The sequence below is a fragment of the Sinohyriopsis cumingii genome, chromosome 2 (genome assembly GCF_028554795.1).
Source record: "Sinohyriopsis cumingii isolate HCF-2022 chromosome 2, ASM2855479v2, whole genome shotgun sequence".
In the NCBI taxonomy this organism is placed as follows: Eukaryota; Metazoa; Mollusca; class Bivalvia; order Unionida; family Unionidae; genus Sinohyriopsis; species Sinohyriopsis cumingii.
The window spans coordinates 86,252,709-86,396,100 of NC_142962.1; the positions used below are offsets into that span (position 1 = coordinate 86,252,709).

Genomic DNA, 143,392 nt, shown 5'->3' on the forward strand with positions numbered 1-143,392 from the left:
AATCTTTAGAAGCTCCAAGCGCTTTACGACATTATACAATACCTATAAGATAAAAAAACACATAATGATTGATTACAAAAACAAACACCATGCAATCAGAAAACATTAAGAAACATGCTGAAAATATTTAAGGTAGGAAATATTATTAGGTCTTTAAGTTTGTTACTGCATTCGAAATAAGTAAGTTTTGAGAGCTCTCTTGAATGTGATCACTGTCTTTGTGTAAGTTCAGTGGGCAATTCATTCCACGTTGCTGGGCCCTGGTATGCAAAAGAACGCTGTCCATATGACTTTGTTTTCATACCTGGAATAATGAGCATACGATTGTCAGAAGAGGAGCGTAAGTATCTTGCTGGTTTGTACACATGGGTGAGGTCGGATAGGTATGATGGACTAGAGTCCGACAGTGAAACGTAGCACAGAGAACAAATTTTGTGTTTGATTCTGGATCGAATGGATAGCCAGTGTAGGGTACAGAGCAGCTTCTAACATATCAAAGGGTGAAATTGGCTTGACAGACATTGGCCTAAAACGAAAATGTAATAAATAATGTACATTGGATTAAAAGACACCCATATCAGGACATTTTCCTGCTATTTGGTAGATATTAGTGATATCTAACTTGTTGTTGAGCTGCTCCTACTTTAAGTAACATTGGCTAGACTAGATGGTTCATTGGCTTCTTTGCTATCATTCACTCTTGTAATCATGAATGTAAAAGGTATTCACATTAGGAATCAACCTATCATATTTGGCATGAATGTAAAAGGTGTTCATGCTAGTAATGAACCAGCCAAATTTGGTATGAATGTAAAAGGTATTCAACCCGTCATATTTGGTATTGTTACAAGCCAGGGGTATTTGCTTGACCGAGCGGTGTCAAACCCTGGCGCGATTCCGTTAGAAATCACAAGTTTACCCCAAATTTCCAAAGGCTTCTTTACAACTCCAGTTGTAAGTTAGAAAGCCAGACGTTTCCATTCTATACACAAATTTTACTCTGATCAATGCAAGACCACATATCTCACAACTTGCCAAATATATATCAACCGCACATCTGCATGGTTTCTCTTCATCAGGTTTACGTACCGTCAGCAGTTCACGCCGTAGAAACTATACAACTATCCCCATACACACGGAACTATTTTTACTACGCCATCTTAGGCCAGTCAATTCATGGTTTCAAGGAACATTTCGCCACTAAAACTGCGTCAAATCTACCACCATGGTGACATAAATGGTATCTGCCCAGCCCCTTCTTGTTGATTCTGTTGTGTAATTTACCGGTTTCCTACCGTAAATACAGCCACTGCAGTCACACCCCCAATGTACACCACTAGATTTTAATAGGGACTATGGTACAACAGGGACACACATGCGGCTCTGAGCTGAATTCACTACTGATTGACCATGGCATCATGGAAACTCACTAACACTTCACTCCGTGATGTTTGCTCCTAGTGATTGGCTAATTATTTCGGGCTAAGTTGTTGTTGTTGTTGTATGGTTTAACGCCATTTTTCAGCACACGATAGGCTATACATGGCGGCCAGTATTAATGGTGGAGGAAGAACCCAGAAAAGCCCGGAAAGAACCACCGACCCACGAGAAGCTACTGGCAAGCTTTCTCACATATCCACATTAGCCGAATCCGAGACTCGAACCCACGCAGACAGAGGTGAGATGGCAGTGATCCGTAACGGAAAGCGCTTTAGACCACTCGGCCACTCGGGGCCCCTTCGGGCTAAGGAATATTTCCATTGCACCGAGTTCCAGTAATCAAACAAGTAATCACAAAAATCTAAGAATTCTTTAAAACAGGGCGCTATAACAAAATGCGCATACTCCAAATATATTACATTATGAATGTAAAAGATGTTCAAGCTAGGAATCAACCCGTCATATTTGGTAAGAATGTAAAAGGTGTTCATGTTAGTAATCAACCAGTCATAATTGGTATAATATGGCAAGTCAATTTTAAAGAAAGTCAGCCACTCTGGAGACAATGTTGAAAATTGGATATCCACATGGTTTGCTTCTGAATCCACACCACTACAAAAGGAACCACACCAGACATAATTTTTGATAGAGAATGTCCAAGCAATCATTAGAGAATATCCAAACAATCATTCCTTCTAAGTCTGACTGTACTGGCTCAGCCAGTCTAGAGAGGTATAAAATAGGTATTCCCCTAGAAGGCGACATTGGTACTAGGAAGCCATTCAGGAATACTTTGATAAAGTAGACTCTAACAAATATTCTTAAAATTTGTATCCAAACTGGCTCTACTGTTCAAGATAAGTCAAAAATAGGTTTTCAGTATGATTGCTAAAATAGTTATATCACTGCTATGGGAACCACAACGAATAAGTTTGCTAAACCATCTCATGAGAAACGTTCCTACAAAATATGATCATAATTGGCTAAATCATTTTGAAGACGTTGTTGTTGTAGGGTTTAACGCCATTTTTCAGCACAGCCAGTATTAATGGTGGAGGAAGAACCTGGGAAAACCCCGGAAAGAACCACCTACCCACGAGAAGCTACTGGCAAGCTTTCTCACATACCCACATTGGCTGAATCCGAGACTCGAACCTACGAAGACAGAGGTGAGATGGCAGTGATCCATTTTGAAGAGTGTGCATCTGTGTGATTGGGATTTTTAACGTAGCTCTAACAATTTTTCAGTAATTTCGCTATGATGTGCGCAGTGTGATAGTTTATAGTAATGTCTAGCACTGGGGCATCATGTAGCATCATCTCCCACCCAGTCACATTATCCTGATGCCAGTCCTAACACTAACCTCTTAATGCTGATCGCCTAGCGAGCCAGCTGTTAGTACCATTTTTATATCTTTGGTAGAACCCGGACGGGGTTTGATTCTGCGACCTCCTGCAAATCATTTTGAAGAAGAAATCTGATAAAAGTTTACCATGTCAACGCTAAGGAAGCCACCCTGCCTCCAGTGACAACAAAAAATGTTATAAAGTATGTTCCAACAAACTTCGTTACCAAATCTGACCAAACCTGGGCCTGCCATTCTTGTGAAAAAGTTGAAAATAGATTTTCCATATGGTTGCTGTGGAAGCCACAGCTGCAAGGAAGTCCACCAGACACAATTCTGATGAGCATGTCCTGTGATACACTGTATATAAGTTTAACAAAAACTGGTTCAGTCGTTCTAAAGAAGTAGCAGGAAATATATTTTCCAGTCACATTCTATAGAACTTAGTGTCTGTAGTAGAGCCATTCCAGACACAATTTTGAAAAACGTGTCTAGATGTTGACAATAGATTTTTCATTTTATTCACTATGGAATCATTGCTAGGAGAGTCGCCCTGAGTTTTTTTTTAGGTTGAGCATGTTCTACTGAACATTCCTACCAAGTGATTTATACAGGCACAGCAGTTTTTGGGCACAAGTTGAAAAACCCCAATGCAAATGGTGGATGTGCAATGGATGATGAAAGATACATGCCGGATGCAGGGTCAAAATGCTCACTTGGCCTTATCACTGTGTGAGCTAAAACTCAAAACTGAAACTGAAGGTATAAAGACAAAATGTTTACAAGAATTCTGCATACTCATTCCCATATTCCAATGTAAAACAAAAGAAAATACGTGAGCAAGCAAGAAAATTAATTTAAAAAAATCATGTAGGTAAGCAAATGAATAAATTGATAATATGAACAAACACAGATCTTCCACCAGTACTATGATGAATCAAGTTTGAATGGTATAAATTTATCTGCTTGCATGTTGCCAGCATAGGTATTAGAATTTAAATGAGTATGTATGTATGTATGTATGCATGTATGTATGTATGGATGGATGGATGGATGGATAGATGGATGTGTGTATGTATGTATGTACATATGTATGTATGGATGTGTGTGTGTGTGTATGTAAGTATGTATGTATACTGGTATGCATGTATGTATGGATGTGTGTGTGTGTGTGTGTGTGTGTGTGTGTATGTATGTATGCATGGATGGCTGTGTGTGTGTGTGTGTATGTATGTATGTATGTATCAGTTTTTAAATATGCAGCATAATTTACAAAATAACTGTATTCTAGGAAAGCCGTGGCACTGGAAGAAACCAATGTCATAGTGTGAATAAAATGTGATTCAAGCATTCAGAAACATAAAGGTCATCATTAGTAAAACCAATGAATCATTAACAGAATCTGTAAAATTTATTGTCAACATCTGGTATAGTTTCCATTAAAGCAATACAATATGTGTGCTGATATCCTTTAAAATCAATAAATTACTTAGGCATGGATCATAATCCAGATAAATTAAATTTCATACTCTCATACATGAAATTAAAATATTAGAAAATTAACTCATACAATAAAACTTACAGAAAGTGATACACTAACAAGGAAGACTAGCCGTCTCTCCCTTCAGTTATGTAGTTCTCAATAACATGTAGACAGGTAAGCAGGGACGTCATGGAGGGGGGGCAGGGGGGCATTTGCCCCCCCCCATTTGCATGTGCTGTAAAATGTAAATTGCTGTTGCCTATATATTAAAATTAACGAACCTGTCAAGTTTTACCCCCCCCCCCCCCGAAAAAAGTTGAAATGATGTCCCTACAGGTAAGTTGATGGAAAATCACCTGCAGCTGTGCCAAAGCTAAAGGATTTAAGAAAATGTGTGCAAGGGAAAGTTTGTCAAGTAGAAAAAGACAGCATGCTATTTTAATAGATATTATGCTAAATGGACAACAGCAGGTCTAATTATAGGTTCACATTGGCATGTGAATAAAATGGATGAAATATCACTGCACAAAATTTTAAAAAGTGCTCTCAGAATAGTGCATGGTCAAATTTGGTGTAACTTGTACTAAAAATGCAAGTACCAGTAGTCAGTAAGTGGTACAGTATTTTTTTAAAATTTATAAACTGTTTTATTTGTAAGGTATACATTTTAATGGATTTTGTACATAGTACTAACCAAAATTTTAAGTACCTAACAAAAAATGTCTTTAACGTAAATACTATATCTGCCAGTGGCATTGCCACAAATTCAAGTTCTAACAAAAGAAGCTGTTTTTGGAAAAACCACAAAAATTCATGCCTACTTAAATAAATGAACACATAATATTAATCAACTTTTAATTTAAAACAACTAAGCACTTCACAAAATAGAGTTTATAATTGGAACTAGTACCATATGTTGCACATGTTTTTTTACATGATTAAAATCCTTGATTTCTTTTTCCAATAAAAAAAAAAAGTGCAAGCTTCAATTGAGTCCAGTCAGTTTATTTAGTATTTTATCTCTAATAATTATCCTCTTCTTGGTAATGACATGCTGTGAATTAATTAAACCTCTATGCTGCTAATAAATGATAAAACCATCCAAGACAATGTAACCAGAATCCAAAGTACACTTTCATCTGAATGATGTAGTACTCTGAATGACATATCTGTATTGAATTTGATGACTTTGCAGCAAAGTGTCCACAAAGATGAGCTAACAGCAAACAAAACACAAAGCAATAGTGAATGAAATAAAGTTTACATCAAATGGGAAAAATTGCTGTTCTGAGGGGTGCTATAATGAGATCAAAGCATTGATAGGTGTTATAGTGAAGGATCATTGCACTGATGTGTTACAGCGATGGATTACTGTAAAGAGGGGTGTTTTAGTGATGAATCACTGTAAAGAGGGTTTACAGTCATGAATCAATGTACAGAGGGTGTTGTAGTGAAGGATCACTTTACTGAGGGATGTTATAGTCAGGGATCATTGCACTGATGGGTATTATAGTGAGGGATCACTGTTCTGAGAGATGTTTCAGTGAGGGATCACTATGCAAGATTTACCAGAGTGTTGATGCTGGATAGCCTCATGGATGGATGGATGGATAGATAGGCATCATCAGTCCAAAGGCTGAAGCTGCTTTGCTATCCAACCAACATTATCATTAGTTACTCTTCTTTGTCATTTAAATAACATCCTTGTGACAATAAGTAACTGACAGAAAACCACATGCAATGTCTCTGTAACACCATTTACAAATGAACTATTTTGAATGACAGATCTACTTTTTGTTATTTGATTAAATATTATAGATGTGGTGCATTTACAGTGTCAGTAGCAGCTGTGGTGAATTTAAATTTAACACTACTTTGCATAATGAACAGAAAAGAAGCCTCTATTTCCTTAAGTATATTGTCTTACAACCCCAGTCCTCCAAAAAAACAAAAACAATGCCCAATGGTTGAAAGTGAAAGTTTGGATGGTTTGTAATTCATATATATTAGGTCTTTAAAATCAAATGTGTTTTATATTTGTTAAAACTGAAATCCAACGTCATTGTTGTGGAAAAAAAACCCAAAAGAAACTAATGATCTGAACTTAAATTGCAAGGATTCTTGAAAATGTGCAAAAGTTTCTTTTGCAAAATGGTACAGTGATACGTCTATTCGTAAAAATTGTATGCTTCTTGTTCAAATGGTGATCCATGATTTAATCAGACTTCTGTGGTTAATAAACATAAATAGAGAAATAAATTGCGAAGTTAATAAGCTATAAATAGAGAAATAAATTGCAAATATGGCATTTATCCTTTGCTTCAAAGTGTTATCACCAATATATATATATTTACTACTTACTGGTCAACATGAGACCTAACAGTAAGGGAGTGATTACTTAAATGCATACATGTATGAATCATTAGTAAATGCATACATCTATGAATCATTATTAAATGTATACATGTATGAACCATTATTAAATGTATACATGTATGAATCATTATTAAATGTATATATGTATGAATCATTAAATGGATACATGCATGAATCATTAATATATGCATACATGTATGAATCATTATTAAATGCATAAATGTATGAATCATTATTAAATGTATACATGTATGAATCATTATTAAATGCATTCATCTATGAATCGTTATTAAATGTATACATGTATAAATCATTATTAAATGTATACATGTATGAATCATTAAATGGATACATGTATGAACCATTATTAAATGGATACATCTATGAATCATTATTAAATGGATACATGTATGAATCATTATTAAATGCTTGCATCTATGAATAATGTTTAAATGTATACATGAATCATTATTAAATGCATACATCTATGAATCATTATTAAATGGAAACATGTATGAATCATTATTAAATGTATATACGTATGAATCATTACTAAATGCATACATCTATGAATCATTATTAAATGGATATATGTATGAATCATTATTAAATGGATACATCTATGATCATTAAATGCTTACAACTATGAATCATTATTAAATGTATACATGTATGATTCATTATTAGATGTATACATGTATGAATCGTTATTAAATATATATGTGTAATGACCTATATGGGAATAAGTATTCATGAACAAGAGTAAATTTTCATTCTTGTATTTGTGTTTTTGGTTGAGCAGATCAATGAAAATTTGATGGTTCTTAACAATGTATTTTCTCGCCCCCTTCCAACCACACTCACTTTTACTATGGAATAGCCCTAAGGAAGTGATGAGTGGAGCACACATAAGTTGGGAATGGTTTCAGATACTACATTCTGTCTGATCAATATTTCAAATATGGTGAGAAGGTAATAATCTACGACAGAGTGATTAAGGATCAAGCATGGAATGCACCTTCCCCTCCACTTGTACAGTTTAGCAATATTTATTTTTCCACAAAAAATGACATCATTCAGTTGTTCAACAGCATACATACATTTCTCTTGTTGTTGTTGTTGTTGTTGTGGGGTTTAACGCCATTTTTCAGCACACGATAGGCTATAAATGGCGGCCAGTATTAATGGTGCATACATTTCTCTAAGTGTCTCAGTATTTCATACAAGTTGTGTTTGTCACTGCCTTTGAGTGATGTCTATAATTTTGTCTCTTTGCTCATTATTGCACAATGCATAAAATGCATAAAACTTAGCTCATTTGAAATGGCCACTTTAGCATCATGTTTGCACATGTCAACTCTAACACAGAAAATACACTGTTTTTCCACAGCATGTTGCATATCATTGTTCTTGTCTGAATTAAGGCTGCCTTTGTTCTTTGAACAAAAATAATTTTGATACTGATAATGGTTATGCTGACCTTACTGCTAGGAATTCAGAAGGTAATAATCTGCGACAGAGTGATTAAGGATCAAGCATGGAATGCACCTTCCCCTCCATTTGTTATTACAATTTTTCTCTTACTCTGTTTGATGCTTATTTCCAAAACTGCTTCTTTTAATTCAAGGTCCGACATAAAATTACATCCCATTGTAAGATATAGCCAACCATCAAGGGCATGGAGCGATATAAATGATGTAAGTCTCTGTATCCTGAGTACTTTCTTTTACTGCGAACTTTCTTTTTGAGTTGTCACCCCATCTCCCTTCTCCAAGAAGAAACTGTTCCTGTTCATTGGTTCAGAACTGTTATCATGCTAAGTTTACTCTGACAACTCAAGGTCAGGCAAAAAAGTCAATGGTGTTGTCTAAACAAATGCAAAGCAGTAAATGACAGGGTCTCTAATGATATGTCCCACTGTCAAAATTTAAAGCGGCTAGGATGCATTACAAACTGGGGTCTCTAGTGAAATATCCTGTTGTCAAAATTTAAAGTGGGTAGGCTACATTATAAACTTTGGTCTCTAATGATATGTCCAATTGTATTATAAACACAGCAAGCTGCAGTTATTAGTATGACACAGATCTACTGTGTAGTGATCAATTTGACAATGGTATCAATGATTTTACTCCCACGTAGAGAAGTACACAGATCCATGTGTGGGTTTTCTATCTTGTCAGTCATCAACTGGTCTACTTCAAAACGTAGCTCTTTGACCAACTCTGCCACCTGGAAAAAGAAAAACAATTATTGTAAAAAAACATGTTTTTTTAACAACGACATGCTTTTCACAACAGCAATTACTATTTCACAATAACTTATTTATAGTAAAGTCATTTGCTCTTTGCCTTGGTAAACAGCACTGGCTGCTGTTTGACCACTGTCTGATGGAACAATACAGTGACAAAATTTAAAAGATTTACCCCTACAATAGCAAGTAGATGAAAAGTCCAAAAAGTGGAAGGCACATATGTGTCACATGATTCCAAACAGAAATATAAATTTTTAAATAATCCCAATTATAACATTTTCATGAATTTATAAACAAACATGTGAATTCTGAAAGCAATTATTTTGTGAAAGTAATAATATTGAAAAAACGTAGTGTTAATGTAATTTAGATTCTAAGATCATAGTATGAAAGTAATTTAGATTCTAAGACCATAGTGTGCAAGCAATTTAGTTAGATTCAAAGACCATATTATGAAAGTAATTTAGATTCTAAGACCATAGTGTGAAAGTAACTTAGATTCTAAGACCATAGTGTGGAAGCAATTTAGATTCTAAGACCATATTATGAAAGTAATTCAGATTTTAAGACCAAAGTATGGAAGTAATTTAGAGTCTAAGACTTCAGTGTGAAAGTAATTTAGATTCTAAGACCATATGTTAAAGTAATTTAGATTCACAGTTCAAGCATACTGATTATGTACATATGTACAGACTATCACAATATCCAAGGAGTTCAAGGCTATTGATGATGATGTATGGATCATATGACAATATCCGAACAGTTAAAGAATAGTGATGTACATATGTACAGATTGTTATGTATATTTGATTTAATTTATGTTTGATTTTATTTAATTGTTTGCAAGTTTTAAAATCTTTTTATTTTTAATTTCACTACATGTTAAAATAATGTAGTTTTGTTTACTAGGAACTGATATTTTTTCAGAAAATAGTTTGACCTTGACTCAGTTGTAAACACATAAAGCTGATCTAGTTCCTGACCTTTATTTAGAAATCAGTGAGAGAAGTAAACAACTTTTTATTTTTATCCTATTCTTAGAGTAAAATGATTGGTTTTTGTCAAGGTCATACTAGGACTATGTGCTTTCATACGTAAATACCTCTCAAGGGTTCAAGAAAGTTGAATCTCATCCTGGAATTTGTTTTGCATTTCGAGTTACTGTACAATCATTGTTTATAGAGATTTTTCTCAGTTGGGGCTTTTACTTCACACTGGGGGGCCCTGAGTGGCCGAGTGGTCTAAAGCGCTCTTCGTTACGGATCACTGCCATCTCACCTCTGTCTGCGGCGGTTCGAGTCTAGAATTCAGCCAATGTGGGTATGTGAGAAAGCTTGCCAGTAGCTTCTCGTGGGTCGGTGGTTCTTTCCGGCGTTTTCCCGGGTTCTTCCTCCACCATTAATACTGGCCGCCATGTATAGCCTATCGCGTGCTGAAAAATGGCGTTAAACCCCACAACAACAACAACAACAACTTCACACTGGAAAGTGTCTGTTGTGTCAGTTGGAGTCATAATTAAATTTTTTTCTCGAAATTATTTGGATTCCAAAGGATAATTATTTTCTCCCTGGAAGTATGTGAGTGCTCATACAGAATTCTTGGACAAAGACATTTCATTAATTCAAACATTGGATTATTGTTTGTGAATAACACAGAGCTGTAGACATTCCAACACCATAAAGGATACAGTACACGTCATCACCTTCCATCTTGGATTCACTGTCTTAACTTGAATTTGAATTTATTAGTACATTTCATTATTAGGACTTCTAAAATTTAATTAGTGGATTATTCTTGGATAAATTTTGGATTTGATTTTTTAAACCATCAGTTCTTATTGTTTTTAATTTTTCCAGTATTTTTCCAGGGAAATAAATTATTTGTTAAATTTCTCAAAGCTTGTTTTCACTCTTCCTTGTGTAACTGTTTATTCGAGCCTAAACATTCAACACAAGAAGACTACCACAATATCCAAGCAGTTCAAGGCTATTGATGATGTACAGACCACATGACAATATCCAAGCAGTTAAAGGATATTGATGATGTACATATGTACAGACTGTCACAATATCCAAGCAGTTCAAGGCTATTGATGATGAAGTACAGACAATTAGACAATATCCAAGTAGTTCAAGGATACTGATGATGTACATATGTACAGACTATTGCAATATCCAAGGAAGTTAAGGCTATTGATGATGTACAGACCATATGACAATATCCAAGCAGTTAAAGGATATTAATGATGTAAATATGTACAGACTATCACAATATCCAAGTAGTTCAAGGCTATTGATGATGTACATATGTAAAGACTATTACAATATCCAAGCAGTTCAAGGATATTGATGATGATGTACAGACCATACGACAATATCCAAAGAGTTAAAGGATAGAGATGATGTACACATGTACAGACCATAACAACATCAAAGCAGTTTAAGGATATTGATGATGTACATGTGTACAGAATATCACAATATCCAAGCAGTTCAAGGATATTGCTGATGTACATATGTACAGACTATCACAATATCCAAGTAGTTCAAGGATATTGATGATATACATATGTACAGATTATCACAATATCCAAGCTGTTCAAGGCTACTGATGATGATGTACAGACCACATGACAATATCCAAGCACTTAAAGGATACTGATGATGTACATATGTACAGACTATCACAATATTCAAGCAGTTCAAGGCTGTTGATGATGATGTACAGCCCATATGACAATATCCAAGCAGTTTAAGGATATTGATGATGTACATGAGACTATAGTAAAATTAATAAAACAGATCATGGTCTGCATGCACAGTACATGAGGGGAGATGGATATTGCAGTTAGGTGTGCATCACACATGTATAGTGTAAGAAAACTTGACTGATGTGCAATATGATATTGGGAAACAATGTCACTGTGGTGTAAGAACTACAAAAATAAAAAACAACCAAACCAAATCAGAGCCACAATGATTTACCTGCTGTGAAGATGCCATAAATCTTATCCAGCCATCATCCACTGACAAGACAAAATGCCCTTTGTGTAGGTCCACTGATATATTACCTCCTCCAAACAAAAGAAGAGGGTACACGGACACCATGGTGCAGTCACGGATAAAAACCTGGAAACAAATTACAAGTGAGACTGTCATTTTTGAAAATGCATAAGCTGGCTCCCTCCTTTTTAGTGCTACAAAAAATCAATTTCTCTTTGACCCTCCCAATAAGTTGTGGTGCATTTGCAAGTCTGATTCCCCCGAAAGAAGGACTTATCATCAGTGAGCCAGAGTTGCAATTTGGAAAAATTAAGAAGCCAATCTGGATAGGTAGAAAATACAATTATATTACAGTAGTCCCCCTCTTGAACGGCCCCCCTGACCAGCGGCCACCCGCTCCTTACGGCCAGAATCCGTTGGCACCGACGACTTTGTGTTCAAAAGTACCCCTCGCGAAAGGCCACCTGGCTAACGCGACCAGCGGCCAGCATATTAGTGCAAAATCATAAAATTTACCCCTCACAAGCGGCCGCATTTTATTTGAATATGTATCCAGAACCAGTATTGTATTCATAACGTGTGTTAAGTAATCCGATTTCTGTTTCCCGATGTCAGGTTTTCGTTACTGAAAGAAGTGTTGAGTAAAGTACATTTATCACTAAGGTTAATATTATATCATTTACGCCTCACGAGAAGCCAAATTTATTCCATAAAAACCGAGAAAGGCTCAAATTTTAATCCATACAAAAGGGTACGTACATGTAATCCAATTAGCCTTACTACTGTGTTATCATAAGATGTCCGGTTTAGTCACTCTGATAATTGTTAAGAAAACAATTATCGAACAGTAGAAACAGCTGAGAAGTGGCAGTATCGATGTGCAATACCCAAGTCAGCAGGAAAATGGTTTAATGGCCTTTATGGCTTCCATTAGTAAGATGTTGAGCTTGTTCACTTTGGTAATCAGTGGCTATTACCCCTGACAATAATTGTCAAAATTACGAATCCTAGCGGCCGCGAGGTCAAATCTTCGTGATGTTAATGGTACATATCGAAGCCGTTTTGGCTTCTCTCACCTAGTTTCAAGAAATGTATAAAAACAATAGGGTACCAGACTGCGACTAACGAATCACGTGACAAGATCACTTCCTTTAAAAACACACGGCAATTTGTTCAGATGCATACAAAATTGTTTTATTAGTATTATAGTTGGCAACATGAATAACTTACTGCAAAAAGATCAACATGTCATCGAGGAAAATAAAAATTCTCAGTTTAGAGGAGAACGTGAAAGTAATTAAACTGACGGGAGGTGGGGGGGGGATTGTCGAGGATCCTTGCAGAAAACTAACGTCGGGAAGACTCAGATAAACAATATCGTGAAAGATAATGAAACAATTCTGCAGAAGTGGAAAGGTGAAATGGACGGAGAAAGGAAGATTGTTTGAGCCAGGAGACGTTTGTATCCTGATTTGAAACACAAGAAAAAGCAAAAATTTTGTCAGTTGAACTGGGATATGACGACTTTACCGCAAGTAACGGATGGTTGCACAGATTTCAAGTGCGACACAATATCAAGTATTCTGTCATTAGCGGCGAATCAGCTGATGTTAATAATGAAGTTGTCGAAGATTGGAACAAAAGACTAAACGATATATGCAGGGGATATGACAGCAAGGATATTTTTAATGTGATGAGACTGGTTTGTTTTTTAGACTGTTACCAACAAAGTGACGTGATGTGAACTGTAACATAATTATAAAGACAGTTTTATAACTGTATCAATGGTTATTCATAGCATTCTTTTGCAAATGATGACAAAGTTTGTTTTACATTTATTTCACATCATGCATGTGATTTTTTAATTAAAATATTAAATATTTAAAATTAAATGTACTTGTGACTTTTTTCATATGTATTTACTATTCGCATTTGTCATCCCCCTCTAGAAAGGCCACCTGCATTATAAGGCCACTTTCCTGCTGCATTAGGGGTGGCCTTATAAGAGGGGGACTACTGTATTGTGTGGAACATGTCACAAACAAACTGATAAGTTATAATCAGTCCCTCTTTATGTAATAAAATAACTTAAAATCATATATATATGATGTAATGACAAAATCAGCTAATTAGTGGCTATACAGTGCTGAGTAAATTAGGGAATCCCTAAAAATGTAAAATGCAAAGATGAAATGCAAACTTGTTAAAATTTTTGTATACAAAGTCACATTTTCTACACAAACGAAACTCATTTAAAAACTCCAAGACATTCTCAGCAAGAACATCCTAACAGATCCCAGGTCAAAAAGTTTAAGAGATAGAAAAAAATGTATAGACTGATGGAGATGTCTGTCACCTATAGAACAAATGATGTCCTCAGGAAACTATTACTGATGCTATATGGTAGCATATTGTCAAGTCTTTCTCCACAGCATATTTAAGATTATTCACAATGTTCTATACTGGCAATGATTCAAAACAAAATGGCATTCCATCTAATCTAATAATTCAAAACAATGGCATTCCATATAATCTAATGAAGTTTATGTATTTGCCGAAAACCAATATTGATGTATTCCCTGCATTTAAATAAAAGCTATGCAAAATGCAATATTGATGTATTCTCTGCATTTAAAACAGAAACTATGCAAACATTATAAAGAATATGACAGCAAACTGTAGCAACAAAAAAAAAACCCACCTTGGAAGTCTTCACCTTCTCATGGAATACCAGATAAGGACTCTCATAGTGTCGAACTTGAAAATTTACAGAAGATGGGTGTATGTTCACCTGGAAGAAAAATAACAAAAAAGTACAATCATAAATGTAAGAAGACCCTTATGTCAACTTGATTTTATTAAAAAGAAAAACGTATGAGACAAATTTTTCTTTATTTTTACAGCAAGTAAAACAAAAGAAACAAAAATAAAAATTTGAATTTCAAGACTGTTTTCGTAACATCTTACTTGCTCAGCTTGCAGTACAAAATTGGAACTGAACCTTCCACCTTAAATTAGTGAAATATGTGAATTTAAATATTTCCACAATCAGCAACTGTAAGATAAAGTTAAAACATTCTTCACCTAGTTCTAAGAAGTGGTTGAAAGTTGTTGAAGACATCCACAGAAAGTCTAAGAAGAAATCTTAAACATTAATGATTTCTACTGTGAACAGCCAGGAATACAAACTCATAATATGACAAAATATCAACTTGCTGTACTAGACGTAGAACAGCCATACTCCATTCTCTCTTGCATCAACATTAGTGAAGATGTTGTATATAACATTATTGGTTTAAATGAATCCAATGGGTGTGGTCCAGATTTATGCAAATCAAGCTACTTAAAAGAATTCTAAGGACAAATAAATATCAACTGTGTCAGATCTTTAATGTTTCTCTTAATACCACAAGATTTCCAAATTACCAAATGCAATCCCAGTACATAAAGAATGCAGAACAAATATTTTTACGACTAAAAAAACAAATCAAATGAAAAATTAAAAGTGCACAACAACAACTTAAAAGAAACAATGAATGACCCCAATGAATCAGTGTTAAGTCTACAAGTAAAACTATTAGATAACGAAAAGAAACAATGAATGACCCCAATGAATCAGTGCTAAGTCTACAAGTAAAACTATTAGATAACGAAAAGAAACAATGAATGACCCCAATGAATCAGTGTTAAGTCTACAAGTAAAACTATTAGATAACGAAAAGAAACAATGAATGACCCCAATGAATCAGTGATAAGTCTACAAGTAAAACTATTAGATAACGAAAAGAAACAATGAATGACCCCAATGAATCAGTGCTAAGTCTACAAGTAAAACTATTAGATAACGAAAAGAAACAATGAATGACCCCAATGAATCAGTGCTAAGTCTACAAGTAAAACTATTGAATAATGAAAAGAAACTTGAGAATCAAGAAGCACAATCGCACAGAGACAATTTCATTTTCTATGGTATTCCAGAAATCAAGGGTAGAATGTGGAAAGACACAGAAAACATAAGAGAATATAGAAAGCAAAAATTAAAATCAATCACAGTAGTAACATTCAAATGGAGCCTGAGATCAGCAACTGTTAAGTTTTCTTGCTTAAATGATAAAGAAAGTTTTAAAAAGTTTAAATTACTCTGTAACAGGGGAGACAACTTTCAATAAACTTTCAGCTTTCTACTGAATTGCCATATATTATATTATTATAAATCATCCATGACGATGTTCTCTTGACTAAACACTGTTCAAACAAAATTAGAATGGTTACTCCCTGATGAAGTACACATAAATTCAAAATTAGAACTGTCACTACCTGATGAAGAACACAAATTCAAAATTAGAACTGTCACTCCCTGATGAAGAACACAAATTCAAAATTAGAACTGTTACTCCCTGATGAAGAACACATAAATTCAAAATTAGAACTGTCACTCCCTGATGAAGAACAAATAAATTCAAAATTAGAACTGTCACTCCCTGATGAAGTACAAATAAATTCAAAATTAGAACTGTCACTCTCTGATGAAGAACACATACATTCAGAATTAGAACTGTCACTCATTGATGAAGAAAACACAATTCCCAGAGATAAAAGACTGAGAATGTGGATTCCGATCTCCATCCTGCAGCCTGAATATTGTCAGGTAACAGTTCTAATCAAATGCTAGGCTGATGGCATCTGCTCTAACCTCATGAGCCAAAATGCAAAATAATAAGTTCACTTGAGCTGGGGTTATTTATCGATATGCAGAGCAAATAACAACATGAACAACAATGTCTGTGCTGATACATCTTCATGTTCTTTATTTATAGGTAAAAATAGCTGTTACCTCCCTTGGCACTGAGGCTATGTCCTTTTAAGATACCACTTCAAAGCTAGAAATGGGTCTTGTGGGTGGCCTTGAGCTTAAGTGTCCAGAATAGACAGTGGTTTCATAACAAAAATCTGGTTACCCATTGATGGAAGATTGTTTCTGGCGATGAAAGAGGGTGCCATCATGAGTGACACTGACCCATCTTGTTGGAACTGCATGTAATTTGGGTCTGTTGATAGGGCATGCATTTTGCTGATTCTCCCCACTATCGCTAATGCAATGAGGAAGCAGGTCTTGTATGAAAGGATGAAAGGTGAGCCAGAGATGCCCTTGAAAGTGGTTCAAAATGTGCCTTGGTCATCCAGATTAGTACCCAAGATAGGTGCCACTTTGGGCACAGGGCGAACACTTTTGACTGTGCATAATCAAAGTTGGAGAGAAGGTTGGATACGTCTTTGCTTTGTCCAATATCCTCTCTTCCATGATGAAAGGTGTCAGTGGAGCAGTAACCTTTGATTGCACTTGGTGTTAACTTTCTCTCTTCAAACAGCTGGAGGAAGAAATAAGCTATTTGTGGGATATATGCCTGAAGAGGTACGTGTTCATTTGTACACCACTGTTTGAAAATTTGCCATTCCCTTCATATGTTTTCCGAGAGGAGGAATTGAGAGATTCTCTCCACAACTGGTTGTGAGAACTGTTTATTCTTGAGGGTCTGTTTAAAATGTTGAGTAGCTTTGGGCTGAGATGAAACAACTGCCATCATGGTTGTTTAAGCAGACAAGGGAAAATTCCAAATTTCTGGGGAGTTTCCATTGTGAGATTGACGAGGTCATTGACCCATGACTTCTTCCATCTGAGTGTTGTAATGAGGATGAGGCGATACTCTGCTTTCTGTATCACCTTTGGAATAGGAGGTGTTTGAGGTTAGGCATATGTGTCCAGGTCATTCCAATCTATTAATATAGTGTCGACTACCCAGACCTTCAGATCCTGGACTGGTGAGACAAAGGTTGGAAGTTAGCTATTCCAACTTGTCACAAACAGATCCACCCACTGAGCACATATCTGAGTGAAAACCTTGGGATGGAGAGACCATTCCATCTCTATTAGTTTACTGTTCTGTGCCAATGAATCTGCTAGTGCAATGAGTCATCCTGGAATATGATCAACTTGTAAGTGGATTTGTTGTTGATGACACCACTTTAGCAAATCCTGCACTAGGATGTAAAGGTGTGGGAACTTGGTTCCACCTTGCCACTTGAGATAAAACAACACTGTAGAGTTGCCAGAATGAGGACACCCTTTCCATTTAAATATTACTGCTATAACTGAAAGGCTTTCAAAATGGCCTTCATCTCTAGAATATTGATATACAGATGCTGTTTCTGTGGAGACCATACTCTGCTGGCTTCCAAAAGGATGGTAGTAGATGTACTCTCCAGCTTTCCATACTTGTATCCATAAAGAGTGTAATCTCTGGTGGTTGTACTTGCAGAGGTAAAGCCACTTTGAGCCAGGTTGCCCAAATTCAACAGACGGAACCTCATCTGTGTACAGATGGTGAGGGTTGGGCCTCAATCAGGACAAAGAAATCATTTATAATGGATGCATATCAAGGTGACCTGGGATGATGAGGTCCACTGCCACATTGAGCAAGCCTAATAGGTGAAGCAATTCCCATGCAGATAGCTTTTTCCTTGAAAGTAAAGAAGCTACCATGGTTCGGATTTTCAATACCCATTCCTGCGGGAGACGTACTATGTTTACTTGTATACTGAACTCCATACCTAGGCAAACAAATTGTTATGATGGTACTAGGTCAGATTTTTCCTTGTTGACAAGGAACTCCAGACTGGCAAGGAGTGTAACCAGGGTTATCAAGTCGTCTTCCATAACTCTGCTGATGTTTATGCAGGATGTCATCCAGGTAACTTGATGTTGCTGCCATAGAAATGGTCCATACATGCACCATTATTTGGTTCATCAGACAAGTGAAGACCCAAGGACCTATATCAAGTCCAGATTGGAGCATTCGGAATTGGTATACAATGTCACTGTAGATGAATCGCAGGAACGTCCTGGAAGCCTCGTGAATAGGGACATTAAGATATGCCTCTTTTAAGTCAACACTGATTGCCAAGTCTCCCTCTTGGATGGCTTTCAAAATGTACCATGATGTTTCCATCGAGAACCAAGAAGCATGAATGAACTGATTGAAGATGCTTAGGTCAATGACTGGGTGCAGAGTGCCATTCACCATTTTGACCAAGAAAAGTCTGGAATAAAACCTGCGAGAATTTGTGTTTTGAACATGTTCTACTGCCCTTTTCTGGACAAGGTTGTTTATTTCTTGCTGCAAGGTAGTGGCTTTGAATGGGTCAGTTAGTATGTTTGTACCTGTTGGGACTCTTGACAGAGGAGAAGGAGTGTTGAAAAGGATGCCAAGTCTCTTGGAAACCACTTGTTAAGTCCATTGATTACTGTGGCATATCTATTCACATTCAGCATAAAAGAACTGGAGCCTACCTTCTACCAGGATCTGAAGGGTAGAGTGGAGATGATGTCATTATTTTAGAGGTGAGGCTGCTGCAAGGACAAATGTTGGAGAGAAAGAATGATAGGGCCCTCTCTGTCATTTTCCAGTTTGGTTTGTGAGAAATATGACTTTCAATGGGTGGAGCTTCAATAGGATGGTTTTTCTGAGGTTTGTGTACTATGTGTGGCCCTTGCATCCTTTTGGTGATTTCCCAGAATGTCCCTATATCAACACTGTGGTTGCATGGGAGAGAAATTGGTCTCTTTGGTGGCTTGTTTGTGGATTTTTCAAGCCGATTGCAAATTTGCAGCCGTGGTTATAATACTGCATACTAACTGCTGGATGTCATTCAAGGTCATCTGATCTATACTTATGGAGTGTGACTTTGTAACATCAAAGCTACATTATCAAGGTCAACTGCTGGGGTGTCTGAATGAAATACAGGAGTATGGCAAAGGTAGAACCGCCAAGAAAAGTTTGATGGGTGTCACTTTTGTTAGAAGAAAAGTCAGTTGATGCTTGAATCTTGTAAATGATGCTGAAGGCAGCTCAAAATGTCTATAACTCTACCAGAATTTAGAAGTAATTTGAAGTTGGATTCTTCCTTTTTCATCATAATATCAAAGGATGCTTGAGCTCTGGTCCAGGTAGTTGATGGAGTGTAAGAGGAGGGCAGAACTCCGGAGGTAACAGGTGGAAAACTGTTTCAATGGAGGCTAGAGAGCTGAATCTTCCGGTGACATAGTAAAGTCTCAAACCGATGATGGCACCCTGAGAACCAGCATCACTGTCTTTGCTTGCATGTGGTGAGGCTAATTTTCCTGTGATGCCTGAGAGTTAGCTGGCAAAGTGTGCCAAGGTCTGCTGCTCACTAATCTTGTAGAGCACCCTGAATTAGAAACTGTGACTTCCAAACGGTGGCTGATTGATGAGTCTCTTCTCATGGCAATGGGTCAAGAAATTTCAAAGTGACATCTGTTGGAAAGTGAAGAACTAAGCTTGAGTGTCCTTATACAGTATATTGGTTAGACTGGTCTCTGTAATTGCCAGCGTAGGTTGTGCTTGACATACTGGATGCCATGTTGTCTTCTGGTGATTCAGCATGTATTAGTCATAGTATTGGCCTCTCATGACCACTTGTACCTTGTATATGGCCTAGGCCATTCAAAATGTAAATAGGTCATCTGTGTGGGGAGGATGTTGTCCAATTCATTAGGCTGGGATGGGTTATGTGATGTATGGACCACTTAACTGGCCTGTACATCTGCTGACCAGGAGGAAACTTGGCTCTTAACCTTGCTGTCCTATGATATGTATATAGAGTCAAACCCTGAAGTGGCAATGCTGAGTCACCATTAATGAAGAGTTCTGCAGTGGTGACGAAGGTGCCAGGGCTGTCTATGATCATGTACAGGTAAAATCATTGAAGCATGGTGTCAGGATCCTAAAAATGACTTGGTATAGAGATCTCATCTTTATGTGGAATATTTGGAAATCTGATGAGGACATTTCCGGGAAAATATACTTGGGACCCAGAAAATAGCACTTTCACTGTGGAGAAGTCGTCCACAGATGGAATTTCGATTTTTGTATTTAAGTTTTAACAATTCTTTTGGTAATCAGAGTATCCAAGCATATACTTCTAAAAAGAACTGCCTTTCCTGAGTATGCTTAAATGGAACAGCAACTTTTATTCTCACTTAACCAATAATAAACCAATGAATCTGAAGCAAAAATCTGCAAAATGAAGCTTTATGCACAAAGCAGCACATGCAATTTTTATGTTTGAGTTATGGCTGACAAACAGGACATAAAAACCTGAACCAAAGCAGCACATGCACTTTTTATGTTTGAGTTATGGCTGACAAACAGGACATAAAATCCTGAACCTAAGCAGCACATGCAATTTTTATGTTTGAGTTATGGATGCCATGTTTTATACACAGGATAAATAAGCCAGTCCCCAAGATGACTCAGTTCTGATGTCCCAGTTATGGCTCACATTATTTTTTACACAGGATGAAACTGGTACCCCTGCAGTACATGCAATTCTGATGTCTGAATTATGGCTCACACTTTTTTGAACACAGAATATACAGCAGATGCAAATCTAATGTTTAAGTTACATCTGACATCACAGAAACAATGCAGCAATCCAGCAGGAACCAGCCTAATTAAGAATACATGTAGATCTCATCAGTAACATTATGCACTTACATAACCATCAGACTTTGTCTTAAACTTCAGTTCCTCAGGTTTAGGAGCTTTTGGTACAGATCCTGGAATAGATACATTTAAACATGAAACAAAAAACCTTATCCAAATTTCATTATTTCTGACAATATCATTATATTTCCATGACCAATCTATATGTGTGGCAGAAAATCTATTAATTCTTTATACACTAAAAAGTCTAAGAACAAAAAACCACACAAAGAAAAAAATGACACAATACATTTATTTTCTAGTAAAATATAGTTCTTAAAAAAACAACCCCCAAAGTATCACTTTTAATACTACAATGTTTTTGTTAAGACTAAAAAATACGAATAGATAAGAGTACTTGTCTGTATCCAACACAACAGAAACAATATAGCAATACATGCAAGTTTCCATTAGTATATATAATACCCGCACATTAAATAAAACACTCAATTGTGAGAGAATGTACTAGTGACCTGTGCAGGTAGATACAAAAGGCACCAGTGTGTGCAAGTACAACAAAGTTAAAGTTCTAACAATGACAGAAAACTCTGTCACTGAAAGAAAGAAGCCAGAAGAAGCAAGAAAATTATAAATGGAATATAATGTGCTTAGAAAGAAAACTCTTCCAACTTGCTTCTTACGGTAGAATAATTTTTTGTAGATGGATTGTGAGGAAACTTGTCAGAAGAGAGTGTTCTAGTAGGTGTGAGTGGAACTAAAATATTAACAGGATTTTTTACTAATCCCTGTATCAAGTGGAGATGACTTTACTTAACTACAGTCTATGTGGGAAGTTAACTTAGCTTTCTTAAATAAAACATTTAACCTGGGAAGGGTGGATGCTTTAAAGTAATAATAGTTCTTCTAAGAGATTATGGTCAGTTATCATGTTTGAAGAAGAAAGATGTATGCTTACTGTTGAGGAAGGGTAATACCAAACACAGCGAGATGTATGCTTACTACTGAGGAAGGGTAATACCAAACACAGTGAGATGTATGCTTACTGTTGGGGAAGGGTAATACCAAACAGTGAGTTGCATGCTTACTGTTGAGGAAGGGTAAAACCAAACACAGTGAGATGTATGCTTACTGTTGAGGAAGGGTAATACCAAACACAGTGAGTTGCATGCTTACTGTTGAGGAAGGGTAATACCAAACACAATGAGTTGCATGCTTACTGTTAAGGAAGGGTAATACCAAACACAGCGAGATGTATGCTTACTACTGAGGAAGGGTAATACCAAACACAGTGAGTTGCATGCTTACTGTTGAGGAAGGGTAATACCAAACACAATGAGCTGCATGCTTACTGTTGAGGAAGGGTAATACCAAACACAATGAGATGTATGCTTACTGTTAAGGAAGGGTAATACCAAACACAGGGAGTTGCATGCTTACTGTTAAGGAAGGGTAATACCAAACACAATGAGATGTATGCTTACTGTTAAGGAAGGGTAATACCAAACACAGGGAGTTGCATGCTTACTGTTAAGGAAGGGTAATACCAAACACAGTGAGATGTATGCTTACTACTGAGGAAGGGTAATACCAAACACAATGAGTTGCATGCTTACTGTTGAGGAAGGGTAATACCAAACACACTGAGATGTATGCTTACTGCTGAGGAAGGGTAATACCAAACACAGCAAGATGTATGCTTACTGTTGTGGAAGGGTAATACCAAACACAATGAGTTGCATATTTCAACAGCTATTAAGGGGAGCTTCGGTTGATACACTGTAAACACACAATACCAGCTCACTGCATTAATTTTGTAAGTGTGTCATTCATTGGCTGTCTCTCCTGCACATACACGTTGCTTATGGGGAAGATGGTCTCATCCAATAACATAGTCTGAAGAGCTATATTAATGATTTCATCAACTTGATTGACCTTGGCCTTATCTCCTTTAACTAATTATGTCAGGTTACAGGTCAACTAAGGCCTCATTGAAGTTGCTAAAAGAGATCACACTAAGCAAAGACTGATGCAGATTGCCTTGAAAACTAATTATGTCCATTTACAGGCCAAAAAAGGCCTCACTGAAGTTCCCAAAATAGATCACACAGAGCTAAGACTGATGCAGATCTTAGAAATATGCACAAAAGGCAATTACCCAAATTGTGGCAGCTTGATACCATCCATTTGATTGACCTGGATGAAATACCATGTGACCTGGATGAAATACCATGATGCATCCTCGGGCAATGCATTTAACCAACTTGATCAATGTGGGGCATTGCATATGCAGGCAGATTAAGATCAATTAATGAAATTAGCAATTGAAAGAAATTCTGTTTGATTGATGTTAGGAGAAGATGAAAGCTTGTTATGAATAAGTGTGATTATCACCTGGCTGTATATACCATGTCCCACACTGAGCACCATATTTGGTCTGACTGTACATTATTATCACCTGGCTGTATATACCACATCCCACACTGAGCACCACATTTGGTCTGACTGTACATTATTATCACCTGGCTGTATATACCACATCCCACACTGAGCACCACATTTGGTCTGACTGTACATTATTATCACCTGGCTGTATATACCATGTCCCACACTGAGCACCATATTTGGTCTGACTGTACATTATTATCACCTGGCTGTATATACCACATCCCACACTGAGCACCACATTTGGTCTGACTGTACATTATTATCACCTGGCTGTATATACCACGTCCCACAATGAGCACCATATTTGGTCTGATTGTACATGGTTATCACCTGGCTGTATATACCATGTCCCACACTGAGCACCACATTTGGTCTGACTGTACATTATTATCACCTGGTTGTATATACCATGTCCCACACTGAGCACCATATTTGGTCTGATTGTACATGGTTATCACCTGGCTGTATATACCACATCCCACACTGAGCACCACATTTGGTCTGACTGTACATTATTATCACCTGGCTGTATATACCACGTCCCACAATGAGCACCATATTTGGTCTGATTGTACATGGTTATCACCTGGCTGTATATACCACATCCCACACTGAGCACCACATTTGGTCTGACTGTACATTATTATCACCTGGCTGTATATACCATGTCCCACACTCAGCACCATATTTGGTCTGATTGTACATGGTTATCACCTGGCTGTATATACCATGTCCCACACTGAGCACCATATTTGGTCTGATTGTACATGGTTATCACCTGGCTGTATATACCACGTCCCACACTGAGCACCATATTTGGTCTGATTGTACATGGTTATCACCTGGCTGTATATACCATGTCCCACACTGAGCACCACATTTGGTCTGACTGTACATTATTATCACCTGGCAGTGGATTTCATACCATTCTAATACATAGCCCCTACAACCAAGCTTGTGTTCTGTACCTGTTTATTAAGGCCCATTTGTACTAACATATTCAGTGTTCTTGCTAATAAAATATTATTAGTGTTATTACTATTCTCATTTGGACAAAGAATTGGTGAAGAGAGTTGAAAGTAATGGTATCTTGCATGATTAAGACAAAAATGTCAGAGGAAAACAACACTCATTGGGTCAAGGTTCACCCTTCAGGAGGTATACAAGTCCTAAATTCACTCACTGGGTCAAGGTTCACCCTTCAGGACGTATACAAGTCCTAAATTCACTCACTGGGTCAAGGTTCACCCTTCACGAGGTATAAAAGTCCTAAATTCACTCATTGGGTCAAGGTTCACCCTTCAGGAGATATACAAGTCCTAAATTCACTCATTGGGTCAAGGTTCACCCTTCAGGAGATATACAAGTCCTAAATTCACTCACTGGGTCAAGGTTCACCCTTCAGGAGGTATACAAGTCCTAAATTCTCTCATTGGGTCAAGGTTCACCTTTCAGGAGGTGTACAAGTCCTAAATTCACTCACTGGGTCAAGGTTCACCCTTCAGGAGGTATGCAAGTCCTAAATTCACTCACTGGTCAAGGTTCACGCTTCAGGAGGTATGCAAGTCCTAAATTTACTCATTGGGTCAAGGTTCACCCTTCAGGAGGTATGCAAGTCCTAAATTTACTCATTGAGTCAAGGTTCACCCTTCAGGTGGTATGCAAGTCCAAAATTCACTCAATGGCTCAAGGAATGCCATTGTCAAATGATAGGATTTGTTCTAAATGAGGGATGCCAACCTCCAAAGATGACTTTGTTTTGTACGAGGAGGGATGCCATCCTCCATTGATGGGAGCTGTTCTATACGAGGGATGCCATTCTCCAATGATGGGATTTGAAAAAGCAAAATGTGCTGTGGGGGTGAAACAGTTCCTTATTTGGCAGTCCAGAAAACCTGAACATTTTGTCTGACAAAAAGCACCAGGTGTCACTTGCCCAGAAATTTACATAGAATATGAAGAATGTAGATTTTTATTCATTTGACACAATCTTAAATCTAGGCAAGCAGAAAACTGCAGTTATTTACACCCCTGAAATTCCTCTCTAGGTCATACTCACCTGCACTACTCTGACTATACTTGGACTCGGGCGAGAGAACTTGAACCACGTTGGGGTAGAGTGCTCCCACTAATATGGCTGCCACCAGCTTCCAGTTATGTGAGTTCACATTTGCCTAGCAATACAGACATAATTATACATATTGTAGTACACAGATGGTTTCTCATCATGTAGGAAAAAAGATTCTCTCAAGGAAACCTATTAATAAGATTGCATCTATAACTAAATTTTAGTCCATTTACAGTTTTGAAGAAAAAGAATTGCATCTTTTAACATCTATGAAATGTCTACAAGATCTTGTTCATTATTACACCAGGACATTACATTATTAATAACAGAATAAATCTCTCCTAACTAATGAACTTGTTGACAATGGAAAAAATATTACCCTTGTAAATGAATAATTGAATGTAACAACAAAATAGAACTATCTGCATCAACCTGTATCTCTTGATGACAAATCAGTACAGTCTATCTGTACATTTAGCTGATGAGATACTAGAACATGTACAGATCTATTATCTCCAGATGACTATCCAGTACAATCTGCTTACACATATTTTCTAACCACCTTGAGTGTACAATCCACTTAGATCTAGATCTATAACTAGACTGTACAATCCATATAGCTCTAGATCTCTGACTAGATTGTACAATCCACAAAGCTCTAGATCTCTCACTAGATTTTACAATCCACACAGCTCTAGATCTCTGCTTAGATTGTACAATACACAGATCTAGATTGTACAATCAACACAGTTCTAGATCTCTGATTAGACTGTACAATACACACAGATCTAGATTGCACAATCCACACAGCTCTATAATCTGATTAGGTTGTAAAATACACACAGCTCTAGATCTCTGATTAGATTGTACAATCCACACAGCTCTTGATCTCTCATTAGATTGTACAATACACACAGCTCCAGATCTCTGATTAGACTGTACAATCCACACTGCTCTAGATCTCTGATTAGACCGTACAATCCACAGATCTAGATTGTACAATACACACAGCTCCAGATCTCTGATTAGAATGTACAATCCACACTGCTCTAGATCTCTGATTAGACCGTACAATCCACACAGATCTAGATTGTACAATACACAAAGCTCTAGATCTCTGATTAGATTGTACAATCCACTCAGCTCTAGATCTCTGATTTCACTGTACAATCCACACAGCTCTAGACCTCTGATTAGACTGTACAATCCACACAGCTCTAGAACTCTGATTAGATTGTACAATACACACAGATCTAGATTTCTGATTAGACTGTAATACACACAGCCCTAGATAAGCTTGGTAAAATTAATCAAATAAATTTTTACATAAATAACTAATTATGCTATATCAGTATAAATGCATAATAAATCAGATATCACACCATTCCTGTAGCTCTAGCAACTCCATCAGTTCCATCTTCCCGAGCAGCCATTTCTACATCTCTAACAGATAATCCCTCTTTGACAAAGCCGATATCCGACAGTAGTTCCACAAACTGCTGCTTCATGCTGGCTAGCATCTGTAAAAATACATTAAATATTTAATATTTTTGTATTTATCGATTGATGAAGCAATCATTTTATTTGAATGATTATCAAATTTTTAAACAGTTAGGTCTCTAACATAATTCGCCAATGGCATGATCTCATTTCAATGGATGATACAGTGAACTGCCCATGAAAAAGTTAAAATTTTGCTGCTGAAGTTTTCATGAGTATATTCTAAAGCCATGGTCACATGGAAATGTGTGACTGATAATTTATTTTTATGTACAGTCACTATTATATGCCACCTTATTATGTTTGTGTTTGGCAGTGTTTAGTTTTCTTACAAAACCATGATGTGTCCATCCCTATACAACTGTCATTATATATAACATGGGGTGGGGAGAACCCCATCCCAACAACTGCCCATATATCTAACATGGTGTGGGAAATAAATGCTTCCTCTTAAATTAAATCTGAACATAACTCATAATCATTATAGAACTGAACTTAAAAGTAAGAATGAAATCATTTTGTTTACTTCAAACTTATATAATACAGACTGTCACCTGACTATTGATACAACAAAATGCCATGAACATAGGTCATTTCCAATGGTAGTTTCCATCAAATTTGTAAACAAGGTCAGGTATGTTTACTTAAAGTTTAGCAAACTACCTGACAAAGATCATGTAAACCTTGTTTATCCATGGGAAAAACCAGTGTCCTGAATTTAAATCCAAACAAACATGTTACAAAGATCATTATCTGAAAGTATAATCTACAATCATGGACAAAAGTTAGCTATGTAATATGTTGTTTACAAATGACCATCACAATCTACAATCATGGACAAAAGTTAAACACACTATATAGATATACATAACATAATACTAAGAAGATCATATGCAGAAGTAATTTGAAATTCACTAAAACTGACAAACTACTGTTTTGATGCAGGTAATGCTGAAGAAAGGCTGACAGATCCATGCCCAGGGAACCTCTAATTTCAGACTGGGCCCCATGTGAATTCTAAGTGAGGTGCCTGTTGGGCTTGTCGCAAAAAAAAGTATTGAAATTTGACCGAGAAAACTCGAGTTGCGGTGATGAAATGCAGACATTTATTTTCAAGAAGCTGAAAGACTAGTAAATTATTATGTATCCTCATGTATGCCACTTACATTATGAAGATAATCTACTTATACTTCTATCAAAAGCTGTAAATGTTTTGTACAAAGTGAAGCATGTGACATATGAATGTGGAATAGATTGCCAGAGTTACCTATAATTAGTGCTTAAGTGGCATTTACATAAATATGGTTCTACTGGAGGTAGGACCAAGTACAATTTTGGATATTTATGTGCATTACAGAAACCAACCAGAACCTGTCTAGTGGGTACCGAAACTGTTCCAGCAGTCACTGCAACTGGTAGAACGATGTATGGCTGAGTAATGGTCTTAAGGCTAGCATGTATACACAACAAACTGTTAATTGATTACTTTATTGTTGTAATCAGGAGATTCTTATGCTCTTAAAATAAGTTCTTGAAAAGAGTGAAAGCAACAAGCTTTGTCAACTTCAGCAAATAATTTATTTCCCCAAAATACAAAGTGAATATGACAAAAAGAACTTACAGTATTGCAAATTAAATCCCCAAATAACTAGAATTAAAGACACAAGTCCTAAAAATTTAAAGTTCTGAATACACTTTAGCAGAAATCAAAATTAAGTCCAATGCTGAAGTGTTGATGTTTTTGTGATGACCTGTCTAATGCTGATGTGCCAACAGTCTTCTTTTTAAAACAAAGTAATATAATGCCAGGTTTAAATTCACCATAGATCCTAGTCAATGTCTCTGTCCAAGAATATCATTTTTTTTATGAGCACTCTGTATTTCCAGAGAAAAAAAATCACTGAATTAAATAATTTGAAATAAATTCCAGCCTAAATGAACATAGAACACAACAAATATACAAACTGATTCTGCAAAATCTTAAGCATGAATGAATAATCTTTCGAGTGACAAGATTATATAGTCCTCTACTCAGGTCACAGTTAACATTTTCTTTAAAAAAATAAAAAAATACAGGAAAATAACCTTCAAGAAGTTCTTAATGTTTACAAAACAAAATGTTAGTTGTAATTAGAAAGTCTGGTACTAACATTACAATACATCAACTGGACAATGTCAGGCACACCATCTAAATTGTATGGGAATCCTGGACAATGTCAGGCACACCATGTAAATTGTATGGGAATCCCAGTAACCTAGACTCTGACCCAAATAAATGTATTTACTTCTTTTATTAATAATTCTGATAATAAACCCATACACATTGAGAATATTTCAGCTATGTGTTAGTTGTTTACAGAATTTAAAAAAACTAAAAATCAATAATTCAGGTCAAGTAGAAAACATAAATTGATTTAGGACAAGATTAAGTCCAACAAACAATGTTACATTAGCATATAATTAAATTAAAAAAATAAAAAATAGCCGAACAAACAAACAATGCAAATTAAATATACATAACAAGAGTTTAGGCCAAATATCATAAGTTTTTGAGGTATTATAACTAATAAAGGGTTCAAATGTAGTCCATAATGGCTTCTGAGTCTTTGATTAAAAATCAATTGTCTTTTGTATAGAAAAAATCTTTGAGCACTGGCAGGTGTATTCTTTGTTCTGGAAACAAGTGCATTTACACAGCAATGGATATATCATGATTTGTATTTCTTCATATCTGCATTACAAACTTAATTATTACTTGTCTGACACACAAGACTTACCCCACCACCATTACAACCATAACTTTTTGGAGAGTTATGGTATCCAAACATTTAAGGTAAAGAGGGTACATAATTGAATTACTCATGAATTGCTTGGTGAATCTGCTTTGGTAGGTTGTGATTCTGCATATAACTTCAGAATTTTGTTTCTTGCATTTTCTCAGTCCATAGAAAGAAATCTCTGAACTGGACTTCCATAAACAATCATATGTTTAGAAACTATATTTGGAAATTATCAACAGATATAAATTGATATGAAATGTCAAGCACTGACAAACACGAAAATTCATACACATTAAGGCTTTCACTGCCTTAAACCCTAGACAGTATTCATTTTAGTTCATAATTTTTTCCACTAAAATTTCACAATAATTACTATCAAAGAACTAAAAGAAAGCTGACTAGTCTTATAAAGGTGATGACCATGAACTTAATTAGTATGCCTACGTCATTACCTCCAAAGTCCTCTGAGAGAGAAAGTTTTCCTGGCAGAAAGAATAAGCAGCGTATGAACCAGCCTTCCTTGCATCCTGCCATTTCTGGAAAAGAAAGGAAAGATTACTAATCATCATACAGTTATGTATCTATAACACAATACACTTATTTTAAACAGAGTGATGTGTCTATAATCATATTTCTTGCCATTGCAGAGGAGATTACTCTTCTTCACAGAGTGATGTGTCCATATGAGGGAATAAAATGGGGAAAATGAATTTAGCCAGACTAGGCAATACCAGAAAGTGCAATGAAGGAATTACCAAATATATAAAACGTAAAAAAAAGTTATCAGCTCTTTCCTTTACCATTCACTTCTGAAGTTCAGGAAGAGAAAATAACCAAGTGGAGCCAGCACTTTTTTGAAAGGTACACATCTGGAGTAAGGCCAAGCTGTATACTCTATAACCCATATTACACCCATCAATCATATACCAAAATAAAGGGAATTAAAGGTTCTTTGAATTATATCCAAGATAAAGAAGGTCTTTTATAAATAGCCAGTATAACCAGTGAGGAAAGCCGGGGAAATTCTTTTTCTTTAAAATCCTAACACTATGCAAAATATGAAACTGTAGAGCGCCACCTTGAAACTTGCCTCTTGCAAAAGGTCGATCAGATGGTCACATCTCCGCTTCAAGGATTTCTGCAAGTGCGACATGAAAGCCCATGCCTTCGATGTCAACACCTGGGAAGAGCTTTCTCTAGACAGGTCCAGCTAGCGACATGCTCTGATCACTGGTCTGAAAGCCTGCGAGGACAAGCTATGCTTACTAGCTGATGAAAGTGATCTTATAGGAAGAAGTAGCAGCACCAACCCACACCAGACTCAACCTTCAAGTGCAGCAAGGACTGCCACTTCCGTGTTGGGCTCCATAGCCACAGCAGACGCTGCACAACCAACAACTGGGACATCTCTCATGGGTGCATTTCCATCGTCTCTCGAGACTAACAGATGCCAACCAGGGAAGATTATTCATTTTAACCGAGTGATGTGTCTATAATACAAAACAATTATTTTATTTCTTTCTTGCCATTATTGGGAGCCATGGTAACTCAGTTGGTAGAGCATCAAACTTGTAATCCGAGAGACGCAGGTTCGATATCTGCTCAGGCCAGGTTGACTGCCTCATTGAGTCATAAGGAAAGGCACTTACCTCCCATTTCTCAGGAATTATATTCATAGTAATGTCAAAAATGCCCTTAAAACAACAAATAAATTTTGGCATTACAAGTCAAAACCCAATTCAAACTGCCCAGTCCGTTTGTCCATAACCCTAACCCTAACACTAATCAGAATAAATGGATCCATCAGGATTCATAACTATAAATGAATAAACGGCTGAGAAACAAAGTTACCTGCAAATTCAATGAATGTAAAACAATCATTATATAATGTCAAAATGACAATTTTGTCTTGACCATGCATTACTAAGGAAATAATAAAGAAGCCAGAAAAAAGCACAGGTACGACTACATAACAAAACAAACAGAGAACAGAAAATAAAATAGAAACTGGGGATTCTAATTTAGCCTAATCACAGGTCAACAAGACCAGACAAAACAAAGAGAACAGAAAATAAAGTAGTAACTTGGGTACTGATTTAGTCTAATCACAGGTCAACAAGACCAGACAAAACAAAGAGAACAGAAAATAAAGTAGAAACTGGGGATTCTAATTTAGTCTAATCACAGGTCAACAAGACCAGGCAAAACAAGGAGAACAGAAAATAAAGTAGAAACTGGGGTACTAATTTAGTCTAATCACAGGTCAACAAGACCAGGCAAAACAGAGAGAACAGAAAATAAAGTAGAAACGGGGGTACTAATTTAGTCTAATCACAGGTCAACAAGACCAGACAAAACAAAGAGAACAGAAAATAAAGTAGAAACAGGGGTACTAATTTAGTCTAATCACAGGTCAACAAGACCAGACAAAACAAAGAGAACAGAAAATAAAGTAGAAACTGGGGTACTAATTTAGTCTAATCACAGGTCAACAAGACCAGGCAAAACAAAGAGAACAGAAAATAAAGTAGAAACTGGGGTACTAATTTAGTCTAATCACAGATCAACAAGACCAGGCAAAACAAAGAGAACAGAAAATAAAGTAGAAACTGGGGTACTAATTTAGTCTAATCACAGGTCAACAAGACCAGGCAAAACGAAGAGAACAGAAAATAAAGTAGAAACTTAGAAACTAGGGTACTAATTTAGTCTAATCGAAAGGTCAACAAGACTAAGCAAAAAAAGAGAGCAGAAAATAAAGTATAAACTGGGGTACTAATTTAGTCTAATCACAGATCAGCAAGATCAGACAGCAAATTTAAACAAATTCTCTGTTCACAATCTTTTTATTTTGCTATCAAACATACCAAAACACTGGTTACAGTAGTCCATGTCTGTAAAATCAAAACACAATTTTATCAAATCAGCATAATGACATGATCATTAGATAATGATAGGATTTATCTGACACATCATGGTGTATTACAACACTATGACATTAAATAATGATTGGATTGATCTGACACATGGCGTATAACAGCACTATGACATTAGATAATGATAGGATTGATCTGACACATCATGGTGTATAACAGAACTATGACATTAGATAATGATAGGATTGATCTGACACATCATGGTGTATAACAGCACTATGACATTAGATAATGATAGGATTGATCTGACACATCATGGTGTATAACAGCACTATGACATTAGATAATGATAGGATTGATCTGACACATCATGGTGTATAACAGAACTATGACATTAGATAATGATAGGACTGATCTGACACATCATGGTGTATAACAGCACTATGACATTAAATAACGATAGGATTGATCTGACACATCATGGTGTATAACAGCACTATGACATTAGATAATAATAGGATTGATCTGACACATCAAGGTGTATAACAGAACTATGACATTAGATAATGATAGGATTGATCTGACACATCATGGTGTATAACAGCACTATGACATTAGATAATGATATGATTGATTCGATACATCATGGTGTATAACAGCACTATGACATTAGATAATGACAGGATTGATCTGACACATCAAGGTGTATAACAGCACTATGACATTAGATAATGATAGGATTGATCTGACACATCATGGTGTATAACAGCACTATGACATTAAATAACGATAGGATTGATCTGACACGTCATGGTGTATAACAGCACTATGACATTAAATAATGATAGGATTGATCTGACACATCATGGTGTATAACAGCACTATGACATTAAATAATGATAGGATTGATCTGACACATCATGGTGTATAACAGCACTATGACATTAAATTACAATAGGATTGATCTGACACATCATGGTGTATAACAGCACTATGACATTAAATAATGATAGGATTGATCTGACACATCATGGTGTATAACTGCACTATGACATTAAATAATGACAATAGATAATGATATGATTGATGTGACACATCATGGTGTTTAACAGCACTATGACATTAGATAATGATAGGATTGATGTGACACATCGTGGTGTATAACAGCACTATGACAATAGATAATGATATGATTGATCTGAAACATCATGGTGTATAACAGCACTATGACGTTAGATAATGATGTTGTTGTTGTGGGGTTTAACGCCATTTTTCAGCACACGATAGGCTATGCATGGCAGCTAGTATTAATGGTGGAGGAAGAACCCAGGAAAACCCCGGGAAGAACCACCAACCCACGAGAAGCTACTGGCAAGCTTTCTCACATACCTACATTGGCCGAATCCTGGACTCGAACCCACACAGACAGAGGTGAGATGGCAGTGATCCATAACAGAGCACTTTAGACCACTCGGCCACTTGGGGCCCCCATTAGATAATGATAGGATTGATCTGACACATCATGGTGTATAACAGCACTATGACATTAGATAATGATAAGATTGATCTGACATATCATGGTGTATAACAGCACTATGACATTAGATAATAATAGGATTGATCTGACACATCAAGGTGTATCACAGAACTATGACATTAGATAATGATAGGATTGATCTGACACATCATGGTGTATAACAGCACTATGACATTAGATAATGATAGGATTGATTGGACACATCATGGTGTATAACAGCACTATGACATTAGATAATGATAGGATTGATCTGACATATCATGGTGTATAACAGCACTATGACATTAAATAACGATAGGATTGATCTGACACATCATGGTGTATAACAGCACTATGACATTAGATAATAATAGGATTGATCTGACACATCAAGGTGTATAACAGAACTATGACATTAGATAATGATAGGATTGATCTGACACATCATGGTGTATAACAGCACTATGACATTAGATAATGATAGGATTGATCTGACACATCATGGTGTATAACAGCACTATGACATTAGATAATGATAGGACTGATCTGACACATCATGGTGTATAACAGCACTATGACATTAGATAATGATAAGATTGATCTGACATATCATGGTGTATAACAGCACTATGACCATTAGATAATGAGTGTGTGTGTGTGTATGTGATTTGGATTTTTAATGTAGCTTTAACAATATTTCAGTCATATCGCAACGATGTCTGCAGTCTGGCAGTTTATAGTGATAGGACACATACATGTAGCATGATGTCCCACCCAGTCACATTATCCTGACACCAGGCCGACCAGTCCTATCAATAACCTCTTAATGCTGAACGCCAAGTGAAGCAGCTGTTAAGAACCATTTTTATAAGTCTTTGGTATGACTTGGCCTGGGATCAAACCCATGACTGCAGTTCCAAATTATATGGAGCTCAATGGCTTCTTGCTATCTCCCAATTTCACATAATCCATGACATTTAGTTTTCAAACTTCAAGTGGCAACAGCAATCATCTCTCCCATCATGAGACATACTCAGATTAACAAATGATGTTCAATAAAAGTAACTGTTGCCTTTCGCAATCCCCCTCCTTAAGAATAGGAATATTCATTTTTATTCTTCTGTACTATTTAGAACTTTTTAAGAGACTTATTTCCCTTTCTTCTTGAACATGTAACTCACTAGATATCATTTTAGAAAATTTCACAAGCAACAGCTTGATCATGCAGAAGTTCTGCATATAATAAATATGCATTTTAAAGCATATGAGAGACTCCTGTAATGTTAGGCTGTTTCTCTGACCAACTCCACTGATTTTAATAAGAAACCCTGATCTGAATCAAACACAGACAAGCCAATCTCCTGATTTTACTGCAGCATCATATTTCCTTAATTTCTGCTTGTATTCCAGAAGTCCATATTTTTAAGTCATTTCCGTAAGACTTGCAGTTGAATCGTAATGGTTAGCAGGTCTGCAGATCTTTAATTTTCAAATACTTGCTAATACTGACAACAGTGACAAAAAATGCAAACCAACCAGGGTTAATACAGAATTCATTGATAAATTCTAGGACTTTTCCCAAACTTTCAAAGACCACAAACATAGATTTCCAAGACCTATTTTCACTAACATTTTGTATACAAGTTATGTTACGTGAAAACAACGAATGCAAAATGCTACAGTATTGTTTGATGATGAAATGAAACTGAACAGGTAATCAAAAGAAAGAAACCATGAAAACTCGACTACATCTGAATCTAACAACCTCGGACAATTTTATTTGTGATTATGGAAATAAATTAAAATGTTTGGGTTTATGTCAATTTTCAAAGACTTTTTAAGACCTCAGGATAATCTGCTCGATTTTCCCAAAACTTTCAAGGTCGTGAAAACGCTACCTCATTTTTCCCAAACTGTCAAAGACCTTCAAAGACCATACGAACCCTGACAACTTATAAATTAATTATTTTGGATTCTTTGGTTGTGTGAGAATATCGGTTTAAATTTTTTAAAAATACTCTTATGTTTCACATGTGGGCATCTTTAAAAAGAACTCTAGTAGCATAAAGCAGTTTATTGTGCATACACTTTCTCTAATTATGTATCATAGCAAACTTTTTCAACACTAGTTCCCTTTTAGTCAATCCACTCTCTAATGTCCACTTTTTCATTCCCATAAGAAGTACATATAACCAATTAGTTCCCTTAAAAAGTGGTCACATCCTTTCTTAGCTGCTTTGCTACATCAGAAAGTGTGATGTCAGAAAAGGTTGATTACAGCACAGTCAGTCCTTACCCTGTAAGCACTTAACACTGTCAGATGATCAGAGTTTCCTTCTGCAAACTCCAGCTTCTTCTGTGTGGCCTCTTCTTTCTTTCCAAATGGAGCAACCTATTACATAAAAAGACAACAGTAAACCAATTTAAAAATTACTTATCTAAATTATGAATTTTACAAATAAATACTTTCCAAACAAGTCAGTTATAAAAATTATGATTTTTGCAAGTTCTTTTCAAAACAATCAGCTATTGAACTGATGATTTCTTCAAAAATAAATAGTTGAAACCAATTGTTATAACTCACTGGTGTTAAACTAAGTAACAGAACAAAGCAAAAAACCAAAACGTTTTATAACATTCAATAATTTATTTTGCTAGAATACAAAGTGTAAAATTAAAAATTACAGCATGGTGAATGAAATACTAAATAGTCCTAAAAGTTCTACCTTAAGTCCAAAAGTATAGAGTATTCCAAATGAGTTCCAGTGGTATTCTGAATGAAATCCAATCTACTGTGCTGATGTGCCAATAGTCTGGAATAGTTTGATGTGCTAACATTCTTGATGGATCATAATAATGTAATGCTAAATGTCTTTAAATGAATTCACACTAATTCCAAAATGGCTACTTAGTCCTTAATACCTTGTGATTCCAATGAATAACTGAAATAAATAATAAATTATTAATGAACACAGCTATAGCCGATTCTACAATGACTGATAATTAACATAATCAATTATGTTACTCACTACCATATTTAAAACAATAGGACACAATTTCAAAACCAGGATGAAAGTCATAAGCTCATTTCTAAATCATTGAGCAGCCAACCAATCAGAAATTAGGTGAGCCAGAATTGCCAAGGGGGGAAACCAATTACTTGAACTCAAATCCCATCAAATTCATCAGTAGCCAACTTATTATCTAAATATTTAGCTACAAAACTATAGGAGTGCCATAAAATCCACCAAATGTTCTCCATGTTACTGTACTCTGCTGTAATTACTCTTACAAAATCCATTAAACAAGTTTAGGTATTATGAGTCAATTACAAAGTATGTCACAGTGACCCAATTTTTAATTGAAAATTTCTTACATTTCAAGATGTACATAAAATTTCCAAGTCAGGTCTTAATAGGTCTACTGTCATGTGAGTCAGTCCAATAAGAAAGGCAGACGGCAGGGTGGATGGAAACAAACACAGACTGACAAAATGACAAGGTTAATACTATGTACCATACACATCTTAAAGAAGAGGTGTACTTACAAATGAGTTGTCTGAACATGGATGTCCTACACAGTACCCAAGAAAGTGACCTAACTGCAAAGCATAACTGGACATAGATGGATGGATGGCAAGAGTGACCCTACCACAATCATTGTGGGGTATATTAACAAGTACATAGTTTAAAGTGTCAATCAACTTTTGTTACATTGTACCCATATACCATGTCTTTGACAAACACTGATCAACATATCTTTGGCTAACACTGATTAAACCTGCATGTTCTTAAATAAAGATTCTTATCTACTTTCTGACTGTATCATTCACTTATATGTTGATAGTCATTTCATAAGTGTCAATTGTATTTTCATATCTCTAGATTCATTATTACATATTTAACATGGCTCTGAGTGATCTAAAGCACTCTCTGTTACAGATCACTGCCATCTCACCTCTGTCTGTGTGGGTTCGAGTCTCGGATTTGGCCAATGTGGGTATGTGAGAAAGCTTGCCAGTAGCTTCTCGAGGGTCGGTGGTTCTTTCTGGGGTTTCCCGGGTTCTTCCTCCACCATTAATACTGGCCCCCATGTATAGCCTATCGTGTGCTGAAAAATGCCATTAAACCCTACAAAAACAACAACAACATATTTAACATTATTATATACTCCTTTTTTTTCTCTGTTGCTTTACATTGTCAGAATCGTGGATTGTATTTGTCCATAGTACACCAATTCATATTGCATGACATGTGTTTAAAATATTGTGTATTAGGAACTACTTTGTAAACAAACACGTACACTCATGTGGTAGACACTTTAGCTATTGGTTGATTAAATTTGTTTGTGAATGAACTAAACAAGATGTTTCATCTATTTCAAAGCACATATGATAAAGTTAACAATGTGATAAGTTCATTGAGTCACAAGCAAAACTTTCAAACAAGAAACGATTAACATGGTATCTGCAATGTCTGTTTCCATGTCTGTATGGATGCAATTTTCATTGCTGTATTGATGCAGTTCCCATGCCTCTATTGATACTGTTTCCATGTCTATAGTGATGCAGTTTCTATGCCTGTATTGATGCAGTTTCCAGATCTGTATTGATGCAGTTCCATGTCTGTATTGATGATGTTTCCTTGTCTATATTGATGTAGTTTCCATGTATGTATTGATGTATTTTCCATGCCTGTATTGATGCTGTTTCCATGTCTATATTGATGTAGTTTCCATGTATGTACTGATGCCTTAACCATGCCTGTATTGATAGTGTCTCGATAGTTTTGTGTGGCAATTTTTTTCCATGGATATGGGTACATCAAGTAAAATTGAACATGAAAACCAAAGCATAGACAATAATAGATATTATTACTATGAACTTAAATCAATTTGAAAATGTACATTTTATTCATTAGGAATTAACAAATTCTAAACTGAGTATTTAGACAGCTCAGATAGTGATATGCAGTGATCTTACAGGAGGAAAAATATTTAAATACAAGTCTCTTGCTATAGGACAGTCTTGAGGATGGAGAAATATTTAAACATATTGATATAAGATGAGAGAAATATTTAAACATATTGATATAAGATGAGAGAAATATTTAAACTTATTGATATAAGGAGAGAACTATGTAAACATATTGCTATAAGATGAGAGAAATATTTAAATTTAAACTTATTTATATAAGAGGAGAGAACTATGTAAACATATTGCTATAAGATGAGAGAAATATTTAAACATATTGATATAAAATGAGAGAAATATTTAAATATATTGCTATCAGAGGAGAGAAATATTTAAACATATTGCTATAAGAGGAGAGGAATATTTAAACATTGCTATAAGGAGAGAAATATTTAAACATCTTGATATAAGATGAGAGACATATTTAAACATATTGCTTTATGATAAGAGAAATATTTTAACATATTGATATAAGATGAGAGAACTATGTAAACATATTGATATAAGATGAGAGAAATATTTAAACATGTTGCTATAAGATGAGAGAATTATGTAAACATATTGCTATAAGATGAGAGAAATATGTAAACATACTGCTATAAGATGAAAGAAATATTTAAATGTATTGTTATAAGATCAAAGAAATATTTAAACATATTGCTATAAGTAGAGAAAAATATTTAAACATATTGCTGAAAGAGGAGAGAAATATTTAAACTTATTTTATGCTCATTTTTTTCCCCGTTAACCCAATACTGAACTCACGTGACAATACATATATAGCATTCACATGCATAAAGGAACTACTTTCTATTGTAAACAAACAATGGACGCAGACGCCAGTACTTTCGATTTGTACACAAATCATGTACACTCACGTAAGAGGCTCTTTACTTTGTGGTTGTTTAAATTTGTTTCTGAATGAACTAAAACAGATGTTTAGTGGACTGCCACATACCAGCTGCTTTGGCACATTCTGCGCTGAAAAAATGTTACGGATTTAGGCTAACTACAGTATATAACAGACGCAAGACCAGGTCCTTACAAATAACATACAAGTGACAAGTCATATACTCTCTTCCTTAGCAGGTGATAAGAATGGCAAAATAAAATATACTTACAGTTTTACATCCTGAATTTCCTCAAAATGTATTTTCTTAATTCTGCAAATTCGAATTACATGAGCCATGTCATAGGTTTTCAATCTGGATTATACATTTCGAAATTGTGCTGTAATTTCGATGATAAGTGAAATTGCATCCTCCTTACTGCACTCAAAATGAAATAAGCATTAAATTCCAAGGCGTCTTTTTGATAATTGCAATTGAAAGACTTCATATTTTTCCCACATTATGATTTCTAACATTCAATGACAGAAACAGAAACACATTTGCAGATGTAAACATGCTTCTCCCACGCCGCTTCAATCCAATGTATTTCATGTCTAATTTGCATAGATGAATCCAGTCCAAAATCACAAACTTTCGTCGAATTGAAACAAAATACCAAAATATATTCATTCCAGATCAAATGGAAAAGTTGTTGCAATGCGCATTCATTCACAATATGACTGCAAATTTCAATTTTAACTAGACATGCCATTTTCTTTCAAAAGTTATGTCGAGTGCGTGACTAAGTTCAAATTTATCTGGGCAGAGTTATGTGCACATTAATAATGATGTTATTGTGTAATGACAAATCTGCGCTTGTGTATTTAGTTTGGAATACGGCATTCATTATTTATGTTGTTTCTTGTAGTGTGTCTATATAATTAAACCTTAGGTAGAATAATAAAAAAATGGGCATATAATAAAAAGGTTACTGCATTTGTATGGTAAAATATGAACTCGTTTTGTCGGAAGGATATACTGTACTCCCAAGGTCGTGCAGTATTCCATCCCAAAACTCGCTCATATCTTCCCACACAAATGGAGTAACCTATAAATATTGCTGTAAGATGAGAGAAATATTTTAAAATATTGCTATAAGTTGAGAGAAATATTTAAAAACATTGCTATAAGATGAGAGAACTATGTAAACATATTGCTATAAGATGAGAGAAGTATGTAAACATATTGCTATAAGAGAGAATATTTAAACATATTGCTATTAGAGGAGAGAAATATTTAAACATTGCTATAAGATGATTGAACTATGTAAACATATTGCTATAAGATGATAGAAATATGTAAACATATTGCTATAAGATGAGAGAACTATGTAAACATGTTGCTATAAGATGAGAGAAATATGTAAACATAGGAAATATTTAAACATATTGCTATAAGATGAGAGAACTTTGTAAACATGTTGCTATAAGATGAGAGAACTATGTAAACATATTGCTAAAAGATGAGAGAAATATGTGAAATATGGGGAAAATTGCAAAGAAGCTGTTGTGTGACAGTCCATCTGCCAATGGAAATAATACGTGTTACGACTTGCTTTATTGCCTCTGATGCTCTTTGCTTCTTACCAGAACCTTCAGCTGTACTTTTGTCTCAAATTTAGTGTTTTGACTAAATGGATCATCACTGATAGATATGTGATTGCCCTTGACCTATGTTTTTCAACGCTATTGTTATAGACCCTAGAGATCACTGTTCATAGTCTGAACCTTTCTATTGTAAAAAATTAGGAATATTTCTCCTAAATAACTGTTTAAATGATGAGAATGGTATTTTAAATTATTGCTGTCTCTCAATACAGACATAGAAATGGCATCAATACAGACATGGAAATGGCATCAATACAGACATAGAAATGGCATCAATACAGACATAGAAATGGCATTAATACAGACATGGAAATGGCATCAATACAGACATAGAAATGGCATCAATACAGACATAGAAATGGCATCAATACAGACACGGAAACTGCATTAATACAGACATTGAAATTGCATCAATACAGACATGGAAATGGCATCAATACAGACATGGAAAATGCATCAATACAGACATGGAAATGGCATTAATACAGACATGGAAATGGCATCAATACAGATATGGAAATTGCATTAATACAGACATGGAAATGGCATTAATACAGACATGGAAATGACATCAATACAGATATGGAAATTGCATTAATACAGACATGGAAATGGCATCAATACAGACATGGAAACTGCATCAATACAGACATGGAAATTACATCAATTCAGGCATGGAAACTGCATCAATATAGACATGGAAATGGCATCAATACAGACAAGGCAATTGTATCACTACAGACATGGAATTGCATCACTAAAGACATGGAAACTGCATCAATACAGACATGGAAGCTGTATCACTACAGAGATAAAAAATACATCAACAAAGACATGGAAAATGCAACAATACAGATATGGAGTCTGTATGAATACATGCACGGAAACTGCACCTTCATAGCCATGGAATCTGCATCAATACAGACAAGGGAACTGCACAATATTACTAATTATGTAAGAAAATTAACTAATGATTAATAACATTACATGGAAAATGTCTTCACTTCAAATAATATATAAATGAAAAACTGATTATTAATCTGCTAATTGCAGGACTGGTGTGACTCACAAATGGTGACTTAAAACTGAGACAAGCTGCTATGGTTAATGCTGAATCCAGGCATCTGAAAATGGCTCCAAGCAACATCAGCTTGCCAATCCTGAAAGGGTAAATACATTACATTACACTATTTGCAATTATTTATTCTGAAGATAATAGCTCACTATATAAATCAAATTACTTTTGATAATCACTGTTAATATTTCAATATAAAGAAACATCTCATTATAGCATGCATGTTTAAGGTATAATAAATATGATCAAACTAATTAACAATTTTTTTTAATGTTCTGTTCATATAGTTTGTATGTCTGCTATGGTAATGTTTTTATTTATTTAAATATTTTTACAACCAACCTAACATCAACTGGCAATGATCCAAGATGGTATCCAAGGGGAGTTAACTCCTGCAAAAAAGATAAATATATAATTATCTCTGAAGTCTGCTTTCATTCTTAGTAGACAGTACAGACATGTTAAGTGTCAAAATAAAAGCTCAAGTCACAAAAATGGTTCTGCCTAGGAGGTAAGATAATTGCAGACATTTTTCCTGTACTTCACTATTGGCTGCTTGCATCCAAAAAGGCAGAGAATTTTTATTCTTGTGAAATAGTCAGTTTGGGAACTGATTGAAATTATAATTGGACTCAATTGCCCTGGAACTATAATTAGTCACCTTTATAACTAAGAGTGGCATTACAGCATTGCATCCAGGAATTTAAAAGAAAGGGTGAACTCCAAAAGGGTGTTGGGATGGGGTGTATCACAGCTTACATGAGTGGTGGGGTGGAGTGGGTGGAAGGTACTTATCAAACTGCTAGTTTCCTGAACTTCTGATTTAACAGGGTACTAGCTAAATAATCTTTCTTTTTTTGGGTACAAGGTAAATAGTCTCCTTTCTTTAATTGGATACTAGGTAGCAAGTTTCCTTTTTTTTATCTCAATCTCCTGATAGCTTCCCTATAATCAAAGAATTTGTATCTATCTCCTTCTAACTGGGTAAGCATTAGCTGGTTAAGTCTTTCAGAATCTAGCTAGTTTCTTGAGTTTTTGTGTCTTGTGTACCATCTTCAATCCCCTCAGTAATGTGAATATCACTGTATCATCTGCCATGTTCATCTGCTTTAGCAGCATTCCCCATTCAGGTATTTCAAGTTCAACTTGAGAATTTCTGGTCTATACATTTGCACCTGACACTGATAATTTCAGGACATTGTATATACTTCCCACTGTCAGTTCTCTGTCAGAAAAAGTCAGTTATCCACTACATTTAAAAAGTTACAACACTTGATCAGTGCTAAGTATACCAAAAGAAACACATATCACATAAAATACAGATCTGATTTGGAGAAGAAATAGTACTGGGCAAAATGAAGTGACAGTGGACCTATGTAAGTATGTTGAAGTTGTAAAATTTCACATATCTACACAAGCTAATTTGCTCTGACTGCGCTGTGATGTTCCTCTGGAACTTAAAATGTCTGAGAAAATAAATATGCTGGGAGATTTGAAAGAAAAAATAAACTACTGCTTAATACATTTACAGCTTCCAACACTCATGATGAAGCTGAGCTAAGTGAAATAAATTATCTATACAAACTACAATTACAGACTACATACACCAGTTACTGACAGGATCTCAGTTCTACAGGTCTAAATATAATATGAATTTTAGATTCCTTGTCAAAAATTATTATTCTTCTTTTTACCCCTTTCTCATCCAGTGCTCCTAAATCTTGGAGTCGTGAGATGGCTGCCGATATAGACTTTTCCTCTGGTGGTTCAATTAGCTTGTTCAGCACTTCCTGCAAACCGTGATTGTAGATGACATAGTTAGGGATATACATGAAGGATGTTTATGAGTTAATGCCATATATTTACATGTAATTAATTATGTTTGTGTGCATTTTTATCACAACATACATTAAACTCTAATGTCAGTAAGTATTAAAATAATTTAAAATGCATACATTTTTTTAAACATTATGCATTTTTAATAAACATACACACAAGCAAAGTCCTACACATTTGTATCAACAGTACATATGTTGACAATCTGCCTATGCCAACAAAACTGAGAAGTCAAAGGCCCATGGTCTATTGCTACTACCACATATGTCATGCTTATGTCGACAGTCAAAATAAAAGATAAATGTGTACATCAACAGAAGCTCTAGGCCGTAACTTGAGAAAATCCTTTACTTCCTGATGCTTTATGTTGACAAGCTGCCCATACTTTATTTAAAAATTATTTGATGTTGTCATTTAATGTTGCCATGGGCAACTTCAATAATGCATGCACCATTCATCAAAGACAGCTGGCAACAAAATTCAATAAAAAATAATGTAAGCTACATCAAAAGAGGCCAGCACCAAAACTGAATAAAAGCGATGAAATCTGACTGATTCTTGAATTTTCCAAAATCATCAGTGACTGAGACATGTTTATTGTCCAAAGAAAGATTCCTTTTCTGCTGGAAAAAAGTAACTTTATTATCAGGAACTGATGAATGAATATATTGTGGTGGCTAAGTTATGTGGGTTATGAAAACAGATGAATGACTATGCTGTAATGGCTAAGTTTGATGGGTTATGAAAACAGATGAATGACTATGCTGTAATGGCTAAGTTTGATGGGTTATGAAAACAGATGAATGACTATGCTGTAATGGCTAAGTTTGATGGGTTATGAAAACAGATGAATGACTACGCTGTAATGGCTAAGCTTGATGGGTTATGAAAACAGATGAATGACTACACTGCAATGGCTAAGGTCTATGGGTTATGAAAACAGATGAATGACTACACTGTAATGGCTACGGTTGATGGGATATGAAAACAGATGAATAGCTACACTGTAATGGCTAAGGTTGATGGGTGAATGCATTTGAAATGTCTCTATTAGTGAAATGAATATGATGCATCTTCTTCCATTCTTTGAAAGTAAAATAGCACAAACAACCATACAAGACTGAAAATACAGTAAAATGTTATTTTCAATAATATGTACCTGATCCTAATATATCTCATGAATCCCACCCTCCCAAACAAAAATAGGATGTTAACCAGGCATTCTTATAAAAACTTTCAGCATGTTATAGTCTTCTGGACTGATGAACTGGCACCAAATCCCATCATTCATCCATTATAACTTGCAAACTATTCCAAGATGAACCAGTTTCTTTCTCTAAAAGTTGATTTCTTTTCCCAAGACATTACCTAATCAAAATACACAAGCAGAATTGGCAATAGTGGAGGAAGTTACATCTGTTTATCATAAAGGTGGCCCTCATTCCAGCCTTCTGACTTATGTGAAGCTGCATAAAGTCTTATGTGTGATATGGGCAAGGGTTAGTACAGTTCCATGAATGGATACAGTCTCGTGTGTGATATGGACAAGGGTTAGTAAAGATCCATTAAGGGGTACAGTCTCATGTGCAGTATGGGAAAGGGTTAATACAGATCCATGAAGGGGTACAGTCTCATGTGCAGCATGGGCAAGGGTTAGTACAGATCCATGAAGGGGTACAGTCTCATGTGTAGTAGTATCGGCATGGGTGAGTACAGATCCATGAAGGGGTATAGTCTCATGTGCAGTATGGGTATGGGTTAGTACAGATCCATGAAGGGGTACAGTCTCATGTGCAGTATGGGCAAGGGTTAGTACAGATCCATGAAGGGGTACAGTCTCATGTGCAATATGGGCAAGGGTTAGTAAAGTTCCATGAAGGGGTACAGTCTCATGTGCAATATGGGCAAGGGTTAGTACAGATCCATGAATGGGTACAGTCTCATGTGCAGTATGGGCAAGGGTTAGTACAGATCCATGAAGGGGTACAGTCTCATGTGCTGTATGGGCAAGGGTTAGTACAGATCCATGAAGGGGTACAGTCTCATGTGCAATATGGGCAAGGGTTAGTACAGATTCATGAAGGAATACAGTGTCATGTGCAGCATGGACAAGGGCTAGTACAGATCAATGAAGGGGCACAGTCTTAAGGAAAAAATATGCTTAGTGACCTGGAAAGGTAGTGTGCTACATCATTACAAAGCTGCTAAGTGACCTAGAAAGGTAGTGTGCTACATCATTACAAAGCTGCTAAGTGACCTGGAAAGGTAGTGTGCTACATCATTACAAAGCTGCTAAGTGACCTGGAAAGGTAGTGTGCTACATCATTACAAAGCTGCTAAGTGACCTGGAAAGGTAGTGTGCTACATCATTACAAAGCTGCTAAGTGACCTGGAAAGGTAGTGTGCTGAACAAATGAGATAAATCCCACTAAGTCGAAGTGAGCATATTGTAAAGAAAGGTCTCTCACACCGATTCTGGAGAATGTCCTATCAAACATTTTGAATGATGTCAGCCAGGGAAAAGTTTAACACAAATGGGTATCTTGGTAGTGACTGCCATAAGCTGATGAGCTCAAAAGTTAATTTGTTCTTGGGACAATTCTCGATACACTGAGCAGAAAACCCAACAAAAGCAACAAAATAGCCTGAGTGGAAATATTATCCTTTGTGTCAAGTTATTGACTCAGTACTATCAGGCTTAGTGTACAGTGAAGGCAATATTTTTAACATGAAAGAAAGATTTCCCATCAGCAGATGCTAGTACTTAAAACCAAATTAACAAAGTTAGCAATCTCTTGCATTGAGGCTTCGTAGGGAATGATGTTTTCTCTGCTCACAGTAGTTGGATAGGACTTTTTCATTCATTTGTTTTCAAGCAATCCACTCCTTTGTCACATGAATATTTCTTTCCTGAGAGCTTGTTTGAAATGAGTGAAGTATGCATGTTTAGTATATCTGGGTTCATATGGGAAACCTGCATGTGCAGTTGTTTCAGAATCTTTGCAGCTAGCTCCAAGAGATGCATCCATGATTTTTCCCACTTATGGAAAGTGGATCACGATTAGTCTGTACTCAGATTCCCTCATCTTCTCAATGAAATTTGAGAGTTTGGGGGAAGGGCAAGACCATTCCAGTGAAAGGGTATTGCCTGACCAGGTCTGAAAGTAGGGAAACAAAGGATGGGAGGCTTGATGTTCCACTTCATTGAAAGAAGGTTCACTATGAGACAACTACAACTGGTTTAGGTTTGACTGAAGACTGGGTTAAATGTTCCATTATGTGTCAATCACTCGATTCCTTCCAGACAGTGAGTCCACTAGGATACTGAGTCTATCAAGGTGTGGTAGATTTGAATACTATTTGTAAATGATCCGAACACTGATTGAACACTCCAAACAAGATGACATAACATTGCTTATGCTAGTCTGGTTCCCTATTTCGTATGCTCCCTGTGTTGCATTCAACTATAAGAACAGCAGAGTGCAATGCAGGGAGCATACGAAGCAGGCAACTAGACTATGCTTGAAGTATACACGATGCCATCCATCATCTGAAGCATTGGATATTAAATAAATCCTTATAGATTTGTGCGAATCTTTTGCATTAAAAAAACGCATGGCAACAAAACAGTTGTGTCAATTTTTACACAAATGTGTGTAAAGGGAAACACTGGGAGACACAAGGGGTGAAGTACTTCCCAAGCTAACATAGAATGTTCCATGATGATAGAAGAAACTCGGAGTTGATTGCAAAGGCACATATCTAATGTAAGCAAGCTCAACTTAGAAAGTCAGAACTGCATATCCAGGTGAGCACAAGGCTCAGATGTCAAACAATCAGATGTGTTTATTGAAAAAGAAACAAAAGCAAAAGAAGAAAAGAGAGAAACAAAGGACTTTGTGTCTTGTTCAACAAACAAAATTTGAGAAAGTTGTCAATGTAGTTTTTATATCAGGGATGTGGAAATGGTCATAGAGTGTGAAATGACTAGATCTCTGATTAAGGTACACACCCTGAGACTGAGATCAAGACAAGAAAGAAAGTCCTGCACTGGGTGTGAGCCTCTGGAATTTTGTGGAGGGTCCGTGAATTAGAATACGAATGATGCATTTTTAGGGTCTAAGCTGACCAAGGTAAGTCCCATCCAGATGGTGCTGAAGGTCCGATTGAGGTGCTTTGTTTGGGTGCCTGTATGTGTTGAGAGTAAAATCCTGGTGTATTTGTGTTGCAAATGATTTCTACCACCTTTTCTGGAAAAGACAGTTCTCTATGTGATACTGATGTCTTCTTCTTCACTACAAGCATTGCATCATTTTCTGTTGGAAGGATAGTGGAAGGAAAAAAATTGCCAATATTGTTCATTCTCTCCCTTTATTAAGTTGAGATGCATCAGCTCCATTCGCAAATTCTTTCAGTTGATGCCACTAAAACACTTATGTGTTCATTAGTACTTTCAAGACTGGACTATTGTAACTCAATTCTGTCTGGTTCATCTAAATATCTACTCCAAAAACTTCAAAAAGTTCAAAACACAGCTGCTCGGATCATACTTAGAGTACCACGATCAGAGCACACCTACCTGCTGTTCTGTACCCTACATTGGCTATCCATTTGATCCAGAATCAAACACAAAATTTGTTCTCTGTGCTACGTTTCACACATGCCTATCCGACCTCACCCATGTGTACACAAAACCAAGATACTTACGCTCCTCTTCTGACAATCGTATACTCATTATTCCCACTATGAAAACAAAGTCATATGGACAGCGTTCTTTTGCATACCAGGGCCCAGCAACATGGAATGAATTGCCCACTGAACTTAGACACAAAGACACAGTGATCACATTCAAGACGGCTCTCAAAACTCACTTATTTCGACTGCAAGAACAAACTTAAAGACGTAATAATGTTTCCTACCTTAAATATTCTCAGCATGTTTTTTCTCTGTTTTCTAATTTCATGGTGTTTGTGTTTGTAATCATATCATTATATATGTTTTGTTATCTTATAGGTGTTGTCTAATGTTGTAAAGCACTTAAAGTTTCTAAAGATTAGGCTCTATACAAAGGCCTCATTATTATTATTATTATTTTTGTCTCTTGCTCTGGGAAACTGGATCCTTGCCAAAGAGTAAAGATTGGATGAAGGTTTTCCTGTCTGGGATGATCTACTTCCAGATCGCTGTTTGGGGAACAACATATTGGAGATCTGAGGGCTGCAATGTAGTGATCTTTACGTAGTATGGATGCAGATAGGAAGGTATCTTGCTCAGCAAGTCTTAAGCTGTATCTGTCCAGTACACAAGACTGACTCTAGTCATGTCTGCTGGAGGAAATATGAAACGGTTGGCACTTGACTGTGCCCATCTTGCCAAAAGACAGCCATACAGACGAAATTAAGTTTGGAAACAACAGTAAACCAGCTGTTGCATCTCTTGGAATGGTTTCCAGCCATTAATGTAGAACATATCTTTGACTCTCCCAGGACAGCATCATCTCTGTTGACAGCTGGGACTTTCGTCTGAAAAAGCTGTGTGAATGTTGTAGATGGCTGGATTGAATTTAGACAGAAGTAGTCATTGGGCGAAGAAAGGTCAGCTGATGGCTGGGTCTTTAAGTTGCCTTTCTATGGCACTGCAAGACGTTAACAGTTCAAGCAGGCTGTAGCAACTGTTTGAAGGGAGAATGGTTATTTTTATTTAAAATTTTGAATGAAGCAGGAATTCTAACATTGGCATTGTTGTGAGGAAGGTTGAGTCTTCAATGGACAAGTTGAATTAAGTAAAGGAGAAGGGACTTGCAAGTGCTTGTCTTCCTGTGATGGAAAGCAATAACTGGAAAGCAGATAGTCAAGAATGGTGAATGAACTGTGATTCCATCCATGTTTTCAAATGATAATCTCCAAGATGGAGCAGGAACCAATGATGACATAGTCCAGTGCTGGTCTACATTACCTTCACTGGTTCAATATTAGCTATTGTAGGAGGACTGGTCATCCAACCCAGTGCTGGTTATGCTGTGCATCCATGACAGTACTGGGGCTGGAAGTGGTGTGTCTGGTTGCCAAATGCAATATGGGTTACATCTGACACCAAACATGCGATTTCTTAACAATTATAGTTTTGCCGATAATATGTCACTGACAAGTCCTTCTATTGCAGGGTTAAGGAAATTATCAATGATATATGAACAATACACATTTGAGAATTTTATCATCTATAATACACAAAAATCAGTATGCATGATTTTTCAGTCAACTTCTTTCAAATTACCATCTCCTCCCTGTGTACTCTTAATGGCAATGCTCTTAGGTAAGTCAACAGTTTTATGTATTTGTCTAATAAAATCCAATCTGTCAAATGATAAAGATATGATGAGACACTGCAGATTTTTGTGTATTCAAACAAACATACTTCTAAGTAAATTTATATATTGTTCTTTTACTATCAAAATTTGATTATTCAGATCATATTGCTGCACTCTATATTATTCTCCTCTGTGGACAAACTTTAGTAAATGTTGTTATGTATATTTAATTTGCATTGTTATTTTCATTTTTATTTTGTTAACAATTTATTACATGCTTATGTAATGTACAGACATGATTTTGGTCTTCCATAAAAAAGCTCAAAAAATGTGAAGGGAGGTTTGGGGGTCTTCCCCAGCGGGGTCTTGAGAGGCAGCACCCCTGATCCGGAGGCCCAAAAACGCATTTTGCACTCATAAAAAACTGCTCCTGGTGCAACTTATGATCATAAAAGAAACCCAAATAATCATCTGAAAAACTAATAAACTTACCAAAAATGTACAACTTTATTCAATAATTTCACAATATTGATAGTCACATGAATTTGTTCTCCAATACTATTAATGCTGAAGTTATTTCATGTGCATGTCAGTGTTCACATCGTAATTAAGTCACAATAATTTGTCAATTTTTGCAGCTGATATTATATACTTCTCTCTTTTTATAACAAATGTGTAAAATAAACACTCAAGTACATCAACTATATACAAATAATCCCATACGTTCGCTCGTCTTTTTCTTCAATGGATACAACCTGCTGATATGCCAGTTGAGCTCTTTATGTGGCTTTGGCAAAGGTTTCTTTAGCCTTCCTTTTTGTCACCATCGACTTTTTTTTACTCAATGTGCAATTGTTTCTTTTCCTTCTCAGTGACAGCCTTTTTCCTTTCAAGCTGGTGCTTGTATTGGTGACATGCAGTGCACATATTCTGACAGAGGGCTACATCTGTTCTCTCATGCAAGAAATTTTTCTTCTTATAGTAATTAATTGCACTTTTTCCAGATGCCTTCTGAGCTGTTATGTTTCCGTATGCAGCTTCTTTTGTAGGTGCTGTTCCAAACTCTTCCAACCGTAATTACTTTACTTCAGCTCTTCCTTGCAGAAATCACAAAAATGCCAGTCCACTAGCACACTGTTTTCTTATAAACTGACCAACAAAAGTTTCGTCAACTTTTCGCTCCAGCCATTCCCATCTCCATATGTTTTTTAAACCTTTATCTAAACATTCCATGTCATGCTCTCAATAACTACGGATGCCATGTTTTACAAGCATGCTTCTTCTTTCCCTTGCCATCAGTTTCCATTACACGAAGATTCATTGGAAAATTTAAACCTTTGACCAATCAGAATAGTCTTTATGAGAGTCGTGTGCTAACTAATACTTGGAATGAATAATTTACAACGGTTGTTGCAGAATTGGACCAGACAGACCGTTTTTCAAAAACCAGATCGGAGATGATATAAAAAACAGACAACATCAAGAAAAATCTGATTCAAGTCTGGAGAAAAGCAGAATTCTGCTTTAAAACGGAGAAAAATCATGTCTGAATGTAACATTATATCTTGGACTTGAGTTAATTTCTGCTTGATCTGAACTGACCTTTTTATTTTATTCTGTGTAAACAAATACATAGCTAAATTATTCTCTATGTGTATGAGATTAAAATCAGTATTATTAACAAAAGTAAATATGTTTATTTGGGTCTAGGTATAGGTTTTGGAATTTCCTTAGTGTATTTTACATAATCCAGGTTATGGATTTTATTTTGTAAACATTAGGACCATTCTAGAAGGTTATTTTCCGTTAGGTAATGCTCTTTATTGAAAATGCTAGTTGTGACCTAAGGTCAAGTAGAGAACAATATAATCTTGTAAATGAGAGGTTTTTCAGTTGTACTTTAAGATCTAGCACGTTTAAGTTGTATTATATGTTGTGACCATTAATTCATTTTTGGGCTGGAAATTTTATTTCTTCAAATTATTGAACTCAAGTGATCATTTTCTCTGGAAATACAAAATTCTTAGATAAGGACATTCAATGGAATTTACAGTGAATTCAAACCTGGAATTATATTACTGTGATTCAACAAAAGACTGTTGACACATCAAGACTCTATAAGCTACCACAAAAACAAATTTCCTTCAGTTTTTGGATTTATTCTGGACTGTTACTGAATTTTATTCAGGACTTCAAATTATTAGGACTTGTGTTTGTAATTCTTGGATTATTTTGGGATCCAATGCACAATACGATGAGTACTTTTTTCTCATTTTATATTTTTGTATTCTTGGGAAATAAATTATTTGTGGAATTTTCCAAAGCTTGTTGCCTTTCAATCTTTTCAGTTACTTATTTTATGAGCAGAGACTTGTAACAATGTATGACAAGAAAATTAGTCATTGGTTATAATAAAAGTCTTAATTTTCTATTAAGCCTTCCAAAATGGAACAATGCCTATATCATGTTTGCAAACAACAATGTATTCGGTTTGGAAGAAAAAAATAGGTTTATAATGATGACAAGAATATCTAACAGTATGAACTGTATTTTGAAATCTCTAGTGACTTGTGAGATTCATTTAAATTCTTGTATTATTGATATATGGAACAAATTACACCTTAAAATGCCTTATATAATATCATTCTTAACAATGCTGGACAAAGTCCATTGCTGTAGATGTGTATGAATATTTGTATGGACTATGCATACGGAAATAAATAATTCTTATTTTATAGTCAATCTCAATCAAGGTGTATCAATATGAAACTGACCATCAAATTCAGTTGAATTACAATGATACATAAAAGACTTGCAGTCCAAAAATGAAAGTGTGCGAGTCTGAAAATCAGGGGTTATAACTCTGCTAGTGCTGAAAATCAAATTAAGCCAAGGCTTCGTCAATATCAAATCTACCTAAAAGTTTGATTGTTATTGAAAAATAAATAAGGGAGTTACTGTGTGGAAACAAAAGTAGGAGACTCTGATAAGGGCTGCAACTCCATTAAGCAATCCAAAACAATGAAAACTGAAGTAAGCCAAGTGTTATGTATATTTTATTTGTGTGCTTGATCTTTGTCCATGATTATGAATAGTTTTGGCACGTACCAGTTTTTTTTTCTTGTTACTACTTGGGGTAAGTTCCACACCCAGCCTTGATAATGATCATTAAAGATTCTAGAAAAGAATTTGTTTATTGTTTGGTGTAATTTTCCATTAAGTTGGAGTTTTTTCAGAAAAGGTTATTTTGATATAAGTCAAGCAGGGATGTATATAAGGTTGTTGACATCAAAACTGTTTATTCCTACCTTAACATCAGTCATTTATAGAATACATTTTACTTGTTTTCAGTGATAAAATTTGAGAGGATTTATTGATTTTTGGACTAAAATTTTATTTTGGGATTATTGTGAATTCATTCAAGGTCATTCTGGATTATATCATTGTCATACATCAAGACTGTTGGCATATCAGTTCATTCAACACTATTGGTACATGAGCACATTATATGCTGGAATTCATTGAAACACTCTATAATTCTGAAACTTTAATAGAACTTTTAGGGCTATTTGGGATTTTATTCACACCAGTTTAAATTTTCACTTTTTATTTTAAGAAAAAAATTCTTTGTTGAATTTTACTAACCTTGTTTGCTTTGCTTTTTTTGCTGTTACTTAGTTTAAGACCAATGAATTGTAACCGAAGGTCTCATGAACATAAAGCTGCATAACAAATTTTGTTGAAATCCAATGACAGTTATGGGTGGCAGTTTTCAGAAATGAATGTGGATGGGTGGTTTTGACAATCAATAATATTATTGTCCTAAATGATGTGGCAGAATGCTGACAATTGAAGCTGTCATGAAAGTTACATATGGAATTGGGATGACAGCCAACAATAATTAAGAGAGGTATCCTATGGAAGCAAAAGTGCATGGATCTGTTAATGATGGTTATTAATCTGCCAAAATAATGAGTCAACTATGTACCTCAGCCAAATTCACAGCATTAAAACAAGCCATCTATGTACGTCAGCCAAAATCACATCAGCATAACAATTAGTCAGCAAGCCAAATATGTAAATCAGTCACAGTCACATTAATACAAAAATTATGCAGCAAGTTGACTATGTAAGTCAGCCGAAATCTGATCAATATAATGATGATGATTTTGTTGTTGTTGTGGGGTTTAACGCCATTTTTGCAGCACATGATAGGCTATACATGGCGGCCAGTATTATTGGTGGAGGAAGAACCAGAGAAAACCCCGGAAAGAACCACCAACCCACGAGAAGCTACTGGCAAGCTTTCTCACATACCCACATTGGCTGAATCTTAGACTCGAACCGCCGCAGACAGAGGTGAGATGGCAGTGATCCGTAACGAAGAGCGCTTTAGACCACTCGGCCACTCGGGGCCCCTAATGATGATGAAGTAAGCTGACTAAGCCAAAGTCACATTAATATAACTCTGCATACTAAATCTGGCTGAAATGCAAAAATAGTTGGGGGAGAAAATATGCATAAACCAAAGAGGGAAGGTCTGACAATCAGGGGCTATAACTCCAATAAATGGAAAAAGAATGCTGACAATGAACTCAACCAAGATCTCATCAGTATCAAAGTGATGAACAGATGGATAGATCTTATTTATATTCCCAACTTATCAAAGAAAACTAGGGTACAATAAGGTCAATTTCCTATAGTAAGCAATATTGACCATTACTATAGTAATTAGGATGGTGTCATTAGCTTATTATACTATAAATGGATAAATGAAATACAAAATATGATGACAAATGAAATTCAGTATGAAAATTGATGAGGTATATTTCCATCATGAGGAGAGAGATCCTAGGATTACTCAAACTTGAAAGAAATAATGACAGAATTATGCATCATTCCCTCTATGCAAAGGATGAACACTTGCCCAACTTAAAATTTCTGCCAAGCTGATGTTTTAGCATTCTTTAATGCCAAAGCAAACTAAATAATGTGGTTAACATGTTTTTTTAATTCTGTTTGAATTGGTAGAGCTGAAGGCAAAAATCAAGCATCAACTGCCACTATATCAATTAAACATCAATTTATCACTACATCTGTTACCAATACATCAAATAAACATCAATTTATCACTATATCAGTTACCAATACATCAATTAAACATCAATTTATCACTACATTTGTTACCAATACAGCTGTCCCCCTCTTGAACAGCCCCCCTGACCAGCGGCCACCCGCTCCTTACGGCCAGAATCTGTTGGCACTGATGAGCTTGTGTTCAAAAGTACCCCTCATGATAGGCCACCCAGCTAATGCGACCAGCATATAAGTGCAATAATATAAAATTTACCCCTCACAAGCAGCCACATTTTATTTTAATATGTATCCAGAACCAGTATCTTATTCATAACGTGTGTTAAGCACACTGCTCCCTCGATAACTCGCGCCCGGATAACTCGCGATCCCGCTTATAACGCGGTGTCCGTCTTGGCTCCTGATTTTTTCCAGAGAAAATGTATTTAAAATATCTTTAAAATATGCTGAACATGAAAAAATTACGATAAGAATTGATAAATTAAACCTTGATACATTGCTTGTTTTATCATCGAAAGAAGAATTAATTTCAGAGATCTCGAAAACGCTTAATTACGCGTATTTGGACGCCAATTTTTGATCTGGGACGCAGAAAATCACTGAGGCGGGAGTCCTCTGTATGCATGTAATATGTGCACGGGAAAATTCAAAGATTCTGCCGGTCCTGTTTCAGCCACCTGCTTTGTGGGAAAATGTGTTGATCAGTTAACTGTGCTGATATTTACAATGACAGAATTCAGTGACTGAAAGACTCTTTGATGTACTGTTGCCATTTTATAAGAGTACATTAAAAAAAACCAAAAAAAAACATGATGCGACAGCTAGGCGGCTAGTTCAAAGGCTTTGACTGGCGGCCGAGTGAGAAAATGTACTGATATTTAGTGATTGAATTCAGAGGCAGAAAGACCCAGTTTTAAAATCCTAGCGAGACCTCTGTTTAAAGATATCATATATTATGTAAGTTTTTATGATAAATAGTTGTCAGTATACTGTAAATAAACAGTCTGGTGAAATAGTGATCAATGAAAACTTCTGATAAATGCTAACAGGTGGCAACAGAGAATGAAATAAACACCAATTAAACATCTTCCTGTGTGAAAGTCACGTTCTAATCCTTTAATTCCGTTTCAGTGTAAACATTATAATCACAACATATTCTGTTAATTGAAAACATGAAAAGAGTCAATCGACCGTCACATCGAAACCCGTGAGTACTTATGTGAGAACCTAATTACATGTACATGCCGGCTTTGTTTTGATCAACAACTTGGGGAAGTGTTTGTTGCATTAAAAAAAAAATCAATTACAAGAGACCTGGGGTGCTGGATTAAGGGTCTTGCAGCTGCCTTTGACGTTGTTGTTGTTGTTGTTGTGGGGTTTAACGCCATTTTTCAGCACACGATAGGCTATGCATGGCGGCCAGTATTAAGGGTGGAGGAAGAACCCGGAAAACCCCGGAAAGAACCACCGACCCACGAGAAGCTACTGGCAAGCTTTCTCACATGCCCACATTGGCTGAATCTTAGACTCGAACCGCCGCAGACAGAGGTGAGATGGCAGTGATCCGTAACGAAGAGCGCTTTAGACCACTCAGCCACTTGGGGCCCCGCCTTTGACGTAAAGCAAAACAGTAACAGAGACAACAACGATGATAGTGACTTCGAATGTTTCAGTGAAACTGATGTCATTAATGCCGAGGCTGTTTGGGAGAAATTCGTACAGACTCATGGTCCTGAGATGGGCGTTTCTCTTGATGATATGGAGGAATGGATTTGTGCTGACAATGATTGCCCCACAGCCGAATACATGTCAGATGGAACTATAATTAATTCTATAACCAACAAATTTGCAGCGGAAGACGATTCTAACTGGAGTAACACAAGTGTTTAAAGTGATGCAGACGCAGATGCTGCACCCCCCCCCCAGTACAGGAAGCAATCAAATATTTTGATATTGCCATAAAGTGGCTGGAGACCCAAAATGTTGACTACGTAAAGCTCATGAAGTTGAGATATCTGAGGGATTTTACTCGGCGGCAGAGAAACCAAGGAGTAACACACACAAAAAAAAAATTAACTGATTTTTTTCAAAAAGTGAATTGATATTTGTCAAGCGTGGCACAAACGGCAAGTATTAACTTGTTCTAATTTACATTGTTTTAAATTTGTAGACCAATTAAATATGTTAGTACTGATTAACCCTTGTTTTTTTGTTTTCCATTTTACTTCTATCGCATTCAAATCTATCTATCGTTCGATCGACACAGTTTCTCGAAAAGAGTCGATCTTTTGTCTATAAAAAACGTCTAATTTGGATCAAACAATAAAACTAGAATGTATCCAATTCAACATAAAAATTAGTGACGTAGTACACAATGTGTGAAGTGGTACACATGTTAAGCGAACGGAAACCACGTGGAATAATGTTTTCGATGATCGCCTCAATATACTGTAATTTATCCTGAAATTAATGTTGTCCTATGAGGAAATAATAAAGTACACCATTATGAAGAGATATTTATTCACAGTTAATCTCAGAACGATTATAAAGTGAGTATTCAACAGTATAATCTGCCTACCCTCCCTTATTTTTCCGTTATGTCGTCAATCACTTTATTGGTTTTGGGCTTAATTTATAGGTCCCTCGATAACTCGCGCCTCACTTATAGTGCGGTCGATGTTTCTGGACCCCAATGTGCGCAAGTTATCGAGGGAGTGGTGTAATCTGATTTGTTTCCTGATGTCAGGTTTTCATTACTGAAAGAAGTGTTGACTAAAGTACATATACCACTAAGGTTAATATTATATCATTTACGCCTCACGAGAAGCCACATTTATTCCATAAAGCCAAAAAATACTCAAATTTTAATCCATACAATAGGGTAAGTACATGTAATCTGATTAGCCTTACTGCTATATTATCATGAGATGTCTGGTTTAATCACTCTGATAATTGTTAAGATTACAATTATTTAACAGTAGTTACAGCTGAGAAGTGGCAGTATCAATGTACAATATACAAGTCAGCAGGAAGATGGTTTGATAGCCTTTATGGCTTCCTTTAGTAAGATGTTGAGCTTGTTTACTTTGATAATTAGTGGCTATTACTACTGACAATAATTGTCAAGATTACAAATCCTAACGGCCGCGAGGTCAAATCTGCGTGATGTTAATGGTTCATAATGAAGCCATTTTGGCTTCTCTCACTTAGTGTAAAGAAATGTATAAAAACAACAGGGTACCAGACTACGACTAATGAATCATATGACAAAATCACATCCTTTAAAAACACATGGCAATTTGTTCAAAAGCATTAAAAATTGTTTTATCAGTCTTGTAGTTGGCAACTTGAATAACTTACTGCAAAAAGATGAACATGTCATCGAGGGAAAAAAATCTCTGTATAGAAGAGAAAGTGAAAGTAATTCAACTGACCAAAAAAAAAAGGGGGGGGGGAGGGTTGAGGATCCTTGAAGTAAACTGTGATGTCAGAAAGACACAGATAAACAATATTGTGAAAGATAAGGAAACAATTCTGCAGAAGTGGGAAGGTGGAATGGACGGAGAAAGGTAAATTGTTTGAGCCAAGAGATGTTTGTATCCTGATTTGAATGACTGTTTTAGAATGGTTTTGCACTGCGCGTGCTAAGAAAATTCCACACACAGGTTGAATGATCCAAGAAAAAGTAACAATTTTGTCAGTTGAAATGGGATATGATGACTTTACTGCAAGTAATGGACGGTTGCACAGATTTCAAGTCTGACACAATAATAAGATTTCTGTCCTTAGTGGGGGGCCCCGAGTGGCCGAGTGGTCTAAAGCGCTCTTCGTTACGGATCACTGCCATCTCACCTCTGTCTGTGGCGGTTCGAGTCAAAGATTCAGCCAATGTGGGCATGTGAGAAAGCTTGCCAGTAGCTTCTCGTGGGTCGGTGGTTCTTTCCGGGGTTTTCCGGGTTCTTCCTCCACCATTAATACTGGCCGCCATGTATAGCCTATCATGTGCTGCAAAAATGGCGTTAAACCCCACAACAACAACAAAATCATCATCATTATATTGATCAGATTTCGGCTGACTTACATAGTCAACTTGCTGCATAATTTTTGTATTAATGTGACTGTGACTGATTTACATATTTGGCTTGCTGACTAATTGTTATGCTGAAGACTAAAGACTAAATGATATATGCAGGGGATATGACAGCAAGGATATTTTTTATTGTGATGAGACTGGTTTGTTTTTTAGACTGTTACCAACAAAGTGACAGATGATGTGATCTGTAACATAATTATAAAGACAGTTTTAAAACTATATCAGTGGTTATTCATAACATTCTTTTGAAAATGAAACAGTTTGTTTTACATTTATTTCACAACATGCATGTGATTTTTAAATGACAATATTAAATGCTTTAGAATTAAATGTACTTGTGACTTTCTTCATACGTATTTACTATTCGCATTTGTCATCTGCCTCTAGAAAGGCCACCCTCATTATAAGGCCTCTTCCCTGCTGCAATGGGGGTGGCCTTATAAGAGCGGGACTACTGTACATCAATTAAACATCAACTACCACTATGTGCATCAATTATCACAAAATCATTTCAACAATAATTACCACTACATCCATCTTTTTGAAAATATCCAACATTCTGATTCTCAGGACTATTTGTTCTAGTGGTGCTCTCTGGATCTCTGAAACAGAAACCATATATGTCATAAAACAAAAAAAGACATTATTTTTGTTATATAATGTTTACATTTATTAGCATAGCAATGTCACATAACAAACTGCATGCAGCACATCAGCATGGCACAGCATTGCCCCTTAGCAATATCACTGAGTAATGTCACAGTTACTGAGTAATATCACTATGCGATGTCACCGAGTAATGTCACTGAGCAATGCCAATGAGTAATGTCACTAAGCAATGTTACTGTGTAATGTCCCTTAGCGATGTCACTTTGTAATGTCACTAAGCAATGTCATGGAGTACCATATTTACTGTATATATTGGGACACAATAAAATAATTTTTTTTTCCTTCCCTAGAACTTATGGTGGAACATTTCTCACCTAGGTCCTATGTCCCAAGACTTAAGAAACAAAATAAATTCGTATTGCATTTGTGCCTCCCCACCACATGTGCCAATAAAACAGATAAACAAAACGCTTATCTGATAACAAAAATAAAGAAACTAACCTTGTATTGTTATCATTTACTCCTTTTTATTCATCATGAACATTAAAGAATAAAATACATCCATGAACTCCATATACCCATATGTAGCGTAGGCTTCCATACTGTAGCATGTATTGCTTATGTCTGATAACACATGATATGTTGTTCATTGACATGACCATTGAGAAACAAATAGTGCCTGGTTGTGCTCAAAGGTTTGAATATGTTATTGAACTGAAACTGGATGCAACAAAATCACAAACAAGAGGGAAATAATCAACCGATATCTTGAAGACAACTGCTATTCCTGCATGACACGGTGTTAGGTGCAAAATAACCAAAACTTAATTATATCCATGTCAACTATCTATGGTATCGCACAAATACAAATCATTATTTGAGACATTCACTTGAGTGTAAGTGACAATATTTTTGACTGCTCCGGTGGCCTAGTGCTTAGATCATCCACCTTGGATGCAGAAGGTTGTGGGTTCAATCCCCAGCTGAGTCATATCAAAGACATAAAAATGGTACTAACAGCTGCCTTGCTGCGCGCTCAGCATTAAGAGGTTAGTGTTAGGACTGGTTGGCCTGGTCTCAGGATAATGTGACTGGGTGGCACATGATGCTACATGTCTGTGGCATGATGCCCCAGTGCTTAACATGACTATAAACTGCCACACTGCAGATATCATAATGATATGACTGAAAATTGTTAAAGCTACATTAAAAATCCAAATCACACACACACACACACAATCTTTTCACTAGCATGGGTTACAAAAGTATCATTAAAGCAAGTTATTGCTGTGGACACTATTTACCCGCAGACATCATTGCCCGTTTGTATTAACTATAACTACAGATGCCAAGCACGTATAAGCCTGGGTGGTGAATAAACACGTGGCAGCAGGCAGTAAGCTCATTAGTTGAACTTAGTGACAGGACATCAAAGACAATGGTTATTTTTATTACAAAAGCAAGCCAACCTCAGAAGCTGACTTTGGATAATTTGGAGCTGGTTTTTCTTTCTTCTAAAAGAATATCAATGCAAATATTATTTTATTGCAAAGAAAGCTGACTTCGGAAGACTACTTTGGATTCTTTTAAGGGTGCCAATGTTTTTGATTTTATTAATTTGTTTTGCTGAAAATACAAAGACGGCTGAGATATGAAAGCTATCTTTGAATCCTTTTCACTGGTATTCATATGAATTTTGAAAATAAATTGAAACAATGGAACAATGTTTAAAGTAACACAATACAATGTAATCGATGACCTGGTGTCGCTCGTAAGATTTTGAGAAAATAAAATCATTTGATGAATCTGTGGAACCCAGAAGAGAAGCAGATGATTTTGCTGATGATATGATCCTTAACATGGATGAAATTCTAGTGTACTTTGGTCTCATTCCTGGATGGACTGACGACAAGATGGGGGTCAAAAGTGTGAGAATTTGCACAACTGGTGCATATTTGAAAAAAATCAGACATTGATACTTGCAGTTTCTGATTTAGGTGATGTGCTGCCTCTAACAATAATTTTTCACTGTATGAGAAAGTTAAAATAAATATTCATGCACCGAAAGACTGATCGTACATGTGCAGGAGAAGGGTTATGTTGATGAGATGATGCTGCATGCTGCAGTGGATTAAAGAGTTTTATCTGAAAATACAGTTTTATATTTGTTCAAATAAAATTTGAGTTGGAGTGCATTTTCCAACGTTTAATTTTCGAATGATTTAAAAGGTGTCTCACAAATTATGACTCGAGAAAACAATGTGTCCCAGAACATGTAGTGTACAAAAAAATTACTTTCAAAATTAATTTATGGTGTCTCAACAAATACAGTGCCCCAACATATACAGTAAATAAAAGTAATGTCACTTAGCAATGTTGCAGAGTAATCACTTAGCATTGTCACTGAGTAATGTCACTTAGCAATGTCTCTTAGTAATGTCACTTAGCAATGTCAGTTACAATTTCACTCAGTAATGTCACTTACAATGTCACTGAGTAATGTCCCTTAGCACTGTCACTGAGTAGTCACTTACCAACGTCTCTGAGCAATTTCAATTACAATTTCAGTTAATAATGCCACCAAGTAATGTCCCTTATCATTGTCACTGACTAATGTCACTTCGCAATGTCTCTTAGTAATGTCACTTACAATGTGACTTAGTAATGTCACCGAGTAATGTGACTTAGCAATGTTACAGAGTAATGTTACTGAACAATTTAACTAAGCAATGTAACTGAGTGATGCCTCCGAGACCCTTGGAACAAGCCAATATGCATTACAATGAACAGCTTTACAGTGATTCATGATGAGAGTCTATCAAGAAGTATAGGAAATATATACAAATAAAAATGACACTGATTCACCTGTTAACAACAGGAAAATGACTAAAGCAGACTCTACAAAACCTATAGAAAAAGATGATGCTGATGATGATAACTATGCCTTACACAAGAGATGCTGAAGTTAACTATGCTTTACACTAGTGATGCTGATGATAACTATGTCTAACTATGCCTCACACCATATATGCTGATGATAATAAATATGCCTTACACTACAGATGCTAATAATAATAACTATGCCTCACACCAGAGATGCTGATGATGATAAATATGCCTTACACTAAAGATGCGGATGATGATAACTATGCCTTGCACTAGAGATGCTGATGATAACTATGCCTTACACTAGAGATGCTGATGATAACTATGCCTTACACTAGAGATGCTAATGTTAACTATGCCTTACACTAGAGATGCAGATGATTTCTTATACCAGAGATGCTGATATTAACTATGCCGTACACTAGAGATGCTGATGTTAACTGTGCCTTACACTAGAGGCGCTGATGTTAACTATTCCTTACACTAGAGATGCTAATGTTAACTATGCCTTACACTAGAGATGCTGATATTAACTATGCCTTACACTAGATGCTGATATTAACTATGCCTTACACTAGATGCTGATATTAACTATGCCTTGCACTAGAGATAATGATGTTAACGATGCCTTACACTAGAGATGCTGATATTAACTATGCCTTACACTAGAGATGCTGATGTTAACTATGCCTTACACTAGAGATGCTGATGTTAACTATGCCTTACACTAGATGTTGATGTTAACTATGCCTTACACTAGAGATGCTGATGTTAACTATGCCTTAACTAGAGATGCTGATGTTAACTATGCCTTACACTAAAGAGGCAGATGATTCGCTTACACTAGAGATGCTGATGTTAACCATGCCTTACACTAGAGATGCTTATGTTAACTATGCCTTACACTAGAGAAGCTGATATTAACTATGCCATGATGATGTTAACAATGCCTTACACAAGAGATGCTGACATTAACTATGCCTTACACTAGAGATGATGATGTTAACAATGCCTTACACTAGAGATGCTGATATTAACAATGCCTTACACTAGAGATGCTGATATTAACTATGCCTTACACTAGAGATGCTGATGTTAACTATGCCTTACACTAGATGCTGATGTTAACTATGCCTATCACTAGAGATGCTAATATTAGCTATGCCTTACACTAGAGATGCTAATGTTAACAATGCCTTACACTAGAGATGCTGATATTAACTATGCCTTACACTAGAGATGCTAATGTTAGCTATGCCTTACACTAGAGATGCTGATATTAGCTATGCCTTACACTAGAGATGCTGATGTTAACTATGCCTTACACTAGATGCTGATATTAACAATGTCTTACACTAGAGATGCTGATATTAACTATGCCTTACACTAGAGATGCTGATGTTAACTATGCCTTACACTAGATGCTGATGTTAACTATGCCTATCACTAGAGATGCTAATATTAGCTATGCCTTACACTAGAGATGCTAATGTTAACAATGCCTTACACTAGAGATGCTGATATTAACTATGCCTTACACTAGAGATGCTGATGTTAACTATGCCTTACACTAGATGCTGATGTTAACTATGCCTATCACTAGAGATGCTAATATTAGCTATGCCTTACACTAGAGATGCTAATGTTAACAATGCCTTACACTAGAGATGATGATATTAACTATGCCTTACACTAGAGATGCTAATGTTAGCTATGCCTTACACTAGAGATGCTGATATTAACTATGCCTTACACAAGATGCTGATGTTAACTATGCCTTAAACTAGAGATGCTGATATTAACTATGCCTTACACTAGAGATGCTGATGATAGCTATGTCTTAAACTAGAGATGCAGATGGCGATAATTATGCCATACACTAGAAATGCTGATGATGATAACTATCCCTTACAATAGAGATGCTGAAAATGATTTTGCCTTACACAAGAGATGCAAATGTACTACAAGTGGAAATAACATTTGTATGGGCACCTTCTGTCCATTAATTCAGATAAAGCATGATTGATAAGCAAAATGTGGCAAAGTTCCTTCAATAAAAATACTCAGGGGCTGGAAAGCACAGTGGTGACACATTCTCACTACTTCTTGGGTCTCTGATTCTTCCTCCAGTGCATACAATGGAAGTGTTTCCTTCCAAGGTTGATGTTTTGTCAGGGTTCTCAAACTGCTTCTAACTAAAGACAACCTAACTTAAACATTTGAGCCAGCAACAGTATCTTTTTTGAGTAGTTAGAACATGTTGTACAACAGTATGTTGTACGAGTTGTTATAACATATAGTGCAACTGATATAAAATATATTTAGAGATTTTAAAAAAATAGTGTATCAAAGAGCAATTTAGAGGATCAGTACCTGGTACAGGTTGATCCTGAAGGTGGTGTTCAAACCTGTGGCCAGTGACAAGGTGAAAGCAGACACCCTCTTGTACACGGCCAGCTCTACCCATCCTCTGTAGTGCATTTGCTCTTGACACCCAAATGGTCTCCAGACTTTCCATTCCCTTAGACTGGTCATACCTGCATAACGATACCATCAAATCTCTTATGATTTGTCCTAACTTGTCAAAACTGCCATAACTACCTGATCTCAAAATGCTTGGAATAAAACAAGAAGAACAATAAAGACTTAGAACTTTTTGCCAGAAATTACCTGAAATCATTTCTATACATTTCCCAACACAAATATTGCAACAAAAAATGGCTATGGTATGTCTCTTACATACAGTAGGTATTTCAAATGTACATTAAAGGGGAAAAGCTAGTCATTGAGTCAAATTGGGCTCCTCTTCTGACAAAGTAAGATTATTTGGCATAATGGCAAACATAATATATAAAATATATTGATACTGGTGCTAAAAAGCATATAGTATGTTCCCTTTGGACATAATTGTACAAACCTTCAATTTTAGTATCTATCAATATAATGGCCAATATAAGAGATCATATAAACAATTAGAATAATTACATTCTGCAAAAATTTTCAGGTATATGAATTTCTTCCATGGCTTGTGCACAAACAATGATGGCATGTTTGAAGAGTAACTTCCATTTGCTGGGGACAGTCCCAGTAGGTGGAGAGGCCATGTTGTAGCATGCACATTGCAAACAAAACACCCCACTGCTTATTGACTTATCCAACACTGATGTGACCTTAATTATTGTTTTTCCTGTAGACTATTGGAAACATGTCCTAGTATCACTATTCTTAAATTTTCCACGTTACTGAATTATTTTGTGAATAGATTGTCAAGTTGATTTTATTCCTTTGGTAATAGACTGTCAAACTGGTTTGACTACTTTATGAATAGACTGTCAAACTGATTTTACTACTTTGTGAATACTGTCAAGCTGATCTGACTACTTCATGAATAGACTGTCAAGCTGATTTTACTACTTAGTGAATGAACTGTCAAGTTCATTTTACTATTTTGTGAATAGATTGTCAAGCTGATTTTATTACTTTGTGAACAGACTGTCAAGCTGATTTTACTACTTTGTGAATAGACTGTCAAACTGATTTTACTACTTTGTGAATACTGTCAAGCTGATTTGATTACTTTGTGAATACTGTCAAGCTGATTTTACTACTTTGTGAATAGACTGTCAAGCTGATTTGACTACTTTGTGAATAGACTGTCAAGTTGATTTTACTACTTTGTGAATAGATTGTCAAGTTGATTTTATTACTTTGTGAACAGACTGTCAAACTGATTTTACTACATTGTGAATAGACTGTCAAACTGATTTTACTACTTTGTGAATACTGTCAAGCTGATTTGACTACTTTGTGAATAGACTGTCAAGCTGATTTTACTACTTTGTGAATAGACTGTCAAGTTGATTTTACTACTTTGTGAATAGATTGTTGAGCTGATTTTATTACTTTGTGAACAGACAGTCAAGCTGATTTTATTACTTTGTGAATAGACTGTCAAACTGATTTTACTACTTTGTGAATACTGTCAAGCTGATTTTACAAATTTGTGAATAGACTGTCAAGCTGATTTGACTACTTTGTGAAGCTGATTTTACTACTTTGTGAATAGACTGTCAAACTGATTTTACTACTTTGTGAATACTGTCAAGCTGATTTTACAAATATGTGAATAGACTGTCAAGCTGATTTGACTACTTTGTGAATAGACTGTCAAGCTAATTTTACTACTTTGTGAATAGACTGTCAAGTTGATTTTACTACTTTGTGAATAGATTGTTGAGCTGATTTTATTACTTTGTAAACAGACTGTCAAGCTGATTTTATTACTTTGTGAACAGTCTGTCAAGCTGATTTTATTACTTTGTGAACAGACTGTCTAGCTAATTTTATTACTTTGTGAACAGACTGTCAAGCTGATTTTATTACTTTGTGAACAGACTGTTAAGCTGATTTTTTTACTTTGAGAATAGATTGTCATGCTGATTTTATTAATTTGTAGATTGTAAAGTTGAATTTAACTCAGGTATGTCATGTTTATTAGTTACAATAATAGCTTTTAAATATAATTACTACTGAACAACAGAGATATTGGATTATCTACCATTTAAATTAAATGTGAATAAAATCCTGCAAATTTATGTGAATGGAGGGCAAACACATTTTCCCACTCATCTTTTCATCACAAGAAATGAATTCCAATTTCAAACGCCCATATGTACAGGATTCAATGGCACTGAAGCACAATCTTCATGCTGACTAAAAGTACAGTTCTACAAATATCAATGAAAAGTTGTGGAAAACTTTAGGAAGATAAACCCTTCCAAATAAACATAAAAGTCAATTTACCTATATATCTATATGTTAATCATATAAACTGTGGAAAACTTTAGGAAGATCCATGTTGTGATACACTAACCACAGATGCATGCTGTGATACACTATCTACAGATGCATGATGTGATACACTAACCACAGATGCATGCTGTGATACACTATCTACAGATACATATTGTGATACACTATCTACAGATGCATGTTGTGATACACTATCTACAGATGCATGCTGTGATACACTATCTACAGATACATGTTGTGATACACCATCTATAGATGCATGTTGTGATACACTATCTACAGATGCATGTTGTGATACACTATCTACAGATGCATGCTGTGATACACTAAGCACAGATGTATGTTGTGATACACTCTAAAGATTCATGTTGTGATACAATATTCACAGATGCATGTTGTGATACACTATCTATTGATGCATTTTGTGATACACTCAGCACAGATGCATATTGTGATACACTAAGCACAGATGCAAGTTGTGATATACTATCTATAAATGCATGTTGTGATACACTACTGCCTGCTGCATGAGAAAATATTGCTGAATTGATATCTAACTAACTCTAGTGATATTCTAACAGATAATACAAACAAGTTTTTGAATTTGTGTCCTTAAGATGCCTAATGTTCCTCATGTATTGTTAAAGTGTTACAACACTATGGTCTTAAACTAAGTAATAGAAAGAAGCCAAACCAACAAATAATTGAACTTTCCAAGGTAAAAAATCAAAATTAATGAGAGTTTTACAGCATTATGAAATAAATCCAAAATAATCCCCAAAGTGTTCTATCACAAGTGCAAAAGAATAGTGTTCCAAATGAATTCCAAGTCTTGAATCTGCTGATGTACCAATATCTTTGAATATGCTTAAGTGCCAACAGTCTTGATCTATCACAATGACACTGTCCAAAACTTCTTTGAATGAATTTAACATTTATTACAGAATAATATTTTTGCCTAAAGTCAATGAACACTTTGTAATTGCAATGAATAATCCAAACAAATGATTCCTCTCAAATAAAATCTAAACACAACATTAAAAAGTCAGCAGACTGATATTGAAACATGAACAATACTAGGAAACAGGAACTAGGAATAATTGTTGAACTTTGTCTTTATATATATCTCCATGAATCTAAGTTGTAATACCTCCTTCATGACTTATGTCACATCACGACACACTTGACTTACTCACCCAATGGGAAATTAACCCAAACTTGTCAATAGGTTCAATATATAGAACACAAAAAGAAATAATCTATTTATAGATCACTGCAATCAAGTTATGGATGAAAAGTTAAATAAACAATGTAGATATACATAACAAAAGTCAACAAGAAAAAAATACCTCTTTTCTTTCATCTTTCCCGTGTCAATAACCCAAACAATATCGTCAATGGTGATAGATGTTTCAGCAATATTTGTTGCTATGACAATCTTCCTCATTCCCTCTGGCGGCCTCCTGAAGAAGCAGAATTTGTTCTTTTCTTACAAACCATGTTTCAAATAAAAAATGTTTCTTTGATAATACTTATCCAATCATAATACCTTAGAAGAACAAATACTACCTCACAAATCTAGCCCTCCCTTTTAAAATGTTTTAGCTAAAAAGCTAACAGCTATCTGCCCACCCAGGTGAAAGAGTAAATCTCTGCCTTGATCCTGTGATTGGTGCCAACTCCTATAAAATAGCCAGTTACTACTGGAATGGAAGGCATGTTTTCTATATAGATGTAACTGCAGGGAGACTGAGATGGTGTATGTATATTATGATTGGGTAAGTATTATCAAAGATATATATATATATATATATATATATATATATATATATATATATATATATATATATATATAACTAGAAAAAAATGACATTACACAGCCAAAATAACTTTAAAGGAGAACAGAAAAAGTGGAGGGAGATAGATCCCCTTACAATGCTGAGACCATCTCAGGTTCCCTAAGGTATGCTAGACAGCTTTTAGATAACCTGCAGAGATTCTTCCAGAACATTATCATAAGGAGGAATCCACCTCCCCCGTGACAAAAATAAGGGGGAAGTAAAACAAAGATGAGAAGGAGGAAACAGGAGTAGTTCAATATTTACATAACTCTTCAATATCCATCTCTCTCTTCCTGATCAACTCTGTAAGACCCCTATCAAAATCTGTAAATGATATTACCTCTAGTTGTATAAGCATTGATCTGTTTATTGTTTCACAGCTAATTTGTTTCTTATCTGTGTATGAATATTGTTCTGCACTGAGAACTCCCCTTTCACAGTTCAAAGGTAGTCTTGGATAATCATGCTCCAAAATAAGATTTTTTTACAAATATAAGCTCGGCTAAGTTTAACTTTCTTAATTAGCACTCCATTCACTACCAAGCCTGATTTACAATTCCTTAATTAGCACTCCATTCACTACCAAGCCTGATTTACAATTCCTTAATATCACTCCATTCACTACCAAGCCAGATTTACAATTCCTTAATTAGCACTCCATTCACTACCAAGCCAGATTTACAATTCCTTAATTAGCACTCCATTCACTACCAAGCCAGATTTACAATTCCTTAATTAGCACTCCATTCACTACCAAGCCAGATTTATAATTCCTTAATTAGCACTCAATTCACTACCAAGCCAGATTTACAATTCCTTAATGCTGCATTAGGATTTAAGTCTATTAATGCCATAGTCTTACTTTTTTAAACAGAGGTATTATGATCAAATAAATATCTTTACTTTTCAATTTCATTTTTAGATTCTTATTTTTCTTATATTTATCATAACCCACATAATCCTGCAGGGCTAAATTCTGATGAGAAAAGAAATGAAAAGTCCAGTCTGCATTTAAATTGTCTATATTATAAATTTGACTTGTCTGCCTTTTCTACATTTTGAAATACTACTGAAATGAAAGGTTCACAAGCATGCCATTTTTGTCTGTCTAGCATGTACACTGGATTCATATTTACTGCCATTTTGGGGCTCAAAATCCCTCACTGTTATCTTCATTAACACTTTTCCAGTTCCTATGATCTGATATACTTTCTAACTTCAAAAATAAATTGCCTTTAATACAATGATCATCCAGAATTTTCCAAACTAAATCATTATCTAAAGCTAAACAATGCTGGGAATCACCCATTTTGGGTCTTTTGGATTACCCGTATTATAAATGCACATTTGTTAAACTTCCTTAATGCAAGGTTCAAACTTTGACATAACGCTTGTTATTGGGCCCAATGTCCCAATCAAGATTAGTTTCACAACCATTCATATCAAACTGAAGAAACTAGATGTGTAAACAGTTAAAAAAAATGCACATTGCAACAAGTGCTATAAAATTTATACCATTTCTACAAGCGCTTTAAAAGATGAGTAAAGCTATATTCTGTACAGAGTACATATGTCATATGCGCGATTTGAAATTAATTTGTAGGAGTTCTTGTGCATCATCACTTTCCAAGTGAGTGAATTTTTACAAATTTTGCATGAATAAAACGATTGTATACCCTGGGAGCATCTCTGAACCTCACTGGAAAATAGATTCCTTATGTGGGGGAGTGACTTTGAAAAGGAAAAATATTCTCTCCTGCAAATCCACCAGAAATTGTGAACCTGTGTCCTTATGAAGCTACTGAATGACCTAGAAAGTTAACCCTTTGCATCATGGGTAATGGAATCAACTGACTGAGCTGAGAATTTTAGGATGAAAGATCTCTGATATAAAAACTGGAGAAGTATACTCAGATCTCCATCCCATGGCATGAACAATAACAGTCAAATAACAGTTTTGCTCACATACAATGTTTCAGGCAACTATCCTACCTTTGTGAGCTGAGATATAAAGCTAATTCATTGCTGTAGGGCATTTTCCAATATGTGGAACAGATACCCCATTGTATCCAGGTGAAAGTGTGTTGATATATTGTCATTCCATCTTCTGATGGCAAGAAGAGGGATGATCTCACCTGACTCAATGGCTCAGTCTTCCTTAAGTACCATTTCTGAGCTCACGCTCGGTCCTGTACATGATCTAGACATGAAAAGTTCAGAGTCTACAGGAATTATTCCCAAAGTCTGATTTCTGATTACCCATGAATGGTAGCCTGTTCCTGGCAATGAAAGCAGGGTGTCATGAGTGATACTGACCCATCTTATTGGAACTGCATGTAGATGGGTAAACCAAATGGACATGTAGTTGCTGATGCTGCCTATCATTTGCCAATGTGGTGAGGAGGCAGGACTTATATGAGAGGAGAACCAATGAAGCTCTTGAGAGTAGTTCAAATAATGTATTGTTTAGCCAGGTTTGTACACTTGTTAAATTCTACTTTAGCAAGGATTCAGTGTCACATGACAGGTGAAATCCAAAATGAACAGAAGATTCGATGTCTTTGGTTTGTCTGATATGGTTTCCTCCACATACTACTCTGGTTGTCTAGTGGTTTGAGTGTCTGCCTTGGATGTGAGAGGCCGTGGGTTCCTGGCCAAGTCATATCAAAGACTTATAAAAATGGTACTAACAGCTGCTTCACTTGGCACTCATTGTTAAGAGGTTAGTGTTAGGACTGGTTGGCCTTGTGTCAGGATAATGTGACTGAGTGGGACATCTTGCTACATGTCTGCAGTATGATGCCCCAATGCTAGACATCACTATAAACTGCCACACTGCAGACATCGTAGTAATATGACTGAAATTTTTTTAAAGCTACATTAAAAATCTGAATCACATGCACACACAAACTCTCTTCCACAATAACAAAGTGTGCCAGTGATAGTGGAATGGCAGGTTTTAATTGTGATTGGTACTAACTGTTTCTCATCCAAGAGTCATAAGAAGTTGGCTTATTGAGTTATGGAAACCTGTAGTGGTATCAAGTGTTCTGGTATCAAGTGTTCTTGTGTGAGCCATTGCCTCATATGGTTTTAAGGTGGATGGAACATCTAACTTGAGGGATTCTCCACCACTTGTTTATTCAAAACGGCAAATTTTAATATGATCCAGACATACTGATTCAGTAACTCAAGATCAAGAAATATCTTACTGATATGTCCACAACCACAGATATCTTAAAGATATGCCCACAACCACAGAGATATCTTACTGATATGCCCACAACCACAGATATCTTAATGATATGCCCACAACTATAGATATCTTACTGATATGCCCACAAGTGCAGATATCTTAAAGATATGCCCACAACCATAGATATCTTAAAGATATGCCCACAACCACAGAGATATCTTCAAACTGTAAAACAGGTAAAAACTCAAAGTTTGCTAATGAACACAGTACATGATGGAATCACAGTTCAACAAAATTCCTTGAATAACTAGGCATTGTTTCATTTCATTTACAAGCAAGCTTATGATAGACAGAAAGATGGATGGATGGGCAGAGAACATAAGCAGATATACATGTCAATATTATTTCCAGCTGAGGGCTTAAGAGTACAATCTGGTTTTTAAAATAAAACAAACCTCTTATGTTTATTAGCACCTGACTGATGGCATATTAACATCCAGAACATGTACCAAAAGTTACAAATATCAGCATTAGTGAATTTCACTTACGAAAATACTGCATGCTGTTCTTGACTGGACAGTGTAGAATGAAGTGGAATAATCCTGTATCTACCAAATAAAACAAATGAAAAATTCAAATTAAACGGGAAAAATTACCAGAACATATTTTCATATGGTTAAAAAAGCAAATGGCATGGACTTGAATCCACTGTGGCAGTTTACAATAAAGTGTGTTTTTGACATTAGTAAAGACTGTATGAATTTAAACAATGAAGACTTCTTGAAGTTAAAAAGCCTTGAAAAGCATAATTTTACAAAACATAATATATCTCAGATTGGTTAAGTATTTGCGCATATTTCTAGGGAAGTGTATGCACATTATGCCTGCCTTACTCTATATATCTTAATAATGTGCACAGGCACAACAAATTTAATCTATCTTTGTACATTCATGTATATTACTTGTGTGCTTTAGTAAAGTAGTCCCCTTCATATGGTCACCCCTTCAGCAATGAAAAGCTGGTCTTATGAAGTGGGTGGTCTCTACTGAGAGAAAAGGAAAAATGTGTCATTTCATGTCAGGCAAGGTGACCTATGATCAGAGGGTGGACTCACTTGAGAGAGGCCTCCTAAGAGGGGAGAGGCCTCTTAAGTGGGTGACCACATCAGAATCTTAAAAGGTAATTGTTACTCATCACATTGACACAAATACCAAACAATACCATTATATTACCAGGCAGACTGTACAACTGTACAGAACAATAAAGTATTCAAAATGGCCATTACCAGGCAGACTGTACAACTGTACAGAACAATAAAGTATTCAAAATGGCCATTAGGCAGGCTGTACAATTGTAAAGATAAATAAAATATTCAAAATGGTCATTACCAGGCAGACTGTACAATTAAACTGAGAAATAAAATATTCAAAATGGTCATTACAACATACAACATGGACTGTACAATTATACAGAGAAATAAAGTATTCAAATGGCCATTACAACATACCATGTGGACTACACAATTATATAGAGAAATAAATTATTCAAATGGCCATTACCAGGCAAAATATTCTAACATTTATTGTTTTCCACCAATAAATATTCAAAATATTTGCATTTGAGACCAAAATCATATGCCCCAACCACACCCTCTAATACACTCACACTCACACACACACACACACGAATTAAGCATAATTACTATTATTCTGCGACACTGGCACTTCAATGAAGGAATGGAAAAATCAAGCAAGGTGAATGAAATGAAATTTCACAAGTTTAATATGGAAAGTCCCTCATTTTTAAGGTCCAGTTTCCTCTCATAAAATCAAGACAGTTCAGTCAATTATTTTGTGTAGCACATGCAATGCTTCAGCTCTACAAAAGTTAGGACAAGTTTGACAAGTTTTACAAAAGTTAGGACAAGTTTGGCATTGGTCCAAATAAGAGGGACAAAAGGATGGAACTAAAAGAAACAGAAGATTTCTATTTGTAAAGAACTGCAGTCCAAAAGCAATAATTCCTAAAAAATCAAAATATTTTTTTTCATGCCATGAAAGTCTAATTAAGTCATCTACATCTGAATGCAAACATGGATGCTAAATATACATTTGTCTACTTAAAATGGTATTTGCTCAGCTGTGTTAACAGGGTTTTTGCCCAAAAGCACTTGTGTCCACAATTTTCAAAAATGTATAAAACAAAACGAAAATTAGCTGTAATGTCCTGATAATCTAATCAGGACACTTAAATACAAATATGTCTACCAAATTATGCCTCTTCACCCAAACTGATGTTTGCTGAATTGTGCTTACAAGGTTGTAATAAAAATGTTAAAGTCCAAATGTTAAAGAATCTGTAAAGAAATAATAACTGAAAAACAATCACCAGAATCTAGTCAAATCTTTGAACCCATCCAAGCATGTAAATATCAGATTTAGTATGGTTTGGCTCAACAGCTTTTAGCTACCTTCCTTACACGAAAATAGGATGAACAGACACATGGATGGCCAGTCAAAATCAATATGATTCTATAAATGTTCCAACGAAATGATTACCAAAATAAATGCTACAGTGATACAATTACCACAATAAATGTTCCAGTGATACAATTACTGAAATAAATGTTTCAGTGACACAATTACTGAAATAAATGTTCCAGAAAAACAATTGCCAAATAAATGTTCCACTGACATGGTTACCACAATAAATGTTCCAATGCCACAATTACCACAATAAATGTTCCAATACCATGACTACCAAAATAAATGTTCCAATGACATGATTACCAAAATAAATATTCCAATGACAAAATTACCAAAATAAATTTTCTAATGACAAGATTACCAAAATAAATGTTCTAATGACATGATTACCACAATAAATGTTCCAATGACATGATTACCACAATATATGTTATAATGACAAGATTACAAAAATCAATGGTTACCCTTTGTTTGGGGGCACTAGCCATGATGAAATCAATGGTTACCCTTCATTTTGGGGCACTAGCCTTGCTGAAATCAATGGTTATCCTTTGTTTTGAAGCACTAGCCACGCTGAAATCAATGGTTAACCACTGTTTTGGGGCACTAGCCATGCTGAAATCAATGGTTACTCTTTGTTTTGGGGCACTAGCCATGCTGAAATCAATGGTTACTCTTTGTTTTGGGGCATTAGCCATGATGAAAACAATGATTACCCTTTGTTTTGGGGCACTAGCTTTGCTGAAATCAATGGTTCTCCTTTGTTTTGGGGCACTAGCCATGCTGAAATCAATGGTTACTCTTTGTTTTGGGGCACTAGCCATTATGAAATAAATGGTTACCCTTTGTTTTGGGGCACTAGCCTTGCTGAAATCAATGGTTTTCCTTTGTTTTAGGACACTAGTCTTGCTGAAATAAATGGTTTTCCTTTGTTTTAGGACACTAGTCTTGCTGAAATAAATGGTTACCCTTCTTTTAGGACACTAGCATTGCTGAAATCAATGGTTACCCTTTGTTTTGGGGCACTAGCCTTGCTGAAATAAATGGTTACCCTTTGTTTTAAGACACTATCCTTGCTGAAATCAATGGTTAACCACTGTTTTGTGACACTAGCCATGCTGAAATCAATGGTTACCCTTTGTCTTGGGGCATGGACAGTACCCTTGTTGAAATCAATGGTTACCCTTTGTTTTGGGGCACTAGACTTTCTGAAATGAATGATTATATTTCACTACTGCCACCATTAGCCTTGCTGAAATCAAAGGCTACATTTCACTACTGCCACATCACTCATTTCAGCCCTGCTGCTTATTTTTGCCATAGCAGACCATATCAACTTTATTGTCCAAAGACATCTGATACCAGGCTACTTACTTACTCTAAACTACTGACCTCCAATGGGGTAGAATGAATAGCAACCAATAATGGTTATCACCCATCATGGGTTGGCACTAAAATACACCCAAGTTTACTGGGGATCATCTAAACCCTCTTAAAGATAAAATTTAAACAATCAATAAAGTTATGAAAAACTAATCTTTTTGCAAACCTGTACCAACTGAAATCATCCATACTTTAAATTATTCTTCCACATTGCATTTGTTTAGTAGACCTTTTGATTCCCCATTTCTGAAACTTTGTTCATGAGCAATACTTCTGAAACAGATAATCAGTCTAGAAATACCAGGCAACACTAATACCATCGAACAACTGACAATAATAGCTAAGCTAAATTAAAACAGGTATTCAGGGCACTGATACAGCTTGACTACTTTATCCATTTCTAAAAGAAAAATGATAAATGAATAAGAAAAGTTGCATTTCCTTTGTTTTAACTGCTTCTATGAAGAAATGTAATCATTAGCATTCAGAATTACTCAGCTAGGTTTAAATAAACAGCCATGTACTTTCCTTTCAACTCACTTTGCTTTGTTCCGATGAAATCCAAACTTTTTATTTGCCTGCAGCATGTCATATAAGGTCTGAATCTCTGCATAACCTGGCAGAAATATGAGGATGGCACCAGCTTCTGGAAACTGATGGATCAAAGAATTAAATGATTCTGTATTGTGAGTAGTTATATATAAATGAAAAATTCTGAAAAAATGTCTTTAATGATTTCTAATTATTTTAGATAATTCTTATTTGCATTAAATATCATGTAAACTAGAGTTTATGTAGACATTGTCATATATCATGTACATACTATACTGATATAAACCAGAGTTTATCAAAGCATTGTAAATCATGTAAACACTATACTGATATAAACAAGAGTTTATCAAGGCATTGTCATATATCATGTACATACTATACTGATATGAACTAGAGTTTATCAAGCATTGTAAATCATGTACACACTATACTGATATAAACTAGAGTTTATCAAGGCATTGTCATATATCATGTACATACTATACTGATATAAACTAGAGTTTATCAAGGCACTGTAAATCATGTACACACTATACTGATATAAACAAGAGTTTATCAAGGCATTGTAAATCATGTACACACTATACTGATATAAACTAGAGTTTATCAAGGCACTGTAAATCATGTACATACTATACTGATATGAACTAGAGTTTATCAAGCATTGTAAATCATGTACACACTATACTGATATAAACTAGAGTTTATCAAGGCATTGTCATATATCATGTACACACTATCTCTGATATAAACTAGAGTTTATCAAAGAACTGTCATATATCATGTACACACTATACTGATATGAACTAGAGTTTATCAAGGCACTGTCATATATCATGTACATACTATCTCTGATATAAACTAGAGTTTATCAAGGAACTGTCATATATCATGTACACACTATACTGATATAAACTAGAGTTTATCAAGGCACTGTCAAATATCATGTACATACTATACTGATATAAACAAGAGTTTATCAAAGCATTGTAAATCATGTAAACACTATACTGATATAAACTAGAGTTTATCAAGGCATTGTCATATATCATGTACATACTATACTGATATAAACTAGAGTTTATCAAGGCATTGTAAATCATGTAAACACTATACTGATATAAACTAGAGTTTATCAAGCATTGTAAATCATGTAAACACTATACTGATATCAACTAGAGTTTATGTAGACATTGTCATATATCATGTAAACACTAAACTGATATAAACTAGAGTTTATCAAGGCATTGTCATATATCATGTAAACACTATACTGATATAAACTAGAGTTTATCAAGGAACTGTCAAATATCATGTACATACTATACTGATATAAACTAGAGTTTATCAAGGCATTGTCATATATCATGTACATACTATACTGATATAAACAAGAGTTTATCAAGCATTGTAAATCATGTAAACACTATACTGATATAAACTAGAGTTTATGTAGACATTGTCATATATAATGTACACACTATACTGATATGAACTAGAGTTTATCAAGGCATTGTCATATATCATGTACATACTATACTGATATAAACAAGAGTTTATCAAGCATTGTAAATCATGTAAACACTATACTGATATGAACTAGAGTTTATCAAGCCATTGTCATATATCATGTACATACTATACTGATATAAACTAGAGTTTATCAAGCCATTCTAAATCATGTAAATACTATACTGATATAAACTAGAGTTTATCAAGGCATTGTAAATCATGTACACACTATACTGATATAAACAAGAGTTTATCAAGCATTGTAAATCATGTAAACACTATACTGATATAAACTAGAGTTTATGTAGACATTGTCATATAGCATGTACAGACTATACTGATATGAACTAGAGTTTATCAAGCCATTGTCATATATCATGTACATACTATACTGATATAAACTAGAGTTTATCAAGCCATTCTAAATCATGTAAATACTATACTGATATAAACTAGAGTTTATCAAGGCATTGTAAATCATGTAAACACTATACTGATATAAACTAGAGTTTATCAAGGCATTGTAAATCATGTACACACTATACTGATATAAACTAGAGTTTATCAAGGCACTGTAAATCATGTACATACTATACTGATATAAACTAGAGTTTATGTAGACATTGTCATATATCATGTACATACTATACTGATATAAACTCTAGTTTATGTAGACATTGTCATATATCATGTACATACTATACTGATATAAACTAGAGTTTATCAAGGCATTGTCATATATCATGTACACACTATACTGATATGAACTAGAGTTTATCAAGGAACTGTCATATATCATGTAGATACTATACTGATATAAACTAGAGTTTATGTAGACATTGTCATATACAATGTACATACTATACTGATATAAACGAGTTTATCAAGCATTGTAAATCATGTAAACACTATACTGATTTAACAAGAGTTTATCAAGGCATTGTCATATATCATGTATACACTATACTGATATGAACTAGAGTTTATCAAGCCATTGTCATATATCATGTAGATACTATACTTATATGAACTAGAGTTTATCAAGCCATTGTCATATATCATGTACATACTACACTATATAAACTAGAGTTTATCAAGGCATTGTAAATCATGTAAACACTATACTGATATAAACAAGAGTTTATCAAGGCATTGTCATATATCATGTACACACTATACTGATATGAACAAGAGTTTATCAAGGAACTGTCATATATCATGTACACACTATACTGATATAAACTAGAGTTTATCAAGGAACTGTCATATATCATGTACACACTATACTGATATAAACTAGAGTTTATCAAGGAACTGTCATATATCATGTACACACTATACTGATATGAACTAGAGTTTATCAAGGAACTGTCATATATCATGTACACATTATACTGATATAAACTAGAGTTTATCAAGCCATTGTAAATCATGTACACACTATACTGATATAAACAAGAGTTTATCAAGGCATTGTCATATATCATGTACACACTATACTGATGTGAACTAGAGTTTATCAAGGAACTGTCATATATCATGTACACACTATACTGATATGAACTAGAGTTTATCAAGCCACTGTAAATCATGTAAACACTATTGATATAAACTAGAGTTTATGTAGACATTGTAATTCAAGTACACACTATACTGATATAAACTAGAGTTTATGTAGACATTGTAATTCATGTACACACTATACTGACATAAACTAGAGTTTAACATGACTTGTAAATCATGCAAACACTATACTGATATAAACCAGAGTTTATGTAGACATTGTATATCATGCAAACACTGTATTGACACAAACTAGAGTTTATCAAGATATTGTCAGTACATTATGTAAGCACTATACTGATACAAACCAGAGTTTATCAAGATATTGTCAGTATAAAATGTAAACACTATATTAATACAAACCAGAGTTAACCAAGACATTGCCAGTACATTATGTAAACACTACTGATACAAACTAGAGTTAACCAAGACAATGTCAATCATGTAAACACTGTATTGATACAAACCAGAGTTAACCAAGACATTGTCAGTACATTATGTAAACACTATACCGACACAAACTAGAGCTTACCAAGACACTGTCATATATCATGTAAATACTACACTGATACAAACTAGACTTTGACAAGACACTGCCAGCATATTATGTAAATACTTCAATGGTGTAAATTAGAGTTTACCAGAGATATGGGTTTGCAAAAAGCCCTTTAAGTGTTTTTAAACAAAAATGTATTCCTCATTAATGCCTTCATTCATAAACATAAAGAGTTAATTCAAATATTAATTTATTTTAGAAACTAACACATTATTAAAATATAAATGATAAAACTTTCTAAATTTTCTGAAATTGTTCAAACAGGAATTACCTCATCATCTGGATGTTTTTCCTGGACTATCCATTCTAGCAACTCCACTATCAGATCATAGTTGATTTTTGTATGATCCATAAATGCCATGTTCTTCACTGTTGCTTTACTGTATTCTACAAAAATAATAATACATCATCTTACCTTTTTGTACATATATTGCATTTTTCAGTTGCCTGGGTTTGACCCTCTCTAACTTCAACCAAAGGCTTGAAGGCTAAAGATCAGATTGGCTCAGGAAGACCAGCTAAGACCAGATTGGATCAAGAAAGATAACTAGGACCACCATGGGTTGGGAAGGCTAGTAAAGACCAGATTGGGTAGGGCAGGCTAACTAAGACCAGACTGAGCAGGCAGGCTAACTAAAACCAGACTGGGCAGGGAAGGCAAAGTAAGAACAGATTGGGTCAAGAAGGCTAACGAAGAAAAGATTGGGCTGGGAAGACTATCTAAGATCAGATTGGGTCAGGAAGGCTAACTAAGACCAGATTGGGTCAAGAAGGCTAACTAAGACCAGATTGAGTCAGGAAGGCTAAGACCAGATTGGGTCAGGAAGGCTAACTAAGACCAGATTAGGTCAGGAAGGCTAACTAAGACCAGATTGGGTCAGGAAGGCTAAGACCAGATTAGGTCAGGAAGGCTAGCTAAGACCAGATTGGGTCAGGAAAGATAACCAGGACCACCTTGGGCTGGGAAGACTATCTAAAACCAGCTTGGGTCAGGAAGGCTAGCTAAGACCAGATTGGGTCAGGAAGGCTAAGACCAGATAGGGATGTGAAGGCTATTTAAGAAATTATTGGGTTGGGAAGGCTAGCTAAGACCAGATTGGGTCAGGAAGGCTAACAAAGACTATATTGGGTAGGGCAGGCTAACTAAGGCCAGATTAAGTTTAGAAGGCTACACTAATATCATTTCCAGTTAACAATTATTTTATCATTGAAATTAAGAACTACAAAAAAGGTGATAAGAATTTATTTTTCCATTGAAATTTGATCATAAATGTAAGTGTCTTTTAAAAAGCTTGCTCTCATGACAAGCCATAGGTCTGTAGGTCTAAGTCACCTTGTGAAATTAAGGTTTTGCAAAGAAAACAGTTCCTAAATTATTTACTACTGTTCAATTCAAATCATTACAAACTATTTTTTTCAAAATCAATACTTAAAACAGTGTGCTTAAATTTAACTCGCACATAATTACCATGGTTTATTCTCCGACACTACTTATATAAATTCCGCTGAACATGAAGTCTTTTTTTAAAGACAGATGTATGAATTAGATCCATACAAAATATGAGGTAGGTCTACTACAAAGTTCTCATTTCAGGGTCAGCATTAGAAAGTGGGGTAGTCTGATGTAATTACTTATTCACTTCAATGTACAGAGAAAGATAAGCTGACTTGTCCATTCAAACATAATGAAGACCCTTCCCCAGTTTTTACACTGAATACTATGACATCACTGCTCCTATCAATTAAATGAATTAAATAAAAAAAAAGAAAGAGTGTTTATGTCGTATATGCATCAGGATTTTCCCCATAAATTGTTCAAGCTAATGAGGTATGTGTGAAACAAGTTCTTAAGTTGTTCAAATGCAGACCACTGCTAAAGAGAAGAGAACAACTATTCAGGTTTCTAATTTTTAATATAGTATCATAAAAATACTAACAGGTGTAAAAAAAAAAAAGAATTAAAAAAAAAAGAAATTCTGAAATGCCCGAATGAAAATTAAGTTCTGTAGAAATAGTCTACAAGTTGTAACCAAGCTATTAAAAAAAGAAACTTTAAAGTATGAAATTTTCTATATATAGAATTTTGAAAAAATATATATTTATGTGAGGAGACATAGGAATTATAAATTTTTTATTAGCCAGCATCATTTTTTGTTTGTTGTAGTGTTCATTATTTCCTCTTTATTCATTCACAGCTGTTTTCTCTGATTGCCTGCACAGTTATCATGTATTCAGATGAAAATGTCATCTCTCATTATACCTGTATCTACAGTAAAAGTTACTTTCCATTATATATACATTATCCCTTAAACAATTTCACCATAGTTATTTTCTACCGAGTTTCTGCAGGTGTCCTTATTTTAACCCTGGCCTTTTGATGAGGGTTAGCTAATCAGTACTGAAAACCCAACAGATAAAAATTGTGGCAAAAATCCCTAATGAATTATATATGAAGTGAATGTATGGGTGATCCTCATATAATACTGTATTTTCATTTTCTCCAAAAGTATAAAACATAATAAAGTAATTTTATAACGTTTCATTCAAGATTAAACCATGTTCCATCACTTTAAATCATCACACTGATAATCAAACAACTAGTTGCAGATAAGAATTCACTGTTTTTCACCAAAGTTTTACATGATGAAAAATGTTGGAAAGAGAGCCACTGCTCACTGCCTTCAAATCTGCTATCAATTTGGAACACAAATTAGTATCAGATGGCAAATAATACCACTTGATTCCATAAATCTAAATCATTTTAGTTGAAGATGTACACCCTGCTGCAGAAAAAGAATCTGGAGAGCAATGTCAAGGGAGGCATCCATACTTCTGATTACACATTGTATAATCCAAACAGACAAACTTCAACAATGAAGCCAACCAACCCTACCGACATAGTTAAAGGGATGTTAATTCTTTTATGCTGCTTGAAAAAATTAGCAACTAAACTGTCCTGTCCTGCTTAAAGCAGTACAAAGTCATGTGATCACATGCAGTATTGCCATAACTATACTTCAATGAATGAAAGGTATGAAAAACATGGAAAAAATGAAATATTTAATTAATAATTTTGTACATACAGGAAACTCTGGATAAACTCTTGCGAAGATCACTAATTCTAAAGAGGACTAAGTATCAACTGGTTTAACACATGAAACAGAACTTTTTCTTAAAAAAGACAGAAACTGACTCATCATAATCACTTAAGTCAAAACATTGGGCAACCTGCCTCTTGTTGATGCATGGAGTGCAATCATGCATATCAATAGTGATACCTGTACCTGTAGAATTAGCACATGCTAAGCTGTAATGTGGATCATGTAAAGAGTTATCTTATCATTTACAAAATACTGGGTAATGAATTATTATTTTCACATGCTGCACTGAACCCCAATAAAATAGTGTAGACAAACTGGGAAGCTGAATCAGGGCTCATTAGGATGGTGTAGCCAGGCTTGGAATCTGTACTAGCAACCTATGAACTGACATGAAGGTATAATGCAACCAATGCATACGGCTGGCCAGGGGAAAGCACTACATGCTTTTTAGTTAGCATTGTTGCTAATCAAATTTCCACAGCTGCCTGTAATTGTGATTTGAGTTACTAGATTTTTGCAAGAATTTACTTACGTGAACTGAATGATAGGATAGTATACAATACTTTTATAGTTGTAAAGTAAGCATTTATCTCAATAAATATATTATAATGAAATATTAGTAAAATAAATCTATATATATATATTTGTGTATTTGAAAAATGCTTCTGCTAAATTAATATTATCATGCATTTTGGTTCTCAGACAGTATCATAATCCCTTACCTAGAAGAATGTAATAACTATTAGTTAGAATTTGCTTAGAAAGGTTTAACTCAGTTTCTTTTTATTTTTCGATTTCCTTTTTTCTTTTCTTTCCTCCATCTGTTCTTGTTTTGCATTCTAATAAATCTCCTATTCTTTCTGCCGTTTGTATTGTTTGCAACAGATCCTTGAGGGTTTCCATTAGTCTTTGTATTGTTGCAAAAGGGTTATGTTAGATTCCTGTGTAATTTTCTTCGCCCCATTGTTTTTACTGCATCTGCATAGGTTGCCTTTTGTGTGCTTGGGGCTGTTAAGTTTTTTGCTTGATCATTTTTGCAATTGTTTTGAATGGGTCCATTATTTTTTCTGTGTGATTTGGTTGATAGGTAATTCTTGCTGTTGGCGATGCTTGTTCCATTTCATTTTCATTTCCTGGTTGTTGTTTATTCCGTGTGTGATTCTTAGTTACTGCATGTTAATTTTTACATTATCAAGTTAATTTCCTCTGCTGATTTATTTGGTTATTGATTATCTCTTTTTGATTTCTCTCTAGTAATTTTAGATAATGTTTCTCATTGTCCAGGAAAAGTGTTCTTCTCTCTCTATAAATTCTGCAACTTTTTAAGTTGACTTGATAATAGTTCGTCTTTTTTAGATTCCGATTTTTTTAAAAAGTTCTTCATTATAAATGCCAGTATTTCCTTTTATCAATGTTTTCAGTTCATCTCTATGTTCTGCTAGTTCTTTGCCTATCTGGATCACTCTCCATACAGATATATATCTATAATTTCCTTTCCAATGAAGCATTTTATACTATAAAACCCTAAGTTTACAATAATCTTGCTGATTCAGGTACCAAGCCTGCTATTTTCCAAACATTTAAACATTTATTTATTTTGCTTAAAATATTGTACAGTTTGTTATCTTTGTCATTAAAACATGTACACATAAAATATAAATGATTAAGGGGATTAGACAAATGCCATAATAGCAACAATGACAATACATGCAGCCACAATAATGCACTACATCATTTCACTGCATTTGTTTGCAATTTTATTGAAGACATTTCATTGTGTATTATTATGCTTCTTCATTCTGGTACTTTTTCCCCAGAGAAAGTAGGTAATTCAGGGATTGACCATGGAATATTGCATAGTACTATATAATCAAATGAGTTATAACCTGGCTAACATGTGTTAAAATGTGAAGTTTTACTATAACAAGACTTGTACACACCTTTAACCATTAAAAAAGAAAAAGGTGTGAGGCCACTAGTATGTAAGGTTAACTCTGGAAATAGATTGGGGGCAGTGAATGAAATGGTTAATGCAAACTTCTTGCAAGAGTTTGACAAAATTATATGAGGTCAAAAACAATTTGAATATCAACACCAATTACATATATTGCACCCCCACCCCCTTGTATTCACAATTCATATAATGCAGTATTAGCAAAACAACACCAAATTCACTACACATGCATATGACATATTGTGAATTTACTTTTTTTCATGGGTTATCAATTTGAGTGGATTCTGTACTGTATGGAAACTAGGAAGTTAAGAACACAATGAACAATTACCCTTCTGTGGAAACAACTGTACTTTTTTTTCCAAAAATGCATTTAACTAGGAATGAAAATTTCTTTTTCCCAAAACCATTAAAATTGACACCTTTGATGTTGTTTTTGTTGTTGTAGGGTTTAACGCCATTTTTCAGCACAAGATAGGCTATACATGGCCCCGAGCGGCCGAGTGGTCTAAAGCGCTCTCTGTTACAGATCACTGCCATCTCACCTCTGTCTGAATGGGTTCGAGTCTAGGATTTGGCCAATGTGGGCATGTGAGAAAGCTTGCCAGTAGCTTCTCATGGGTCGGTGGTTCTTCCCATGATTTTCCCGGGTTCTTCCTCCACCATTAATACTGGCTGCTATGCATAACCTATCGTGTGCTGAAAAATGGCGTTAAACCCCACAACAACAACTTAACATAAACACATATTTTAAATGTTTATACCTATATCTTTTTAAGTTATTAATCACAAATGGGTTAAAACTAATTAAAAGTATGCTACATATTCCCCCACCTAATCACAGAAAGTCTATTGGTAAAGAACTGCATTACTGACCAGAATATCTTATGTAAAGTTGTTTGATAGACAGGCTCTGATCTTGGGCTTTGTCACTTGGAGGCTTGGATTGGTCACTATTTACATCAAGCATCTCATAGTCATCCTTAGGGTTAAGGCCCTTGTTAATAGAATTCATCTCTTTAAAGGGTCTGGCATACGGAGAGTTCTCATCCATCACGAATCTAAATAAGATATGAATATAAAGTTTGGTTGTTCTTGAAACAGCAATTTGAAAAAAGATGGTGTCTGGTTTAGTATAAACATGAGTATTTCATGCTTTTTGAATTTCTGATTACTTGAAGAAATATTATTATTTTGACATAGTACTAATTTATTTCATCCATAGTCACATCTTCAGTAATTTACTGAAGTCAAATAGGGTCTCTACCTAACATAAACTTATTAAAAAAAACCTCAAATGTCATAGTTCTGTTAAATTAAATACAGCAAAATAAATTATTCTTTTTTCACATGTACAATTCAAATTTACACATATAAAAATCTACCACAAGTTATTGACTTTCAACATAAAATGGATTCTCTACCAACACATCTTAGGACAATAATTTGGGTGGTACCAGCAAACATTCAATAAACAAAACTTAATAAAAACTAAAGCAAAATATACAATGAATTTTGACAAAAACTTACCCTATAGTCTCTATGATATCCTCTAAAAAGTACTGCTGAACAGGGAATGTTCTTCCTAAAAATAGTGGAAATTTTGCCATAATCATCAAAAATCAACTGTGTGGAGTGTAAAAATAAATCAAGATTAAAGTGTCACTAAAACTTTAATAATACATAAAGCAAAAAATCAAGGTAAATATTTGCACCAAGAAAGAAGAATGATTAAACACCAACAATATGTTCACAGTAGAATGTGTTTCTTTCAGAATAATGTATAACAAATATACAATCATGAAGAGCAATAAACGGTTACTTCTAACTAAAACGTCTTAATCTTAATTACTTCTAATTAACATATCCAAGTCTTGAACCTAATTACTTCTAATAAATATATTCATGCCTTGAACTATCTTCTAATTAACATATCCAAGTCTTGAACCTAATTACTTCTAATAAAAATATTCATGCCTTGAACTATCTTCTAATTAAAATATCCTGTCTTGAATTTAATTACTTCTAATTAAAATATCCATACCTTGAACTTAGTTACTTCTAATTCTAATATCCATGTCTTGAACTTAATTACTTTTGAAATAGGGGTTTGAGTGGCAGAGTGGACTAAAGCGCTCACTGTTACGGATCACTGCCATCTTACCTCTATCGTTGTGGGTTCGAGTCTCGGATTCCACCAATGTGGGTATGTGAGAAAGCTTGCCAGGAGCTCCTCATGGGTTGGTGGTTCTTTCCGGGGTTTTCCCAGAGTTCTTCCTCCATCATTATTACTGGCTGCCATATATAGCCTATCTTATGCTAAAAAATGGTGTTAAATCATACAACAACTTTTGAAACAAGCACATTCAAAACTTAAAAATCCACTGATTAAAGAAGGTAATTTCTATACAGCCATCAAAGTGGTTTTATTGAAAGTTAGGGGCCGTTCATTTAGTACAGGGGTGTCCAAACTTTTTGCAAAGAGGGCCAGATTTGATAAAGTGAAGATTCCCAGGGGCCAATAGTTCCTTCTGATGTTTTTTAACCACGAAAGTTACATGCAAATATACAGTGTTATATAACAATAAATAAATAATTAAAAAAACAATAAATAAATAAAACAATTTTCCTCGTCACAATTATCTTTATTTTTCAAATGGCAATGTAACTAAATATAAGCCACTCAGGCAGACATGAACAACTCTAAAAACACAATTCTGCCTTTCATTCATATCTGGTGAGTCACATAACATTGAACTGTATGTAATACATCAACAGTCAGTTATAACCAAATCTTGTTAAAGAGTTTAATCAAATAAGTGCCATTAGTCAATGTGCATAAGTGTGCATCAGTTGCCATGGCAGAAATGAGCAGAGAAGGGTTCGCGTGCTAGCGGGCCATAAATAATACAATATATGACCGAAGCTGCAGGTTGTATTAAATCTTACCACGGGCCGTGATTGGCTCGCGGGCCAGACTTTGGACACCCCTGATTTAGTACATATGCATTACGTTTTTTTTTTTAAAAACCCAAATGCATACGCTTGCGTGGGGGGTCTACTGATAATGTACGTAAGCATAGGAAATGGGGTGTGTGAAACCTTGATAATAATTTATCTAATACATAACCTGTTTGACTGGGTTCAATCGGTGTTTGAATTTTAGTGGACACTATACAAACATTTTAAAGTTACACAGCTTATTTCTTTGATGCAGCCAGACATTCAATGTCAGTGGACTATCTGTTTAATTAAACACGTTAATATTATTAATCCTTGATTGTTTCTGCATGGATTCAATAAAGGACGTTCAATAGAATTTGGGGAGGGGAGGGGTGCGTCAAGTGTACGTATGCAGGTGGGGTGTGTTAAAAAACTATGCATGCGTATGGGGGGAGGGGTCAAGCTTTACCAGATTTTTGCGTAAGTACTAAATGGATGGCCCCTTACTGGTTCTCATCTTGGAAAGAAATTTCAAGAATCAACCTGTGAAACATCCAAAAATCTACATGACAAGACAACTCTGAAGAATAAAGTCCAAACATCTCCAGGAAAAGAAGCTTTGAAGTAAAAGTCCAAAAATCTACATTAAAAGACAACTGTGAAGAAAAAAAATTCAGCTGGATTTATTTAACACTGACTGATCTGGAAACTTCTATGAGACACCCATAATGGCTCAGAAGTTGGAATAGTGTAATATTGAGGTAGAGAAAACAGGAAAACCTGAAGAAAATGTTGATGGGAGACCATTTTGTCCATGTGCATCAGAACCTGAGGCGAACCCAGGAAACAAAATTGCCAAGAAAGTATTACCCCTGTGTTATCCAGACCCCATCAAATTTTACAAAACCCCAAAATACAGAGGATCAGATAGCATGTCTTCCGTGGACTTTTTTGAGTGTGTGTGTGTGTGTGTGTGTGATTTAGATTTTTAATGTAGCTTTAACAATTTTTCAGTCATATTGCTACGATGTCTGCAGTGTGACAGTTTATAGTGATATCTAGCACTGGGGCATTATGCCGCAGACATGTAGCATGACATCCCACCCAGTCACATTATCCTGACAACAGGCCGACCAGTCCTAACACTAACCTCTTAATGCTGAGTACCATGTGAGGCAGCTGTTAGTACCATAGTACCATTTTTGTAAGTCTTTGGTATGACTCGGCCGGGGATTGAACCCACAACCTCCCGCATCCGAGGCGGATGCTCTAACCACTAGACCACTGGAGCAGTTGCTTTTTTGAGTAAGACCTGATGTAGATTAAATTACCTAAACGTCTAATACAGAACTAAAGTCATAGATTACATTACTTATGAAATCTATTACATAAGAAAAGGTGTAGACTATATTACCTGGGATGTGTATGCTGAACAAAAGGTATAGGCTATAATAACTGGGATGTGTATTTCAGAACAAAAGGTGTAGATTACATTATCTGGTAGGTCTATCACAAAACAAAAGGTGTAGATTACATTATCTGGTAGGTCTATCACAAAACAAAAGGTGTAAATAATATTACATGGTATGTCTATTGCAAAACAAAAGGTGCAGTTTACACTACCTGGAATGTCTAGTATAGAATGAAAGGTGTTGATTACGTTACCTGGAATGCCTATTATAGAATGAAAGGAGCTGATTACATTACCTGGGATGTCTATTACAGAACAGCCATTGAAGTAATTTGAGAAGAGATCAGAATTCAGAGTGGCACTCATCATAATGATTTTCAGGTCAGGACGTTTTGGTAGCATATCTCGTAGATACATCAACAAGAAATCACTATATATAAAAAAAAATCGCTTACAACAGTTACGAAATGACATAAAACATTAAATCAATATAGATAAATACACCTTATCTTTAAGCATTTACAACTGAGACAGAAAGAATACAACTGTACAAGCATTGAAAATAAATGAAGAAAACAAGCAAACAATTCAGCCAAAAAGTTCATTTTCCTTTTATACCTCAATTCAGAAACTTTAGAGGCATTTTACATAAACTCCAAGAGTTCAAATTTTATTTAAGCAAGTCCTAGGTATGGTTCTTACTGCAATCAGATCAGGAATAATTTGTACATCAAGTTTCTACCTCTTTTACTGAAGATAATCTTTTCTAGCATATGAAAATGTTATAAAGCCATGCACATGATGAACTTGAAAAGCTAACTCCAAAGATGGCATACATTTTTAAATATGATGATGATGATGATGATGATGATGAAGAAAAAGTGGCTAAATAAAAACTGTGATTATAATAGCACAAACTTCTGAAAAGCTGAACTTAAATGGCCAGGCCATGAATTCATCAAACATTAAATAATAAAACTTAGAATTTATTTAAAAAGATACTGGTGATATCTGCATCAAAAGTTTAGCTCTGTCTTTTCTATTCCTATACGACCATTCTGTCCGCCTAGTGGTTAGAGCATCTGCCTTGGATGCGGAAGGTCGTAGGTTCATTCCTCGGCCAAGTCATACCAAAGATTTTTAAAAAATGGTACTAACAGCTGCCTCACAATGGTGCTCAGCATGATACTAACAGCTGCCTCGCTTTGTATTCGGCATTAAGAGGTTAGTGTTAGGACTGGTCGGTCTGGTGTCAGGATAATGTGACTGGCTGGGACATCATGCTACATGTCTGCGGCATGATGCCCCAGTGCTAGACATCACTATAAACTGCCACACTGCAGACATTGTAGCGATATGACTGTCAAAGCTAGGTTAAAAATCCAAATCACACACACACACACAAAATTCCTATATAATATTTCTGATAAATTTGAATTGTTCAAGTTCAATTATGAAGAAAAAAAATTGTCTGTCACTATGTATACAAATTTACCTTTCTTCTGATCGTTCATGAACCTCATCCAGTATGATATGCGTGATTCCCTCTAGTGTTGGATCTCCCTCTAGTCTCCTCAACACAATACCTGTGGTACAGAACAGGAGCCTGGTTAAGGAGGACTGGAACAAAGATACAAATAATAATAATAAAAATAATAATAATAATCATAATAAATGGCCATGAAAACATGAAAACTACACAACACTGTTTAATTAAACGCTGTAAACCGTCAGTTATCAAAAACAGTAGCTGCTGTATTTCCAGTTGTAAGCTAATATAACAAAATGTACATGATAAATTTAAAGACAACTGCAAAGGCTGCAAACAGATTTTCTCTTACAAAAGTTCTACCTTTATCATTCTTAGAGTAGTGTCATTATGAACATCTTAGATTTTGGTTACTTATAAAAGTCAAATCCTTCTGTACCCCATGACTGTACCTTAAATCATGTGAAATGTACACTAGTGAATCCATAATTAGCCTATCCCTAATTGTACCCCACTGTAAGCCTCAAGTCAGGCCTGCATTATTGATTATGACAATACACCAGTATGAGGCAAAAATACTGGAATATAATGACTGATTGTCATATTTTATATCAAATATTCTACTGAAAATATTTTCATGGCTATAATATCTCTGTGTAATTATACTGACTGGCAAAAGATTGTGTGGGAATATTTTATTAAAAATCACTGTGGTATATTACACAAATGGCAAAAAATTCACTGATGCATATAGTATTTTGACTTAATTGATGAGTATATTCAATTCTGGGAATTATATTACCAGAGCAAAGTGATTCTAACATTACAGAAACAATTATATACCTGTTTACTTTAAATGTATCATACAGGTGGTCAAAGAGGTCCAAAAATGTTGTATTATTTCTTAAATATATCTATATATCTAGAGCATCATGATAAATTAATCAACTAAGGGGTTACCTTGGAAGTGAAAGTACAACACCTTAGACCTTGACAAGCTTATGAAGAAAAAAAATGAAAAGTCATCATATGATCTTGTACAGGAAAATAAAGTCACCGAAACTGCCATGCCAGCAGAATGAGACATAAAATTTCATGCCTTCATCTAGGACATAACACCTGCTGAGTAGGTACTGATCTAGAGATAACATCTGGCACTTTTGTAGTACTGATCCAGGTAGTTCGAAGTCAGAGACATGGAGGTGACTCTGAAGCATAACATGACTGTCTATAATTCTTGAAGTTCCAGGAAATAATAACTAAATGGAAGTGCTTTGAATTGGTATGTGTTCCTGAAAGTGAACCTACAGAATTTCCTTGAAGACATGCTTTTTTGGAATACAGAGGTATGCATCTTGAAAATTTAAACAGACTGAAGAATCTCCTTCCTGCATGGTGATGAAAACCAGTCTCAGTGTTGCCATTCTGAATCATGAAACCTGAATAAAAATGTTGAGAGAGCTTAGATCTTTGAATGGCTGAAGCATGCCACTGGCCCTTGGCATAACAGTCTTGAATAAAGTTCTGGTGAATTTATATCTGTCACAATCTCTATCACAGTTTTTGTAAGAAGACCATTATTTCTTGCTGTAGACTCTCAATGGGCATCTTGTAAAATATGTAGCAAATGAAGTCCTAAACAATGTGAAATGGACACTGATCTAGGGACTTTCCGATTTGTTAAGAGCCAAGGTTTGTTGGGTAAAAGTCCTTCCTATCCTGTAATGAAATGCTAAAGTCAGCCCACCACCAGGATGTGTGAAAAGAGTGAAACGAGCAATTTCAGTGGAAAACTGGGAGAGAAAATGAGATTGAAGCAATCCATATCTCCCCACTTTTGCCATTTTTTACATTTGGAAACAGTGTTCTTGTCAAAGGAAAGTAACTGATGGACTCTATCCCATATGGTATGCCCTTACTTCCTCTCTGGTCTCTAGTCTGAAATGAGGGTTAATCTTTAACTGGAACTGGTGAGCATGTGTTGTGTTACCCTATTCAGATCATGTACCATCCACAGGGATGACTCTTAAGCATACCCAGCAATGATGAGTAAAACTTGATTGCTCAGATTGCTGAAATATAGCCATGGAAACCAAGTTGCTCATGGACCACCTTGCAATAATATTTCAAACCAGATACTGCATGGCAAGAAGGGATTTCCAGTCCATATGACCCTATAATCCTAGACCGTTTCTGTTGACAGGTGGGACCTCAGAATCTGAAACAGGCATATGGATCTTACTGAAAGCTTTGTGAAAATTTGATGGGAGTCAATGCCGGGAACAATAAGGTCTGCTGACACTTTGGTCTTGAAGATGTGGCTTTGGCAATGATTTCTTTAGCTTTCCTTTTATCACCACTACTTTTCTGGCTCAATGTGCAGTCGTTTTTGTTCCTTCTCAGTGAGAGCCTTTTTCTTTTCAAGCTGGTGCCTGTATTGGAGACATGCAATGCACATATTCTGACAGAGGGCCACATCTGTTCTCTCATGCAAGAAATCTTTCTTCTAATATTAATTAAATGCACTTTTTCCAGATGCCTTCTGAGCTTCAATTTTTTTGTGTGCAGCTTCTTTTGAAGGTGCTGCTGCAAACTCTTCCAACCGCGATTACCATAGAGCAGTGGTCACAAAATGCCAGTCCTCTAGCATTCAGTTTTCTAATAAACTGACCAACTAAATTTCCATCAACATTTCGCTCCAGCCATTCCCATTTCCATACATTTTTGAAAATTTTTATCTAAACTTCTTGTGTCATGATCTCTCTCAACAACTCAGGATACCATGTTTTGCAAGCATGTTTCTTCCTTCCATTACCATCAGTTTCCATTACACAAAGATTCGCTGGATTAATTAAAACCAATTAGTATACTCTTTACGACAGTTGTGTAATAACTAATACAAGGAACAAATAATTTACAAGGGTCGTTGCAGAATGGGAGTGGACAGACCGTTTTTTAAAAACGGATTAGAGATGATATAAAAAGAGAACTATATCAAGAAAAATCTGATTCAAGTCAGGAGAAAAGCAGAATTTTGCTTTAAAATGGAGAAAAATCATGTCTGCATTATCCTGACATCAGGCTGACCAGTCCTAACACTAACCTCTTAATGCTGAGCACCAAGTGAGGCTTGCACCATTTTAATAAGTCTCTAGTACAAATGGGCTGGTGTTCAAACCTGAGACCTCCGGCAACCAAGGTGGATACTCTAACCACTAGGCCAAACAAGCGGTTGGCAGGTAATTAAAATGACACTGACATGTATATAATAATGTGAAATTAGACCAGTCAAGTGTGGAAAAGTGGGAAGTATACTGATATATGGCTTGAGCATATATCCAGGTGTACGAAATCTCTTTAGCTCAAAACAAGGATTAGACTTGCAAGGTAGAGATTTACAGGGAAGTATTATGATTGGGAAACATATTTTGAGAAGCTATTAAAATTATTGATTACTTACAAAACAAAAGCATCAGTGTATTTACTTGCACTTTTTCTAGTCGAATCTGGTATCCAACAATTCTGCCCAATTTATCTGCCCTCTCCTCTGCAACCCTCTCAGCAACAGCCATGGCAGATATACGACGAGGCTGGGTACACATTATATTACAGATGTTCAGGTCACTGGACTTCAGATAGGAGTCCAAAATGAATTGCGGGATCTGAGTGGTTTTGCCACACCTGAAGAAAAAAAACTTAAATTTTAATTAGCCAGATTGCCATAGTTTGACAAACACTTGTAAAAATCAAACTTGCACATCAAAGCTTTATTATGAAAAAAAGGAAAATTCTGAGACAAAACTGTATCACAAACTATCAAAATTCGCAAATTTATGACAATCTTTTTTATTTTTTATTCAAGTGACAGGAAAGCCTTGAAAAAAACTGAGGCATAAAAATCCATGGATGGGACAAAATTGCTAAGGTATATGAATACATGGTTATTTTGTCTCTATATTTGACTGATACAAACAAAAGCAAAAAAATTCACTCATCTCTACTCAATTATTATTAGAAATTGTACCAAAGCAATCAAAGAAGAGATCAACAGATTATTTTTTTAAAAATAAATAAAAGCAACAAAAAAAATGTTATGCCTAATTTTGATATCTCAAGTTCTGAATGATGCATTATAAAACAATATCACATAAAAAGTTTTGAAAATTACCCTGTCATTCCACTAACAACCAGAACCTGGTGTTTTTCAATCAATTCCAGTATCTCATTTTGCTTCTCCCAGGCTGGTAACTTCTGACGTTCTGACTGCATGGATTTGTAAGAAGAGAAGCTCTGGCAGGTAGAAACAAACCGATTTAAAACATTCATTAGTAATTTTTTATAAATAGTAATTATTAAAATACCATGTAAGACTCCATTACTAGAATAATGGGTCAGAAAACTAAGAAAAACAACAACCATGAAGTTCTAACATTAGCTCTTACACCCATGTGAAACAAGACTAAAACCAAGTCTAGATTCTTTTTGGTGAATATAACTAAAACATTTAACTCATTAACCCTTGGCACTGCATTTATGTGTCAGGAAGTAGTAACCTACTGCCGAACTCTGTAGCATCAAGGTTATGTAAGATACACTAAAATAGTGGTATAATTGAAAGGTAGGCAGATGTAGTTCTACAATGATACCAAATAATCTGGATGTTCTAGCTGCACTACAAAATACAGAGGGAAAGACTTAATTCTTTTTACCTGATTTTTTTTCACCCAAACTTTGCCCATGGTCGGAATTTGATTTTGTGTCTGGATTTGAGGCTTTCTGGCCTCAAAGCTAAGGTAGACCAGTCTGAACTTCACACAGACAGGTGAACCTTCGCAAAAAGTAGGATAAGGTGGGTATTTGGAATAAAGAGTGGTCTCAATACGAAAATTATAGGTCCATTATACAAAAAATTAAAAAACCAAAAACTACAACTTTTACCCTTCTGCTTATGCACGAGCAAAATAGCAAAATAACCAATGAAAAACAATGTTTCTAACACAACTAGCCATTAGGCTAATGGAAAATCTCTTGAAAGTCAATGCATTAAGTTGCATTCAGAAATAGTCCCCAAAATGTCTTTCCTACTCGCATTTCAGGCAAAAATGACAAAAACCTTCCTGGGTTAACGAGTTAAATGAAGTTTAACCTACTGCCTGTGAATAAGGTATGGATGATTTTCACATCGAATGTGGGAAAACTAGTTATAAAAACACAAAGCTGATGATACTTGTTTATACTGCATAGTACACAACATTACATAACTGACAGGTTCATTTTCTAATAATTCAGACAAATAGTTCTTTGAAGAACTTTATCTTTGAAATGCATGTATATTAACAGAACCTTTGATAAGTAATGTTTTATTTTAAAGAAACAGCATTAAAAGTTTGTAAGCCACTGCAGTTTCCTAATGATGGCAGATCCTACATAAGCACACTATGTGCATATCCAGACAGTGCATTATTGTTTTTGTCATCATGTATATATTCATGTATATATATGTAGCAGTATGAAACAATATAGCAATAATCCTTTGGATGTTTTATCAAATATGTCAGATAAATTCAACGATGACATGTTTTACAAACTGAATCCTGTTATATCGAGGTAAACAATGTAAAGCAAATTAAACAATCACAAGGTGAATGAGGTACTGCATGCATACTGTGCACAGCTTACTTAACCATAGTTCCAAGCCTAATGTGCTGATTGGTGTAGGGATATTGTGAACAGCTTACATATCAATAGCTCTAAATTGTTGTTGTTGCTGGTGTAGGGTTTAACGCCATTTTTCAGCACACGATAGGCTATATGTGGTGGCCAGTATTAATGGTGGAGGAAGAACCCAAGAAAACCCCAGAAAGTACCACTGACCCATGAGAAGTTACTGGCAAGCTTTCTCACATACCCACACTGGCCGAATCCAAGACTTGAACCCACGCAGACAGAGGTGAGATGGCAGTGATGCATAAAGGAGAGCACTTTAGACCACTCGGGGCCCAGTAGCTCTAAGTCTAATGTGCTGATTGGTGTAGGGATATTGTGAGCAGCTTACTTATCAATAGCTCTAAGTCTAATGTGCTGATTCATGTAGGGATATTGTGAACAGCTTACTTATCAATAGCTCTAAGTTGTTGTTGTTGCTGGTGAAGGGTTTAATGCCATTTTTCAGCACACGATAGGCTATATGTGGTGGCCAGTATTAATGGTGGAGGAAGAACCCAAGAAAACCCCAGAAAGTACCACTGACCCATGAGAATTTACTGGCAAGCTTTCTCACATACCCACATTGGCCGAATCCAAGACTTGAACCCACGCAGACAGAGGTGAGATGGCAGTGATGCGTAACGGAGAGCACTTTAGACCACTCGGGGCCCAGTAGCTCTAAGTCTAATGTGCTGATTGGTGTAGGGATATTGTGAGCAGCTTACTTATCAATAGCTCTAAGTCTAATGTGCTGATTCATGTAGGGATATTGTGAACAGCTTACTTATCAATAGCTCTAAGTTGTTGTTGTTGCTGTTGTAGGGTTTAACGTAATTTTTCAGCACACGATAGGCTATATGTGGTGGCCAGTATTAATGGTGGAGGAAGAACCCAAGAAAACCCCAGAAAGTACAGTTGACCCACGAGAAGTTACTGCCAAGCTTTCTCACATACCCACATTGGCCAAATCCAGACTCGAACCCACGCAGACAGAGGTGAGATGGCAGTGATGCATAAAGGAGAGCACTTTAGACCACTCGGGGCCCAGTAGCTCTAAGTCTAATGTGCTGATTGGTGTAGGGATATTGTGAGCAGCTTACTTATCAATAGCTCTAAGTCTAATGTGCTGATTCATGTAGGGATATTGTGAACAGCTTACTTATCAATAGCTCTAAGTTGTTGTTGTTGCTGGTGAAGGGTTTAATGCCATTTTTCAGCACACGATAGGCTATATGTGGTGGCCAGTATTAATGGTGGAGGAAGAACCCAAGAAAACCCCAGAAAGTACCACTGACCCATGAGAATTTACTGGCAAGCTTTCTCACATACCCACATTGGCTGAATCCAAGACTTGAACCCACGCAGACAGAGGTGAGATGGCAGTGATGCGTAACGGAGAGCACTTTAGACCACTCGGGGCCCAGTAGCTCTAAGTCTAATGTGCTGATTGGTGTAGGGATATTGTGAGCAGCTTACTTATCAATAGCTCTAAGTCTAATGTGCTGATTCATGTAGGGATATTGTGAACAGCTTACTTATCAATAGCTCTAAGTTGTTGTTGTTGCTGGTGTAGGGTTTAACGTAATTTTTCAGCACACGATAGGCTATATGTGGTGGCCAGTATTAATGGTGGAGGAAGAACCCAAGAAAACCCCAGAAAGTACAGTTGACCCACGAGAAGTTACTGCCAAGCTTTCTCACATACCCACATTGGCCAAATCCAGACTCGAACCCACGCAGACAGAGGTGAGATGGCAGTGATGCATAAAGGAGAGCACTTTAGACCACTCGGGGCCCAGTAGCTCTAAGTCTAATGTGCTGATTGGTGTAGGGATATTGTGAGCAGCTTACTTATCAATAGCTCTAAGTCTAATGTGCTGATTCATGTAGGGATATTGTGAACAGCTTACTTATCAATAGCTCTAAGTTGTTGTTGTTGCTGGTGAAGGGTTTAATGCCATTTTTCAGCACACGATAGGCTATATGTGGTGGCCAGTATTAATGGTGGAGGAAGAACCCAAGAAAACCCCAGAAAGTACCACTGACCCATGAGAAGTTACTGGCAAGCTTTCTCACATACCCACATTGGCCGAATCCAAGACTTGAACCCACGCAGACAGAGGTGAGATGGCAGTGATGCGTAACGGAGAGCACTTTAGACCACTCGGGGCCCAGTAGCTCTAAGTCTAATGTGCTGATTGGTGTAGGGATATTGTGCGCAGCTTACTCATCAATAGCTCTAAGTCTAATGTGCTGATTCATGTGGGAATATTGTGAACATCTTACTTATCAATAGCTCTAAGTTGTTGTTGTTGCTGTTGTAGGGTTTAACGTAATTTTTCAGCACACGATAGGCTATATGTGGTGGCCAGTATTAATGGTGGAGGAAGAACCTGAGAAAACCCCAGAAAGTACAGTTGACCCACGAGAAGTTACTGCCAAGCTTTCTCACATACCCACATTGGCCAAATCCAGACTCGAACCCACACAGACAGAGGTGAGATGGCAGTGATGTGTAACGGAGAGCACTTTAGACCACTCGGGGCCCAATAGCTCTAAGTCTAATGTGCTGATTGGTGTAGGGATATTGTGAACAACTTACTTATCAATAGATCTAAGTCTAATGTGCTGAATTTTATCAATAACTTTAATTCTAATGTCCTGATTGGTGTAGGAATATTGTGAATAACTTACTGATGAATAGCTTTAAGTCTAATGTGCTGATTGGTACAGGAATATTGTGAATAACTTACTGATGAATAGCTCTAAGCCTAATGTGCTGACTGGAGTTGTGATTTGCAAACAGCTTACTGATGAATAGCTCTAAGCCTAACGTGCTGAATGGAGTTGTGATTTGCAAACAGCTTACTGATGAATAGCTCTAAGCCTAAAGTGCTGACTGGAGTTGTGATTCGCAAACAACTTACTGATGAATAGCTCTAAGCCTAATGTACTGACTGGAGTTGTGATTTGCAAACAACTTACTGATGAATAGCTCTAAGCCTAATGTGCTGACTTTAGTTGTGATTTGCAAACAACTTACTGATGAATAGCTTTAAGTTTAATGTGCTGATTGGTGCAGGAATATTGTGAATAACTTACTGATGAATAGCTCTAAGCCTAATGTGCTGACTGGAGTTGTGATTTGCATAAAGCTTACTGATGAACAGCTCTAAGCCTAATGTGCTGACTGGAGTTGTGATTTGCAAACAACTTATTGATGAATAGCTCTAAGCATAATGTGCTGATTGGTGTAGGAATATTGTGAAGAGCTTACTTATCAATGGCTCTAAGCCTAATGTGATGATTGGTGTAGGAATATTGTGAATAACTTACTGATGAATAGCTCTAAGCCTAATGTGCTGACTGGAGTTGTGATTTCCAAACAGCTTACTGATGAATAGCTCTAAGCCTAATGTGCTGATTGGTGTAGGAATATTGTGAAGAGCTTACTTATCAATAGCTCTAAGCTTAATGTGCTGATTGGTGTAGGAATATTGTGAATAACTTAATGATGAATAGCTCTAAGCCTAATGTGCTGATCAGTGCATGGAAGATTAAACAGCATCATTCAGTTAACTGATGCTTTTAGAAATTTTGGTATACATTGCAACATTAGTGGCAAAAAGTCACTTTAGTAACTTTATCTCATTTTGGTTGGGTACAGAATGAAAGCAAGAAACAGAAAGAGTTACTGTTTATGCATGCAGAACATCTTAATAAGTTTCATTAAGATATCACATATTGTACCAGTGATATGATGCACTGAAAGACATCCATGACTTAAGTAACTTTGTCCTACTGTACCTACACTTGCTGGTTCAGGATAATGCCAGAATTATGGAATGCAGTAAAATCATGACAGCCTAAACACACATAAAATACAGTAAAATCATGACAGCTTAAACACATAGAATACAGTAAAATCATGACAGCCTAAACACATAAAATACAGTAAAATCATGACAGCCTAAACACACATAAAATACAGTAAAATCATGACAGCCTAAACACACATAGGGCCTAACAAATCAGTTAAAGCAAGCCTTAGCTCATGTCATTGAGATATAATATAAAAAAAAACATTCCGTCACTTCTTACAAATGAGCAAGCTTGGATTCTCAAGTCAATGAGATTCTACTGTGCAGAGATCTTGGAAATGCTTAATTACGCATATTTGGATGCCAATTTTTGATCTGGGACCCAGAAAATTACTGAGGCAGGAGTCCTCCATAAGCATGTAATAGGTGTGCAGCAAAATTCAAAGACTTGCCAGTCCTGCTTCAGCCACCTGCTTTGTGGGAAAATGTGTTGATCAATTAGCTGTGCTGATATTTCCAAGGACAGAATTCAGTGACTGAAAGACCCTTTGATGTACATACATTGCCATTATAAGAGTACATCAAAAAGAAAATGATGCAATAGCTAGGCAGCAATTTCAAAGGCTTTGACTGGTGGCCGGGAGGGAAAATGTACTGATATTTACAGTGATTGAATTCAGAGGCAGAAAGACCCAGAGATGTACATGTGGTCATTTATAAAAGTACATCAAATAAACAACTTTAGCTTTCGTTATTGTTTTCATTTCCGAATGTAATGAAATAAGTAGTGCACGAGAATCAAGACATGTTGAGACTTAGACAAAATGCCAATCAGAAATTTGGATAAGTATGTTGGGGTTAAACGGCAAACTTACAAAGATTGTAACAAGATTCAGAAGAGTGCTAAAGCTTCTAGAATTGATAGTTCGGATAGGACACTAGCTACGTGCAAGAAAGTGTGTGATGCCTAGTTTAGTGTTTGGAATAAATCCTTACTTGGATTGGCAAAATTCAGTATCACTCTGATGGATGAACAATAGCTATTTAAGAGGTACATTGACTGACCATGCTTTTTTAAATGCCCCTCGCCTTAGTCCGGTTAGTTCTAGTGTTGTAGAAAAATGTATTCATCAATACATCAGTAGCTAGGCCTAGTTTTGATATCAATTACGTTGACAAACAAACTCTTGCCCATTCACAAGCATATGTTTTAATAGCTGATTGACCATTAACCCTTTTCCGAGTAAGGTAGCAACTATCAATTTCCTGCATGGTATCATTTGATGATAAAATATACAAACTTGTGTTTTAAGATCAGAATCGGTGATCTGGACATATATTAACTGCCTCTTGTACACTATTTCGTTACAAAAAATAAAAAAAATAATTTGAAACTGTAAGTGAACCAGTAGGCCTTACAGAAAATAATGGCGGACTTCGTTAAGTCTGGGATGTACCAGTTTATTAGATTGTCCGTTTTCGTAAATCATCGGGCAAATATTTTCAAAATAATATACAAATCATTGAAAGCAAAGACAAGGTATTATTTTATTAAAGATTTAACTTTAAACTGCAAAATTATGTAGGTCAGAAATGTATAGAACAATGCTATGTTGTGGAATTCGCAAGATGTGCTTTAAGGTCTAAGCTATTTTCCGACTTGACACGTATTTGAGAAAATACGGGGAAAAAACAGTAAATCAGATACTATTTAACCATTGCCTAAAATTACTAAAAGGACGTAGACAAATAAATAAACCATAAATTTGCAATCCTGTCAATGGACTGTTGTAATAAAGCTATATTAAAGTGAGTGATTACATTACGAAAACCTCTCCATCTAAACACAGATGCACTCACGTCTGTGTTGATTCTGTAGGAAAGAAGGGACTGCAACTTTTGATGGTGGGACTCCTATTTTTACTAAAATGGGAGTCCTGGACTCCTATTTTTACCAAAATGGGAGTCCTGGACTCCTATAGTTTTAAAATCCTAGCAAGACCTCTGACTGTTTAGTTCATGACGTCAAAAGAGTTAATTGCTGAGGCTGCAGATGTGACTGTCAGGGGCGTTGCATAAGTTTCTTGAAGGTGGGTTAGACCCTTGCAATTGTAAGGGGTGTTTTATACATTATTCAAGGTGTGTCTGACCCTTGCAACTGTCACGTGTGTTGCATAAGCTTCCTGAAGGTGGGTTAGACCCTTGCGATTGTAAAGGGTGTTTTATACATTATTCAAGGTGTGTCTGACCCTTGTAACTGTCAGGGGTGTTGTATAAGCTACTTGAAAGTGTATCGAACCCCTGCGATTGTCAGGGTATTGCAAACACTACTTGAAGGTATGTCCGACCCTTACAATTGTCAGGGGTGTCACATAAACTACTCAAAGGTGGGTTAGACCCTTACAAACTACCTGAATGTGTATCACACACTTGACTGCAAGTCTGCAGTTTTGTACTCTTCAGGCAGAACTATTTTCAAAATTACTGAAAATAAAATTAAAGCAAATGGGTTTTTTCTGTTTAAACAAACCATTCTTTTCCTGAACTCCTCTTTCAGCTTTCTGTTCTGCTTGAGACGTTCTGCTGGATTAACCTTCTTCACAGGGTCATCTTCTTTGCTGCTTGATCTTTGAACTTTGACCACTGGATCAATGCTCTCTTCCTCTTCATGTCTCTGTTTTATTTCAGGTTTATTCTCAGCCATATTAGTCATTGCTTTTTCAGCTTTCCTTTCCTCCTCTACTGATAGTCTTTCTACCTCTTTTGTAACAAATTTTACATCTCGACTACGTTTGTCTTCATCTAATAAGGGCTTCTTTTCCATCCATGGTTTTTCTTCAGACCTCGGCCAAGTGAAAGGATGAGGTGGCAGCTTAATAAGGTCACAAAGTACAGATTCATCCTCCAAAAGACTTACAAGACTGAAGACCACTGGAATGCCTGATTCTGACAAGGACCTTGCCTCCTCATGGAGCCTTTTTGTGATGTTAAGACAGATTTGATGTTGGAAATAAAAGTCATCTGTGGACAGGGCTACTATTGGCATTTCTTGTGGGTATTTATTTCCAACTGGAAATCGGATTTCAAGTTCATACTTTCTTACTTCTTCTCCATTACCTGTATCATCTTGTGTTGTAAATAAATCTTCTTTAGCTGATACAGAATGTTTAAACTTACACCGTGCTCCAAACCTACATGACCCTTGTAGAAAGAACTTACATAGATTTTTGTCTTTGAGTGGGTTATACTTTCCATAATTTGTAATACTGCTAGCCATGACTTTTCTTGAGGAGCCTTTCATCAGTTTGTCAAGATGAGGAAGGCTAAGAGTCAAAACCCAAACCCTGTTAGGTATTCTTTCAACAAATCTGTCCTCATAGATTGACTGCAATGCTGTCATTTCATCTTTCCTTTCTTCATATATTTCCTGGAAATTATCTTTTTCCTCTACACCAAGCTTTTCATCATGACATACATTATCATCATTTTTGGGATGAATATCAAAACACTGGCAGATCAAGTATTCTAGTGCCTGTCCCATATCTCCATCAAATAACTGAAGTGCTTCAGTACACCTGCCCCGTTCAAATCCATACCTGCAAAAATAAACAGAATTTCAGTTTTAAAAAAACATTGAAAAAATTATGAAAATACTCTTACCTCATACTGATTAGCACTAACAGATGAATACTGGAATGTTTGCATAATTCTGACAAAAAATAAATTATATAACAACACACAATAGTAATACAAAACAATTTCACAAACCTAAGAAGCACAAATTTATCATTAGTTCAGTTCTTGTCCTATGAAATTAAGACATGAATGATCATATTTTGTCAACAAATAACCAAATGGTATCTAGGGGCAGAAATAGAAATAGTGTTTGTGTTGAGGCATAAACAAGTAGGTGACGGGTCCGAATAACAGAACCCATGATAAAGGTGGTCCGGGTGGCATTACCATTGGAAGCTTCTCCCAATAGTGGCCCTGGGGACAATGCCATCAGAAGCTTCTCCCAATGGTGGCAATGCCATTATAAGCTTCTTCTGATGGTGGCCCTGGGGGCAATGCCATTGGATGCTTCTCCTGATGGTGGCCCTGGGGCAATGCCATTGGAAGCTTCTCCCGATGGTGGCCCTGATGGCAATGCCATTGGAAGCTTCTCCCGATGATGGTCCTGAGGTCAAAGCTATTGACAGTATCTCCTTATGGTGGCCCTGGGGGCAATGCCATTGGAAACTTCTCCCGATGGTGGCCCTAGGGTTAATGCCACTGGAAGCATCTGCCTTTTACTTCATCTGATTGACTGTCATGAAGGATTTACTTATAACTATGATAATCATAATCTGATAATGATGTGTTAATATGATCCATGGACCTAATTGTACTGGAAAAAAATGCATTCTTTACATGATGACGTTTTTCTATATGAACTCTTCCATTGAATTAATTAAATAGTTCATACTGATAAAGTTTTGCAATATAAAAACTGTGCTTTTCCATTGATTAAATAATTCATTCTGACGAAGTGTTTCTATACGAAAACTGAGCTCATCCATTGATTAAATAATTCATTCTGATGAAGTGTTTCTATATGAAAACTGAGCTCTTCCATTGATTAATTAAATAATTCATTCCGATGAAGTGTTTCTATATGAAAACTGAGCTCTTCCATTGATTAATTAAAAAGTTCATGCTGATGAAGTTTTTCTATATGAAAACTGATCTCTTCCATTGATTAATTAAATAATTCATTCTGATGAAGTGTTTCTATATGAAAACTGAGCTCTTCCACTGATTAATTAAATAATTCATTCCGATGAAGTTTTTATATATGAAAACAGAGCTCTTCCATTAATTAAATAATTCATTCTGAAGATTTTCTATATGAAAACTGAGCTCTTCCACTGATTAATTAAATAATTCATTCTGATGAAGTGTTTCTATATGAAAACTGAGCTCTTCCATTGATTAATTAATTAATTCATTCCGATGAAGTGTTTCTATATGAAAACTGAGCTCTTCCATTAATTAAATAATTCATTCCGATGAAGTGTTTCTATATGAAAAATGAGCTCTTCCACTGATTAATTAAATAATTCATTCTGATGAAGTTTTTCTATATGAAAACTGAGCTCTTCTGCTGATTAATTAAATAATTCATTCCGATGAAGTGTTTCTATATGAAAAATGAGCTCTTCCATTGATTAAATAATTCATTTTGATGAAGTGTTTTTATATGAAAACTGAGCTCTTCCACTGATTAATTAAATAATTCATTCCGATGAAGTGTTTCTATATGAAAACTGAGCTCTTCCATTGATTAATTAAAAAGTTCATGCTGATGAAGTTTTTCTATATGAAAACTGATCTCTTCCATTGATTAATTAAATAATTCATTCTGATGAAGTGTTCTATATGAAAACTGAGCTCTTCCGTTAATTAAATAATTCATTCTGATGAAGTGTTTCTACATGAAAACTGAGCTCTTCCACTGATTAATTAAATAATTCATTCCGATGAAGTTTTTATATATGAAAACTGAGCTCTTCCATTAACTAAATAATTCATTCTGAAGATTTTCTATATGAAAACTGAGCTCTTCCACTGATTAATTAAATAATTCATTCTGATGAAGTGTTTCTATATGAAAACTGAGCTCTTCCATTGATTAATTAATTAATTCATTCCGATGAAGTGTTTCTATATGAAAACTGAGCTCTTCCATTAATTAAATAATTCATTCCGATGGAGTTTTTCTACATGAAAACTGAGCTCTTCCACTGATTAATTAAATAATTCATTCCGATGAAGTGTTTCTATATGAAAACTGAGCTCTTCCATTAATTAAATAATTCATTCCGATGAAGTGTTTCTATATGAAAACTGAGCTCTTCCACTGATTAATTAAATAATTCATTCTGATGAAGTTTTTCTATATGAAAACTGAGCTCTTCCACTGATTAATTAAATAATTCATTCCGATGAAGTGTTTCTATATGAAAAATGAGCTCTTCCATTGATTAAATAATTCATTCTGATGAAGTGTTTCTATATGAAAACTGAGCTCTTCCATTAATTAAATAAGTCATTCCGACGAAGTGTTTCTATATGAAAACTGAGCTCTTCCATTGATTAATTAAATAATTCATTCTGATGAAGTGTTTCTATATGAAAACTGAGCTCTTCCATTGATTAATTAAATATATCATTCCGATGAAGTGTTTCTATATGAAAACTGAGCTCTTCCATTGATTAATTAAATAATTCATTCTGATGAAGTGTTTCTATATGAAAACTGAGCTCTTCCATTGATTAATTAAATAATTCATTCCGATGAAGTGTTTCTGTATTAAATATTAGCTCTTCCATTGATTAATTAAATAATTCATTCCGATGAAGTGTTTCTATATGAAAACTGAGCTCTTCCATTGATTAATTAAATAATTCATTCTGATGAAGTGTTTCTATATGAAAACTGAGCTCTTCCACTGATTAATTACATAATTCATTCCGATGAAGTTTTTATATATGAAAACTGAGCCCTTCCATTAATTAAATAATTCATTCTGATGAAGTTTTTCTATATGAAAACTGAGCTCTTCCACTGATTAATTAAATAATTCATTCCGATGAAGTGTTTCTATACGAAAACTGAGCTCTTCCATTGATTAATTAAATAATTCATTCTGATGAAGTGTTTCTATATGAAAACTGAGCTCTTCCATTGATTAATTAATTAATTCATTCCGATGAAGTGTTTCTATATGAAAACCGAGCTCTTCCATTAATTAAATAATTCATTCCGATGAAGTTTTTCTATATGAAAACTGAGCTCTTCTGCTGATTAATTAAATAATTCATTCCGATGAAGTGTTTCTATATGAAAACTGAGCTCTTCCATTGATTAATTAATTAATTCATTCCGATGAAGTGTTTCTATATGAAAACTGAGCTCTTCCATTAATTAAATAATTCATTCCGATGGAGTTTTTCTACATGAAAACTGAGCTCTTCCACTGATTAATTAAATAATTCATTCCGATGAAGTGTTTCTATATGAAAACTGAGCTCTTCCATTAATTAAATAATTCATTCCGATGAAGTGTTTCTATATGAAAACTGAGCTCTTCCACTGATTAATTAAATAATTCATTCTGATGGAGTTTTTCTACATGAAAACTGAGCTCTTCCACTGATTAATTAAATAATTCATTCCGATGAAGTGTTTCTATATGAAAACTGAGCTCTTCCATTAATTAAATAATTCATTCCGATGAAGTGTTTCTATATGAAAACTGAGCTCTTCCACTGATTAATTAAATAATTCATTCTGATGAAGTTTTTCTATATGAAAACTGAGCTCTTCCACTGATTAATTAAATAATTCATTCTGATGAAGTGTTTCTATATGAAAACTGAGCTCTTCCATTGATTAATTAAATATATCATTCCAATGAAGTGTTTCTATATGAAAACTGAGCTCTTCCATTGATTAATTAAATAATTCATTCTGATGAAGTGTTTCTATATGAAAACTGAGCTCTTCCATTGATTAATTAAATAATTCATTCCGATGAAGTGTTTCTGTATTAAATATTAGCTCTTCCATTGATTAATTAAATAATTCATTCCGATGAAGTGTTTCTATATGAAAACTGAGCTCTTCCATTGATTAATTAAATAATTCATTCTGATGAAGTGTTTCTATATGAAAACTGAGCTCTTCCACTGATTAATTACATAATTCATTCCGATGAAGTTTTTATATATGAAAACTGAGCCCTTCCATTAATTAAATAATTCATTCTGATGAAGTTTTTCTATATGAAAACTGAGCTCTTCCACTGATTAATTAAATAATTCATTCCGATGAAGTGTTTCTATACGAAAACTGAGCTCTTCCATTGATTAATTAAATAATTCATTCTGATGAAGTGTTTCTATATGAAAACTGAGCTCTTCCATTGATTAATTAATTCATTCATTCCGATGAAGTGTTTCTATATGAAAACCGAGCTCTTCCATTAATTAAATAATTCATTCCGATGAAGTTTTTCTATATGAAAACTGAGCTCTTCTGCTGATTAATTAAATAATTCATTCCGATGAAGTGTTTCTATATGAAAAATGAGCTCTTCCATTGATTAAATAATTCATTCTGATGAAGTGTTTTATATGAAAACTGAGCTCTTCCATTGATTAATTAAATAATTCATTCCGATGAAGTGTTTCTATATGAAAACTGAGCTCTTCCATTGATTAATTAAAAAGTTCATGCTGATGAAGTTTTTCTATATGAAAACTGATCTCTTCCATTGATTAATTAAATAATTCATTCTGATGAAGTGTTCTATATGAAAACTGAGCTCTTCCGTTAATTAAATAATTCATTCCGATGAAGTGTTTCTATATGAAAACTGGGCTCTTCCACTGATTAATTAAATAATTCATTCCGATGAAGTTTTTATATATGAAAACTGAGCTCTTCCATTAATTAAATAATTCATTCTGAAGATTTTCTATATGAAAACTGAGCTCTTCCACTGATTAATTAAATAATTCATTCTGATGAAGTGTTTCTATATGAAAACTGAGCTCTTCCATTGATTAATTAATTAATTCATTCCGATGAAGTGTTTCTATATGAAAACTGAGCTCTTCCATTAATTAAATAATTCATTCCGATGGAGTTTTTCTACATGAAAACTGAGCTCTTCCACTGATTAATTAAATAATTCATTCCGATGAAGTGTTTCTATATGAAAACTGAGCTCTTCCATTAATTAAATAATTCATTCCGATGAAGTGTTTCTATATGAAAACTGAGCTCTTCCACTGATTAATTAAATAATTCATTCTGATGAAGTTTTTCTATATGAAAACTGAGCTCTTCCACTGATTAATTAAATAATTCATTCCGATGAAGTGTTTCTATATGAAAACTGAGCTCTTCCATTGATTAATTAATTAATTCATTCCGATGAAGTGTTTCTATATGAAAACTGAGCTCTTCCATTAATTAAATAATTCATTCCGATTAAGTTTTTCTATATGAAAACTGAGCTCTTCCACTGATTAATTAAATAATTCATTCCGATGAAGTTTTTCTATATGAAAATTGAGCTCTTCCATTAATTAAATAATTCATTCTGATGAAGTGTTTCTATATGAAAACTGAGCTCTTCCATTAATTAAATAATTCATTCTGATGAAGTGTTTCTATATGAAAACTGAGCTCTTCCACTGATTAATTAAATAATTCATTCCGATGAAGTGTTTCTATATGAAAAATGAGCTCTTCCATTGATTAAATAATTCATTCTGATGAAGTGTTTCTATATGAAAACTGAGCTCTTCCATTAATTAAATAATTCATTCCGATGAAGTGTTTCTATATGAAAACTGAGCTCTTCCATTGATTAATTAAAAAGTTCATGCTGATGAAGTTTTTCTATATGAAAACTGATCTCCTTCCATTGATTAATTAAATAATTCATTCTGATGAAGTGTTTCTATATGAAAACTGAGCTCTTCCATTGATTAATTAAATAATTCATTCCGATGAAGTTTTTATATATGAAAACTGAGCTCTTCCATTAATTAAATAATTCATTCTGAAGATTTTCTATATGAAAACTGAGCTCTTCCACTGATTAATTAAATAATTCATTCCGATGAAGTGTTTCTATATGAAAACTGAGCTCTTCCATTGATTAATTAATTAATTCATTCCAATGAAAGTGTTTCTATATGAAAACTGAGCTCTTCCATTAATTAAATAATTCATTCCGATGAAGTTTTTCTACATGAAAACTGAGCTCTTCCACTGATTAATTAAATAATTCATTCCGATGCAGTGTTTCTATATGAAAACTGAGCTCTTCCATTAATTAAATAATTCATTCCGATGAAGTGTTTCTATATGAAAACTGAGCTCTTCCATTAATTAAATAATTCATTCTGATGAAGTTTTTCTATATGAAAACTGAGCTCTTCCACTGATTAATTAAATAATTCATTCCGATGAAGTGTTTCTATATGAAAAATGAGCTCTTCCATTGATTAAATAATTCATTCTGATGAAGTGTTTCTATATGAAAACTGAGCTCTTCCATTAATTAAATAATTCATTCCGACGAAGTGTTTCTATATGAAAACTGAGCTCTTCCATTGATTAATTAAATAATTCATTCCGATGAAGTGTTTCTATATGAAAAATGAGCTCTTCCATTGATTAATTAAATAATTCATTTTGATGAAGTGTTTCTATATTAAAAATGAGCTCTTCCATTGATTAATTAAATAATTCATTCCGATGAAGTGTTTCTATATTAAAAATGAGCTCTTCCATTGATTAATTAAATAGTTCATTCCGATGAAGTGTTTCTATATGAAAAATGAGCTCTTCCATTGATTAATTAAATAATTCATTCCGATGAAGTGTTTCTATATTAAAAATGAGCTCTTCCATTGATTAATTAAATAATTCATTCCGATGAAGTGTTTCTATATGAAAACTGAGCTCTTCCATTGATTAATTAAATAATTCATTCCGATGAAGTGTTTCTATATGAAAAATGAGCTCTTCCATTGATTAATTAAATAATTCATTCTGATGAAGTGTTTCTATATGAAAACTTAGCTCTTTCATTGATTAATTAAATAATTCATTCCAATGAAGTGTTTCTATATGAAAACTGAGCTCTTCCATCGATTAATTAAATAATTTATTCTGATGAAGTGTTTCTATATGAAAACTGAGCTCTTCCATTGATTAATTAAATAATTCATTCCGATGAAGTGTTTCTATATTAAAAATGAGCTCTTCCATTGATTAATTAAATAATTCATTCTGATGAAGTGTTTCTATATGAAAACTGAGCTCTTCCATTGATTAATTAAATAGTTCATGCTCTCAACCAACTGAAATCTATTCAATCTTCGGCATGGATGAGGAAAATGCAAGCTAATACCACATACAACAGAAGGGAGTTTGTTTTAAAAAGGTTACTATTTACCTCATTAAATAAAATGTGTATGCAAATATTAAATTATTGTGGTATTAATACATTATTTAAGGTTTTAAACTGATAAAGGAAAAGTTGTTTGCAAATTTTAATTATTTATTTTGTGGTGTTCAGAAATATTATGAACTGAAATATCGTAACCACTTTTGATATTGGTGGAGTCAGGTAGTCTTGTTATCAAAGTAACACCTGGATAGCTTGTTGACAGCTACGATGCTGACGTAATCAGTATCTAGTTCCCCTGTGTCCTGGCCCTGGTTAATAAAGACTTCCTCAATATTCAGCATCCTGGATGGCATCCAATATTGATTCTCATACCTCACATCTAACTCCTCGTACTCATCTTCACTGAATAATAAATGGTAAGTTATAAATACTCTGACACAGCAATCACTATGACATAGTGCAAGACTAAGCAAAGTCATATAGTTATATTACTGATATCGGATAGTTCAAAAATAATTTTTTGATAATGATAACCACTGTGACATACTGTAAGAGTAAGCAAGGTCACAGTTATGTTACTAATATGATCGTATATCTATTATTCTATTATAAATAATTTGACATGATAATCACTGTGACATACTGTAAGAGTAAGCAAGGTCACAGTTATGTTACTAATATGATCGTATATCTATTATTCTATTATAAATAATTTGACATGATAATCACTGTGACATACTGTAAGAGTAAGCAAGGTCACAGTTATGTTACTAATATGATCGTATATCTATTATTCTATTATAAATAATTTGACATGATAATCACTGTGACATACTGTAAGAGTAAGCAAGGTCACAGTTATGTTACTAATATGATCGTATATCTATTATTCTATTATAAATAATCTGACATGATAATCACTGTGACATACTGTAAGAGTAAGCAAGGTCACAGTTATGTTACTAATATGATCGTATATCTATTATTCTATTATAAATAATTTGACATGATAATCACTGTGTCATACTCTAAGACTAACCAAAGTCATATATTTATATTAAAGATAGTGTAAAGTGTTTGCGATTATGTGACAGATAAGAAGTATGCATTATTGTTGTACATCTCTGCAGAATAGTGATCATACAGTGCCAAAAATCGGTAAAGAAAAAGTATAAATCGACTGCACATAAATTTAGGAAGATAAGCCCTTCTAAATAAGTGTAAAAATGAGGTATAATACAATAAAATATAAAACAGAGATGGTATAATTCTGCAAATGGCAATCTTGGAGGTTGCTGCAGTAATTTACTGTGCAACCAGAAAATCTGCTGGGTAACTAGGTTTTCAAAGCTGCTGGGTAACTAGGTTTTCAAAGCTTCTGTCCTGGGACAACCGAGGATTTTCATATTTTGTCTGCCCATGATTCATAACATATGTGCTATCGTGCAAGTAGTTAACCCACCAACTCCAAGACCAGAATTTCAAATTACAAGCATTAGTTCATATGACGGACTTCTATTATCTTAGGATAATTAATTACTACATTAATGCAAATGGTGCAACAACTGGCAGCAACTGTTTACAACCTAATACCACTTACCAACATTTGCATAACATGTAGGAATTAATGCATTTTCATTCACGTTAAGGACCACAATTATTTCGTGATTACTGACATCAATGCAAACATAGCAGCAACCTGGAAATGTGATCTAAGTCAGTAGCACCAATACTCAAATTATATTCAAGAGTCTTTGTCTCTCATGGAAATAAACTGTCTTGTATCCCTTCAATACTTATCTCATATTATTATTATTATTAGCTAAAAATACTGTGATTTTTTACAGAGAGATATTAATTTGTGATAGTGTTCACGAAGCAATTGGATGAGAGATCTACTGGGGAACTGAGGAAAGTAATTTTCATTGCTGTTGTTGTTGTTGTAGTGTTTAACACCATTTCTCAGCACACAATAGGCTATACACGGCGGCCAGTATTATTGGTGGAGGAAGAACCCTGAAAAACCCAGGGAAGAACCACCGACCCACGAGAAGCTACTGGCAGGCTTTCACACGTACCCATGCTACCCAAGCCTTGGACTCGAACCCACGCAGACATAGGTGAGATGGCAGTGATCCGTAATGGAGAGCGCTTTAGACCACTCGGCCACTCGGGGCCCCCAATTTTCATTGCTACCATAGAGATTATGAAGAACTGTCAATAACTTACATTCTAACATAAGAACTTTTCCACTGACAGCATCAACAACATTTCTCATCCACAGTACCCAATTATCTGCTTTTAGCATGAATCCAGCAAGATTTACATGTCCTATACTGTTAAGAATCAAACGCCGTTATGGTGTTAAGTTAAATTTTGCCAAAGTAGAAGAAAAGTGTAGTGTCATTTCTTAGCCAAAATAGTATCAATTAATACAGAAAAATACACTATACACATACTACAAATGACGAGGTACAAGTACCTGGGTGGTTATAAAAAGAGAGCAATGACTATTCACTTCTAAATGAGATCTCTGATTCCAATTTAACTGAAATGAAAATTCATAACATTAAATAAGATTGCAATTACTTTTGAAGAAAATAAGTTAGGTAAAATTTTAGGCAATAAGCTGAATTCTGATTCACTTGACCAAGAGCCAATTCAGTTACAATTGTTTGGGGCACATATCTATTTAAGGGCATCAAAACTTACTCTTAAAACATTGCTAACATCTTGACTGCAACCACCATATTGTGCTTGTGTGACATGTACAAACAACATTAACACAACATCTTTACAATGTTCCCAATGAAAACTGACACTTATTTCTAGCATTCATGTGTTTATGATCATGTTTTCCAGTGGAAATTGACACTTAGTTCTTGCATTCCTGTGTGTATGATGTTTTCCAGTGGAAATTGAAACTTATGTCTTGCATTCTTATGTGTGCATGTTTGTTTCTCACTGTAAAGCATTGATGGTGAATATTTCTATCTTCCACCATTTGTCTCGTTTTTCATTATATGACCATCTATGGCAGTCATGGTCGACACAAAGTGACAATAAAACTCCCTAACTTCAATCATCTTGCGCATCTTTTTAATATAAACAAGATAAATATTAACTTCAACAAATTAACATCCTAAAAGACTGTAACAGTTGAAGTTAATGTCCTGCATCCTAAAAGAGTGTAACAGTTAAAGTTAATGTCCTGTATCCTAAAAGAATGTAACAGTTAAAGTTAACGTTCTGTATCGTAAAAGAGTGTAACACCTGAAGTTAATGTCCTGCATCCTAAAAGAGTGTAACAGCTGAAGTTAATGTCCTGCATCCTAAAAGAGTGTAACAGCTGAAGTTAATGTCCTGCATCCTAAAAGAGTGTAACAGCTGAAGTTAATGTCCTGCATCCTAAAAGAGTGTAACACCTGAAGTTAATGTCCTGCATCCTAAAAGAGTGTAACACCTGAATTTAATGTCCTGCATCCTAAAAGAGTGTAACACCTGAAGTTAATGTCCTGCATCCTAACAGAATCTAACAGGTGAAGTTAATGTCCTGCATCCTAAAAGAGTGTAACACCTGAAGTTAATGTTGAGCCAACAGAATAGTTTGCAATGATTGACCTAGCTATAAGTACAGATTTTGCAATCCATTTCAAGATGCAACTCTTTCAAATTCATCTTCTTATTATTTATGATGGGGAAAATCAAATCTAGATGAAAGCAGAATTAAGTACTGTATCATAATTTGCTGCCTGTTTCATTTAATCGTTGGTATAAAAGTGGACATGTTGTTTACCTGTTCACAACTGTATCAGAGCATAAGCTGTCTTTAGTACACAGCACAATGTGTATTTCCATTACACAAATGGTATTCACCCAGAGATCTCAGAAACGCTTAATTAAGTGTATTTGGACGTCAATTTTTGATCTGGAACACAGAAAATCACTGAGACGGGAGTCCTCCATATGCAGGTAATAGGTGTGTGGCAAAATTCAAAGACTTGCCAGTCCTGCTTCAGCCACCTGCTTTGTGGGAAAATGTGTTATCAGTTAGCTGTGCTGATATTTACAATGACAGAAATCAGTGACCGAAAGACCACTTGATGTGTGTACATGTTGCCATTTTATAAGAGTACATAAAAAGAACATGATGCAATAGCTGGGTGGCAAGTTCAAAGGCTTTGACTGTGTCCGGGTGGGAAAATGTACTGATATTTACAGTGATTGAATTCGGAGGCAGAAAGACCCAGAGATGTACATTTGGTCATTTATAAAAGTACATCAAATAAACAACTTTAGCTTTCGTTATTGTGTTCATTTCCGAATGTAGCAGAATAAGCAGTGCATGTGACCTCAGAATCAAGACATGTTGAGACTTAGACAAAATGCCATTCGTAAGGGGGTGACAAGTCGCCAAAAATGTAAACTTTGCCTTCTTCTGTTAGAAAAGCGAAAACGACTTCACCCTGTGATTATTCAAGAGGTACATTGACTGACCATACCATATATTTTTTTTAATGCCCCTCACCTTAGCCCGGTTAGTTCTAGTGTTGTAGCAAAATGTATTCATTAAGACATCAGTAGCTAGGCCTAGTTTTGATATCAATTACGTTGACAAACAAACTCTTGCCAATTCAAAAGTATTATGTTTTGATAGCCAATTTACCATTAACCCTTTTCCAAGTAAGGTAGCAAGTATCAATTTCCTCCATGATATCCTTTGATGATAAAACATACAAACTTGTGTTTTACGATCAGAATCACTGATCTGGATATTTATTGACTGCCTCATTTTCACTATTTCATCATAAAATTAGTTTCAAACTGTAAGTGAACCAGTAGGCCTAATGGGAAATAATGGTGGACTTCATTAAGTCTGGGATGTACCAGTTTATTAGATTGTCTGTTTTCTTAAATCATCGAGCAAATATATTCAGAAAAAATATACAAATCATTGAAACCAAAGCATAGGTACTATTTTATTAAAGATTTAACTTCAAAATGCAAATTATATAAGTCAGAAACGTATGGGACAATGCTATGTTGTGGAACTCGCGAGATGCGCATTAAGGTGTAAGCTGTTTTCTGACTTGACAAGTATTTGTGAAAATACGGGGAAAAAACAGCAAATCAGATAATATTTATTTGCCTAAAATTACTACAAGTACGTATACAAATAAATAAACCATAAATTTTTGATCCTGTCAATGGATTCAGGGCCGGCACTACCATATAGGCAAACTAGGCAGCCGCCTAGGGCGCTGATTTCAGGGGGGCGCATTTCTCCAAATCAACGACAGTTTTATTGAAGGTCATTTTTTATCCTGGTTTATTTCATACAGGGACAAATAATCGGGTAGATTCAGTCTGACTGAAACACCAGGCTGACTGGAACAAGCAAAATGAGTGAGTGAAAATCGCACGTATACGAAACTTTCAGGACATAATTACGTTCGCGTGTTTTTATAGGCAACGAGTTTTTTCGTGGAATCACGCGTATACAAAACCTTCAGTTTGCCGGGGGGGGGGGGGCCAGAATATAACCTTGCCAAGGGCGCCAGATATTATGGCGCCAGCCCTGAATGGACTGTTGTAATGAAGCTATATTATAGTGAGTGATTACATTACAAAAACCTCTCCATCTAAAAATAGATGCACTCACCTCTGTGTTGATTCTGTAGGAAAGGGACTGCAACTTTTGATGGTGGGACTCCTATTTTTACCAAAACGGGAGTCCTGGACTTCTAGTTTTAAAATCCTAGCGAGACCTCTGTCACCCATATATTTTGAATGCTGGTATTTATGAATCATTTAAAGTTTACTCTAAATATTTCAATGTAAATATGCCTTTTCTATACTATTTAAAGGTGAGAAAACTTTAAATGGGTGTTTACCATTTTAAAGTTGCATCAATATTCACAGCATAACAGTATGGCTTCAACCCTAAATGTGATAATAATAAGCCTTTATTAAGCATCAGAGTTGGACTGGAAACTTCTAGCCCTGACATCAGAATTTTGCTTCAGACACTGTACAAAACATTCAGTCTTATGCAAAAAATTCTTGCGGGGTGGGGGTGGGAGAATTCCTAACTAATGTCAATGCATCAATGAATGGTTGATTAATTTCCATATCTGCAGATGTGGGCAAAATACTAACCTAGTTATCTCAACTTCTTCTCCATGCAGATCTCTGAGCATGTCCTTCACCATCTCTTGGTTTTCTGTACTCATATGCAGATGCTGCATTGGAACTCGTACTGGACTACCTCTTCTCTTGGTTTGTCTATACACTGGAGCTTGGACTGGACATCCTCCTCTATTGAACTGTCTGTAAACAAAATTATAGAGATTCTGATGGCAAGTGTAAAGCTGTTGCTGTTGTTTTAGATTTAATGCCAATTTTCATCACGCAATAGCATATATGGCCAGCATAACTGGTTGTGGAAGATCCCAAGAAAATCCTGGGACAAACAGACCCATGGGCAGCTTTCTCACATACCAACATTGGCTAAGCCTGAGACTCAAGCCCATGTTGACAGATATGAGATAGCAGTGATTGGTAAAGGCGAGCACCTTCGACCACTTGGCCATCCTGGGCTCTCAAAGTGAAAAGTAAAATTAAAAATAAATTAACAAATGATCATGTGATGATATTTAAATACTTGAACCTAATTTCAATTCTCTTTTCCTATCATATAAATGGTGGTACAAATACCACAAAATGTGTTCATTTTTCTGAAATATTCAGAAAACTCACATATCATACATGCAATATATGATGTTAATATCAAATGTCATGAAATCTCTATGATTCCTGCAATGACAGGAGAAGAGAACCACATAACAGTAACTGGTGATGTGATGTGATTTTTATTTTTAACGTAGCTTTAACAATTTTTCAGTCATATCGCTATGATGTCTGCAATGTGGCAGTTTATAGTGATGTCTAGCATTGGGGCATCATGCCGCAGACACGTAGCATGATGTCCCACCCAGTCACATTATCCTGATACCAGGCCAACCAGTCCTAACACTAACCTCTTAATGCTAAACGCCAAGCGAGGCAGCTGTTAGTGCCATTTTTGTAAGTCTTTGGTATGACGCGGCCGGGGATCGAACCCACAACCTCCCGCATCCGAGGCGGACACTCTAACCACTAGGCCAATGGAGCGGTTTATAGTAACTGGTTTTACATCCCTGGTCCTGACATTTAAAACAAGTCTTTGAGATTCTGATGGCTTCCTTGACCTCTTAAATCATCTGTTGATAGTATCATCCTCTTATGTCCTGGTGCAGACAAGTTGTGGATCACACGAACTGTTTCTCTTTGCTATGCTAAAGGATATTCCAGTCAGATGCTCAAAATCAATAACACTTTCAATTATACATGGGAAGATCAAGATCTCATAATTATTAAGATTTCACACCTCAGCTGGCTCATGAGTTATACAAGTGATCTGGAAAAAAAACTACAAATGCATCTTTAACATAAATATTGAGTAAATTAGTTACAAAATGTGATAGATTGCTCTGATAAATAGGAGTAGGATAAAAATTAAACGTTTGTGGTTGCAATCTTGTCTACTCTGTGAATTTTTAAAATGTGCCTGTAAATTAAACACAAGTGTGATGTATTAATATTAATATTATGGGCCAGCTCCATTGTAAGAGAAAACGGTTACTGACAGAATTTTGTGTAAACAATCATGAGCATGGCGGGACCATCTACACAATATTTTCCTGGAGCAAATTAAAATAATGGATGCAGTGGGGTGTTGGTAACCTTTCCGATTTCTGTTCAAGTCCACGAGCGTTATTTCTGTTGTCGGTATTCCAACCAGCAGAACTTCCAAAATCATCTAAAAGATCGTAATCCATATCGTGACCTGCAAAAGCTTTCTTGCTTCCCGCTCCATGAGCTTGTCCAACGCCTCGACCGCGACCCCTAGATCTCCCTCTATTTGAGCGGCCACTGCGCCTTTCTGCGCTTTTCCATACCGAATTGACATATTCAGACATTATAAAAAAAACTGGTTACGATTTCACAATACACCTCTACCGGAAATGATTTTTTTTCACCAGGAAGAGCATGTAAGTTGTGGCACAAATTCGAGGCAGTGCTAGTCCCCCAACCCATCGCCACCCTAGATCCGCCGCTGGAAGATATGACTAACAGATAGATCTATATGTAATATCGTATGCAGACGTATGCATTTCGTGGCAATTCACAACAAAGTATTATGTCCACGATTGGCAATATAGCAGAACGCCCTCTGAGTTAAGAATTATGACACAGAAGATGTATAAATTAAAACTACAAGCATCACGTAGAAATCATAGGGGCTCGTGTGGTTGCTTAAAATTTACCTTTCATACATGTACTGCTACATTATGACAGGTAACTTGTAAAGAACGATATGAGCCCCTTTTGTAGAATTCGGAGCATATAGGACGGATAATATTTTCAGTACCATATGATCCTATCACCGTTTTCAAGAGCCATAGGTTTTTAAAAACATATTTAAAAGTACTTTTACACCTTTCAGAAACCTACATTACGGTTAAACTATACTGCGTCTTTTGGAACTTCTTCATACTTATTATCAGGGCCATAGAGAGCGATCACGAGCCCTGGGGTAAGAAACACCCCGGCCTCTCCTAGTTCTTGATCAAACAAAATTTTATTTTATAAAATTAAAAAGTGTTGTTCGGCCCGAGCCCCCTTACGGGCCCGGGCCCCGAGGATATATCCCCTGTTGCCCCTCCCCCTCTTGTCGGCCCTGCTTGGTATAACTTTCAGATGTGAAGATAAATCATTCTAAAAGTTACATTTAATATATGCGAAGGAGTTTGAGTCATACGATTTAACAACATGAGTGGAGAAGTTTTTTTGTCTCACTGCGATATAACGGCAAATTGTGAGCAATGTAAAAAAAGGACATTGATTGACCGTAGTTGAAGTCCAATCCATTTTGGCGTGGGCTTTCACCAACTAGGCAATTTTAAACACATCGATAAATTGCCAGAATTTCAGATTTTAGGATCTTCCATTCTTATGCAACATTACAAAATCTGGAGCACGAGTAGTTCCTGGAATAATCACATGGGGGGGGGGGGGGGGGCAAAAATAATATTGAGTCCCTGGTCCCCGTACAATTTTTTATTTTGTATATTTATGTTTGCGTGTGGAGCCGATCAAACTACTAGACTAAGATACACGACCCAACAGAAAGTCAATATAAATCTTATGGTTTGGATGTGGTCCAGGTTGTGCGAACCACAACAGAAAGTCAATGTAAATCTTACGGTTTGGATGTGGTCCAGGTTGTGCGAACCACAACAGAAAGTCAATATAAATCTTATGGTTTGGATGTGGTCCAGGTTGTGCGAACCACAACAGAAAGTCAATATAAATCTTATGGTTTGGATGTGGTCCAGGTTGTGCGAACCACAACAGAAAGTCAATATAAATCTTATGGTTTGGATGTGGTCCAGGTTGTGCGAACCACAACAGAAAGTCAATATAAATCTTACGGTTTGGATGTGGTCCAGGTTGTGCGAACCACAACAGAAAGTCAATAAATGGTGCATAAGTAAAACATTTGAAATGTATATTACAAATGAACTAGCCCTCCCTATACATCCCTACTGTCCAATATGAAATGTAGCCTACTATTAATATTTATAGGTTACTGCATTTGTATGGGAAGATATGAACGCGTTTGTTTTTCTTCAGATGGAAAATGCACGACCTTTTTATAATATACTCGTTTTCTTGTTCTAAGGCCTTATTATATAAAAAAGTCTACATGAAGCGAAGTAATTGGATTTATGCTGTATTCCAAAATAAATACACAAGCGCAGTCATCAATACACGACAACAATATTAACGTCCACATAACTCCGCCCAGCGAAATTTGAATTCAGTCACGCGCTTGACATGACCATAGAAAAGAATTGTCGTTTTGTTCTAATTAAAATTTAAATTTAGAGCCACATTGTAAATGAACGCCCATTACAACATATTTTCCATTTGGTTTAGAATGAATAGATTTAGGGTGGGTGGGGTTGGGGTGGCGATTCTATTCAATTCCGCTGATTATGGACCTAGATTTATTAGTCGTGTTAATTCCACAAAAATACACGTGTCGATAATTTGAGCAGGGAGGGCCGCGAGTAGTTAAGTGGGATACATTAGCGACAATGGGAATTAGCATTACAGACCACCCCCCCCCGGGAACGATTAGCGACAATGGAAATTTAACATGGAGAAAAATCGTGGGTCAGATTAGCGACAAGGGGAATTAACATGGGGAATAAATCGTGGGTCACTCTAGCGACAAGGGGAATTTAACATGGAACTATAGTGTGGGTCTGTCTAGCGACAAGGGGAAATTAACATGGGGAATAGAGTTTAGGATTTTTTTTTAAAAAAAGTTTTTTTTAAATTTAAATTTAAATTTAAATTTAAAAAAAGGGGTAGGCAATTGAAAGGCTATCTCTTTTCGAGAAATATGGCTGGCCCTGAAAGGGCCTTTGGGTTTTCTTCTTCTTCTTCTAATTTCTTCTTTTTCTCCACCAAGTTCTTATTTTATCTCCTACACTCTTCTTCTCTTTCTTTTTTTTCTTCTCCTCCTCTTCTTTCTTCTTCTCTTCCTCCTCTTCTTTCTTCCTCTTTTCATTTTCTTGTTCTTTTTCAATTTTTTCGTTCCATTTGCGTATTCTTATTCTTTCCTCTTCATCCTCCTTCTCCTCCTTTATCTCTTTCATTACGCCACTAATCTTGTCCTTTGCTTTTCTTAAGTTATTAATTTCCATCTTTACACGATGGGGACTATAGGAATAATGGTCTTCAACGAGTCTTATTAGCATCTGTTCCATTATTCCTAAGTTGTCTAAAACGTCTTGCAAGGTTTGTATTTTGTCCATTTGGTTAGAAGCCATCTTCTTTGTAGAATGGTTCCAACGACGAACGTGGTGGGTTCTTATACTGAAAGCGCGGACGTGAAGGAAAACATCCCCCTAAAACATAAAATTGATATTACCTAGATCATGACCAAAGAAACAGCAACGCGCGGACGTGAAGGAAAACATCCCCCTACTTTTCTCATTTCATATAATAAAACCCAAACTATACTCTCCACATACGCTAAGAAACAATAAACAAAATCCATAATCTACTATCCACACAATCGTACGTGATCTGTTACAAAACCCAAACTATACTCTCCACATACGCTAAGAAACAATAAACGAAATCCATAATCTACTATCCACACAATCGTACGTGATCTGTTACAAAACCCAAACTATACTCTCCACATACGCTAAGAAACAATAAACAAAATCCATAATCTACTATCCACACAATCGTACGTGAGCGGTTACAAAACCCAAACTATACTCTCCACATACGCTAAGAAACAATAAACAAAATCCATAATCTACTATCCACACAATCGTACGTGATCTGTTACAAAACCCAAACTATACTCTCCACATACGCTAAGAAACAATAAACGAAATCCATAATCTACTATCCACACAATCGTACGTGATCTGTTACAAAACCCAAACTATACTCTCCACATACGCTAAGAAACAATAAACAAAATCCATAATCTACTATCCACACAATCGTACGTGAGCGGTTACAAAACCCAAACTATACTCTCCACATACGCTAAGAAACAATAAACAAAATCCATAATCTACTATCCACACAATCGTACGTGAGCAGTGACAAACACAAACACACAAACACATACCCTCGCACTATGAAAAAAGAGTTAGTGTTTATAATCACACTACTCTACCTACACACACCCACATTGGCAAATCGATAGTTATTTCTTTTCTAGAGTATTGGGTAGCCCTTAAAAGGGCTGTTTTTTTTTGGAACTCCAGATGCACCTATCTAATGGTTGCACCTTCCTGGCCTGGCGCCACACACACATCTTCTTCCCCGGTCTCCTTTCACCTTTCTTCTGGGGAGCCCAGAGGGAGGATGATTCGCTTCAACACCCCAATCCTCTGTCTCGGGAATATTGTACGACATCCTCTCTTCTAGTTTCTTTTCCTCCTCTTCCCTCTGTCTTCTCTCCTCCTCTTCGTTCTTCATTCTTTCCTCTTCTACTATAGCCTCCGCGGCCAGTTTATTTAACAGGCGCCTGACATATTCCAGATGTATCTGGAGTTCAAGAAGTTTGCTTATTCTGCTATTCATTCTTGTGTTGATCAATCAACAAGGGTAGCTAGACTGCCCAGTGAGTTTCAATTTATAGTGAAAGCGCGGACGTGATGGAAAACATCCCCTAAAACATAAAATTGATCTTACCTAGATCATAACCAAAAAACAACAAAGCGCGGACCTAAAAGAAACACTCACTCACTTTTTTATGCTACCCATCACTATTTTAAAATTTTTTTCTAAATCACTTCTTAGTTAGTTAGTTGGATTATAGTGGTTTTCGTTCTTTTGAACATGTACCACTTTTTTATTCACGCACTGCGTGATTTTTAATTACTCCTGGGGGAAGGAAAAGGAGCCTCATCCCTAATAAATCACTTCAATAGACTATCCACATACGCAAAGCAATCCAATCTAACCCCAAATTTACACCTCAAACACCAAAAAAAAAAAGACATCATTTTAATCTACTATCCATACCAACTTACTTAAGCACTTACAAACACAAACACACAAACACATACCCTCACATTTTTTAAAAAAAAGAGTTAGTGTTTATTTTCACACTACTCTACCTACACACATTGGCAAATCGATCGTTATTTCTTTTCTAGAGTATTGAGGTAGCCCTGAAAAGGGCTGTTTTTTTTTTGTTTGCTATGGCATTCTTTTTTAGTTTCTAAGAATGCGATGTCCTCTGAGGATAGACTTTCTGGCGATAGGTCTGCTTCTTCGAAAAGAGAAGAAGAACTCTTTGGTGTCGATACGACAATCGACAAAACCTCTGTCAGCTTCAGGTTGCTGCTGCTGTTGTTGTTGTTGCTGCTGTTGCTGCTGTCTCTGAAGTCTGTACTTCTCTGTCCATTCTTCTTTTTCCCTGTTCATTTCTTCTCTGAAGAGCTCTTCTATCAGGTCTTCAGTGATTTTTAACATTCTCACATTCTCTATTTCTTCTGGCTTCGGTATCAGACTGTGTCTGACCCTATGCAAATTCACGTAGGCTTCGTTGAGTTTAGCTAGTTTGGAGCACATCTTCGTAGGAAGATGAGTCGACAATGGATGGTTAGACTGGAAACAACCCCGGTTCTTAAAGTCAAAGCGCGGACGTGAAGGAAAACATCCCCCACACGGTTTTTGAGTCACAACGTTTAGTGAGTGTCATGAGAGGGATAGTAAGAAATGAAAGAGCATCAATCCAACATTCTTATAGCTAAACAAAAGACAAAGGCATTTTTTTCAAAACACAACATTTTTTATTCAAAAATCACTTAACACTAAACAACAACTCTAACATTTTTAACAATAATCCAACACTATAACATCAAACAATTTTTTCAAAACACAACATTTTTTATTCAAAAATCACTTAACACTAAACAACAACAACTCTAACATTTTTTAACAATAATCCAACACTAAACGTTTCTCCACTAGGTAAAGAGGGATAACAGTCTTCCATGGTTTCTAGTAATCTAGGATGACTTCTCTCAAACTGTTGATTTCTATGGTATTATCGAATTCTGCATACAGGATGACGTTCACCGTTTCATCAGGGTCTCGGTCTTTAAACTGAATTTCCACACGAATCTGGCCGGATTTTATAGGGTGGAAATGTCCCTCGTCGCTGCCTTGGTCTGGAGTGAAATCGAAAGCCCACAAAGCGTAGCCTCCTGCATAATCCTCGTACGTAATACCGTGACTGGTATTGGTTCCTAACTGTCCGGTGGCTTCGTACAGGGACAAGTACGATCTCAAGTAATTCTTCTTGGTAAAGTCAGGTTCGAAAGGTCGGGTACACAAGGTCTTGCCATCGCGACTGACTTCGATTTTGGATACGCCAAAGTGTTGAAAGTAGAAAGGATTTTTTTCGGCAGCTCCGTTGAAGGCTGTATTCTTGACGATACCAACGATCAAACGTTTGGGTAACTGTCCTTGGAACAGATGATCTTCGATCATGGATCGCTGTCCCTTGGGACTGGTGAAGGTTTTCACTTCCACGCGTCGTATGGGATACTTGGCGGTCGTTCTGCTCAACGTCTGACTGATGTCGTTTCCCACTTTAGGTAACACTTCCACACGGCGTACGTAGAGTCTGGCTTCTAGGATTTTGGTTTTGTAACCGTCACTATCAGCCAATAAATGGAAAGCGGTACTGCTACGATTCAGTCTCAGGCGGACATCCACCCCGTTCAACAAATACTTTTCTTGCAACCACATGTCCAAATGCAAACGATCCATCAGTTCTAAACTTGTGTCGGCTCCCGTGATTCTCTTTCTTCGTTCTAGAAATCCATCATTGTTGTCTTTCTTTTCATCAGTTTCCAATATTTCAAACTTGGTAGGTTCGTCAGCTTCCCATACCACACAGGCATTGAGATGAGTGTTCTTGGCATCTATTCCGTACGTCAAGAGATTTTCCAGGTAGGCACGATAAGGGTAAGTATCCATGCTGCTACTGACCAGTTTGTTATTCAAGTACAAGTCCACTCCACTGAACAAGGAATGCATGAAATTGTTGACGGGAGGTACTGCTTCATCGTCTATAGCACCTCCAGTCTTATCTAGAATTTTGACTTTCAGGTACAAGTAACTGCTATTCAGATCGATGTAATCTTCGGGCTGTCCTTTGATTTCAAACTCGATGGGAGCGGAATCGGTCAGTGAGGAGACGGGGTGAAATTCCACCCACTGGGATTCTTGCATCGTCATCATCGTGGGGGGCATGGCAAACAGGTCCAGTTCCGTCTTGGAACAAGCGCAAGATTCTCGGTGCATCATTTTTTTTGTCTCTTTTCTCAATAATCGAAAACGTCTAAGTCTCGAACGGTTCTTCTTTTCTTGGCCTTTCTCGCTTGAAGTTTGGTGAAAGGGTGTTTTCTTCGTCGTCTCTTTCTGCCTTGTCCTTGCTGAATGCCTGACTCGGTAGCGTGTAGGGCATTTATAGGTGTCTCTCGTTGGCCTAAAATGTCTTTGCCCGTTTGCAGCAAGACATTTTTGCCTGCCCTCATGAAGGCTTCTTTAGGGTTTTGTTTGTCGATGATGACATTTTGGAGAAATTCTTTGCCTTGCGTCAGTGCCGCATCTTTCAAGGCGTGCAATCCGCGTGTCACCATCGGTTTCAACACCGGGGCCACCGAACAAAAGGCCGATTTTAACATGTCTCCTAAGCCGTGTCCTCGCTGTCGAGCAACCCCTCGGTACACTGGATACATGACTTACTTACGAGTCGTGAGAGAATCGTTTTCGAAAATGGAGTTTCACCGTGACTTTTCCTTTGGTGAATGGAATATTTTGTCCCAGATCTCCTTTTATAGCAATGTTGACCGTGTCCAAATACGACTTACTGACAGGCAAATAGTGAGGATGGACAAATTCGCGGTGGACGTGGTAAGTGTTTCCACCTTCCTCGTCAGTGTTCGTGGCAGAATCCACTTTGAAAGGAATGACACGCAGTAACGGTACGGAGGTGTGTCCCACCACGTTGTACTCCACCACATCGGAATACACGAACATCAAATTCAGTCCTTGGTTCAGTTCTACCGGGGCACGAAATAACTTGCTAAAAGACTCGTTGTCGTAAACGATGGGTAATTCGTTTTTCTTGAGCATGGTCTTTCTCATGTCCATGTCTCCGCCCAACATGTCAAACAATTCAGGGCAAAATAAAATGGACATGATTTTACTTCGTTCAAATTTCATCAAGAAGCGACGAGCTGTTTTGTGGTACTCCATGGTGACACTTTTGTTGACATGCTCCAAAGCTTTCAGAAACACGACATTAAACCTGGAGGCTATGGTGCTGACCAAATGTTGACCACTAAAATAATAGCCTGGGGGAATGAACAAGTGATAGGTGGTGTACTTTTGTGTACGGGTTTTCTTGTCATATTTGACATTGCTATCCATCCACTGTTGCATTTGCTCGTCATGAACTTCCACATCAAAAAAATTTTGATTGGGAAGGACATTGAGGACTTGGGTCGGGTGAATGATTTCTACTAAAGCCACTTCCCAATGGGCTTCGTGATCTAACTGGATGGCCTGAGGTAATTTGGCCGTGTAACAGCACAACGTGTTCTTGGGAAACACCTCCATGGAACTGTCACTGGGTAAAGTTAAGTAAAATTGGTTTTGGTGACTCATAATTCCAGAGTTCTGTGGCTGTCCGAGGGGTTACTGGACGTCAGAGGCGTGTCTCCGTCTAAAATGGGGTTCTGGTTGTGGTTGAAGTGGTGACTGGCACTGGCACTGGACACAAGGTTCCCGGGGTTCCCGTTCGAGGTCAATTTCAGGGAGGGATTAGGAAGCAGGTAACCGATGCAACTGCTCAATAAAATGGTCCACAATTGTTTGTCTCCTTGTTGCAAACTCAAATTGGCGATGGCTGCCCCGATGACACAATACACCACGAAGATTTGGCAGAAAAAGACGATTTGCGTTTTAGGCACACGTTCTCCACACCACACCCACAAGGGTTGTTTTTGTAAATCTTGCACAGAAGAACTAGGTGAAGGAGGAGTGGTCGACGTAGCTGCGTCTGTGTGAAAAGGCATGATGGTCACTTCGTTTTATAGTCGATGACTTGCGAAGCGTCGATCCAAGAATCAAAACTGGGTGGATATCCTTTCCAACGTACTTTGACTTCTTTGACACGTCGTTTGCCCACTTTACGGGTTCTGCGTTCGAGAATGCTTTCGATGTCGTACACGTCGTCTTCTTTTTTGGTGACACGTTGTAACTCGGGCAAATAAAACGTTCCTTTGAGCACTTCTCCGTTCATGTCTTCCAATTTATGGACGGCAGGATGACGGCCATGCACTCGTCCAGTGACGCGAAACAATTCGGTCGTCCAGTTAGGTAAGTAACCTTTGTCGAAAGTGCGTTTGGTTTTGCCAATGCGCACCCAATCTCCTACGGCCAACATTCCACTTTTCTTGGGGACAGCCCTCGTCGGGGACGTACCAAACAGGCGCTCAAACACCAACACTTCGTTGTCGGGAGTCACGTCTTGCGGGGCACGTCCGATGCTTCGATGGTAAGATTGGTTGTACGCTTGCACCAGGTGTGGTAAGATGTCGATGTACTTCAGAGTGTGGTGATGCGTAAACAATTTCCACATGCGTTCTTTCAAAGTGCGTTGAAAACGTTCCACGATGCTGGCTTTGGTTTCGGGATTCTCGGTGGTAAAAAAATGAATGTCACGTTTCTTTAATTCTTTTTGGAAAGCTTGTTTCAGAAATTCGGTGCCTTTGTCCGTTTGCCATCGAAGAGGGTGACGACCGCTTTGTTTCAACACTCGTTGCAGGGCTCGCACTAACTCGCTGCTGGATTTGGAAGTCAAGGGCACGACCCAGGCAAATTTGGAAAAGACGTCGATGACACAAAACAAATATTTGTAGCCACGATTGTAGCTGGCCAAATGAGAGACATCAGCTAAATCGGCTTGCCATTGATGATCGATGCCTTCCACTCGGGTACGACTTCTGGAAAACTTGCGTCGAATGGGTTTGTGTAAAGTGTAGGTAGCTTGTTCTTGTAACCATCGTTGCACTTGAGGTAAACGGAGACTTTTCAGTTGCGTTTTGGCAGCACGATACAATTTTTGAACTCCTGCGTAACCTGCAGGATGGGAGGGATCGTAGTAAATGCTGGCTAAGACTTTTTCCATTTTTTTGTGTTGGTTGGTGTGTTAATAAGGCACCCACTCTTGGAGGATGCTACTCTTTTTCTCTTGGGGTATTTTCTTGGATTGCAATGCTTTGCGTGTGCGACCGGCAATAGGTGTTGAAGAGGAGGATGTCTGAGCGGGGGATATCGGTTCTTGTTTCACTTCTGTCTTCACTTCTGTCTTCACTTTCTTTTTCTCTTGTGATGAAGAAGGGGTGGCCATCATCTTTTTAATCCATCCAATTCTGGAGGTAGGTGGTGTTGTTAACTTGCGTACTTTTTCTGGTGGAGTTTGAAACCCTTCTTCTTCTTCTTCTTCTTTTCCTTTTTCTGTCTTGGTCATTGGTACTGGTACTGGTACTGGTGATGGTGCTGGACTTTTCATCAAGGTCTTAAAATCTTTCAGAGTGGGTAGGGCTGTTTCGTCTAAAGCTTTCTGGTGAAAGAGTTGCAGTCGTTGCAAGAGTTGACCGTACTTTTGCGATTTTTCTGTTTCGGACAAATCTTGGCGATCCATCAAGGGCTGCAATTCGTGTTGTAACTGGGACATCTGGCTCAAACTGGGATTGGGAGGTAAATGCGGGGTGTGTTGTTCTTGCCACCGATGGTATTCCATCCATCGTTTGTAAGGCACTAAAGCTAGTTTTCGTCCTTCCATGGGGTTGTCAGGGGTCGATTCTGAGATCTTGGGACTTCCGAGGGCCTTTTTATCTTGCTCCCACCAGTCCTCCCAACATGGTTCCCAAGACTCCTTTCAGTATGGGGCCTAACAAGAGAGGTAAAATGCCTCCACGTTGCACTAACATCTTCTTTTTTTGACGAATGGGAATTTTCTTTCGAACCATTTGGCGAAGAACGTGACGATGTTTGCCTAAGCATTGTTTCTGGTGTTTGGACAAAGGGATCGTGCCTTTCAAAACGTTCAAACAACATTCGCACACGGTATCGATGACCTCTTTGGAGGCTGTTTGAATGAGTTTTTTTCGTAGGGGTGGAGAAGCTTTGGACAGGACAGATAACATGTCCCCATGTTTGGCTAAACGTGGTGGTAGTCCTTTCCTTTTCTTTCCTTGGGGTTTTCTGGAGGGTGACATCTTTGAGTCTTCAGGAGCACCAAAAAAAACACTGATACCCTACTTGGTCACAGGCCTTTTTTATACTGGAACGCGTCGCCACTGATTGTCTTTACGTCGTATCAGTTTGAGGACAGGCATGACACGTCGTGCAGGGGTACGCAACGGACTAAATCGAGCCAGTTCTTGCTTGGACAAATCCAGTAAACTTTGTAACATGCCCCATCTTTCATGGACTTTGATTTTGGGAGAAGATACTTTGTGAGCAGCAGCCACTGCCACTAAATTGAAGGGTCCTGCCACTGGGGAAGTTCTTTTTGGGGTCATCAACGGAGAAGTTCTTGGTGTGATCAACGTCTCCAAGTACTCTTCAGTTCCTGGTGTCATCAACGGAGAAGTGGATAAACGTGAGGCTGCCGGAGACACAGTCACCGACGTGGCAGATCGTGGTTTGCGAGTGTAAGGTTGCGTCCTGGCCGAAGTGCCTCTCTTGCGACCAGTTTTCTTCTGTGGACTTTTCTTTTTCTGGATCTTTTTCTCTGTTTCTTTTTCTGGGGGCTTCTTTTCTTTTTCCGGGGTGGTGTCTGGTCAGAGGAGGGTCCTGCCACTGGAGAAGTTCTCCTTGGGGACCTGGTCTTTTTCTTCTTGGGGCTTCGTTGGACTTTTGTCTTGGGGATAACTTTGTGGGCATTAGGATCCCATCTTAAGAGTGAGCGAATGATGACCCCTCCTAGAGTACCGCTCCCTCCAGGTTTCAAAATGATTTGTTTTTTGGTTTGAGTGTCGATGCGGGGATCGGCCAGTTGGACCAAAGCGACTTTGTTTCGATCAAAAAAGCGTTTGGTTTGATGAGGAATCTGAATGATTCCTTGGAGTAATTGACGTGCCGTCACCGTGAACCATCGTAAGACTTCTTTGAGACTAGCTTCTAAGACACGAGCTCGTGTTTGTGGATCTTTTTCTCGACTGATGCCATACAAGGTACGAATCAATTTGACGGGAAGATGCGACTGAAGGGACGTCATGTTCGCACTGAGAGTGAGACAGACGAAAAAGGGTCTGAGGTTTTTATAGATTTTTTTATGGGGAGTGAAATGAAGTCGAGGACGGAGACGTGTACAGGACAGGCCCTCCGTCTTGGTACCAGTGGTGAAACAAGTGGGTACGAAATCGCAAATCCTCGGGGGTCGTAGGTTTCAAATCGACGAGTAAATAGGCGTGTGGCGTTTGAGTGGCATCGTCGTACGCCTGAGTCAGCCAAGGCGTTCCTAACTGTTTTGCTAAGACTTGCACTTGCGATTTATCTCGAGGGCTTTTAAACAAGACCACGTAATGCGCATTGAGACTGATGGTGCGATGGGCTTTACTTTGTTGAAACAAATTTTGGGTGATGTAAACGACACTGGCATTACGGTGATGCCCTTTGCGCGTGAACCACAGTTTAATTTCTTCTTCGTCTTCTCCTAACATGTCGTCGAAAATGACCAAATGGGTTTGACGGGAGTCAGAGACGATGCCGTCGTCTTCTTTAGGAATGCCTTCCACAAACACGATGGAATCGCCTTGACTTTCTCGCAAGAGGTTGTACGCCGATTGCCACTCTTTGTAACACCACACGATCCGTTGAGGTGGCCGATCGATCAAATGATGTTTATGTTCGATCAAACGTTTGACGAATTCGGTTTTGCCTGAACCGCTAGGTCCAGCAATGAGCATGTTAAAAAGATGGCGAAGATACAAAGCCTCCCAACTGGCACGATCTAAGTGTTCGTCGATGACTTTGACAGTAGAGGAAGAGGGAGCAGAGACAGCAGAGGTAGCCATGGTGTGAGAAATGTCACTTGTGACACGAAAACAAACAAGACAAGAGTTTATATACTTTTTCAGAACACGTTTATTGAATGTTTCAAACATGAATACGAAAGACAAAAATACATAAAAGCCAAAGGCTTAAGTACAAGAATAAAAGGCACATGATAACCATGAACGTGGAATAAACACAAATGTCTGTACAACAACCACATGTTTTGGGTAAAGTTCTAAACAGTTCTATAGTAGGGGGTAAGGTCACACAATTGTCCTCCCGAAAGGGTCTTTCAGGCCTGTCCACGACAGTCCTGTCCTGGGTGACGGGTTCTTCTGGCACCGTCACTAACACAGGTTGAAAAGTAACTTTTTTCCTTGAATAACTCTCGTGCATACTGGGTCACCTCTTGGGTCCAAGCCAAACCAATCTGGTTTCTTCTTCTTCGTCAACGACATGGTAAGTTACTTCAATGAACAATGAACTATCGATCTTGCCTAGGGTTCCTTTTTATATACAGACCAATACCGACGTGACCGTACGGCAACGTAAAGTGATTGGGAAGTCGCACTCGCTTCTGGTATACAATTTGATAGACTTTTTCCAAGGGTCGACTGACGATGTGGTGAGTGGGTAAACGTACAATCTTGTTCGGTTGATAGGTGGTCACTTTAAAGTTTGCATCCTCTCCCGATTGCAAGGCTTCTTTCAATACCCCAAAGTTGACCACTCGACTGGTACGATGATTCAGAGTCAGTCCTTTCACTTTGCACGTCGTGTGCACTTCTCCTTGTTTGTCCCGGTATTCGTAGCCGTAATTTTTGGGGCCGCCACTGATGAAACTTAGAATCTTGTCGTCGGGATGCTCGTCTGTCCAGGCTCCTAAGCGGTCTCCTTCGATGTCAGGGTGATGTTGAATCGGGTGATGGATGTAAATGCAACTGTCCGTGTCAAAGTACAGGACGCGTTCTTCTAACAGTTCTAAAGCTTCGTACAATTTTAAGCGAGCATGAGCTGTCACGTAAGCTGCAATGATGACATTTCCAAAAGGGTCGTCTTGTACAAAGTCCAGATTTTCTTCGTAATTGACCAAGATCAAATCCTCTCGAACGACGTCCACGTGTTTCGTGTATTTGGTTTTGTCGTGAATCATCTGGAAGTAGCGGGAAGGTTCTGTCAAATATTCCGTCTTGGGTAAACACGGTCGTTGTGCCATTTTACCCCACAAGCAATTTAACATCACTTTGGCAAACGATCGCCTGCCTTCGTTTTTTTCGATGTGGTCTAAAGAGATGCCTTCTTGTTCGTAGTATTTCTCTTTGAATTGTATTTGGTCTTCGGGAGTGTGACACCAGGAAGGATAGCCGCTGGCTTCTTGTTTCCGTTTCAAAAAGGCATCCACGTAGTCGGCGAAAATGCCTTTCTGAGTAGGGTCACCCTTGTGGTACTGTTGTGTCTTGGGAAAGTGGCAAATTTCGTACACTTCTAACAGTTGGTATCCCATGTCCAGAGCTTTGAACAATTCCACGCTAACCCAGGTTCCCGTCAAGGCACGTTCTTCCTGGCTGTGATGGCAAGGTTGGTCCTGGTTGCACGTTTCGGCACAAGTACGGCACAAGGGAAACATCAGTTTGCCTTGACAATGGTGAGGTAAGACGGGATGGTATAGGTTCGTGGGAGGCAAAACTTTACACTTGATCAAGCCTTCGTATTGTCGAATGTTTTTCAGGTCGATGTGTTCCGTCAGCAATTGCGGGTGCCCTACGGGAAAGCGACAATATTTGCACACGTAGGGATACAGCGAACACACGTCCAAGCATTTGATTTCTTCTCCTTTCTCTTCGTCGGCTTGGTACAGCAAACAGGTGGCATTGGTCCTTCCTCCGTACAAACTATCCCTCGGGTTCAACGGGTCCATGAACTGGTAACTTTCCACGAGGCGTTTAAACTCGGGATCGGTTTTCAAACGGTGATCGTACTCGTGTTCCCACATTTCCACCACTTGGTATCCTTGCTGTTCTAACTTTAGGCGTCGCTGACAAGTGTCCTAGTACAAGTCTTCCATGGTTCGTTGCAAAAACTGATTTTTAGTGTCACGGTCAGTGTAACAGACGGGACATCCGTGAAATAAGCAACGTTAAACTCGTACACGATCTTGGGGTTTTCTAAGTCCCAGCCATCGACCGAATACGTTCCGATGGTCTTTTCGCCTCCTCCGTTGCGGGCATGCTGAATCCATTTGTCTTCCTTGTCGCACAAGTAATGTAACCAGCGTAGGGCTTTGACCGAGTATTGACGTTTGACATAGTGGGTCGTTTGAGGACTGATGATAGCTACGGTGTTTTCAGGCATGAATCGTTGCCGGTACACTAAGGAACACGCTTTGGCAATGGTGCAAGCTTCTTTCAAAGGATCGACCCCTCCGTGTTCCATGAACAGTTCTCGAAATTTTCCACAGCAACGTCGTAAAATGTCCACGTCGGAACGACAATACTTTAGCATTTCTTCCTGAAAGTCGAAAGGGTCCGAGGCGTGAGCCTGGTACCAAGCGTAGAAAGCTTCTCGTTGTTCGGTACGCATGTTGTCGGGGTCGTAATAGTGAGCCTCAGGCAAATGGGGTAGAACGGCGTGTTGATTGGCTTCCGTATTGAAAAAGTGTGGAAAGTACCCTTTAGCCATTTCTGTCATTCCAAACGTTTTAGGCATTCGGCTCAAAGGCATGGCCAAGTAACTCATCGAATCTTTAAACTGCACTTGTCCCACTTGCATGAAAATGATTTTGGCTCCGTTCAAAATCACTTTAGGACGTTCGGTGCCTTGTTCCGTATAGTATCTGAGAAGAAACTGTCCATCGTATCCGGAGAAATTGTGAGCCATCACCGTGGCATGACGATGACAATCTCCGTAACGTTCGATGTCCTCTTGGCTCCACGTCTTGTCGATGGGGTCTAAGACCCATTGGGCAAAATCGGCTAGCGTGTTCGGTCCCCGAAAGATTTTTTCACGTCCTCCAGGAATCTTGCTGCAGTGAGGGCAATGACTGAAGACAGGTTCTTGAATGCACTTCTCGCACGCTCGATGAGCCACGCAAAAATTAGGAATGTGAATGCCGGTCTCTTGCATGCATTCGAAATCGAAAAAGATGAAATTGCCTTTCTTCTTGTGACCGTCCTCTTTCTCTGGTGGGGGTTGGTATTTTTGCACGTAGCATTGATGTTCCAAGTCCACGATGTGGTGACAAATGTGACATTTTTTCTTTCCTGAACATACGTGTGCCTTGGCATTATTGGTACGTATGCCTTGTCCACACGTAGGGCACAATCTCAGCAGTTGACAAGCACATTTCTTCTGTGAACCTTGCGTCTTCAAATGTTGTTGGTAACATGTAGGGCTGACAAACGTGCGCAGACAAGTTGAACAAGGCACTGGTCCTTCGCTCAGACAGGGTGGAGAGGCCAAACATCCTGGGCATTTCATTCCACAATGCTTGTGTTGCTCTCGATTGTTATAACCATAGTCACATTTCTCACAATAATAACCGTATCCCAGGAATCCAGTAATACTGGTAATGGTATCGAAATGTTCATCGTGATAATAGACATGAATGTATTTTCCGTCCTTAAATTCTTGGCCTCGAAACAACAGAGTTCCACGCATTTCTTGAGCGTGCACTTTCAAGGTGTAGCGTGGAACTAGGGCATCTTGCAATTTTTGCATCTCAGGAATGCCACAGGGTGTGTCTTTGGACAGTCCGGCTTGTTGTAACAGGAGTTCTGCTTCGTTTCGTTGTTTGGCTCGATCGCATCGTTGAATAGTTTTCCAGGTTCTTTTCCATTCTACCGTGTCGTTCTTGTTGGCATAGGTTCGTCCCACCACGATGGCACGGGCTAAACACATCTGGTCTTGAGGGTTGTTAATTCGGACGAGACTCTTTTTGGTGTTGCGAAGGTTGTCCACCAATAACATCTTTTTGCGTCCTGTCCCTTGAGGAGGAGAGACGTGAGCCATTTTCAGTGTGGCTTTACCATCGGTGATGTCAAACTGGTCATTAGATTGTTGTACGTGTTGAATCTTGTCCATGACTTTGGAAGGGGTCAGTTCTGCGGGTCTGCTAAACTCGATCCAAACAGGGGATTTCAAACCGTCGTGATCTATGGATAGTGTCAAGCGATCGTCTTCTTTGGCTTGACATTGTCGCTTGAGTGCGGTGAGCAAAGAATCCCACATCTCGGTGATGAACCCTTCTGCTTTCTCCAAGGGTACGTCGGACTTGAAATCTTTAAACTTCACCGTGTAGGTGTAAGCCGTGGTTCTAAATTTTCTAGAGGAGCGCTTTTCCGTCTCTCGAATGGAATAGTATTTTTCAGGATTGACTAAGGGTGGTGAACTTGGTTTAGAGGTTTCAAATTCTGGTTCACTCATGTCCTCTTCAAAATCACTGGCATGAATTTGTGCCAAGATTTCAGCCCTGGTACGAGGCGATAGATCACGTTTCTGCCTCTTACTTTCTTCTTCTTTCTTCTCAAATGAATAGGATCGTTTCATCTTGAGTGCAAAACGTCAAATGACTCAAGTTTAAACACCATAGACTAATTTATAGTCATGGCAAACCAGCGCATATAAAAAGGGTGTGTGTCTTGTCCTTTCACTATTCATTTCACTCTCAAGCCGAGCACAACGATGGAAGAGACTACCCAGATGGAACGTTTCGTCAGAGCTTTGCGAGGGGTCATTAGAAAATTCTCTTCAGACCAGCCTACGGACTACTCTCCTTCCTTTCGAGATAAAAGTCAAGATACTTGCTATATCTGTCAGAAGAAAGGGCATTGGTCTTCAGAGTGTCCAGACCGTCAAAAAAGAAAAAAAACAGGGGCTAAAAAAAAGACAAAAGTCAAGATACCTGTTATTATTGTAAAGAAAAAGGACATTGGTCTCCAGATTGCCCAAAAAAGAAACAAGAGGAGTCAAAAGAAAAGAAGGATTCTTCAGAAGAAGAGAGGGATTCTTCGGAAGAAGAGAGGGATTCTTCGAAAAAAGAGAGGGATTCTTCAGAGGAAGAAGAGGAAGAAAGAAGACAATTCTATTTAAAAGAAGCAAAGAAACAGGAGAAGAAAAGAAGAAGGGAAGAAAATGAGGAAAAAACGGTGAAGAAATTCAAAAAACAGAGAGACTAAACAAGGAGACAGAAGAAGTCAATGAACTTTTTATTAAAGTGTTCTGTGGTGAATTGTGAATTGGATTGTAACAATGGATAAAAGAATACATGAATGATATAAGGTAAGTGTCTTTGAGTTTTGATTTTAAAATAAGAAGCTACACTCACGCACTCATACACAGACACGTACTATAAGGGTAAAATGGGTGGGTTTTTTTTGTTGATTTTTGAGATATTGGCAAATTGAAATTGTATTTCTTTTCGAGAAATGTGGGTGGCCCTGAAAAGGGCCTTTTTTCTTTATGGTGTAGGAGTGAGTTTAACCAATCAACTTTAACTGCCTTAAGCCTTTGCCACGGCCAAGGCCTACTCCTGATGATTGGGTTGAAATCACTAAGGGTGGTACGATAGGCTTAGTCACAGGGTTGGCGTGTTTAGCTCGGGAAGGTCGTATTCTCTTCGGTCGTGATAAAGAAGTCTGATACATTTGTTTCAGACTTCTTAACTCCGCTAAAATGTCCAACAGTACCGTAGCCATTTGATTTTCACCCTCTTGTTTCTTTGCTGCTACTTCTTCTTGCTGTTGTTGCTGTTGTTTTTTTCTTACCTCTTCTTGTTGCTGTTGCTGTTGCTGTAGGAGAAAAGCTTGTTCCGCTTCCTTTTGTCGTTGCATAAATTTCTCCAATTCTTCTTTCTGTCTCTGTCTAAAATTCTCCACTTGCGGTAATGAAGAAGGTAACGAAGGTTCCGGAACAAATTCTTGCGAGGTAAGAAAATCCACAAAATCCCAATGTACCTCTTCTGAAAGTAAGTCCGGGTTCCCTTGGGCAGTCTCCCCTGCTGGTGCACCCCAATGGATCGTTTTCTGAGTTTCCGTCATGTTGAATCACTGTCGCATAGATTGACTGCACACAACCGCTAACGAATCTATATAGAGCACGTGACGTCACAGACTGCTCTCTTCGGATTGGATGCGAGCTGACTGAATTTTGTAACGCGTGTTCGGATTGGTGAATGAATTCAATCGTTTCAATCCTTCCTGTACCTATAAATAACCGCAGTTCACTGCATTGATTCACCTATTCTCGTCGCTTCAAGATGTGGACCACAGTTGAGTCATCCACCCTTGTGTCTTCCATGATGTTTAGGACGGACATGCTCATGTATGTCAGGTCCAAGTGGACTGTTGTTGATAGGACAGATACTAGTCGATGGATGAGGAGAGTTTACATAGAAAGACAAGGATGTCTCAAGAGGGTACTTGTGTATGGACCGGCAGTTAGAAGGAGTTTAAGAAGAAGAAGATGTGACAGATGCCATCTATGTTAATATTAATATTAACATAAACCCAAAGGCCCTTTTCAGGGTCAGCCATATTTCTCGAAAAGAGATAGCCTTTCAATTGCCTACCCCTTTTTTTAAATTTAAATTTAAATTTAAATTTAAAAAAAACATTTTAAAAAAAAAAATCCTAAACTCTATTCCCCATGTTAATTTCCCCTTGTCGCTAGACAGACCCACACTATAGTTCCATGTTAAATTCCCCTTGTCGCTAGAGTGACCCACGATTTATTCCCCATGTCAATTCCCCTTGTCGCTAATCTGACCCACGATTTTTCTCCATGTTAAATTTCCATTGTCGCTAATCGTTCCGGGGGGAGGGGGGGTCTGTAATGCTAATTCCCATTGTCGCTAATGTATCCCACTTAACTACTACCGCGTCTTGACTCAGCTGCATGTGTGTTTCTGTTCTGTCAATGAATGTTTGGAATCATAAAGTGAGAAAAATATGAACTGTTTCAATTGCAATTATTAAAAACACTCTGTGGAATATCAAGTTCATTTAATTTTGAGTGCAGTAAGGAGAGTGTTATTGCACTTTGAATGTAGTCAAAATTACAGTACAATTTCGAAATGTATAATCAAACTTTAGAACCCATGGTATAGCTTATGTAATTCGGATTTGCAGAACCAAGAAAGTATATTTTGAGGAAACTGAAGATGCAAAAATGTAGATATATTTTTTGCCATTCTTATTACCAGCTAAAGAAGATATATGTATGCCTGGTCACTTGCTTGCTCCCCGAGCTAAGGTATGACCTGTCTAGTGTCTATCGCTAGCCTAAATCAGAAACATATCAACAAAGTTAACACGCAAAACTGCAAAGTAGCTGGTGTGTTACAATCCATTCAGCGAGCGGAAATAAAAATTCTTCGTCATCATAGCTTATTAGCTCTGAGGCCCATATGTTTCTACCAAAAACCGATAGTCGCATTTTCCCCCCACGAATTTAGTACTTTCAATTATAAAATGGTACATCTCTGATAGATATGCGATAGCCCTTGCCCTCAATATGTTTTTTTTAATGCTATTTTTATATACCCTAGAGAGCACTGGTCATGGTTTGAACCATTCCATTAACAAAAAGCTACGAACATTATCCTACATAACTGTTTAAATGATCAGAATAGTATTTTCAATACTGCATCTTTCACGTTTGTTGTGCATTGCTAATATCACTTTCATTCATTTTGTTTTTTTTTTGAAAGTTTCATTTGTGACTCAGTAAACTCGTCCACATTGTTCACTTTATTATATCTATTTTCAAATAGATTTATCAGCTGTTTTGATCATCCACAAACAAATCTAATAAACTAAAACCTAAAGTCTACTACATGAGTGTACAAGGTTTGTTTACAAAGTAGTTCCTAATACACCAAACTATTTTTAAGCACACTTTTCGTGAACGTGCGTGCAGTATCAAGGTGTTCAGTATCGTAGACTTCTTCACGATTCTGACAATGTAAAGTTAAGGGAGAAGAAAAGAAGTATACAATAAAACGATATATAGCGCGAGGACCATGAGTGATTTATTACGACTGTATATCTTATTTGCATTGAATTTGCCTATTTCGAGCAATGTATTTATCCGCTACTATATCGCAATACTTATCATTATATTTAAATAATTGTAAACATTTGTGTTCTAAAGTACAACAGCACGAACAGAAGGACATGCATTCGATAATAATAATAATAATAGAAGAAGAAGAAGATGTTTATTTTTCTGTGGATAGTACATTTGGTTCTGAACCATTCAACTGGTGTTACATGCAATCCTCACTAATAGAATAGTAAAGCTATAAATGCAACGTATATGTACAAAATAAACCTCTACACACGTGTACTAATAAAGCTCTAAACACGTGTAATCATAAATCTTTACACACGTGTACTCATAAGCCTCTACACACGTGTAATCATAGAATAAATATATACACATACATGCACTCATTAGATTAAAACATGCATAAGATATACATGTAGATTTGAGAGATGTGAAGGTTGTGGTGATAACCAAGTTTGGTATCTCAGTTAATGAGCTTTGGAATGATCAGAAAGAATAAATTTGCGAAGTGAATTTTTAAAAGAGCAGTATTTTTTAAATATCTGTAAGAATAACATTCCACATCACTGCTGCAAATCAAGTCAAAGATGTTTTGTACACAGTCCTTTATAATTTAGGCAAATTAAGATTATAATAAGAAATAGACCACAGATATGTGAAAACATATTGGAAACTGAAATAGGAAATCATTAATATATTGTTGAGACATATTATGTCTCAAAATACTTCAAAGTAATTTATTGTATAATTATAAAGCAACCACTGAAAATGAACTAATAAATTCCATATCGTATCTTCTTTTCAAGTGATCATTATAGCGGTTTGGTTTTTAAGGTTTGATATCATTAAACATCAATATTAGTAAAATTGCAATTCTCCCATATGGTGCAACCATAATAAAAGAAAGAAAGAATTATTTTTAAAAAATCAAACAAAAGAACAATATGAAAGAATGGGACAATTGATAATGAAATATATATTGAAATAGTGATATTGCAAAGAAGAAAGCTAAAACATATTTTAAGTCAACCTATTCCAAAGCTCTCTCAATACACCGTTAACTAAAAAAAGGAACTGAAAAGTACGAATGAGTAAACATTAAAAAATAGTTATTGCTAAAAGACAAAGAATCGTTTACAAAAAATTAAATGAGACCAGTATTTACAGCGGTAACAGTCGAGACACGCAGTTTTAAATGACCAAAAATCACCTTTGTAGAAGACAATCATCCGAAAAATTTGGCAATCTGACTACGTAAAAGCACAATTTGACTGAACGACCCACTCAAGAACGAGGGTAGGTTGATTATA

The 143,392-nt window shown here is 36.3% G+C and overlaps 1 protein-coding gene across 2 annotated transcripts; it reads right to left on the minus strand.

Annotated features, from left to right (window-relative positions):
• Positions 1-7,816: 7,816 nt before the first annotated feature.
• LOC149805317 (putative ATP-dependent RNA helicase DHX57) lies at positions 7,817-121,409 on the minus strand. 2 transcript variants are annotated; one of them, XM_089949227.1, is made up of 27 exons: positions 121,068-121,409; positions 119,442-119,612; positions 113,526-113,684; positions 104,834-105,899; positions 96,945-97,066; positions 96,262-96,457; positions 92,783-92,907; positions 91,584-91,717; positions 88,464-88,518; positions 87,810-87,994; positions 82,150-82,265; positions 78,236-78,348; positions 74,374-74,433; positions 70,138-70,251; positions 66,350-66,513; positions 61,007-61,083; positions 44,846-44,941; positions 43,494-43,543; positions 43,146-43,236; positions 36,904-36,999; positions 30,668-30,751; positions 27,318-27,455; positions 25,927-26,041; positions 21,474-21,535; positions 14,600-14,689; positions 11,881-12,024; positions 7,817-8,874 (listed from the first exon to the last, which is right to left on the minus strand). In XM_089949227.1, exons 1-27 carry the CDS (start codon positions 121,301-121,303, stop codon positions 8,731-8,733), a joined length of 4,203 nt encoding a protein of 1,400 aa, XP_089805353.1. In that variant the 5' UTR covers positions 121,304-121,409; the 3' UTR covers positions 7,817-8,730. The 2 variants fall into 2 exon arrangements, with proteins under 2 accessions (XP_089805353.1, XP_089805354.1); XM_089949228.1 differs by lacking the exon at positions 121,068-121,409 and adding an exon at positions 120,323-121,034.
• Positions 121,410-143,392: the final 21,983 nt, after the last annotated feature.

Bases quoted from the DNA above. Each gene is read 5' to 3' on its own strand.
- LOC149805317 (XM_089949227.1), bottom strand. From the start codon at position 121,303: ATGTCTGAATATGTCAATTCGGTATGGAAAAGCGCAGAAAGGCGCAGT. The intron at 37,000-43,145 runs GTGAGTCACACC...TTTATGTAATAG, and splicing joins TCAGTTTTAAGTCACCATTT to GTTGCTCCATTTGGAAAGAA. The intron at 14,690-21,473 runs GTAAGTGCATAA...TTTTTCTTCCAG, and splicing joins AGACAAAGTCTGATGGTTAT to GTGAACATACACCCATCTTC.